This window comes from Oncorhynchus kisutch, linkage group LG28, assembly GCF_002021735.2.
Source record: "Oncorhynchus kisutch isolate 150728-3 linkage group LG28, Okis_V2, whole genome shotgun sequence".
Lineage (NCBI taxonomy): Eukaryota > Metazoa > Chordata > Actinopteri > Salmoniformes > Salmonidae > Oncorhynchus > Oncorhynchus kisutch.
In genome coordinates this window covers 37228743-37372921 of record NC_034201.2, presented here as the reverse complement: position 1 = coordinate 37372921, position 144179 = coordinate 37228743, and the positions used below count along the sequence as shown (strand labels likewise).

Below are 144179 nucleotides of genomic sequence, written 5' to 3'. Positions count from 1 at the left end.
CCTCCCTCCCTTCTCTCTGTTCCCCGCCCCTCCCTTCTCTCTGTTTCCCTCTCTCTTCCTCCCTCCTTTCTCTCTGTTTCCTCCCTCCCTTCTCTCTGTTTCCTCCCTCCCTTCTCTCTGTTTCCTCCCTCCCTTCCCTCTGTTTCCCCCCTCCCTTCTCTCTGTTTTCCCCCTCCCTTCTCTCTGTTTTCCCCCTCCCTTCTCTCTGTTTCCCCCCTCCCTTCTCTCTGTTTCCCCCCTCCCTTCTCTCTGTTTCCTCCCTCCCTTCTCTCTGTTTCCTCCCTCCCTTCTCTCTGTTTCCTCCCTCCCTTCTCTCTGTTTCCTCCCTCCCTTCTCTCTGTTCCCCTCTCTTCCCTCCCTCTGTTTCCTCCCTCTCTTCTCTCTGTTCCCCGCTCCCTCCCTTCTCTCTGTTCCCCTCTCTTCCTTCTCTCTGTTCCCCTCTCTTCCCTCCCTCCCTTCTCTCTGTTCACCCTCTCCCTCCTTCATTTTCTCTGTTCCACCTCTCATCCCCTCTTCAACCCTCCATACCTTCTCCTCAGGTCTCCTGTCTCCAGCAGAGGTGCTGGTGCTGATGCTGCGTCATGGAAACTGTTGGCCTGGGGGTGCTGATGACGCCCTCACAGCAGCTCTTCCTGGCCTGCTGGGCACAGGGCTCTAGGGACCAGAGGGGGGAGGAGGAACACGTGACTGGCTAGAGGAGAGGGAACAATAGAGCGATTGGACAGGTGTTAGATGGCACCCTATTCCCTATTTAGTGCAATACTGTGCCATTTGGGACAGAATGTCTTTATTTTTATGTATGTAACTCGTCTGACAGTTGTCTTGAGTTGTAGATTTGACGAACAAAAACAGACAATGATGTAGGTCATATGCGGTCGAATCAGTGTTCATGCGTCTGGTGTGGCTGTAGCCTTAGGTAGTGGGGTAACAGGAGGATCTAACAGGGGATGGGTCGGTCAGGAATGTTGAAGGTTGTGTTGGTGTGACCCCCTGACACCTCTTTGTCTAGTCAATGTCATTATGAGGAATCAGGTACAGTAGACTAGAGTGAATTACTTACAGTAGACTAGAGTGAATCAGGTACAGTAGACTAGAGTGAATCAGGTACAGTAGACTAGAGTGAATCAGGTACAGTAGACTAGAGTGAATCAGGTACACTAGAGTGAATCAGCTACAAAAGAGTGGATCAGGTACAGTAGAGTGAATCAGGTACAGTAGACTAGTGTGAATCAGGTACACTAGAGTGAATCGGGTACAATAGATTGAATCAGGTACATTAGACTAGATTGAATCAGGTACAAGTAGATTAGAGTTAATAAGGTACAGTAGAGTGGATGGCAGTGGGAGGTAGAGAAGTGTGCTGAGTATCATCTCTGTTTTGTACTCTTCTCCTTCCCTGCATCCCACACCCTTCCTCCCGTCTTCCTTACTTCCCTCCATCCATGTGTGTCTCTGTGCTGAGATGTTAACATGCTCAACATCTCTTTAGTTGGTAACTTACTGTCTCTGATATCATACTGCATCTCCCAGACTGAGGGAGCGGGAGTAATCAAATCTAGCTTTATTTATACAGCACATTTCAGACGTAATTTACAATAAAAAAACGAATTAAAAACATTGAAATAAAAGCTGAAATATTTACTACACAACAAACATAAGATACAAAACAAAAGAATGACACAAACTGAACAACTAAAAAGCACCCAGAGGAAAAGCAAAGCAAAAAATATATGTTTTCAATATGTCCACAGTTTCTGGCAGGCTATTCCAGAGTCTGGGGGCATGGTAACTAAAGGCTGCCTCTCCATGCGTCTTGGTCCTAGGCTTTGGGATAGTTAAAAGGCCAGTGCCAGAGGACCTGAGGGACCTACTGGGTACAGAACTTAAAAGCATGTCTGAATTGTATTGGAGTGCACAATCATGGATTGATTTAAAAAATCTATAGAAGAATCTTAAATAATTCTAAAACTCACAGGCAGCCAGTGCAGAGACCTTAAAACCGGTGTAATATGTGCTCTCCATCTGGTCTTGGTCAGTACCCGTGCTGCAGCATTCTGTATGTTTTGCAGTTGACCGATGGCTTTCTTGGGTAGACCAGACAGGAGAGCATTACTGTAGTCAAGCCTGTTTGTAATAAAAGCTTTGATGAGTCTCTCTGTATCAGTCTGAGAGAGAAACAGCCACATCTTGACAATGTTTCCCAGGTGTTAAAAAGCTATTTTAGTCACATTCCTAATGTGTGATTGGAAATTTAGTTCCGAATTTAAAATAATACCTCCGTTTTTTAGCTGGTGTTTTTATCTTTATTTCCCGTGAATTAAAATGTGCGGCTAGATTCTCTCTCTGTGCTTTCGCTCCAACATTAAGTACCTCAGTCTTGTCTTGATTTAGCAGGAGGAAGTTGAGCCAACCAAGTATTTAAATCACTAATAAATCAATAATTTATTCATGGAGCTAAAATCCTGACACAGAAATGTAAAAGTTGTGTATCGTCTGCATAGCAGTGAAAATCAATGCTGTGCTTTCTGATAACTCTGCCCAGGGGTAACATATATAAACTGAACCGTACCAGAACCAAAATCGAAACTTGTGGAACGCCACATGTGATGTGTATTTTCTCTGAGTTATGTTCATCAATGGTGACAAACTCTCGACCGGATAAATAGGTCCTAAACCAATTTAGAAGTAGATCGGAGAGGCCAACGCACCTCTCCAGTCTGTCCAGAACAACATTATGATCAACAGTGTGGAATGCAGCACTAAGAGTACAAGGACAGAGAGCTGTTTAGCATCTGTGTTGGCTCTAAGATAATGTTGGTTATCTTATCTCTGAAACATGCCGTAAACTCGTCACATTTAGATGTAGAGGGAAGTTCACATGGGTTTGCGGGGGTTGGATTTATCAGGACATCAATGGTAGAGAAGAGCACTCTCTAAGTATTCTGATTTATAGTGATCAAGTTAGAGAAATGAGCCCGTCTGGCATTTCTAATTGCCTTGTTATATTTGCCAAGTTGCTCTCTCAGAATATCATAATTAGAGGTCGACCGATTATGATTTTTCAACGCCGATACCGATTGAAGGACCAATTCATTTTTTAATATTTGTAATTATGACAATTACAACAATACTGAATTAACACTTTTATTTTAACTTAATATAATACATAATTAAAATCAAGTTATAGTCTCAAATAAATAATGAAACATTTTCAATTTGATTTAAATAATGCAAAAACACAGTGTTGGAGAAGAAAGTACAAGTGCAATATGTGCCAGGTAAAAAAGCTGCCGTTTAAGTTCCAAGAGAACATATGAAAGCTGGTGGTTCCTTTTAACATGAGTCTTCAATATTCCCAGTTAAGAAGTTTTAGGTTGTAGTTATTATAGGAATTATAGGACTATTTCTCTCTATACCATTTGTATTTCATATACCTTTGACAATTGGATGTTCTTATAGGCACTATTGTATTGCCAGCCTAATCTCGGGAGTTGATAGGCTTGAAGTCATAAACAGAGCTGTGCTTCAAGCATTTCGAAGAGCTGCTGGCAAACGCAGTAAAGTGGAAATGAATGCTTATGAGCCTGCTGCTGCTTACCACCACTCAATCAGACTGCTCTATCAAATATCAAATCATAGACTTAATTATAATATAATAAACACACAGAAATATGAGCCTTAGGTCACTAATATGGCCAAATCCGGAAACTATCATCCGGAAACAAAATGTTTATTCTGTCAGTGAAATACGGAACCGTTCTGTATTTTATCTAACGTATGGCATCCCTAAGTCTAAATATAGCTGTTACATTGCACAACCTTCAATGTTATGTCATAATTCTGTAACATTGTGGCAAATTAATTACGGTCTTTATTAGGAAGAAATGGTCTTCACACAGCAACGAGCCAGGCAACCCAAACTGCATCTGTCACGGTTGTCGTAAGAACTGGACCAAGGCGCAGCGGATGTTGAGTTCCACATATTTATTGCAAAGTGAAACTTAAAGAAAAAAACAATAAATCAGTAAACAAATGACTAAAAGTGACTACGTGGTGCACAAACACAAAACAATATCCCACAAACACAGGTGGGAGAAATATCTACTTAAATATAAATATGATCCCCAATTAGAGACAACGATTATCAGCTGCCTCTAGTTGGGAATCATACAAAACACCAACATAGAAAATATTAACTAGAACACAACATAGAAATGATAAACTAGAATACCCCCTAGTCACACCCTGACGTACTACACCATAGAGAAACAAGAGCTCTCTATGGTCAGGGCGTGACATCTGCATATGCCCTGACGCGAATGTGCTTTTGTTAAATCATCACCCGTTTGGCAAAGTAGGCTGTGAGTCGATGATAAATTAACAGGCACCGCATTGATTATATGCAACGCAGGACAAACTAGTTAAACTAGTGATGTCATCAACCATGTGTAGTTAACTAGTGATTATGTTAAGATTGATAGTTTTTATTTTTTTTATTTGACCCCTTTTTCTCCCCAATTTCCTGGTATCCAATTGTTTTGTAGCTACTATCTTGTCTCATCGCTACAACTCGGGAGAGACGAAGGTTGAAAGTCATGCATCCTCCGATACACAACCCAACCAATCCGCCCTGCTTCTTAACACAGCGCGCATCCAACCCGGAAGCCAGCCGCACCAATGTGTCGGAGGAAACACTGTGCACCTGGCAACCTTGGATCGAGACAAGGATATCCCTACCGGCCAACCCCTCCCTAACCCGGACGACGCTAGGCCAATTGTGCGTCGCCCCCTCTGGTGGCACAGCTGGCGCTGCAGTACAGCGCCCTTAACCACTGCGTCTCTGCCTCTGCCTTTCTGCAATTTTTAATTGATTAATTTCCTCACTCATCCAAGGAGCTCTCCATTTGGATGTGGCCCTTTTCAACTTTACTGGAGCTATGGCATCAATGGTCGCTCTTAATTTGCTATTAGTTATCAACTAAATCAACAGAAGAGGAAGTCAGAATAGGTGGTGGAGTATTGTTCATACACTCCATGAAATCTGGAGCAACTTCAGAGGTAAGGTAGCATTTCTTAATAATTGATTCAGTATTACCCTGTGCTACAAGGTAGTAAAAAAGACACTATGGTGATCAGATAAGGCAATATCAACAATAGAGGATATGTCAATAGAAAACCGCTTGGTAATAACCAGGTCCAATAGAAAGCCCCTTGGTAATAACCAGGTCCAATAGAAAGCCCCTTGGTAATAACCAGGTCCAATAGAAAGCCCCTTGGTAATAACCAGGTCCAATAGAAAGCCCCTTGGTAATAACCAGGTCCAATAGAAAGCCCCTTGGTAATAACCAGGTCCAATAGAAATCCCCTTGGTAATAACCAGGTCCAATAGAAATCCCCTTGGTAATAACCAGGTCCAATAGAAAGCCCCTTGGTAATAACCAGGTCCAATAGAAATCCCCTTGGTAATAACCAGGTCCAATAGAAAGCCCCTTGGTAATAACCAGGTCCAATAGAAAGCCCCTTGGTAATAACCAGGTCCAATAGAAAGCCCCTTGGTAATAACCAGGTCCAATAGAAAGCCCCTTGGTAATAACCAGGTCCAATAGAAAACCCCTTGGTAATAACCAGGTCCAATAGAAAGCCCCTTGGTAATAACCAGGTCCAATAGAAAGCCCCTTGGTAATAACCAGGTCCAATAGAAAACCCCTTGGTAATAACCAGGTCCAATAGAAAGCCCCTTGGTAATAACCAGGTCCAATAGAAATCCCCTTGGTAATAACCAGGTCCAATAGAAAGCCCCTTGGTAATAACCAGGTCCAATAGAAATCCCCTTGGTAATAACCAGGTCCAATAGAAAGCCCCTTGGTAATAACCAGGTCCAATAGAAATCCCCTTGGTAATAACCAGGTCCAATAGAAAGCCCCTTGGTAATAACCAGGTCCAATAGAAAGCCCCTAGGTAATAACCAGGTCCAGAGTACGGCCGTGGTTATGTGTGGGCCCAGTAAAATGTTGGATAAAGTCCATAGAGCTCAAAAGATTAATACATTCAATGGCCCTGGAGTCCATGTCTTTTTCAACATGAATATTAATATCGCCCAGCACAATGATTTTATCATAGTTCTCAAGGACAATAGACAATACTTCAGATAAGTCAGTAAAGAAAGTGAGGCAGTGTTTTGGTGGCCTATACAGGGTTATGGCCAGCACTGGTGGCTGACATTTAAACAGTAAAGTATGATGCTCAAAAGACCCAAAATCGCCTAACGAAATGACCTTACAGCTGAGAGCATTAGTAAAAACAGAGGCTGTCCTCCCACCCCTTTTCCTTTTTCTGATAGAGTATGAAAAGCTGTCGTCTGGGAGGAGGCTTCATTAAGAGCGGCACTACAGTCTGATGACAGCCATGTTTCAGTTAGAAACATGCAATCAACTTTTCACTCTGTAATTTTATTATTATTATTTTTTATTTCACCTTTATTTAACCAGGTAAAGAGGTCATTCACGAGAAAGGTTTTACTTGTGATTGCTCTCACATTTAAAAGTGCCATAGTCCTATGAGTGTGGGCCCCTCTGCCTCTGGGGCATCTGCCTCGAAGTAACCAATGGAATAACAACCAAATTATTAAAGTTACAACCACGTTTTCTGACAGTCTCCAATCCATCAGAATGGTAGGCGATAACTGTTTGTATTAACTCGAGTTAAAGGAACATAAAGTAGGTTACTCACAATAGCCATAGTGCCATTTCTATAGGAGTTAATATGCTTTCCAAGTCCTCTGTTGCTTATTCTGACAGGGAGAACTGGAGCACTACCAGACCATGTCTGTCAGTCTCTAATACAGTTTGCGATGTTGCTGGAAATAATCCTGGAACCCCTGTGGTTGGGGTGAATCCCGTTTCTTTAAAAAAAAAGTGCTGGTTGCTCCCACAGTAAATCAAAAGTTGTCACAAAAAGAGACATTCCTGTCGTTGCAAAGTTTCTTCGGGTACAAGTTCAGGGCAAAAAGTCGGCTGAAACGTTCCGAACCCCTTCGGTAGTACGGGAGGGGGCCAGAGGTAATTATTCTCTTCCCTGTGCTAGCCAGGGTGTAAAAAAATATATATATAATTGGTGTCCTCCCTCAGTTCTTCAGATTGCCTAAAACAAAGGTCATTTAAACTGATGTGAGTGACGATTGTGTCAATGTTGGAGTAGTTGCGCCTCTGTGGTTTTGTCACTCATTTTGTGGCACAGATGCCGCGTTCACGTACTAGTCAACTAGGAAATGCTCAGAAATTTCCGACTTGCTAACTGGTTGTAGTTATATACGTGCCATGTTCAACGAATCAGCAAGCCTGTGTATATTTGGTAAATGTACTTGTATATTATGTATGATATGGTGCTTTCACCATTGGATCACCAAGACCTGTAAATAAATCTACACTCTGAGCACGTCAACCTGCCTTGCCTTCTGCTGATTTCATGCTCTTATGACTGCAACATCTCCCTATTTTACAATTACATCATCAAAATGTGTTGTAGACAAAATAATGAAAAGGCCTGGTAGCCTCAATAAATAGACACAGATTTGTAGTTGAACATTCCATACCTAGCTTTTTTTTAACTTGACCTAAGACTTGTGACTCGACTTGACTTGCTCTTAGAATGCACGACTTGGACTTCACTCGAGACTCGACCCGTTGTTCTTGGGACTCGACTTGAACTCAGACCTTTTGACTTGAGACCTGCTTGTGACTCGAATAATAGTGACTTGGTCCCACCTCTGGTTTTCTCTCCCTCTATTGACTGGCCCTGTGAGAACCGGAGTTGCCAGGCTGCAGAGAGGCTCTGGCAGCTAACACTGGGCCATAATGACAGACAAGGAGCCATGCATATCTTATATACACAGACAGCATGCATCGTCTCCAAAAGCTGCGTTTGACAGTGAAAGTCCCTGGTGGTGGTGACAAAGCACAGACGAACTGACAGACCAAGAACAGGGCTAATGAATTGTTTAGACTCACACAGGAAGTGGGTTGATAGGGTGAGTCCCAAATGGAACCCTATTCCTTATGTACTGCACTACTTTTGACCAGCCCTCAAGTCTCTGGTTAAAAGTAGTGCACTATATGGGGAATAGGGTGCGATTTGGGGGACACACATACTGGCTGTGAAATTATTTTAAATTCAGTGAAAGAAAGTGTGGTCAAATCCCCCATTCTGTACTCTGTCACTCAGTCAGTCCTACACTTCCTCTTCCTATGGGTTCCAGGGTTGTTCCAGACTTCCTCTTCCTATGGGTTCCAGGGTTGTTCCAGACTTCCTCTTCCTACGGGTTGCAGGGTTGTTCCAGACTTCCTCTTTCTATGGGTTCCAGGGTTCTTCCAAACTTCTAATTCAAATCAAATCAAATGTATTTATATAGCCCTTCTTACATCAGCTGATATATCAAAGTGCTGTACAGAAACCCAGCCTAAAACCCCAAACAGCAAGCAATGCAGGTGTAGAAGCACGGTGGCTCTGAAAAATTCCATAGAAAGGCCAAAACCTAGGAAGAAACCTAGAGAGGAACCAGGCTATGAGGGGTGGTCAGTCCTCTTCTGGCTGTGCCCGGTGGAGATTATAACATAACATGGCCAAGATGTTCAAATGTTCATAAATGACCAGCATGGTCAAATAATAGTAATCACAGTGAACAGGTCAGGGTTCCATAGCCGCAGGCAGAACAGTTCAAACTGGAGCAGCAGCACGGCTAGGTGGACTGGGGACAACAAGGAGTCATCATGCCAGGTAGTTCTGAGGCATGGTCCTAGGGCTCAGGTCCTCCGAGAGAGAGAAAGAAAGAAAGAAAGAGAGAATTAGAGAGAGCATACTTAAATTCACACAGGACACCGAACAAGACAGGAGAAGTACTCCAGATATAACAAACTGACCCTAGCCCCCCGACACATAAAATACTGCAGCATAAATACTGGCGGCTGAGACAGGAGGGGTCAGGAGACACTGTGGCCCCGTCCGATGGTACCCCCGACAGGGCCAACCAGGCAGGATATAACCCCACCCACTTTGCCAAAGCACAGCCCCCACACCACTAGAGGGATTTCTTCAACCACCAACTTACCATCCTGAGATAAGGCCGAGTATAGCCCACAAAGATCTCCGCCACGGCACAACCCAAGGGGGGACGCCAACCCAGACAGGAAGACCACGTCAGTGACTCAACCCACTCAAGAGACGCACCCCTCCTAGAGACGGCATGGAAGAGCACCAGTAAGCCAGTGACTCAGCCCCTGTAATAGGGTTAGAGGCAGATAATCCCAGTGGAGAGAGGGGAACCGGCCAGGCAGAGACAGCGTGGGCGGTTCGTTGCTCCAGTGCCTTTCCGTTCACCTTCACACTCCTGGGCTAGACGACACTCAATCACAGGACCTACTGAAGAGATGAGTCTTCAATAAAGACTTAAAGGGCTGAGACCGAGTCTGCGTCTGCGTCTCTCACATGGGTAGGCAGACCATTCCATAGAAATGGAGCTCTATAGGAGAAAGCCCTGATCAAATATTTTGGTTCTAGTCAGGATTCTAGCAGCCGTATTTAGCACTAACTGAAGTTTATTTATTGCTTTATCCGGGTAGTCAGAAAGTAGAGCATTGCGGTAGTCTAACCTAGAAGTGACAAAAGCATGGATGAATTTTTCTGCATAATTTTTGGACAGAAAGTTTTTGATTTTTGCAATGTTACATAGATGGAAAAAAGCTGTCCTTGAAACAGTCCTGCTTTGTTGGTCAAAAGAGAGATCAGAGATCAGGGTCCAGAGTAACGATGAGGTCCTTCACAGTTTTATTTGAAACGACTGTACAACCATCATGATTAATTGTCAGATTCAACAGAATATCTATTTTTCTTGGGACCTAGAACAACATCTCTGTTCTGTCCGAGTTTGAAAGTAGAAAGTTTGCAGCCATCCACTTCCTTATGTCTGAAGCACAGGCTTCCAGCGAGGGCAATTTTGGGACTTCACCATGTTTCATTGAAATGTACAGCTGTGTGTCATCCGCATAGCAGTGAAAGTTAACATTATGTTTTCGAATGACATCCCCAAGAGGTAAACTATATAGTGAAAACAATAGTGGTCCTAAAACGGAACCTTGAGGAACACCTAAATTTACAGTTGATTTGTCAGAGGACAAACCATTCACAGAGACAAACTGATATCTTTCCGACAGATATGATCTAAACCAGGCCTGGATCAATTTGGGTTTCCAATCTCTCCAAAAGAATGTGGTGATCGATGGTATCAAAAGCAGCACTAAGGTCTAGGAGCTCGAGGACAGGTGCAGAGCCTCGGTCTGACGCCATTAAAAGGGTAATTTACCACCTTCACAAGTGCTGTTCCAGACTTATTCTTCCTATGGGTTCCAGGGCTGTTCCAGACTTATTCTTCCTATGGGTTCCAGGATTCTTCCAGACTTCCTCCCAGAAGGCTTTATATTTTGGATGGAACATTTGATGTTACTAACCTCCCACAGACATTCATTATTCATTACAATCATGGTCATAGTCAGATCAACCGAAGCACTGTGAATCTCAAGGGTGTCAAACTGAATTCCTGGAGGGCCGTATGTCTGTTTTTCAGTCCTCCCTTGTACTTAATTGATCAATTCTGGTCAATGTTTAATTAGCATCTCCCCTCACCTAGTTGTCTGTCTTAATTGGACATGAATTGAAAGGAAATAACAAAACCAGCAGACACACTGCCCTCCAGGAAGTGAGTTTGACACCCCTGCTCTGTAGTGTGGTTTCTATGGTCCCTCTCACCTTTCGTCTGTCTATCTCTCCCCCAGGTTTCCCCAAGACCTTCCCTCTGGACAACTCCCTGTTTGACAGCTGGCTGGCCCAGTCGGTGCAGATCACGGCTGATGACATGCTGAGCAAGTGGGCCCTGGAAGCCGGGCAGCACCGTGACAAGACGGCCAACCTGCTGTCTGACCAGCTGCTGCAGGGAGAGGAGAACCTGCTCAGCCTTATGATGGACCACTCCATGAAGTCCACCTGGAAGACCCCTCAGCTGGGCCGCAAGACCCGGGGCAAGCCCCGAACCCGGGGCCATCACTCCACCACCAACACTGCTGCAGCAACAACCGACACCCCCCCTGCTGCTGCAGCCACCGCAGCCTCCGCAGCCAAGGGGGCTCTACTGGCAGAGGAGAGGCCAGGCCATGGGGCTCGTAGAGGGGAAAGGTCCCGGGGCACCAAGGCCCTCCACCACCGCCACCCCCAGACCAGGAGCACTGAGGCCCCCCTGGACCCGCCACCGCAGCCGCCCACCTCCAAAATGGACTCCTGTCACATCTCGGAGGAGCGTGGCCCCTGGGACAGCCTCACGGGTACTGGGGTAGCGTCCTCCCCCCTGGCCTCCTGTTTCCCCCCATGCAGTAGTCCTGGGACAGTGCCTGAGTGGGGGTCAGGGGGGGGTCCCATTCCCCGCACGGCCTTGCGCCTCCGCCTGCACCGGCAGGGCAAGTCCCGGGGGAAGGGTGGGGCGTTGCAGGAAGTTGTAGAGTGCCCCCTGGAAAGGGAGAGAGAGAGGGACCCCCACCCCGTCTCCCACCCAGTGAAGGAGACATCATCATCGCTGCTGGGCCCCGAGACAGACTGCTACTTCTCTGATGCCGAGCAGAGCGACTCAGACACACACTCCAGCACCCGCAAGCTTCGTCTGGCTCAGTTGCATTCTGGGAGCGAGGACCTGCTGAGGAGGAGCGTGCTGGCTTTGTAAAAAAAACTGAGACGCGCGCACACATACACACACCATCGACCAGAACACACACTGTTTTCTCAGACTGACTGGAGCTCCATCCCAGCTCCCTCTGCCACGGCTTCTGTCTGTGCTCTTGATATTAAAATTGTAGTTATTTTCTTTCTAGATCAATTTAATGAACCAAATCTCGGTACATCACTAGTCATGAATCAGTTTATCTGCTCTGTTCTGGGGATTTGACTGTATGTAACTGTATGATGATGTAAGAAGAGAAAGTGGATTTGGACTACGTTACGTTTAGGTTTGATTTGGTTTAGATGTATAACACGGTGGTTAACCTGGTCATCAACTCTTTCTAGCAACGTGGGGTCAGTGGTAACTAACCACAAGAGTTGGGGTGAATACTTTGTGGACATTATAAGCTAGTTCAGGTGAATCACTTATTTTCAAATGACCTAAGATGGATCCCATGATGCAATCCCTAGGATATGATGTTTAAAAAGCCTTTCAGTTCAGAATCAGACCCAGAACAGGTCTAATGGGCTAACCCATCAGTCTGAGAAATATACAGAAAATATCACACAAATATTAGCCTTTAAAAGCACAAATAGCTAACAGGAACTGTAATGCAAACATTGTGCATAAACACACTCACACACATATACACCACACACATTACACAAACACACACATGATTACATTCTCAAAGCTACTCCCTCTGCATTCTGCCGTTGTTGTAACATACTGTTTGAGAATTACGTCAGCTCTTCACTGACTCTGCCTCCTCTTCCGTTTGAATCATTGGAGAAACAATATTTAACGAATTGTGTGCCTTCTGTCGCTCCCCCAAAATGAGTTTATCAATCACTTCTATAATCTGATTTGTTACAATCAAAAAAGGGAAACCTGTTGTATTGGTAATCAAGCGTACCGAAACAGATGACCTTAATTGTAGTGCCTAAAAAAGGATGTATATACAGCTTTTGCCATGAATCAACCCAACTGCACGCAAAGCCACACAGATACACAGTTCTAACATATTTGTGCAAATTGCTGCCCCAACAAAGCAACTTCTGGAGTCGTTGTTGCTCCCGTCAGACGAGTGGTATAATCAGCTACAGTACAGACTCTTGGATTCTGACTTCTTTTTTTAGTTCTTTGTAAATTTGTTTTAACTCTTGTTTTTTTTGTCTCAGAGAGTTGTATTTTATACTTAAAGTGGTCCACAGTATTTTCTCAGGGTTTAAAAAAATCGAAGAAGACATATAAGAAGGGTTGAAAATGTATTGAAATCAAAGTTAAACCGTAAATATATTATACTATAAAAAGGCTATTTTATACATATAAGTATGTATAGAAAAAGTTCCTTTGGCAAAGCTTCACTGTTTGAACTGACTACTACTGTACTGAGAGCTTTTCTCCTGTCTCAATCAGTACACTACTACTGCTACTTCTACTACCCAACTGGCTGTCTCCTGAGTTGATGATGCCAAAGAACAGTGTAAAACAAACTGGGCCGCATGCACTCACTCTGGTAGCGTCCTAAACAACACCCAATTCCCGAGATAGTGCACATGGTGCTGGTTGGGACGCAGCCTCACTCTCCGGTGTCACCATGGGATCCGCTGAAGGACATGAATACGGAAATCTACCTGATGCCAGCAGCGCTGTTCTAGTCGATTCAATTGGGAGTTCTGCATTGCTCAGGCCTGCTCTGGCCTGGTGTGGCTCGGCTTTAACACCCACCACCACTATTCCACCTTGGACCCTCCCATTCCCTGCTCCCTTAAGGCTGTTACTTACTGGCCCTCTGTGCCACTGACCTACTCTGGATGGAGTGTCGCAGTTCCCCCCTGCCCCCTACCTGGGAAGAGTTGAATGCTGCTGAACCGTGTGTGTGTGTGTGTGTGTGTGTGTGTGTGTGTGTGTGTGTGTGTGTGTGTGTGTGTGTGTGTGTGTGTGTGTGTGTGTGTGTGTGTGTGTGTGTGTGGCTGATGGTTCAGAGCCCCCAGTGCTGTTATCACAGAGTTGAAATGTAGAAGATGACTAGATTTTTGTGTTTTTGTCCGGTCCCCGGATGGGACCCATATTCAGGATGAAACCCCCTAAAACAGTGTATTGGTCAGGTGGCTCTGTCTGTCTGTCTGTCTGCAGCCAGTCCGGTTACTTCCTTTGGCCACTTCCTTTCCATCCACCGTAACCCTTGGAGACAGACCAGTATAACCATAGAAATAGAATGAGTAGCACATTCTATTCATTCTTCCTCTATGATTGCAACGTACACAATAACAACAACCATGCTTATTGTTGTCTGCAGATAGGTCGTCTGGGTGGATGAATAGGGTTAGCGCTGTAGTAGCCCCACCGAATCCACCCAAACACCTAGTCGTTTACGTGTTGCTAAGACGATGAAATGTAAACTTGGTTTCAATATTCAATATATACACCAATTTAGACTAGACAGTGTTTTAGACGGAGCCCTTCATGTACGGCCCCTAACGTAGTAGAAAACAGGTTGTTATTATTGGAGTGGGGCATCTACGCCCTCTTCCTCCGCTTCCTCTCAGAAACAGTAGGCTGCCATTTTAGTGAGGTGGTGAGGTCTTTTAGTCCAGCAGGCAGCAGGTGACTGCACTTTTCATACAGATTATAGATGGATGGAGGGATAGATGGTATTATATCCTCGATGGACAGTAATATCCGAGTACCTATGGATTACTATTAACCTCCTCAAGCAGGGTTTCTTTGCCCCATTCCTGAGCACCCACAGGGTTGCGTGTTTTGTTCCAGCCCACACTAACACACATCATCAAATTGATGATCAGTTGAATTTAGGATGTGTTAGTGCTGAGCTGGAACAAAACATACATTCGGACGGTTGGTCCCCTGAAATAGGTTTGAGAAAGGATGCTTTGGTGTAGCTGTGGATGAATGTCCTAGTGCTGTCTCCGTACCACCTAGGAACTGCTGCTGCTGCTGTTGTTGTTGTTGTCGTTTGTAGCGTGAAAAGGCCATCAGCACACTAACAGAACACAACGATGACGTCATTGAGAAGAATCTCCTCTTCTGTGTTAGTTGCTTCCTCCCATAGGGAACTGGTTCAAGGCTGTAGTAGTTCGACTGCCGTTTACCTATCTGGTTTTTGTATGCACCAACAATAGTGTATAATACTGTACTAGAGACCGTTTTGTTTCCTTGTTAAAAGCCTTCGCAAGCTGTTTTTGTAACGCTTCTGCCGCGGCTCATATAACTAGAATGCTGACTCATAATCAGACCAACTGCTTCCTTATTGGCGCTTTAGCTCTCTGACAGTTGACGGACTGCTTCCACACAGTGAAGTATGGTTCCAATCCAACACCCACCCCACAGACTTCTGTCTCACTCCCCTCCCTGCTTCAGTGTTCCGCCAGCCCGCCTTGACTCCTTCATTGTTTTGAAGCACAGCAGGATCAAAGGAACAAACTTTAAGGTCAAATAATGACATGCATGTGTAGTGGAGAGAGTGTTTGTCACTCTGCTGCTTAGAGAGAGAGTGTTTGCGCCCTGTTCACACAGTGTACTTAAACAGGCAGGGAATCTGAACAACACCCGTCTCTCCCTTTTTCTGTGTGTCACACAAACTCAGTGCAAACACTTCTGTTTTTACTGGAGCTCATTTTATGTGCTTTCTTTGCTTTTGTTTTATACAACCAGAGAGAAAATGATTTGATTAAACAAAAGGGGGAATTGCTAATTGCAGTTTAAATGGTCAGGCCGGCTCCCCAGTGGGCTGATAGTTCAGTTGGCCAGGCCGGCTCCCCAGTGGGCTGATAGTTCAGTTGGCCAGGCCGGCTCCCCAGTGGGCTGATAGTTCAGTTGGCCAGGCCGGCTCCCCAGTGGGCTGATAGTTCAGTTGGCCAGGCCGGCTCCCCAGTGGGCTGATAGTTCAGTTGGCCAGGCCAGCTCCCCAGTGGGCTGATAGTTCAGTTGGCCAGGCCGGCTCCCCAGTGGGCTGATAGTTCAGTTGGCCAGGCCGGCTCCCCTGTGGGCTGATAGTTAAATTGGCCAGGCCGGCTCCCCGGTGGGCTGATAGTTCAGTTGGCCAGGCCGGATCCCCGGTGGGCTGATAGTTCAGTTGGCCAGGCCGGCTCCCCGGTGGGCTGATAGTTCAATTGGCCAGGCCGGCTCCCATGTGGGCTGATAGTTCAATTGGCCAGGCCGGCTCCCATGTGGGCTGATAGTTCAATTGGCCATGCCGGCTCCCATGTGGGCTGATAGTTCAATTGGCCAGGCCGGCTCTCCAGTGTGCTGAACAGCGTGCAGCTGAAGCCTGGAAGAGACCTTTTGTTCTCTTACTTCCTCCATGGAGAACGCTCACAGGAAACTAACCCCTGTTCTCTGGCAGCACAGCGGCCGGGTCTCAAATGGTACAATATTCCTTTTATAGTGTACTACGGGCCCTGGTCAAAAGTAGTGCACTATCAAGGAAATAGGATGCCATTTGGGATGCACACAAACTATTTCTGACCAGCAGGGTCACAGAATGTGTTGCTCTCATTAAAACCAATAGTTCCCCTCCAGAGGTTAGAGGCTCAAACTTAAAAATAAAATAAAAATGTAATCCAATGACATTTCAAATGTTTTTCGCGATGTTCGTTTCCTGACCTGTATGCACTTATGAGTCCATTTCCAGGAGATAAGGTTTAATATACAGAACCACAGCTGCTCCTCCTAAGGTTGGGCTAATTTACCATTAGTGTCTCTGCAAGCGAGCCAAGCTCAGATTTTTTGCAGTTTTTGTAACTGATCTGGCATCACTTTTCTGCCTCCAAATTCAGGCTACATCCCAAATGGCACTGTATTTTCTATGAAGTGCACTACTTTTGACCAGGGCCCTTAGGGCTCTGGTCAAAAGTATTGCACTAGGGAACAGGGTGACATTTGGGATGATAACTCTCTAAATACCTGTCCTGTATCTCCTACTGGTCACATCCATCATTTTGATAGGAGTCAGTGATCTCTCTTATCAAAGCAGACTCTGACATGGTTTCCTCCTCCCTCCTCCACCTGCCTGTGTTATTTGTCCTTAAAAGGCGCTGAAATCTACTGCTGCCGTGTACAATTCAATTCCACACCCATTTTGGCTCTATCTGCATCAGTTATACAATACGATAATATGAATGTTGCAGGAGTTTATCCTGCTGTATTTTTTGTTTCAAAGAATATTGTGCCATTTGTTAATAGCAAAGATAAATATTGAACATATATTAAAAAGAAAAGCTATTTTAAATTATTTTGGGGCTTTTTTTTTGCAATATTTATTTTCTTGTATTAGAATCTTCTTTGTAGGAGGACAAATTAAACATGTATTTTTCATTAGTGCAAAAACCTATTTTTCCTTTTTTGTACAATTTCAATGTTAAGCAAAACATTAAAAAGCAATATGATGTTCCATGTGACTGTATCTGCATGCTGTTTGTGTTGCCTTGACGACGGCTGCGTCCACTATGACCCTGTTCCCCCCTCCTCCCCCCGGCACTCTAGAGTGGTTGACCAGTGTAGTCAATAAAGCAGTGCTTTCTGTGTACACATGCTCTCGCTCGTCTCTCTGTTCAGGTCACCATCCCAACAGCTCTTCTTTTTAAAGGGCAATCTGCGATTGAAATAACAACAAATCAGAGACCCCAACACTTTTTGGTAAACAGTTGAGGGATGGGGTACGATAGTTGAACTAAGCTCATGAGGCATTTATACGTTTTATGCTTCAAAAATCAATGGCTAGATATCATTCATTTAGAAGTCCAAGAAATGGATGTATCATTGCCAGAATTCCCCTTTAAAGAGCATTCCAGGTTGATTGATTCAACACAGTGCGACTCTGAATCTATCTGGGCCACTACATGGACTCTGCGGTAACTAGACTAGATACTCCCTGGATTGTTGTCAGAGACTGTTTCTATCACTTGTATTCCACATGTAGGTTGTGAGATCGATTGCCCCATAACATACAAAACATCCCAAGTTGTAGGCCTAGTGAATGTTGACATCATAGCTGCATGTGTAAGAATAGCTTAAGGTGATGAATGAGTTGGTATTAATACATTTACAATAGAATCCTGATACAGCTAGTTACTTTCAGTGCTTGATGGCACATTCTGTAGATAACTATACCATGCCCCTATATCAACAGTTGATGTTTCCAAATTAGCATCCAAACCAAAACATACCATAAATTGAAGAATCGATGAAGCAAGATCATCTTTATAACAAAATGTTCATGGACTTCTGCCATGTTCATACAACACCACCAGGACATCCAGCATGCAGAGCAACTTTGGGTTGAAACATAACACCATGGATACATCCTAAATGGCACCATATTCCTGTTATAGTGTACTACTTTTTACCAGATCCCTTTGGGCCTGTGCACTAAATTAGGGAATATGATGCCATTTGGGATGAACCCAAAGGCTAGTTTGAATAAATCATTCTTACATTATCTGGAATCGCCTGTTCCCATCCATAAAGGCTAAATGTTAAGAGTGTGTCTGTCTGTATGCTCTGCTATGAGTATCCCGCTGCTCTTAAAGAAACAGGCGTTGACTTTGTGGAGTGCTTGTTTAAAGTATCCTACACACCAAGCTGCTGGAAATTAAAGCCTGTTTGTTATTGTTGCTCTTGACCTGGGTCCAGGCAGGGCACTTTGCTGTAAGTGACGTATGACTTCCCATACTACCCCTAGTAAATACTCAGCATGGCTGCCTCTAGCCTGCATGTGGGAAACTAGTGGGAGTAGAGCAGCTGGTTTTTAAGGAAGGTTTTACTTGCAATGACTGTGATATGTGGTTGTCATAGCTATCCTTGTTTCAATGCACTGTAAGTCGCTCTGGATAAGAGCTGCTAAATTACCTCAATGTAGTGTGTGTTTTAGGGGGTGTTTACCTTTATTTAACTAGGCAAGTCAGTTAAGAACAGTGTGTTGGACTGTACAGACATACTGTACAGACAAATAATCCTTGAGAGAAAATCAATCAAAACTAAAAGTTGGTTGATTCAATATGTAGTGGTACTGTGTCTTTAGGCCTCCCTTTATTCTTATTACATATACTGAACAAAAATATCAACGCAACATGTAAACTGTTGGTCCCATGTTTCATGAGCTGAAATAAAAGAACCCAGATCCCAAGTTTTCATCAAGTTTTGTGCACAAATTTGTTTACATCCCTGTTTGTGAGCATTTCTCTTTAGCCAAGATAATCCATCAACCTGACAGGTGTGGCATATCAAGAAGCTAATTAAACAGCATGATCATAGCATAAGTGCACCTTGTGCTGGGGACAATAAAATTCCACTAAATGTTGTCACACAACACAATGCAAGTTTTGAGGGAGCGTGCAATTGGCACACTGACTGCAGGGATGTCCATTAGAGCTATTGCCAGATAATTTAATGTTAATTTCTCAACCATAAGCCGCTTCCAACGTCATTTTAGAGAATTTGGCAGTACGTCCAACAGGCCTCACAACCGCAGACCAGTTGTATGGTGTTGTGTGGGCAAGCGTTTTGCTGTCAACTTTGTGAATAGAGTGCCCCATGGTGGAGGTGGGGTTATGGTATGGGCAGGCATAAACTACGGACAATGAACACAATTGCATTTTATTGATGGCAATTTGAATGCACAGAGATACCATGACGAGATCCTGAGGCCCGTTGCAATGTCATTCATCCACCACCATCACCTCATGTTTCAACATTTATCATGTAAGAAGGATCTGTACACAATTCCTGGAAGTTGAAAATGTCCCAGATCTTCCATGGCCTGCATACTTACTAGACATGTCACCCATTGAGCAGGTTTGGGATGCTCTGGATTGACGTGTACGACAGCATGTTCCAGTTCCCGCCGATATCCAGCAACTTGGCACAGCCATTGAAGAGGAGTGGGCCAACATTCCACAGTCCACAATCAACAGCCTGATCAACTCTGTGTGAAGGAGATGTTGCGCTGCATGAGGCAAATGGTGGTCACACCAAATACTGACTGGTTTTCTGATCCACACCCCTACCCTTTTTATTTTTTAAGGTATCTGTGACCAACAGCTGCAGTCATTTGAAATCCATAGATTAGGACCTCATTTATTCATGTCAATTGACTGATTTCCTTATATGAACTGTAACTCAGTAAAATCTTTGAAAATGTTGCATGTTGCATTTATATTTTTGTTCAGTATAATTATTTGATAGCCTCACTGCTGGTTAGATAGACTCATTGATAGCTCTGATGTCATTCAGTTGGTCAGTATGTACAAACAGTTGGTAAATGTGATGTGACTGTAATGTGTTTGTTGGTGAATAACCCCCATGTCCTCTTCTTCCTCTTGTGTAACATTCCTAAACAGAAACAGGTTGCAGTTGGGTCATCCTGCCACACGAGGGAGCAGCCATAATTTTGTCTCCTGCAGGGTAGGTGGAAAAAAGTAACTTCGGAGTGGCATTTGCTGCCATGATTATGCCAATGCTATAGCCGAGCATCACTTAGTAACATAAATGGTGGCTGCTACCATGACAGGACATCTACATCAACTGGCCTGACAGTGTACGTAGGAAGGGAGGTGTTGACAGTGAAACACTCAATTACCCACCTCTAGTGACCTCTTGTGGCCATATTAAATGACTTCAAAATCAATGGCTTCTTCATTCCTCACCTAGTACTCGGCTACAGTTACAATACACCACTGAGGACAACTAGCTACAATACTGTCCTACTTTTGAGATAAGCTCTATCGACAGTCCCAAACCTGACACTGGATCTATTGTCAACACCAACCTATCACTTTCAAAGATGCCTAGGACCTGTAGCCTTCAGTCTAAGTGTTTATTAAGCTGTACAATAGTAGGTTAATAATGAATTACAGTGGGTCTCTGTGTATCATCAGGGGAGGGTATTTCAACCGGTTGCATTATCCTCTGTCATAGCCCTGGGCTTTCTCCTTGGCTCTTTTGAAGTGTCTGGGCTGACAGATCTGTGAGTCCCCCTCCAATAGCGCTGTCTCCACTGTTTAAGTTTATATATTTAGGGACGGTGTCCTCTGGGATTGTGTATGTCCGTACGTGAAAAAGATCCAGGCAGCATTATTCTGAGTGCCTTCACTCAAGGACCCCCACTGGCCTATCCCCCTTCCTCCCAGAGACTAAAAATACAGCGCTGCTTTTGTAGTTCCCTTCTCTCTTTTTTGCTCACCTTCTCAGAGATGTTAACCGGTGTGGTGCCGCCAACAGCCACCTAGCCTCTTCCCATGGTAACAAGGAAGTGATTCTTCAGTGAGGAAGACCATAGGCTTTCACTACATGAGGGGCATTCCATCCATGCCTGTACAGTGGCGTAAATTCTTCCTACTTTGTACTTCTATTTTTTTATTTTTTTGTCGTGAACAACAAAAGACTCCATTTACTACTGCGTAATTAATCAGGAGAGACTCTAACTCTCTCCTCCTCCTTTCCCCACCCTCTCTTTCGTTCTCCCTATTTCTCTCTCTTTCTCTTCACTAAAGCCAAACAGAGCCAGTGATCTCATTGATGTGGATGTGTCATAGTCAGAGCCAGTGATCTCATTGATGTGGATGTGTCATAGTCAGAGCCAGTGATCTCATTGATGTGGATGTGTCATAGTCAGAGCCAGTGATCTCATTGATGTGGATGTGTCATAGTCAGAGCCAGTGATCTCATTGATGTGGATGTGTCATAGTCAGAGCCAGTGATCTCATTGATGTGGATGTGTCATAGTCAGAGCCAGTGATCTCATTGATGTGCATGTGTCATAGTCAGAGCCAGTGATCTCATTGATGTGGATGTGTCATAGTCAGAGCCAGTGTTGGTCCAAGTCTGTCCAGCCTGAAAACATTGTATGTCTATTTTTGGTTACTGTGGTGCAAAATCAGTGTCGCCCCCGGAAACAGGCAGCAACCTGCCATAGTGAGTGAAGTACTGTCTCTCTGGCAACGGCTCACAGTTTCTAAATGGGCATGGCTTCAGCACATACTTCAGTACAAGGTGTACCGAAACTCACTCATCCTAGGAAGTGAGGGATAGGATCCCAGTCACATGGTCCATTGTGGCATTTATATGCATGTAATAAGTTGTGTGTGTGTGTGTGTGTGTGTGTGTGTGTGTGTGTGTGTGTGTGTGTGTGTGTGTGTGTGTGTGTGTGTGTGTGTGTGTGTGTGTGTGTGTGTGTGTGTGTGTGTGTGTGTGTGTGTTTTATCTGCATTTCACCTAATGGTAGGTTGTAAAAGTCTGAACTTGATTTTGTCATAATGATTTATTGCTAGGCAAGAAGACAGGTCTTATGTGTTTTGAAAATACTTGGTCCAGCCCCATTCTCAGTAGTGTTGGCCCTATAATGTAGTGTTGGCCCTATAATGTAGTGTTGGCAATATAATGTAGTGTTGGCCCTATAATGTAGTGGTGGCCCTATAATGTAGTGTTGGCCCTATAATGTAGTGTTGGCCCTTTAATGTACTGTTGGCCCTTTAATGTAGTGTTGGCCCTATAATGTAGTGTTGGCCCTATAATGTAGTGTTGGCCCTATAATGTAGTGTTGGCCCTTTAATGTAGTGTTGGCCCTATAATGTAGTGTTGGCCCTATAATGTAGTGTTGGCCCTATAATGTAGTGTTGGCCCTATAATGTAGTGTTGGCCCTATAATGTAGTGTTGGCCCTTTAATGTAGTGTTGGCCCTTTAATGTTGTGTTGGCCCTATAATGTAGTGTTGTCCCTATAATGTAGTGCTGACCCTATAATGTACTGCTGGCCCTATAATGTAGTGTTGTCCCTATAATGTAGTGTTGGCCCTATAATGTAGTGTTGGCCCTATAATGTAGTGTTGGCCCTATAATGTAGTGCTGACCCTATGATGTAGTGTTGGCCCTATAATGTAGTGCTGACCCTATGATGTAGTGTTGGCCCTATAATGTAGTGTTGGCCCTTTAATGTAGTGTTGGCCCTTTAATGTTGTGTTGGCCCTATAATGTAGTGTTGTCCCTATAATGTAGTGCTGACCCTATAATGTACTGCTGGCCCTATAATGTAGTGTTGTCCCTATAATGTAGTGTTGGCCCTATAATGTAGTGTTGGCCCTATAATGTAGTGTTGGCCCTATAATGTAGTGCTGACCCTATGATGTAGTGTTGGCCCTATAATGTAGTGTTGTCCCTATAATGTAGTGTTGTCCCTATAATGTAGTGTTGGCCCTATAATGTAGTGTTGGCCCTATAATGTAGTGTTGTCCCTATAATGTAGTGTTGGCCCTATAATGTAGTGTTGGCCCTATAATGTAGTGTTGGCCCTTTAATGTAGTGCTGACCCTATACTGTAGTGTTGGCCCTATAATGTAGTGCTGACCCTTTAATGTAGTGTTGACCCTTTAATATAGTGTTGGCCCTATAATGTAGTGTTGGCCCTTTAATGTAGTGTTGGCCCTATAATGTAGTGCTGACCCTATAATGTAGTGTTGGCCCTATAATGTAGTGTTGGCAATATAATGTAGTGTTGGCCCTATAATGTAGTGCTGACCCTATAATGTAGTGCTGACCCTTTAATGTAGTGTTGACCCTATAATGTAGTGCTGACCCTTTAATGTAGTGTTGGCCCTATAATGTAGTGTTGGCAATATAATGTAGTGTTGGCCCTATAATGTAGTGTTGGCCCTATAATGTAGTGTTGGCCCTATAATGTAGTGTTGGCCCTATAATGTAGTGGTGGCCCTATAATGTAGTGGTGGCCCTATAATGTAGCGCTGACCCTTTTAACTGCCAGCTTTCACTTGAAATACAGTAAATTACAGTGGCCTTTCCAATCAACAAAGACGTATGAGATTTGTCTAAACTCACAACCCACTGGGCACAGCTGTAATTTCAAGGTATAGTTTTGATTTAAATTTGGTTGTTGTCAACTAACGTGAATTAAACAAAAAAAGTTTGTTTAATTTAGGTTAATACAAAATTATTTTATGTTGATGAATGTTTGCAAATTAAATCTGTTTTCCATATTGATTCAACATCATTACATTGCATTTTTTATGTGGAAACAACATTGATCCAATCAGTTTTTGCACTAGTCTCTTCAAACAAAGATTGGATTTATAGTTACGAATATACATTTTTCAAGTCTATCAAATTTTTGTCTCAACTTTTGCCTCAGCAAACAGTTAGGCTCCAGTCAAGTCAAATAACTTTGATAATTTAGTTGAGAACAAGTTCTCATTTACAACTGCGACCTGGCCAAGATAAAGCAAAGCAGTGTGACAAAAACAACAACACAGAGTTACACATGGGATAACCAAACATACAGTCAATAACACAATAGAAAAATCTATATACAGTGTGTGCAAATGTAGTAAGATTAGGGAGGTAAGGCAATAAATAGGCCATAGTGGCAAAATAATTACAATTTAGCATTAACACTGGAGTGATAGATGTGCAAGTAGAGATACTGGGGTGCAAAAGAGCAAAAATAAAAAACAATATGGGGATGAGGTAGATGGGTAGGCTATTTACAGATGGGCTGTGTACAGGTGCAGTGATCGGTCAGCTGCTCTGACAGCTGATGTTAAAGTTAGGGAGGGAGATATAAGTCTCCAGCTTCAGTGATTTTTGCAATTCGTTCCAGTCATTGGCAGCAGAGAACTGGAAGGAGAGGCGGCCAAAGAGGAGTTGGCTTTGTGGATGACCAGGGAAATATACCTGCTGGAGCGCGTGCTACGGGTGGGTGTTGCTATGGTGACCAGTGAGCTGAGATAAGGCGGGGCTTTGCCGAGCAAAGACTTATAGATGACCTGGAGCCAGTAGGTTTGGCGACGAATATGAAGCGAGGGCCAGCCAACGAGAGCATACAGGTCGCAGTGGTGGGTAGTATATGGGGCTTTGGTGACAAAACGGATGGCACTGTGATAAACTACATCTAATTTGCTGAGTAGAGTGTTGGAGGCTATTTTGTAAATGACATCGCCGAAGTCGAGGATCGGTAGGATAGTCAGTTTTACGAGGGTATGTTTGGCAGCATGAGTGAAGGAGGCTTTGTTGCGAAATAGGAAGCTGATTCTAGATTTAATTTTGGATGGTAGATGTTTAATGCGAGTCTGCAAGGAGAGTTTACAGTCTAACCAGACACCTAGATATTTGTAGTTGTCCACATATTCTAAGTCAGAACCGTCCAGAGAAGTGATGCGACTCGGGCAGGCGGGTGCGGGCAGCGATCGGTTGAAGAGCATGCATTTAAGAGCAGTTGGAGGCCACGGAAGGCGAGACAAACCATGAATTTCCATTCTATCAAATACAAACAAATAAAATGCTCAACATAGATCATACTGAACTTCAATAGTCTCAATAACCACAGAGCCATTATTAAATATCCATACAGTATACTCATTCACACGAGCGTCATCGTCACGTTCGGACACTATCTATGGAACACTTCCTCAGACATTCCAGTCACCTGTGTAGTGTTTGTGTGTCTGGTCTCCTTTTTTTGAGCTGAGAATAAGAGTCCCATGCCAGAAATACCCGTTCTCTCACCCATCGATCAATCAGCTACTGTAATAATAACAGACTGTATCCAGACTCGGAGTGCAGTACAGAGACACGAGGTCATGTCTAGCACTGTGAATGGTTCTCACTGGGGATGTCATCCTTAGTTAAACTTATAACACAAAGTTATAGGGAGGGACATTCTGACCAGTTTACATATGTACCTCTTTCCCCAGCGCAACGACAAATAGGAATGAAGTACCATTGTTGTCTATGGCCTGTGTAGGGTATGTATTGAGTTGACATGCTCATGTCTGTAGAGAACAAAATAAGTATCTTTCCCATTCCCACAGAATATAAAGCAGTTAATATCCACTGAATTAAGGTGTCTCTTGTGAAATAGATTTTATCTCAATGAGACTAACCTGGATAAATAAAGGTTATGTAAAAATGAAGAGAACTCCTTTCCGTTATATTCAAATATGAATTATTTCATGCAGTTAATTTAAAAGATGTATATAAGAAACATAGCTAAAGTCACTAAAATGGAATTATATCAAATGTGTCTTCTACGTTCAACCATTACTGATGAGTCTCATATGTATTCATGAGTTTCAATAACTGTCATCAGAAGTTTAGGAAGTTCACTATCAAATCAAATTTGATTTGTCACATACACATGGTTAGCAGATAATTGGTTAGCAGTTAATGTGAATGTAGCGAAATTCTTGTGCTTCTAGTTCCGACAATGCAGTAATATCTAACAAGTAATCTAACCTAACAATTTCACAACAACTACCTTATACACACAAGTGTAAAGGAATGAATAAGAAGTACTTAAACATATATGAATGAGTGATGCCCGAACGGCATAGGCAAGATGCAGTAGATGGTATTGAGTACAGTATATACATATGAGATGAGTAATGTAGGGTATGTAAACATTATATTAAGTGGCATTGTTTAAAGTGGCTAGTGATACATTTATTACATCAATTTTTCCATTATTAAAGTGGCTAGATTTGAGTCAGTATGTTGGCAGCAGCCACTCAATGTTAGTGGTGGCTGTTTAACAGTCTGATGGCCTTGAGATAGAAGCTGTTTTTCAGTCTCTCGGTCCCTGCTTAGATGCACCTGTACTGACCTCGCCTTCTGGATGATAGCTCGGGTGGTTGTTGTCCTTGATCTTTTTGGCCTTCCTGTGACATCGTGGTGGTGTAGGTGTCCTGGAGGGCAGGTAGTTTGCTAGAGATAGCTTTAGGTAATAAAATACAGACATGGGTGAGTTGTTGAGAAGGAAGGATGGTGCTCTCTTCATGCTGATTTAATCAGAAATTGGACAGAGGGAATATCATCATCATCATAATCAATGGGAAGTCACCTCTGTGTCGTACTGTATGCCCTGTGCTGTCACTATACGCGCCACAACAGTCACACTACTCTCTGCAGCAGGACAGACATCATGGCAGACTCACAGGAGTAGGTAGGAATACTTTTGGTCTTTGTATAATGAATAATGACATATTTTCAATATGGAGGAAAGACCACCAGGGTGCCCCTGAAGGAGAGCCAGATGTTGGCCATCTCCCAGCCCCAGAAACATCCCCCTGGACTCCCGACTGGGCAACCCTGTGAGGCGGTGGTGGAGGTGGCAGGACCGAGGTGACCAGAACAGCCAGAGGCACTGTGGGAAGTGTGGCCACATGTTCCTGGCTGTTTTCTCCCGTCATAGCAGTGGGAGTGTGCATGGTTGACATTGTTAAAGGGGACTGTTGTAAGCAAGATGAGGACACATAATTGATTCATTTTTATTTTAAACTAAATGGAAATCACTGTCAACTGTATATGTTTAAAGACTGATAGGAGTATTCACAAGAGACAGTAGCATAGCGAGAGAGAAGCTGAATCAGGCAAGTCTAAAGAAATAATGTGTAAAAACACTTACATTTGTACTTAAACTGTTTGATACTGTATTTGATCATTTGAAAATTGCATCACTAAAGAAGCTATGTTTACCTATCAAATATCTTGTTTACTACCTGTCTGAAATGTAATTTAAAGGCTACCGTTAGTACAACATTTCAGTTTTCTGCCTTATCAGCTATGCCCTCTAGTGGACTAATGTTGCAACGCATCGGCATGACCATGTATTGCTAACTGTTGTGTCCACACCCCTCCGCAAATACAGGTCAAATCATATTGCCCTATACTCGTCAGTCAACAGTTCCCCAGGGTAAGCAACCAAATTATCTAAACCACCTTGTGTCCCCCCCCAAATGGCACCCTATTCAGTACACCACTTTTGACCAGGTCCCACAGGACTCTGTTCAAAAGTATTGCACTATATTTTACCTTAATTTAACGAGGCAAGTCAGTTAAGAACAAATTCAGAAAACTATAGGGAATAGGGTGCCATTTGGGACAGATCTATTGTCAGTAGAAAGTAAAACATGTTCCTGGTCTATTGGTATACCTTGATAAGAGTCCATCAGAGCAGAAAACAGTTGTGTAATTTCTTGCAAAGTCAACCGACTGAGCCACACCAAAATAACGGTTGGTTACAGACCACTGTTAATTCGGTTATTCATTGCAAATGTTTATTACAATTTATGATGCAAACAGTAAGTCTTTCCCTTATCGGAACAGTTCATGGAATATGAGGAAATGAAAACACCGAAGGGCAGAACAGGAAAAAAATGACAGGTTTTGAGATAAGCACTCAATTCCTTACACCGTAATTTGGCATTTGCTCCCTCGTTGTACTTCTGTATATGGTCGATAAAAAACAAAGAACAAGGCATGCATAATAGTTTTATAATGCACATTGATCAAGGAAACCACTTATTAAAAAAATCCCATATGGTCCCTTTCTGCTAGGTTTTCACTCGTGGACTATTCCTCATATCTAACTTGGGACACTATATTCATCCTGTTCAGGGTCGGTTTCCCAAAAGGATGTTATGTTTCTAAGGTGAACCTGGGCCCAGCTCTGCTTGAGGGAACTCATCTGGCTTTCTAACATTGCCAACTACTGAGATGTTACATAGCTCCAACCACTTTTTACTGCATATTATCATCAAGCTATTTTCAATCATTTCATTCACAGTTAAATATCTTTCTGATCTTGTCTGCTAGCAAACAATTTGAACCTCGAACCCCAGAGAGATGGTTATATAGCCAATATTATTCCTTTTCATTCTTCCAAATTAAGATTTCCCCTCCCATTGTCGTATATGGTCCTTTCGATCTTACCACAGCATGTCGACCCCCAGAGTTCCATGCTGCCTACAACCCATTGGCCTACCTACACTCCAGTCTTGGAGCATGTGACTAGTCCGTGTCCACAGACAACACATTGCTGTTTGGAAATGGGATTACCTTAAATGCCAATACAAGTGACAAACTCTTAAGAAATGTAACTATTTCCAATACATTAATGTAGATCAATGCAGGGCTCGGTTTATTATAAGAAAATGACACAGCCAGAGAGACGGAAGGGTTTTCTTTAAGGTGAGTGCTGCTGTCTACTTGGCCACACTTCTTACTATGTAAAAAATATAGAATGAAGAAAAGACAGTAATGAAACATGATTAAACACGAGTCATGTCTGTATGTTGCCTTTCCTGTTAAAAAAAAGTGTATTGCGGTGTACAACTAATCAGCTGTCTCACTGCTCAAAATGTGTTGGAAGGTGGCAGATTAGATTCATTTACAGATTTACAATTATATACTGCATTTGTCACACCAACAGATGTCATGGGGAGGCGAATAGATGGAAACAAAATATTTAAAAAATTCTAAACGATTCATCTTTTCTAACACTTCTGCAGAACCAATGCTATGTTAATTCTCTTAGAAAAAAAGAGACAGTGTAACCCCAAAAAAGTGTTCTGGAGACCAATAAAAGTATTGGGTTCAAGTTGTACTGTTTTTTTCTGGTGGCGGAGGCAGACTTTATAAACCAAACATGGGACTGAGTATGGTGGCGGTAGAAGTGGGGTGTCTCCCTGTAGCACCTCCTTGTGCCGGGGCTCTAGTCAATGTACTGGGAGAGCCAGCGGAAGCCCTCGCCGTAACCCTGCCTCTTCAGCACGCTGCACATGAACACCTCCAGTGGTCTCGTGTTCAGCTCCTTCATGGGAATGTTGCCCTGGAGACCAGACAAACATTGTCAGGGAACCACATCATTAAAATGTATGGTTATTCTAAGCAGCTGTGGGGCTCAGTTTGTTTTTGTTCTTCTGTTCTAAAAACCTTGACTACATCATAGAGGTGGCCTTTCAACAGGATATTGCTTTGGTTAATGGTGGGGCCAGGAGCCGACAGGGTGAAACTGTAGGCCCTAGTTATAGCCATGTCTTGTCCCTATGAGCACATATAGACCCTTGAATTGATGAGGGTTTGTATAATCATGAAAAACAGGTGCACTGTTATTTGTTGTACAGTAGTTCTACTGGGAGGAGAAGTGGGTGGCACAGTAGTATCAGGAGATTTGTATTCGTGCAGGGATCTCCTTACCTTGCCTGTTGTCTGACCATATAATCCAAACATCTCACGTAGTGTCTCCTCACTGACGGCTTCTGTTTTGTCAATCTTGTTGCCGAGGACCAGGATAGGCACGTTTCCAATGGTCTCATCTGTCATTAGAGCCTGCGTGGACCACAGGACGGAAATGTCTGGTTAGTTATCACAATAGTCCACTAAACATGTCATGATCTTCGACATTATCTACACCTGTGAAATGGCAAGGCATGCCTTCGTTGCAACTGAAAATTGTATCTATTTTATTTTTACCCCTTTATTCTCCCCTATTTTGTGATATCCAAATTGGTAGTTGCAGTCGTTCCATCGCTGCAACTCCTGGTCAGACTCGGTAGAGGCGAAGGTCGAGAGCTGTGCGTCCTCCGAAACACAACCCTGCCAAGCCGCACTGCTTCTTGACACACTGCTCGCTTAACCCGGAAGCCAGCCGTACCAATGTGTTGGATGAAACACTGTACAACAGGTGACTGAAGTCAGCTTGCAACTCGTTAAGAGTGTGATGGGACAAGGAAATCGGCCTGGCCAAACCCTCCCCTCACATGGACGACGCTGGGCCAATTGTGCGCTGCATCATTGGTCTCCAGGTCACGGCCGGCTGTAACACAGCCTGAGATCAAACCTGGGGCTGTAGTGACGCATCAAGAACTGCAATGCAGTGCCTTAGACCGCTGCGCCACTCGGAGGCCCCTCAACTGACTAACTTCTAGCAGATATCATGAGGGTTCATGAGACTTTAGGAATGGTAAAGAAACCATTATTTCATCAAGCATATAAAGAAATCAGTATGAAACATTAACTGCTTATGAAAAGGCCATCTTTTGATAGAACATCTTTGGCATGGTTTAAGTTGAAATGTGATAGTTTTCAGTCCCATCCATCTTATGAGGTTTTTCCAATGTGGTTGTAAATCAATGACACTCACATCAAGTTCTGTTTTGGACTCTGGCAATCTAGGGAAGTCGATGCAATCCACAAGGAAGACGATGCCGTTGATGGCGGGGAGGTAGTTTTTCCACACTCTGCGAGCTTTGTGAACATACGCATAAAATAAGAGATTAGTGCAGTTTTGCTGGGATACCCAAATTAACAAATCAATTCTCTCTCACACACACACACACACACACACAAAGGGCAGTCGGGCACACATACCTTGTGCATGGCCTCCAAGGTCAAAGGTGGTGAAGGTCATGCCAGCGATCGTCAGTTCTTCCGAGGCTGGTGGGTAAAATGGGTCATGTTTACATTGGGAAACTACTACACAAGCTCAGTCAATTGAGTAACCATCAAATAGCGCTTCCTTTTATAAACAGAGAGGATGATCCATACTTCACTTGACTGTCAAACCATTAGGTCTGTCAAAAAGCTGGATTGAAAAATTATAAAAACGTGACTATAAAATATCTACTCACTTGGATGTAAAGTTGGCACATGCTGTCCCAATCTGTCATCTTTGAGCATGTGCAGTAGCGTCGTCTTGCCAGCATTGTCCAGTCCAAGAAATACTAACTTGCCCGATTTCTTGTACAGTCCTAAAATGTCATTTAAATGTGTTTCTGAACATTTTTTGTACATTGAAAACAAAGAAGCTGTGACTATCACCTTGTCCTTTTGAGACCTGTTGTCTGTCCTTTGCCTAACAATGTATTCACAATTAAACCAAATCTTTGAATAAATCTTCTCACCAACAAAAGAAGTCAAAGTTGAAAGTATCAAGTTAAAACAGGTATACATAAAATATAGTGAACCAGACTTTTTATCTGAGATTCAAAATACACTGCTGACCTGCACTACGACATACAAACATTATACCTAGAGCCCTGGATGAATGCCTGTCTTTTCTGAGTCAGCTCTTAGGCCTCGTCATCATCATTACGCAACACCAAGAGAACCTCAGCAGTACCTGTTTAACAAGGTAAGCAGGAGTGCCACCACACCTCTCTGAGATAAGAAACTAGAGAGGGCTCTAGAGGGAGTCTAAAGGGAGTGGTAGCAGCAGCCTGAAGTGAGCTTGTTTTTGTTTCACTGTAGCTAGGCTGTGGGCACATGTTGTAAAACAACACATAGGCCTAGTCTCAGACTACTCAAATCACCAGCTACCATGTTCAACCACAAGAGGGAAAATATGGATTTCTAGGAACGACAGACAGCACCACACTTGTTGTCAGTCTTTACAACAAGTGGTAATTAGGAAATATGAAAAATAAAAGTTATCAGTACAGAGTAGCTTGAGATCCAGCTTCCTATTCAAGCCATTCAGAGGACAGTATTGAAAGTGGAATAGGTGATGTTTACATGGTACTTACCTAGAAACTGCAATACGCTACTGAAACCACTATAAATCCAATCAAATATGAAGGACATATCCGGAGCTGGTGAATCCTGTAAGAAAGCAAGAACAGAAGTGATGAACAGGCATGCAAGTACAGCACATGACAAAACGATTGACTGATTACTTGCCTAGTTAAATTAAAGGTTACATTTTAAAAAAATCTATATTAATTTATCCCCGGATTCCAAAACTGTTGATAATGATCAATCCATATTACAAGTCTAAGAGTTGGCTACTTCAACCAGCAGAAGTATCAGTGGCACAGGCAAAGTAACAAGACACGATTAGGATAGTATATTTGACTTTCCAAAGATAAACTAACAATTAACCAAGAGTCTACGACCTAGAAGACATTACAATCCCTGCTATCAGAGTTCAGCCTGAAGAACATGGTACATGTTGCACAGTTGCAAGGAGAGAGGCCCTCCTATCTGAAGGATTTAGCCACACGTGATAAGAACCATGACAATAATTGGCTCCCCTCAGGAAGTATCATCTTGTTCCAGTCGGATTAATTGGACAGAAGTACATGCAGTTCAGACCAATCTTCACACTGTCTCTTTCCTAACAGCCAAGACGTGTGTTCCTGAACATAGCCCTAACAACACTGACTCAGAGCATGCTGAAGTGGACCATGGGTCTTAGTTGGGATAATCCCAACCCCCACCAGATTTTGATTGCCAAACTTTATCTTATTGTACTTTCCATGACAAAAGAACAAAGATTTCTGCATAGCGCATCCGTAAAAACTGTTTGACTAAACAAACCAATGACCATCTAAAAGTCCTCGAAAATAAGTTTGTCCTGTAAAATAAGCTGCAATTCACACTCAAAAGGTCAGTTACCCTTGAATATTTTATTCCCTTGAATATTTTTCACTGCAACAAATGAAATGTGCTCTAACATCTACACATAAACGCTTCCTTCAGTGAGCACTGAGCAGGAGAAAATATATTTTATCTGGGGGAGAAAAAAAGAAAGAAACGTGGCTGGCTGAGGAGGCTATTTTCCACCGCAATTCCACGACACCAAGACTTTTGTCTCAGCACTCAGACTCAACTCTCTCCCTAGCTAGTGTGGCACCACAATGTGCCAGGCAGGCTGACCAACCTGTGGCTCTAGTTACACAACATGCAAACAGCTCCAGGGCTAAAGTATAAGGGAGTTAAAGGTCAAGACCATGCAAATAGCTTCTACACCTGCATTGTTGCTGTTTGGGGTTTTAGGCTGGGTTTCTGTACAGCACTTTGAGATATCAGCTGATGTAAGAAGGGCTATATAAATACATTTGATTTGAAATACAGCTGAACTAGGCTACACGTCAGCAGGAGCTCTCCTCCTGGCTGGCTCCCTGTGTATGACGTGATCCAGCAGAAGATGCTGGTCTAACAGTGTAGCCAGCAGATATAGGCTAGTGGAGATGTATCATCTAGCTATCAAAGCAAGATAGCAGAGCCCTACTCTGAACAGTTACCTTGATTACTTTAAGCTGGCGACCATACCATTCTGATTTTAAATGACTACTGTCTACATATGTCTATGCTGACATATGGAATTGCTTTAAAATGATCCTACCATGGATCACTTGGCTATTTGATATTTGACTCAGAATTTTAGGACCCCTTTAGGTATCCCCCATAAAAAAATATATAAAATATTGATTTTGGACTTTACTACTATAGCCCATAGAAATGCATTGAATAACACATTCATAAATAGCCAAAAAGACAGTCGAAAATGTTTTATCATAAGGAATACGGTTTAAGTGTATGTCCTATATCTAGGAGATATAAGAAAGCTCATGAAGTAAATAAATATATATGACAGATATTTAACCCATTTTTGGGGGTAGGCACAAAACTACTTTTATTTATTTTATTTAACCAGATAGGCTAGTTGAGAACAAGTTCTCATTTACAACTGCGACCTGGCCAAGATAAAGCAAAGCAGTGCGACACAAACAACAGAGTTACACATGGAATAAACAAACATATAGTCAATAACACAATAAGGAACAAAATCTATATACAGTGTGTGAAAATGAGGTAAGATTAGGAAGGAAAGGCAATAAATAGGCCGTAGTGGCAAAGTCATTACAATTTAGCAATTAAACACTGGAGTGATAGATGTGCAGAAGATGAATGTGCACGTAGAGATACTGGGGTGCAAAGGAGAAACACATTTTTTTAATGAAAATCCAGTAATAAACATTTATTTGACTGATTTAGTTATTTATATTAGCGAGCAGAATAGTGTCCAACTAATTCACCAACTACCTCCCATTCACCAACTACACCCCCATCCCCTTTATACCTAGTACCAGTTACCTTCAGACGATTCCTGTGACACTCACAGAACCAAACGGAGAGAACCTCCCCTTTCCACAGTGGGGTCACATTAGTCTTCCCAAACGGTTCAGATGCTACAAACAGGTTGGCACCTCGGCGGTACCAACTTCAGCAGAGTCCCATGGGGCCAAACCGTTCGGACGCTACAGACGTTTTCATGAGAAGGCAGATTGTCGGGATGTTTCATGGTCTGACAGCTGTATCTCGGCCACCTAACACTGCAAATGCGGAAAGTCACCATAGGCAGAAGCGGTGGATCTCTAGCTTAAACTGGCAGATTTTGATAGGATTTTTTACATCAATAGAGACTAGGGGGTTAAATAATGTTCTACTTCATTATTTTAATTCCTCTGAACATCACAGTCCTTTATGTCATTGATCAATATAAGCCCAACAATCATATTTAATGCAACCGTTTTCTACAGTTTGGACTAATGATTACACCCCAGACTCCCAGACAGATCTAAATGCCAGACCAGCTGGCTCGTGTTCTCACCTTGTTGCTCGAGCCTCTCAAATTGAAGGATTTGAATTCAAACGGAAGCAAACTACAGGTTCTGACAGCTCGCTATAATTTACATACACTGATCAAGTGTATGATCAAATACACTCTCAAGGTGAGAGCAGATAGCTAAAAAAATAGCTGCTATAAATGGGGGAAAGGTAATGTTACTGGGATTAAATTCAGTGTAGTCCGTATCAAACTAATCTGAAACATTTAACATTGGCAGGAATTGAAGACAAAGGACAGTCACATAGCGGAAAACCTGGTAATAAACATTCATTTGACTGATTTAGCTATTTATATCAGCGAGCTTAAGTGTCCAACTAATGCAAGAATTCACCAACTCACACACAAACAATGTGGATTATGTCTCCGACACCTATCGATTTTTTTTTTTTTTACTGCAAATAAAAACAATTTGAGCTCGAAATGGTGGCTGTCCGTAACATTGAATTTTAATTTACGATGCAAAACCGTTATGATTAATAATATAGTTATGACGACTATATCCAGCTGGCTAACTAACGTTTGATAGCCAAGCTAGCTAAAGGATAGCGAGCTGTGAGTCACAAATTGTACCTTTAGCTGGCAGCGAGAATATGTTTTGTTGTTCACAATTGTTGTAGCTTGCTAGTTTGCTAACTAACATTAAAAATCTAGCTACAGTAGCGTTGACATAGTTACACAGGTAAATTGCTATTAGCTAAGTTAGTGCATCTGAATTCATAGATTACGTGTCAGTTTCATAGATAACTAAGTTATAGTAGCATCGAGTTAATTGCAAACATAAGGAAGCGCTAGGTGTATTGACAGTAAAGCTGTTTGTTACAGCTAGAGAACATAGCAATATAAAAATGCACATACAAATGGACCTACTTTAAGGTTACCACATTACATGTCAAAGTAACTTGAAATTGTTCATTAGCTACCGTCGGCAATTTGATTGAGGGTTCCTGACCGACTAACTCACGTTAGCATATACCGTTAGCTAGCTATCCGCGCTAGCCTTAATACCGAACGTTCAAATACACTTTCACAAACCCCATATTTGAAATAATTTATGCTTACACTTACCCGTTATCTAAGTGTAGATCAATTGAGGAAATATGTTTGCTCTTAAAATCATGAAAATTTGCTTTACGGTCAAATGAGAGCACACAATTCACGTCTTCTTCTCCACCTTCGCGTTAGGTTACAGAGCCACGACACAGCAATGCAATCTGTGTCCAATAACTCTCCAAGCCCAGGCATAGCCGCTTCCTGTTTATGTTTCACAATCATCTTTCCGGTAGGGGAACATAAATGTGAACCATATTCTAGCACTTATGTCATCTAAACGTGTTAACACAGAACACATTTGATTTAAATAATAATATTCATCCTGCAATGTTATTTGATAACAAGGCAGTTTGGTATGTCTATATTTCTGATCTGAACATGTTTCTACTGAACATGTTTCTGAACATGTTTCTCCTACCAGTCCAGAGTCTTCAACTCCAGGAGAAACCCTGGAGAAACGAATTAATTAAAAAGTTAACCATTAGTCTGGTTTTATATAAACTAATTGTATTTGTAATACACAGTCTGACACCATTTATTTAACCAATCCTACATGTTTTTAATCAAACAGAGGAAGCGAAGACAGTACAACATTGCGAGTGTTTCCAGTACTGTAGAAATCCACCTATGCACAGGAAGTGCCACGTGTACCAACTGCGCATGCTTGAAGAGGTTTTACGTTGTTCGTGCTGGGTGGGGAATCCCAAGAAGAGTGAAGGAACACAGATATTACGGAAAGGACAGTCTCACACGATTTTATTGACAAGGCCTACACCCGTAGTTGGACGGGGAACGGTCCTAACCATGGTCTGTGATAGCTAACGAGTCGACTAATTCACTTTTTTTCCCCCATTTTTTTTTCAACCTGAAAGACGCTCCGTTAAACAAACATATCCCATTGCTAGCTAAACAGCTATCTTAGCTGGTTAGCTAAGTAAGACGCAGCTAACTATTCGCCAACGAAGCTTTTACATTTGATTACGGTCGGTGTCTATTTCAAGATGTCCAGTACGGGGTTCAACTTTCAGAATGGACCAGGAGGACAGCCATACGCAAATGGTGAGCAATTTCGCACTAATATTAGCTAGCTAACATTACCTAATCACAACGGTTTAGTAACTAGCGCGTGAACAAGATAGGCTTTTACTTTATCCTAATCTGATTTGGCTGGTTAGCAAGCTGGCTAGCTAACTACATTAGCTTGCTGCCTTGCTAATAATGCTAACCTAAAAGATGGCTAATGTTAGTGGTGGACTAATTTACTCTTATCAAGACTACAGTTTGAAATTAACATTGTTCATGTTAAGTTAGCAATTTGGATATAAGTGATCGCTTTGATTGATACCTAACTTTTAGCTAGCTAGGATACTCTGTTTTAGCTAGAGTCGTTGACAAATGTACTCGCGTATCTAGCTATCTACACTTAGTTATAGCTGCAATTTGTGTCAGTCTCTAGTCTAACTGATAATTAACGTTAGCTAGCGACTAGTGCTACCGTGAATGACGTTAGTCAACTCAATTGAAGATCAAGTTCAGGGGAGAGACTGATAGTTTGGGTCATGATGATGCTACAAGTTGTCAGTTGAGATAGCCAATTTTCTACTGTAGTTAGCTATAACTAGTTGACTCGTACGTGGATCTTATATTTGGGTAATTGACCAAAAATATTAGCTATATAATTTGAGTTTTGTCATTTGATTGATACCCTGTCGACTGATAAACTGTCATCCTCTAGTTGATTTAGTCTTTGTTTAGGGCTAAACTTTACTCTCATTTGTTGAGGTTCTTTGTGTAAGTGTCGCGTGACTTTGTTGCGTACTTCGTTGCCTTTTTCGAATCACTTGGCTGGTGTCACATAAAATGTAAAATTATAGTTATAATCCTATTATGCTTTGCAACATCTACTCAGAAGTGAATGACGTACCACAGCGCTTTTTTTTGTGCTCTACCTCTGTGTACATGTGGCACATTGGGACGATCCGTTTTAGTTGCATTACATTATTTTATTTTTAAATTCAGTAGTATAAATATACTTTTTGTCTGGCATTTCTCTCCCTGAATGATATGTAAAGTACATGCATACATACAGTACCAGTCAAAAGTTTGAACCCCTGGAATGAGTAAGTGTGTCCTCTTTATTTTTTTTACTACTTTCCACATTGTAGAATAATAGTGAAGACATCAAAACTATGAAATAACACATGGAATCATGTAGTAACCAAAAAGTGTTAAACAAATAAAAATATTTTTTATATTTGAGATTCATCAGCAGCCACTTTTTGCCTTGATGACAGCTTTGCCCACACTTGGCATTCTCTCAACCAGCTTAATGATGTAGTCACCTGGAATGCATTTCAATTAGCAGGTATGCCTTAAGTTCATTTGTGGAATTTCTTTCCTCATTGTGTTTGAGCCAATCAGTTGTGACAAGGTAGGGTTGGTATACAGAAGATAGCCCTATTTGGTAAAACACCAAGTCCATATTATGGCAAGAACAGCTCAAATAAGCAAAGAGAAACAACAGTCCATCATTTCTTTAAGACATGAAGGTCAGTCAATCTGGAACATTTCAAGAACTTTGAAAGTTTCTTCGAGTGCAGTTGCAAAAACCATCAAACGATATGATGAAACTGGCTCTCAAGAGGAACGCCACAGGAAAGGAAGATCCAGAGTTACCTTTGCTACAGAGGATAAGTTCATTAGTTAACTGCACCTCAGATTGCAGCCAAAATAAATGCTTCACAGAGTTCAAGTAGCAAGACACTTCTCAGCATCAACTGTTCAGAGGAGACTGCATGAATCAGGCCTTCATGGTGGAATTGCTGCAAAGAAACCACTACTAAAAGACACCAATAATAAGAAGAGACTTGCTTGGGCCAAGAAACACGAGCAATGGACATTAGACTGGTGGAAATCTGTACTCTGGTCTGCTGAGAGCAAATTTGTGGTTCCAACCGCTGCGTCTTTGAGAGACGTGGAGTAGGTGAGCGGATGATCTCTGCATTTGAGGTTCCCAACGTGGTGGAGGTGGTGTATGTGGAGGTGCTTTGGTGGTGACACGGTCAGTGATTTATTTAGGATTCAAGGCACACTTAACCAACATGGCTACCACAGCATTCTGCAGCGATACACCATCCCATCTGGTTGGTGCTTAGTGGGACTATCATTTATTTTTCAACAGGGCAATGACCCAACGTACCTCCAGGCTGTATAAGGGCTATTTTACCAAGAAGGAGAGTGATGGAGTGCTGCATCAGATGACCTGGCCCCCACAATCATCGCAACCCAATTTGAGATGGTTTGGGATGAGTTGGACTGCAGAGTGAAGGAAAAGCACCCAACAAGTGTTCAGCGTATGTGGGAACTCCTTTAAGACGGTTGGAAAAGCATTCCAGGTGAAGCTGCTTGAGAGAATGCCAAGAGTGTGCAAAGTTGTCAATGCAAAGGGTGGCTCCTTTGAAGAATATAAGATATATTGATTTGTTTAACACTTTCTTTTCTTACTACATTATTCCATATGTGTTATTTCATAGATTTGATGTCATCACTATTCTACAATGTAAAAAATAATGTAGTACACACAAGTCAAAATAGAGACGAACCCTTGAATGAGTATGTGTATATAAACTTTTGACTGTGTGTACAGTTTGAAAACTGTTTCATATCAATAATCTCTGGAGGGAACGTTAACCATCCAACTGGACTGAATTAAACACTAACTGTCAAACTGTGTTATTTGTACAGAACCAGTAGTACTCATTCTTTGTCTATAGATAACCAGAGAGTGTTTCGATTAGAGCAGGACATGTTCTTTATGCTGTTGGGTTTGGCTATTGATGATTTATGATTAAGCTTCATATTTTCCTAATCTCTGTAATCGAGGCAATAAAAAGTCTCTACTCCAACAGGTTTTTGAACTCTGATCATTCTGACCAAAGTGGATTTAATCTAGGGTGAATTCATCCTACTTAATTTACTTTAGGCCTAAACAGTGCACTTATCGAAACGATTGCATATTTTATCAGTGACCTGTTTGTTGTACAGTTGTGCTAAGATTTTGTCTCCATGTTTGACTCTTATACTTGCCTCTAATTGGCTGAGCATGTGTACTCGGCATAGGCCAGGTTCACTGTGATTGGAGGGAAGCCTTCAACACAATCACTGTGGCCAGCAGGCAGCTTAATGTTGGCGATTTCACTGGCGCTGCCCGGAAAGACAGGGATTATGGGTGTTAATCTTCACCATTGAGGAGTTGTTTTCTAATCCCACCTGTTTATCCTGGCTTGTAATGTAGCTCAAGACTTGTTGGACATGTAGCACGCTGTTGCCGCCAGTCAGTCATGACTATTTAATTATAGTAAACCCTGTTTCTACCTAACAATCTTCAAGGTTAGGAGGAGTATTTGATTGGAAAAGCTCTATTTCTGTTCTGTTTTTGTGTCTGGTATCATTTGTTCAGATCCTCTATTTACACTCACTGTCAGTACAGGAGTGTCGTCCAGGAGATTAGACTTGAGAAATGTGATTGCTGTGTCAGTCTGTCCACATATCGTTTGCCTTATTTTGGAGACTTTGTCTGTATTTTCATCCCAATTTCCCTCACTGCTATTTAGTGATGGGGGGGGGGTAAATCAATAGTTACATATCGGGATATTATTTTTGACAATATATTTAAATCAATTATAGTTTTTACAATATCGCAATATTATTTTGGGCAAGCTTGCTGTACCTGCACAAACTCCAGTATTTGTCCTTTATAGCATATTCTCCATCTTTTGACATGGGGAGCCAATTTGTTTTCAGCACTTATTTCTGTGACTGATCTAAACTTGTTTTCTCATGGCTCTCTTGTCCCTCTACATCAGACATATGGTGAGCATATTGTTTGGACATCGAAACGCAATGAAATCACAGTATCGTATCACAATACATATAGAATCGTGAGAATCGCAATACATATCGTATTGGCACCTAAAGTATCGTGAAAATATTGTATTGGGAGGTCCCTGGCAATTCCCAGCCCTATTGCATTTAGCCTGATGTTTTTGCTACTCAAGTTATCTAGCCCAAATCCTTCTTCAGAGCCACAAACTGTTGTAGGACTAGTCAATCAATACTGCCAGGCAGTTCTACATCTAGTAATGAAACATTTTCTCATCTTTTTTATTAACTGGCAGGCAAATGAGGCAGTCAGCTATTACTCTTTAGGCCTTTGAAATGCAGACTAGTCATGGGATATTCACATGGGATGTCGGTGTGTTGCTGTATTTTATGTCAAATTCTGGCCTGTAGTCTAATCTGTCATGATCCTGTCTTCCAGGTCCCTTACAGAATCAAGTAGTGCTGCAGCCACCAGGACCGGGTTACAACATGGCCCACCAGCCTCCATACAACCCAATGCAAGCCAAGGGCCCCATGCCGCCTGGCCCTGGACTCTATAACTCTGGGCCCTGCCAGCCCATCCCACCAGTCAGCTCTTACCAGGCCTCCCCAGGTCAGCCCAGGTTAAACAGGCCTCCTATGGGACCTCCCCACCCCATGACGCCCCCTCAGTCCACCAGCCCTTGCCCAGGCCTCAGGATGCCCCCAGCGCAGGCCACCCCTGCTCTACCTGTGTCTGCTAACAGCTACTACCAGCACCCCCCAGCCTGGCAGTATGGGGCCCTTCCACTGATGGGAGCTCCTCCACCAATGGGGGCGCCGCCTCCTATGGCCACTCCTCCCCTCGCGTTTGTGGATAATCACGTGACCTCCTCGCCTAACTTGGCACCACTCCAGGCCCCCTCGGCGGGGTACAGCGCTGCTCCTTCTCCTGTCTACCACAACGCCATGCAACCCTCGGGTCCTCCCTTGCCTCCTACCTCCCTGCACAGATCCACCCAGCCAGGTAAAACTCAGTGCAGAAGGGCTCTGTGATTAACACACTGTTACATATGCTACCGCAGTTTGACTTCCTACGATGAAAAACACTTGGTTGAAAAACATTTAGGCATTATGATGTTATGACATTGACTGGTGGTTTGACTGTGTAGTGATACTTCATATCAGGATTAACAACAGTAACAACAGGTCACTATGATGTCACAGGGAAGCGCCAGAAGTGTTCTAGCAAGCTGATGTTGGAAGTGGACATTGCCCCCTGCTGACACACACACATACACAGATCCAATTGGCTGCACATATCTTCTTGGCAGACACTCTTGAAAAGTTGTCCAGGGACCGATGGAGAGTTCCAGTATCCTCTGGTGATATTCAAATCCATCACCAATATCGAATCAAAAACAGATTGTATTGCCGCATGCGCTGAATACCACAGGTGTAGACATTACCATGAAATTATTGATTACAAACCTTTACCAACGATGCAGTTAAACAAACATATAATACAAAATACAAGTATTAAAACAAGGAATTAAATGAACAGGGTAATAAGGTATTTGAGGTAGATATGGACATGAAGGCAGGGTAAAGTGACTAGGCATCAGGATATGTAGTAGTAATAAGATTAAGAACAGAGTAGCAGCAGGGGTGTGTGCGCCTGTTCTTCGGTACATTTTGGTCATTTATACTGGAATAGCTGAAAATAAATATTAATTTATAGTGTTCCTTTTTTATATCTGTGTCTGTTCATGAGTTTCTAGTAGATAGAGAAAATAGCCTAATTAATGAAAAAAACATCTAATCAGCAATGGCATTATTTTCAATGAACTCTGCAACCCTTCTAGCTATTGACTTATTTCACAACTGACAACAGTTTGCCGCCAAAACAAAGACACATTAACATAGTAAAATATGTCTGCGCTATATAGAATCATGCTGAAACCCTCATTTTAAACACTAATAGTAATCACTAAATTGAAAACCATCTTATTGAATTATTTCATATATTTTTATGTGATGAGCCCACACAGAGAACCTGAGATAATTAGATGTCTGTAAATATCGGATAATTCTGATTTAGATTACATAAAATTCTGGTTAAAAAATTGGGTGAAGTTTCTAGTAATTCACCTTCCCTTTGCAAACCTGTGTGTGTGAGAGCGTTTCAGTGTGTGTGTGCGTATATAGTCTTGTGAATGTGCGTAGAGGCAGTGCAAGTCTGGGTAAGCGTCATTTCCTGGGTTCAGATAGGCAGTTTAGTCACTTACTCAGGACTCACCTACACCACTAGTGGTATTTATGGTGTGTGGCTGTTATGTGTTCAGAAGACATCGGTGATTCGTGAATGACAATTATCGCATTATGTAACAATGTGGTGTAAGAAATATCACGTTAGGCATCAAGGATGACTCCTTGATGACTGATTTTGAATAGGATTCACTCCAATTTGGCCAGTTGACTATTTTCATTGATTGATTTGATGACAGTATATTCATACTTACAATATCTGAATGACCGATTTTTGCTATTGGAAGAATGGTTCACTCTTGTCTGAAATGCACCAGTCAGTGTAGTCTCTGTAGCTACTGGGGTTCATTGACATTAGCTAGCTCTGGGTCACCAGCATCAGCTGTCATGGGACTCGTCACCTCCAGTGTAGGGATATAATGTTACTCTCCTCAGAGGGGCCTAGTTTCCTCTTATGCACGATAGTCCCCATACCATATACGATATACTCCATTTCTCTATGGCTAATTGGTCTTTTGACCAATCATATCAACAAAAAAATTCCAGAGTCAAAAGACTTGTGAAATGAAAATCAGAGTTGGGCTGCCTGTGTAAATGCAGCCATAGGCTACATTGTCATGATATGCATCAGGTATCATCATGCAGCCTATAGGTGCCAGTTTTATTGCCTTAGGTTAGGCTATGTACAGGTTAGCCTCGACCAAGCCAGTGATGCATGGGCTGGCAGCACAAGACTATGTAGGAGCCACTTCTGTAAATATATAATTGCTATGTTAACATTGGCCAAGGTTTGTGTTGAGGGTTGTGATAGGATACTGTATAAGACATTTTAATATGTATGGCAAATTATCCTGAATGATATGTTCTTGTGGTTGTCCAGGCTCTGCCCCTCCTCCAATGAACCCTGTGGCTGCTCCTCACACATACCAGCCAGGTATGACAGCACCTTACGGCCACCCACCTACAGGACCCACACCCTCGATGAGACCCACTCCACCCCCCATGGGCAATGCTACCCCTCCCCTTCCCTTTGGCCCCAAGACTGATGGTAAGTAAATATCAGTTTAGGGACCGTAGTCTTACATCTCAGAGCAGGAGTGCTGATCCATGTTCAGTTATGATTTAAAATACAAAATGAATTAGAGGGTAACCTGATCCGAGATCAGCACTCCTACTCTGAGACTTTTTGTTTTTATCCTCTCATCTAATAATATGTTGTTTACCTTGGTCTTTGAAGCATCCACATATATTTGTAGTTTATTTGTTGTAAATTGAAGTTTTAGTGAGGGGGGGGCTGTATCTGAGTATCTCCAGCAGCCACCCTTGGGGTCTCATTTCCTTCTCTTTCCTCCCACCGTGACAGCTCAGTGTGGGAGTGATGCTTGTGATGATGCTGCCCACACTGAGTACGACAACCAGGAGAATGATATTGAGTGTCCAGGTGTGGTTTAGTCACTATCAGTGTTGTGGTACTTGTATGTGTGTGGTCCCTGTGTACTTTTGATGTCCTCTATTAGATTTTTAGCATGGTTTCTTAGAGAAAAGGCCTAGAGAACCTCCATGGATCTTTCAGATATTCTGGGTTTACATTCAATACTGTCTTAGTTTTTGCCATTATTACATTTTAGTGACCTTATTCTGTCCTTGAGTTGCGTTCCCATGCAAAACTAGACAGATAGCTAACAACTAAGTCTTCAATAAAACTCCCAAGGCGTGACTTTTCTTGAATGAATATATTGAAAACGTTTGTTGTGAAACTGCAAAATACAGAAAAGAATATACTTTAGTATTCAATTCACACCGACATACTGTAGCTGTACATTAAACATTTCAAGTTGCATAAATACAAAGCACGTGCTAAGGTACCATGCATCTGGCATGATGCCAAACCATATAGCTAATTGTTACTCATATGGTAATTGGCTCCTTTCATTACTCTAATGTACAAACATTTATGTAGAATAACAAAGCATATTACACTAGGAACAGTAACAAAACTACAGTATTGTATATTTTACAATTCGTTTGCATGACGCACGAGCAAAGTAATACAGCTAACGACATACATTTAAAGGCATTGCAATTTGTGAGTAAATGCAACCAATATTGATATGTAAGCAACTCTATCAATAACAAGATTATCATCATTAGCTAAATGCTTGAATTGAACTTACAAACAAATATTTCCAAGGCTGAAGCGTGACAAGAAATAACCGAAAGACCTGCACCGTAGCGTTGTTTGTAGCTGCTGCTTTGCGTGCAAAACTAATTCTGTACTTCCTGTTTGCGTCGTCTTTCTAAGTACCAGAAAGCGCCACTAGGGGGCAAATAACACCATTGAACACAATGAAAATCCAATTTAACCATTGTACTAAAATAATCTGTTACCTTCTAACAGGATGGCAGCACAGACCTCATGGGTATCAGATTTTTCATTAAATTATGTCTTAATGTCTTTCATTGTGACTGAAATTAGGTGCGTTGAAGATGCAATTTCCTCTCATGTGGCAATGAAACAAAGTGACCTGAAACATAAAACAAAAACATCTATGCAAATTACGAAGTTCTCCAAAAACATTTTGTCAACACCCCCCCCCCCCCCCCCCCAAAAAAAACTAGCTAAACTCATCCTGACTCTGGAATCTTTGCTCTGTAACAGGACACATACCCACACCTGCTAATGGCGCTCAAGTTCCCAACAGCTTTGATCACTTGGAGACAAGCCCTAAAATGGGTAAGTCCTCTACTACTCCATAGTTTAATCAGAAATGAATGACTAATATTACATTTTAGTACCCTATATTTACTGCTAGCAACACTCAGAACTGACATGAGGCCTGTTTTGGTGCTTGTCCCTATAGCTGGCCCACCCCAGCAGCCAGGCCCCCCTGTTCGACACATGGGTCTGTCCTACCCCTCTTTACCCCCAGGGTACCAGAACACCTCCGCCTCCCCCATGCAGGCCCAGACGCAGCCTTACAGCCATGCACCTCAGTCATACCAGCAGGTAAAACACCAGACTGCTCTCTGCTTTCTCAAACCAAATCCAAGACTGACATACTAACAGTACAACGCTCAACTTTCTCTATTATATACAGAGCTTAGCACTTGTCTGATCACGTGAACACTTAAACATTTTAAAATGAACTCTGAATGTTGAAATGGTACATGGATAGACTGTTCAAATATTGAAACTTACCAGTGTTGCGTCCCAAATGGCACCGTATTCCATATAGTGCACATCTTTTGACCAGGCCTTTGTTCATTGTACTCACCATTGTACTGTCCTATGTTTCCTCCACAGCCGTCTGCCGGTCCAGCCCAGCTGAGCCCCTCCCTGGCTGGTTTGAGTCTGCAGTCCCAGACCCCTGAGACCCTGAGGGTGGTTAACCTGCTGCAGGAGAGGAACCTGCTCCCCCCGGGCCCCATCACCCCTCCTACACCCTGCCTGCCCCAGGACCTGCAGAAAATCAACTGTCACCCAGAGTGAGTGATAGTTTGTCTGGCACTGTTTTTCAACGTCAATCCCCACCACAATGTTGAATATTGTCAAAAGTGTTAATGTGCTTTTACTGTGAAATGTACTGGTTCAGACCTGTTGTTTCTCTTGCCTCATCTCTCTACAGGGTCTTCCGCAGTACCCTGACCAACATCCCCCAGACCCAGTCTCTGTTAAACAAAGCCAAGCTTCCACTCGGCTTGCTGCTCCACCCCTTCAAAGATCTCTCGGTAAGATGTTGCCCACTATCTCCCAACCCTCAGACTTCCTTCAACCCTTCCCTCTTCTGGTAAAAGATAGAAGAATGCATTTAGCCTAGAATAACTGTATTTAATCTACGCATCTATGATCATGTCTTTTAAATGTAATTTGATGTTTTTCATTTGTATGGAACTTGACATTGACGATTGTCATAACCTAACATGTCCTAAGGGTTTGATTTTTCTGTCAACTGCAGCAACTAGCTGTATTAAGTTTTATTCTTCAAGAATCAATGGTTACAGCTTTTTTTTTAAATGATGTACCAATCCGATTGTACTTTTTTTTTATTTTTATGATTTGGTTTGTCTGTACACTGCAGCAACTGCCTGTGGTCACCTCCAGCACTATAGTGCGGTGTCGCTCCTGCAGGACGTATATCAACCCCTTCGTGACCTTCCTGGACCAGAGGAGATGGAAGTGTAACCTGTGCTACCGGGTCAACGACGGTAAGGACCACAGCCACGAGCTCCTCTTAAATGACACCCTGTCTATTCCCCATATTCAGCACCACTTTTGACCACATCCAATGTTTAAGTTTATTTTATTTTTACAGGGACAGTGCACATTAATCAACGTTTCAGTAAAAGTGCTGGTTTTAGCCAGCCGGCTAATTTTCAACCGCAGTCCCTGGGCAGGTTATTAAAAACAATTACAATATAGACAATCGTTGAGCAGTGAGCACACGCAGAGCAACATAGGACAAGCAAGACATAGCATACAGACAGAGCAACATAGAACAAAAAGCACCAAGACAAAATTCATAAAAGCAACAGTGTTTCCACACCTCACAAGCTACAGACAACATGGAAAGCGGCAATACACAGCTAGGGATTATGTTCACAAATCTGATTGGCCTTTAGCCATGTATTCATACATCTTGTGAAAAGTGTGATAGGTGGTGCAGTTGTGTGTCTGATGGCAGTGTATTCCAGACATGGGAATCTCTCACAGAGAAAGCGGATTTAGTAAAGGTGCTTTTCCTTAAGGGAACTATACAGTCACCTCTCATGGCAGACCTTGTGGATCTGCTACCATATGTTTGGGTTTTCTGTCGGGCCATTTAGGATCTTGTATACAAGACATGCGTCGGTGTATTGCACAAGATTTTCCCAACTCAGGAGCTCATGCTTTCTCGGGATGTAACAGTGATGATGGCTACTGGGCTTCTTTTGAGAGCCTGTTTGTAGACAGACTGAATAGGTTTTAATGTTGTACAGCAAGCTTGGGCCCAACTAGTCAAGCAGTATGTTAACTGGGGGAGTATCATCGATTTGAAGTTCATTCCAAACACATGTTTTAAGTGAGAAGTTAGGCTGGTCTGAAGCGGACATTCACTTGCGCACCAAGGCCTAACTTCACCCATGCTCTACCAATATATTCCAGCACATAGCTTTGACCTAAACGTTCAGAATTTCATTCACCTGATGACAGTAGTGATGGACAGTCCTGTTCTTTTCTGACTGATGACAACCTCCATGTTTGTTGTACAGTTCCAGAGGAATTCATGTACAACCCAGTCACCAGATCATACGGAGAGCCACACAAAAGACCTGAGGTCCAGAACGCCACCATCGAGTTCATCGCACCCTCAGAATACATGGTAAATACACATTATATAGTTTTAAGATTTGTCTATTTAAAGCATTGCATGTTATTTTGCCTGAATCTGTGGTAAGTGGTTACATTCTCCCCTTTTATATGCTACTTAAATGCAGATGAAATGAGCAGTGTTCCACTGTTGCCACGTTCATAGTGATTCCATCAGGCTTTCTGACTCCATGGAGTTGTTTATGATTTCCTGGAGTTGTTTATCTAGGAAGCATTTGCATGTTTTGTTAGGATGTGGTAAGAGAGTGTGGTGTATCAGTGTGTTTGTATTGATGGTGTGAAACCTGTCATCCTCAGCTGAGACCCCCCCAGCCTGCCGTTTATCTCTTCGTGCTGGATGTATCCCACAATGCCATGGAAACGGGATACCTAGATGTGGTCTGTCAGTCACTGCTGGAGAACATCAACGCGTATGTGTACATCAGTTACAGACTGAGGATGCTTCCCAAATGGCATCCGGAAGCCATTGGGATGCAGATTAAATACACTCCTGGGATAATGTCCACAGCCCTGATATGATGGTTCATTACGTATTGTCCTATTAAGCTATGTAATAACATATTCTGTACTGATCAATACTAGGTAGCTTAAAGACTTCAGTTTAGCATCAGATAGCCCTAAAACAATGTTTATTTGAGTTTTTAATGTGACTATATACACATTTTTGTCATTAAGATTAATAACAAAAAGTGATTCAGACACAGAAATAAAATAACTTCCAGAAGTATTGAGCAAGAAGAAGAAAGTCAATATTAACTGAACCGGACCACACATCACTGTGACCTGTGAGTATCGGCTGACTGACCATGTGTGTTCCAGGCTCCCTGGAGACTCCAGGACAAAGATTGGCTTCATCTCCTTTGACAGCACCATCCACTTCTACAACCTCCAGGAAGGCCTGGCCCAACCACAGATGCTCATCGTCTCGGACATTGAAGGTGAGAGACCAGAAAGTGCTTACAAGCTTTGTCATTAGAATAATTCACTGTCTAGAAATGCCTAGGAAAATGAGGAAGGTCCACACTCACTATTTGCAGTGAAAGAAAGGAAAATGTATTTGTTATTTTGTGACACGTGCTTCACCCAATCGGGCTTCATCAGTGTATAAGGTTGTGACAACATGGAAAAACACCCTATAGATAGGGCTGCAATATAAATGATGCTGTACTTTTAAAGTCTTTATTTCAGGAGGTTGCAGTGGTCTAAAGGTCTTCTATGCTGTTTTTTCCTTTCTTCCAGATATATTTTTACCAACACCAGACAGCCTTTTAGTGAACCTCAATGAATGCAAGGAGGTAAGGAGCTCTTAAAACTATTCCTGTACAGATTCCTCAGAGACAGGCTCTCAACAAAATGTTAAATGAAAATGTTACAAGTCCAATCTGTAAAACTATTCACAGCAACATTGTGAAAATGCATCAAGACACACACATTGGCAAACTTTTTTTTTGCCTGAACCTCTTTTACACTGTTTTGCATTTCAAAACATTATTGAAAAATTTGTTTTTATTCGTACAGCTGGTGCAGGATCTGCTGAAGAGCTTGCCCCAGATGTTTGGCAAGACCATGGAGACCCAGTCTGCTCTGGGCCCGGCCCTGCAGGCAGCCTTCAAGCTGCTGTCGCCCACCGGGGGGCGCATGTCCGTCTTCCAGACCCAGCTGCCCAAACTGGGCGTGGGGGCCCTCAAGTCCAGAGAGGACCCCAACCAGAGAGCTTCAGCCAAGGTCGGGACTAGCGAGAGACAGGATCTCACTGGTTTATGTATTTTGTATCCAAAATGGCACCCTATTACCTATATAGTGAACTACTTTTTAGGTCCCATGTGTAGGAAATGGGTACCATTTGCTGTACATTTCTTTTTAATTACTTGGTAAAGAGAGGAGTGCAGTGTGCACATCTGTTCTGCAGTGGCGGTAGAAACTTGATATCTTTCTCAATACTCAATATATAGTTTCAGACATTTCTTATGCCTAATATTCTCATTTAGAAATGTTTTGTTGTGCTCATTGTGTGATGGTGATTCCCCAGGAAATCCCGAACCTGTCTCCTGCCACAGACTTCTATAAGAAGCTGGCCCTAGACTGTTCAGGACAGCAGGTGGCTGTGGACCTATTCCTACTGAGCTCCCAGTACTGTGACCTGGCCTCTTTAGGTGAGTGGTGCCTTCTGACTGATACATCTGAACTTCAGTGTGTTATTATTAACAAAGTCACCTTATTTCAGCAGCCAGCAGTGCTCTTTATCTGTCTGTGTTGCTGTATACAGTACCAGTCAAAAGTTTGGACATACCTACTTAAGGGTTTTTCTTTATTTTTACTATTTTCTACATAGTAGAATAATAGTGAAGACATGATTCCATATGTTTTGATGTTTGATCAAAATTCTAAACGCAACATTTTACGGTGTCGATCCCATGTTTTATGAGCTGAAATAAAAGATCCCAGAAATGTTCCATATACACAAAGCTTTTCTCTCAAATTCTGTGCACAGATTTGTTGATATCCCTGTTGGTGAGCATTTCTCCTTTGCCAAGATAATCCATCCACCTGACAGGTGTGGTATATCAAGAAGCCAATTAAACCACATGATCATTACACAGGTGCACCTTGTGCTGGGGGACAATAAAAGGCCACTCTAAATGTGCAGTTTTGTCACAACACAGTGCACAGATGTTTCAAGTTGAGGGAGCGTGCAATTGGCATGCTCACTGCAGGAATATCTACCAGCGCTGTTGCCAGAGAATTGCATGTTAATTTCTCTACCATAAGCCGCCTAAAATGTCGTTTTGGAGAATTTGGCCATACAGACCACGTGTAACCACGCCAGTCCAGGGCCTCCACATCCGGCTTCTTCACCTGCGTGATTGTCTGAGACCAGCCACTCAGATAGCTGATGAAACTGGGTTTGCACAACCAAAGCATTTCTGCAGTGAAACTCATCTGTGTTCTCGACGTCTTCACCAGGGTCCTTGACCTGACTGCGGTTTGGCGTCATAACCGACTTCAGTGGGCAAAAATGCTCACCTTTGATTGCCACTGGCATGCTGGAGATGTTTGCTCTTCACGGATGAATCCCGGTTTCAACTCTACCGGGCAGATGGTGTTGTGTGTGTGCAAGCGGTTTGCTGATGTCAACATTGTGAACAGAGTGCCCTGTGTTGCCTGTAGAGTTATGGTATAGGCAGGCATAAGCTATGGAAAAAGAACACACTTTGCATTTTATCGATGGAAATTTGAATGCAAAGAGATACCATGACAAGATTTGAGGCCTATTGTTGTGCCATTCATCCGCCACCCTCATGGAAGCTGAAAATGTCCCAGTTATTCCATGGCCTGCATACTCACCAGACATGTCACCCGTTTAGTTTAGCACGTTTGGGATGCTCTGCATCAACGTGTTCAGGTTCCTGCCAATATCCAGCAACTTCGCACAGGCATTGAAAAGGAGTGTGACAACATTCAACAACCTGATCAACTCTATGCGAATGTGATTAGTTGTGCTGCATGAGGTAAATGGTGGTCACACCAGATACTGACTGGTTTTTCTTAAGGGATCTGTGACCAACAGGTGTATATCTGTATTCCCGGTGCCATGTGAAATCCATAGATTAGGACCTAATTAATTTATTTCAATTGACAGATTTTCTTATATGAAGTCTCACTCAGTAAAACCTTTGAAATTGTTAGATGTTGCATTTTTTAAATGTTCATTTATTCAAATGCCACAAGGCCCTTCGTATAGAACATTTTACTCTGGTTGGACTCATGTGTGATCTCTGCTTCATCTTCTCTCTCGTTCTCTCAGCTTGCATATCCAGGTACTCAGCAGGAAGTGTGTACTACTACCCCTCATACCAGCAGCAGCACAACCCAGCCGGGGTTGAGTGCTTCCAGAAGGATCTCAAGAGGTACCTCACCAGGAAGATTGGCTTGGAGGCTGTAATGAGGATCCGCTGCACTAAAGGTAACAAGTCATCACTCAATATTTTCTCACTATGTTGATTGCCTTGCATTATGTTATTTCACATGGAAGCAGCAGCACTTTAAATGTCAGACATTATATTCTATAACGTCCTAGTGGAAAGTTTTCGTTGAAGGAAATCTCAATGACAATTGACTGAAGGATACTGTGAACCCTGTAAACTTATGGTTGTGAGTCTGTCTGTGCTCCAGTTGATTTCAGTATCTGGAAGTAAAAACTGTCAGATTAAATGTATTTAATTCAAATCTCTCAGACCCACTTCTATATCTAAATTTAGCAAAGAAAGAAACGTCCTCTCACTGTCAACTGCGTTTATTTTCAGCAAACTTAACATGTTTAAATATTTGTATGAACATAAGATTCAACAACTGAGACATGAACTGAACAAGTTCCACAGACATGTGACTAACAGAAATTGAATACGGTGTCCCTGAAAAAAGGGGTGTAAAATCAAAAGTAACAGTCAGTATCTGGTGTGGCCACCAGCTGCATTAAGTACTGCATGGCATCTCCTCCTCATGGACTGCACCAGATTTGCCAGTACTTGCTGTGAGATGTTACCCCACTCTTCCACCAAGGCACCTGCAAGTTCCCGGACATTTATGGGGGGAATGGCCCTAGCCCTCACCCTCCGATCCAACCGGTCCCAGACGTGCTCAATGGGATTGAGATCCAGGCTCTTTGCTGGCCATGGCAGAACACTCAAATCATGCACAGAACGAAAATCATGCACAGAACGAGCAGTATGGCTGGTGGCATTGTCATGCTGGAGGGTCATGTCAGGATGAGCCTGCAGGAAGGGTACCACATGAGGGAGGAGGATGTCTTCCCTGTAACGCACAGCTTTGAGATTGCCTGCAATGACAACAAATTCAGTCCGATGATGCTGTGACATATCGGCCAAAACCATGATTGACCTTCCACCTCCAAATCGATCCCATCCAGAGTATAGGCCTCTGTGTAAGGCTCATTCCTTTGGAGATAAACGCGAATTCGACCATCACCCCTGGTGAGACAAAACCGCGACTCGTCAGTGAAGTGCACTTTTTGCCAGTCCTAGCCTTACAACAGGCCTACAAGCCCTCAGTCCAGCCTTTCTCAGCCTATTGCGGACAGTAAGAGCACTGATGGAGAGTGTGCGTTCCTGGTGTAACTCGGGCAGTTGATGTTGCCATCCTGTACCTGTCCCGCAGGTGTGATGTTCGGATGTACCGATCCTGTGCAGGTGTCGTTACACGTGGTCTGCCACTGCGAGGACGATCAGTGTTCTGTCCTGTCTCCCTGTAGCGCTGTCTGTGGCGTCTCACAGTACGGACATTGCAATTTATTGCCCTGGCCACATCTGCCTCATGCCACCTTGCAGCATGCCTAAGGCACGTTCACGCAGATGATCAGGGACCCTGGGCATCTTTCTTTTGGTGTTTTTCTGAGTCAGTAGAAAGACCTCTTTAGTGTCCTAAGCTTTAATAACTGTCACCTTAATTGCCTACAGTCTAAGCTGTTAGTGTCTTAACGACCGTTCCACAGGTGCATGTACATTCATTGTTTATGGTTCATTGAACAAGCATGGGAAACAGTGTTTAAACCCTTTACAGTGAAGTTATTTGGATTTTTGCAAATTATCTTTGAAAGACCAGGTCCTGAAAAAGGGATGATTTATTTTGTATGTTGATTATTGTGAAAAGAAAATATAAAACTCTGACCCCTCAACTTCCATGCAGGTTTGTCCATCCACACGTTCCATGGGAACTTCTTTGTGCGCTCCACGGATCTGCTCTCCCTGCCCAATGTGAACCCAGACGCGGGCTTTGCTGTGCAGATGTCCATTGAGGAGAACCTGGTGGACATGCAGTCCGTCTCCTTCCAGGCTGCGCTGCTCTACACATCCAGCAAAGGTACACTGTCTGGAGCTGCTGTGATGGGGGTGTAGGGAGCTTTACCATAAAAAGATAAGCTGTGTTAGAATACTCACACTAACCACACTAACCATACTATTTGTGACGTATTTTGAGTGTGTAGTGTGCTTATAGCTCATACTATGAATATAGTTAGTATGCCAGAAGTTCCTGGATGTTGTACTACATTCACCAAAATTCAAAGTATACAAGAAGTGGGACACTAATTCTGTGCTTTTAGGGCCCATAATGCAATTCTTCAGAATGGGCGTGGCTTCACATTTTCAGATTTGAAGAAAATGGGGGAGGAGATATGCTGCCGAAGTCCGAGAGCGGATACAAATTCATCCATTTAACTAATTATGACAAATGTTGAGCAATGTAATAAAGTAATGACTTTTCAAATAAGTTACATTACATGTTGTCTGACAATTTGTTAGCTACGCTAACCTTATGAACCACATAGCATATCATTACAGCAGTTGCTTGTATGGTGGCTAGCTACCTAACTTTGGTTTGCTACTAATACATTGAACTTGCCAGTATATTAACTATATGCTATCTAACTTTTATTGACTTGATTATTCACGTCATACATAGCTTAGTTACGTGGTATAGTTGTTGTGCTTTCTCAATGGACATTGTTAATGAAGTCCGTAAGATGTCTAGCTAGTATTTATGCTAGCAAGAAGTTGCATAGCAGAAAGTTGCATAGCAACAGCATCGACTTCCGGTAGACAGGCGAAGCGCAAGTACACTCAACTGAAAGGATTCCGTTGGAATACAGTAAACTAAAATGAACTAATAGTATGTAGTGTATATTCTCATTAAGTATGTAGTATACAGTATGTTAGTATGGGTATTCGAACACAGCTTTTGTCATTATTTTTCTGTGGGATTTACTTGGTTTAGATTCACTGGGTGCGTCCCAAATAGCACCCTATTCCATACATGGTGTACTACGTTTTACCAGGACTCAAAAGGCTCTTGTCAAAAAAAGTGCACTATATAGAGAATAGGGTGCCATTTGGGACTCAGCCTCACTGTTTGTAAACATGAACAAGTGAGATGGAACACTTTTTGTAATGGATACTGAAATTTAAAGATGTTATTTCTTTCTGAAGTGCAATTTTGTTTTGTTTCCTTTCTTGACAAATATATTTCCGATGCATACCAATTGTAATGCTGAAATAATAACTTATTTCTTGCTTGGTGTTGTTTCTACAGGAGAGAGAAGAATTCGAGTCCACACCATGTGTTTGCCTGTTGTCAACTCCCTGTCAGACATCTTTGCTGGGGCTGATGTTCAGGCCATCACTGGTCTGCTGGCTAGCATGGGTAGGTAGTTCCAGGGACGCAGTGTTGGTGTAGTTATTAAAGGCATGTTTATTTCTGTCAGTACCAGGTGAAGTCCTTAGACTGTCCCATCATCCTGTGGTCTTTAATGTCTCATAGTGAGAACACGCTTGTCATCCACACAGTGCCATCCATAGCTGCCTCATTTGCATGGACAGATGGTGATGTCAGATGGTTGCCTGGTTACTGTGACCTTTGTGGAATCCAAGTGGCTAAATCAAACTGACTGAAGACTAATCTTCTTATAATGTATTGGAGGTTTTATTAGTATCAGTCACTGATAAAATATTATTCTACATGTTATTCAGTCACATTATTTGGATGGTCTGGAAAGTCCATCTGTAGAAGCTCTACAGATAAGCAACTGCTTGCTAAGGTTAGGGTTAAGTTTAGAATAAGGGTTAGGGTAAGGGCTAAGTTTAGGATTAGAATGGGGGTTAGTAGATGGTGTGTAGAGCATCTACAGATGGACTATCCAAATGTTACCTGTTTTAAAGAGAAACTACTGTAATATAAGGTACTATTATTGCTGGTTTATCCTGATATATTACCCATATATATATATATATATATATATATATATATATATATATATATATATATATATATATATATATATATATATATATATATATATATATATATATATATATATATATATATATATATATATATATAAACTTGTACTGTACAATCATGTAACTTGTGAATCCCAATCCCTGAGGTAAAAATGTAGCTGAGAGTTTTGAATTCAATACCCTGTTCCTGATGTGTCCTCCCCCTCTAGCTGTGGATCGCTCGGTGACGTCCAGTTTGAGTGACGCCCGGGACGCGATGACCAACGCTTCCATTGACTCTCTGACATCCTACCGTACCTCTGTGCTCACTATCCAGCAGCCTGGCCTCCTGGCCCCCGCCTGCCTCAGGCTGTTCCCCCTCTACATCCTGGCCCTGCTCAAACAGGTACACTACCCACCCACTCTCTCCCTGGCTAGTACCCTGGCAGTCTACAGCTTCATCCCATATGGCACCCTGTTCCCTGCACTACTTTTGACCAGGGCCCATTGGGCTCTGGTAAAAAGTAGTGTGCAATATAAGGAATAGGGTGCCATGTGGGATGAAGCCTACTTCCCATTGGGATTTCAACTTTCACTGAAGAGAGGCTATTCCTGTAGTTATAATTACAACACAGCATAGCATAAAAACCAGCTTTAAAACACCATAAGAAATCCAGTCAGTCAGAAACTGACCAAGCTACCTTTATTGGCTTACGGATCTCCTTTGTGCTGCTTTGCTCATATGTTGTTTTTATTCTCTGTGGTCCACAGAAAGCCTTCCGAACCGGTACAAGCACCAGGCTGGACGACCGTGTGTTTGCCATGTGTCAGCTGAAGTACCAGCCCCTGGCCTACGTCATGCTGATGATCCACCCAGCGCTGTACCGCGTGGATGACCTGACTGACGAGGTGAGGGCTAGGGGAACAGAGCATAGATAATGAGAAGAGCTATATTTTTCTCTACTTTATAGTTTACCACCTCTTATACACTCAGATCATTTAAAGAAAGAACAGATATTCAGGTCTATGCTTCGGCTTCCATCTGACGTGTGGATATATTGCACTTTTCCTCTTTTATTAACTAAACTTCTCTTTTCGTCCACCTCCTTCCACCCCCTCCACAGGGAGCCCTGAACATCAGTGAGCGTGCCATCCCCCAGCCCAGAGTCCAGCAGCTATCTGTGGAGAAGCTGAGCAGAGAGGGGGCCTTCCTCATGGATGCTGGCTCGGTTAGTAGCATGATGATGATGTACACCATATGTGCAAAAGTATGTCGACACCCCTTTCAAATTAGTGGATTAATCTATTTCAGCCACACCCGTTTCTGACAGGTGTATAAAATAGAGCACACAGCCAATACAATATCCATAGACAAACATTGGTAATAGAATGGCCTTACTGAAGAGCTCAGTGACATTCAATGTGGCACAGTCATAGGATGCCACCTTTCCAACAAGTCAGTTCGTCAAATTCCTGCTCTGCTAGAGCTGCCCCAGTCAACTGTAAGTGCTATTATTGTGAAGTGGAGCAACAACTGCTCAGCCGCGTTGTGGTAGGCCGCTCAAAGAACAGGACCGCCGGGTGCTGAAGCGCATAGGGTGTAAAAATCATCTGTCCTCAGTTGCAACACTCACTACTGAGTTTCAAACTGCCTCTGGAAGCAATGTCAGCACAAGAACTGTGCGTTGGGAGCTTCATGAAATGGGTTTTCATGACCGAGTAGACGCACACAAGCCTAAGATCAACGTGCAATGCCAAGCTTTGACTGGAGTGGTAGAAAGCTTGCAACCATTGCACTCTGGAGCCGTGGAAATGTGTTCTCTGGAGTGATTAATCACGGTTCACCATCTGGCAGTCCGACGGACGAATCTGGGTTTGGGAGATGCCAGAAGAATGCTACATGGCCCAATGCACAGTGCCAACTGTAACGTTTGGAGGAGGAATAGTTGTCTGGGCTGTTTTTTATGGTTCGGACTAGGCTCCCTTAGTTCCAGTGAAGGGAAATCTTAATGCTACAACATACAATGACATTCTAGGCGATTCTGTGTTTCCAACTTTGTGGCAACAGTTTGGAAGGCCTTTTTCTGTTTTCAGCATGACAATGCCCCCATGCGCAAAGCGAGGTCCATACAGAAATAGTTTGTTGATCTGTGTGGAAGAACTTGACTGGCCTGCACAGAGCCCTGACCTCAACCCCATCGAACACCTTTGTGAGCCAGGCCTAATCACCCAACATCAGTGCCCTACCTCACTAATGCTCTTGTGGCTGAATGGAAGCAAGTCCCTTACGCAATGTTACATGTGAAAAGCCTTCCCAGAAGAGTGCAGGCTGTTATAGTAGCAAAGGGGGGACCAACTCCATATTGATGCCCATGATTTTGGAATGAGATGTTGGATGAGCAGGTGTCCACATACATTTGGTCATGTGGTGTTTAATTTATTAGGGACAGCTACAATGACAGCATTGACACATTGCATCCTCAATAGTCGGATGCATTTCACCATCATGCTTTAGCTTGCGCTAATTTGCATGATTATTGAGGAATCCTTCTGTCATTTGGCGTATAAAATAGATACTTACAACACATCTACAGTGGATTCTTCTCAACAAACACACAGATGCATAACACGAACACAATGTGACTGACTTCTCCATTCTCCCAACAGGTGATCTATCTCTGGATCGGAAGAAACTGCAACCCCAACTTCCTCACGCAAGTCCTGGGGGTCCCAGACTACGCTGCTGTGCCTCAGAACATGGTAAGGAACCTAAGCACCTGCTCCCCCTTTAACTGTTTCTCTTAGCCCTGCTCCCCTGCTCCTGACAAGGTTCTGTATCGCTCACCAAGACCTCTGTTTATAACACAGTATAATACACAGTGGTTCGAGCCCTGAATGCCAATTGGCTGAAAGCCATGGTATGTCAGACCATATACAATGGGTATGACACCATTTTTTTTACAATTAAATTGTTAACCAGTTTATGTAATAGCAATAAGGCACCTTGGGTTTGCTGTAAAATGCCTATATTCCACGGCTACGGGCTGTATCCAGGCACTCTGCGGTGCGTCGTGTTTAAGAACAGCCCTTAGCCCTGGTGTATTGGCCATATACCACTTAATTCACATGTGTTGGTTGTATCTTTTGTTTGTGACTTTTATTGTACTGTGTGTGTGTATATATTGCACTATAATGCTGTTTAAAATGCGATGCACAACACATTTCCTGAAAGGGAGACCATAAAGATATTATTATGTGTTGTATCTCCCAGAACCTTCTCCCAGAGTTGGACACTGCAGAGTCCCAGAGAACCAGAGCGTTTGTTGGCTGGCTGAGGGAACAGAGGCCCTTTTTCCCCATCCTGCATGTCATTAGGTAGGCAGTAGTAACTAGATGAGATCACTGGGGGAGTTCAGAGGCAATGTCTGCATTCCAAATGGCCCCCTATTCCCTTAATAGTTCATTACTTTTTACCAGGGCACATAGAGCTCTGGTACAAAAGTAGTGCACTGTTTAGGGAATAGGGGGCCATTTGGTTGAGTTTGAAGTCCAAAATTAAATGAGAAGTATTAAGATCAGGTTGAACTCATTGACAGCAAGTTTTGCTGACCTGTCAAACGACTGAGTTCAATTCTGCAAGAGACTGTGTAAATGTTGTGGATCCAAACTTCCCTTTCCTGTTCCTTTCCAGGGATGAGAGCCCACTGAAAGCCAGCTTTATGCAGAACATGATTGAGGATCGGACAGAGTCGGCCCTGTCTTACTATGAGTTTTTACTCCACGTCCAACAGCAAGTCTCCAAGTAAACGCAGCGTATGGAGTCAGCCCTGGGAACACTGACAGGATGTGCATCTGTGTGTGAACGAACGTTGGGAAGATTGAACCTGTCAGGGACAGCTGCCTCTCACAGCATCTTCAGTTATGGCGCACTATTCTTGTGTCTAGCATTGCCTTTCTTAAAGATTGCCCCCCCCCCCATCTGCAGACTTTCAAACAGATCAAACTTTATGTGGTGAGCAGGACATGGACAGAGGCAACTTGGCTAATTCTGATTTGGCTCTTTTTGTTTTCAGCTGGAACATGTTGTCAAGACCAGGGAATCCATGACACAATATTATGTACATCAGTGATTGAGCAAATCAGTGTTTATTCTCATAGAACTATGCTTTCTAAGAGATCTTTTCAGATACCGTTCTGGCTATGGATGTGAAGTCTTGTTCAAAAAGCACCGTTGTATTTGTTAATAAAGTAATATATGTATCATGCTGAAGGCCATGTTGAAGGAGTATCGTCTAACCTCGGACTGTTTATTATTGGATGTCCCCTTATGCATAAGAATACAGTATATATCTCAGCTACGATGATGACAATAGTCATCTACCAATTAGTGGTAAAGGACAGAAGTTTGGTTATTATTGTGTCGAACAAATCTCTAGATTTAATGTAAAGTCCGAAATGTAGATGTTTTTAAAGGTGAACAGAGCTCGTTATAATTTCCTGCCTTGAATGTTGTTGACTAAGGGGAATTCCACGGTAACAGTGCCACTGAGACTCAAATATTTCACTTTAAAATGTATTTCAAACAAAAACCAGTGATTGCAAAGTTAAACAAACCATATAACTCTATGCATGATGTCTGTTACTGTGGAATTGGAATTGCCCCTAAGCAATGGAATGCCGTCTCATCTCTTGGGTCAGGTCTTTCCTTCAAAGAATCACTCACCCATTCTCCTCTCCTCATGGACATTCAAAACAACTAGCTTTTTTTTAGTTTTTAGTTTAATTTATGAGATTCCCGATCTGATTAAATACTGTTATTGCCTTGTATGGGAACTCACTTTTTATTATTGAAACTGTTTAAATACAGACACTATATATTAAATATTTTAATATAATAGGATATGGGAAATTCTTTAACACGGACATATAACAAAGCCATTGTGATCTTTTAATCATGCTTATTGATACTTGTATATTGAAAATACTCCATTATAATGGTAAAGAATTGTTAATTTTAGTATGAAGATGAAATGACGCTAATAAAATGTTTGGGACTTTTTAAACGTAGTTGTGATTTGTCATGGATGGGCAGAGTACGTTTTAGGTTTCCTGACTATTGAAATTAGAACGTATGAAAAATGTGTGAGATGAAAATGGGCAAACCAACGGGTGTGTGACAGAAGGGTAATCAGTGGCCAAAATGGACAAACCAAAGGGTGTGTGACAGAAGGGTAATCAGTGGCCAAAATGGACAAACCAAAGGGTGTGTGACAGAAGGGTAATCAGTGGCCAAAATGGACAAACCAAAGGGTGTGTGACAGAAGGGTAATCAGTGGCCAAAATGGACAAACCAAAGGGTGTGTGACAGAAGGGTAATCAGTGGCCAAAATGGGCAAACCAAAGGGTGTGTGACAGAAGGGTAATCAGTGGCCAAAATGGACAAACCAAAGGGTGTGTGACAGAAGGGTAATCAGTGGCCAAAATGAGCCATGAATACTGGTGTAGGGGTTAGTAACAGTATAACCAACCAGCTCTGAATACTGGTGTTGGGGTTAGTAACAGTATAACCAACCAGCTCTGAATACTGGTGTAGGGGTTAGTAACAGTATAACCAACCAGCTCTGAATACTGGTGTAGGGGTTAGTAACAGTATAACCAACCAGCCATGAATACTGGTGTAGGGGTTAGTAACAGTATAACCAACCAGCTCTGAATACTGGTGTAGGGGTTAGTAACAGTATAACCAACCAGCCATGAATAGTGGTGTAGGGGTTAGTAACAGTATAACCAACCAGCCATGAATACTGGTGTAGGGGTTAGTAACAGTATAACCAACCAGCTCTGAATACTGGTGTAGGGGTTAGTAACAGTATAACCAACCAGCCATGAATACTGGTGTAGGGGTTAGTAACAGTATAACCAACCAGCTCTGAATACTGGTGTAGGGGTTAGTAACAGTATAACCAACCAGCTCTGAATACTGGTGTAGGGGTTAGTAACAGTATAACCAACCAGCCGTGAATAGTGGTGTAGGGGTTAGTAACAGTATAACCAACCAGCCATGAATACTGGTGTAGGGGTTAGTAACAGTATAACCAACCAGCTCTGAATACTGGTGTAGGGGTTAGTAACAGTATAACCAACCAGCTCTGAATACTGGTGTAGGGTTTAGTAACAGTATAACCAACCAGCCATGAATACTGGTGTAGGGGTTAGTAACAGTATAACCAAACAGCCATGAATACTGGTGTAGGGGTTAGTAACAGTATAACCAACCAGCCATGAATACTGGTGTAGGGGTTGGTAACAGTATAAAACCAAGGAGGTACTGAATGGAAAATAAATATGTTTATTTAAACCAACCAGCTATGAATAGTGGTGTAGGAAAGAAACAGTATGAAACCAAGGACCAACCAACTATGAATACGGTGAGAGTTGACAGGGAGCTAGCTAGATTAGCCCACTGACAGGAACATTAGCTAGATTGGGCGGGAGAAAACCAGACCGAGTTAAATGGTGACTCACATACCAAAGAGTCTACATAAAGCTGTCCCAACAGCAGTCCCAACATCTTACCACTGCTACACCTGGCAATCAGTGGAGCCTTGTCTGGCAGCGAAACAGTTCATTCAGCCTTATTTTACTGCCTTTTAAAAAAACATAGCAGATATGGCTGACTTGCTTAAACAAATGTGGTTTCTAATGACAATTGAGATGTACTTACTATGGCATAAGGGGATGACAAACGGATAAGAGGCGATCCGGAATTCTGATTAAGACATTAATGAGTGAGCTATTATGGATGTAGTCAATATAACTATTTGTTTAGCACTTTTGAAATGTACAGCGACAGAATTCTGAATATGTGCCATTCTTATAGTGTTCTCCCTGTACACCAATTCAGAACCATAAGATAAATAAAGGGGCATATTAGCAGACAATGAAAGCTCTTACAATATTCAATGATTACCTTTCTCTAAAACAGGCTATAAGCTACATGTGCACCACCAAGTCAGAACAGTAGGCAAAATTAAGAGGGGTAAGTAGACCAAATTATAAGGGTGAGGCACATGGGCTACTAACATCTTACTACACAACATACACTTAGTATTACTTTCTTAGCTACAGTATACATATCTCCCTGGCATATTTCATCATTTATGCAGCAGCATACAATACATTTTTGAACTCACCTTGTTGTGCTGTGCTCACTTGAACAGGAAGGTGGAGCGGCGGTTCTTCGTGGGCAAATTTTGTCATCAAAGTCTAGCATTCTCTGGATTTATGGTTCTTTCAAAACAACTGGGAACTCGGAAAAAAACAAGGTTGAATCATGTCATCATCAGTGATCTTCAGGTTGTAGCTCTAGAAATAGGCTGGATTTAAAATTCAGAGTTGGATGACCGTTCAAAACGTATTTTCACAGTCGGAGCTGGTTTATTCCCGACTTCCCAGTTGTCTTGAACTCACTGAAGTCAAGTTTTCGCTGTTCCGAGTTTAACAGTTGTTTTGAGCGCGTCACAAATCATGCTTCATTGACAGCGTGGCCAATGTTGAATATTTATCATTTTAAACTTGGAAAATAATCCCAGATTTGGGACCACACAAACACGGTCACTGATTCCTTCCAAACCATTCATTGTTGAATTTCCAACTTGTTGTGTAATATTTATGACCAATGGCCGATGAGCACTGATACGTTTTATCTATAATTTCTCTTCATTATTTCTCTTCATATGATACGGATTAAAAAGGATTTGCCAGTAGATTGTCGACTTGATTCATGATGATGACTGCTAGCTAAGATTTTGAAAGTATGATGTTGACATGATCATTCCAATCAAAGCTATAACGTGATTTGATGTAATTTTATCTGTGGCCAATGACCTTGAGTCTTCTTGGATGGGCACTTCTAACGTAACTCTATGGCAGCACCCAAGGGGCTAGAATTTTTTAGGTCTAGCCTTAGACTTGGCGGTGATGTAATGTCCCCATGAATGACAGAATACATAGCTAATTACGGCACAACGCTCCCTTTTTCTGCTGGCTTGCCCCCTGTGAATTTATTCACAGGTAAATAGTAATATCCTCTAAAATGCTCTGGTGACAAACAAACTTTGCTGCCCTGTTTCCAATCATCCACATGTCTGGGAGAACCTATTCAAGTAAGTTAATACATTTCGAAAATGTAAAAAAACAAATATATTATTAGCTAACTATTAGCTAATTATTAGCTAAACTCAAAATGCATTTTGAGTTTTTGTTTTTACAGTGATAAATACATCAAGATAACTTCATATTAGCTAGCTATCTGGTGATATTTAATTCACTTAGATCGCTATCTATACAGTATGTAAAGTTGGCTAGCTAGCTAGCTATGTTAGCAGCTCATTTGAGTTAGCCTGCACTGTAGCTAGCTAGCTAGCCAAGTGAATCTAAGTGAATTAAATATCACCAGATAGCTAGCTAATATGAAGTTATCTTGATGTATTTATCACTGTAAAAACAAAAACTCAAAATGCATTTGTAGGTAGCTAGCTAACAGCCATGGAGGAGGGTGAAAGGATAGCAACCCCAACTGTCAAAGTGAGAGAGTGGGTTATTCTGGATAAGATAGGTACTTTTGTGTAGTTCCAGTCCATAGAAGTGAGGCCGGAGATAATAGTAACATAATATTCAGTGGCGTCTAATTTGAGTATAATGAAGTCTGTTTCTTGTGGGGTTTTCTGTCCTCAGATACAGAGAGCTGTGAAAGCCTGCCTGCAGATGAAGAGGTCCCAATGAAGAGCAGTGGTTCTCAGTCCTGGTCCTGGGAACTCAAAGGGGTGCACATTTTTGTTTTGCCTTAGCACTGCACAGCTGTTTCAAATAATCAAGTCATCATCAAGCTTCAAGTTGTATTTATTTATACATTTGTGACGCTATCCTTGATATGATCCGTGCTATTGTCTCTTGCTACACATGCACATGTGTATGCACCTACAGTGCCTTGCGAAAGTATTCGGCCCCCTTGAACTTTGCGACCTTTTGCCACATTTCAGGCTTCAAACATAAAGATATAAAACTGTATTTTTTTGTGAAGAATCAACAACAAGTGGGACACAATCATGAAGTGGAACGACATTTATTGGATATTTCAAACTTTTTTAACAAATCAAAAACAGAAAAATTGGGCGTGCAAAATTATTCATCCCCCTTAAGTTAATACTTTGTAGCGCCACCTTTTGCTGCGATTACAGCTGTAAGTCGCTCGGGGTATGTCTCTATCAGTTTTGCACATCGAGAGACTGAATTTTTTTTCCCATTCCTCCTTGCAAAACAGCTCGAGCTCAGTGAGGTTGGATGGAGAGCATTTGTGAACAGCAGTTTTCAGTTCTTTCCACAGATTCTCGATTGGATTCAGGTCTGGACTTTGACTTGGCCATTCTAACACCTGGATATGTTTATTTTTGAACCATTCCATTGTAGATTTTGCTTTATGTTTTGGATCATTGTCTTGTTGGAAGACAAATCTTCGTCCCAGTCTCAGGTCTTTTGCAGACTCCATCAGGTTTTCTTCCAGAATGGTCCTGTATTTGGCTCCATCCATCTTCCCATCAATTTTAACCATCTTCCCTGTCCCTGCTGAAGAAAAGCAGGCCCAAACCATGATGCTGCCACCACCATGTTTGACAGTGGGGATGGTGTGGTCAGGGTAATGAGCTGTGTTGCTTTTACGCCAAACATAACGTTTTGCATTGTTGCCAAAAAGTTCAATTTTGGTTTCATCTGACCAGAGCACCTTCTTCCACATGTTTGGTGTATCTCCCAGGTGGCTTGTGGCAAACTTTAAACAACACTTTTTATGGATATCTTTAAGAAATGGCTTTCTTCTTGCCACTCTTCCATAAAGGCCAGATTTGTGCAATATACGACTGATTGTTGTCCTATGGACAGAGTCTCCCACCTCAGCTGTAGATCTCTGCAGTTCATACAGAGTGATCATGGGCCTCTTGGCTGCATCTCTAATCAGTCTTCTCCTTGTATGAGCTGAAAGTTTAGAGGGACGGCCAGGTCTTGGTAGATTTGCAGTGGTCTGATACTCCTTCCATTTCAATATTATCGCTTGCACAGTGCTCCTTGGGATGTTTAAAGCTTGGGAAATCTTTTTGTATCCAAATCCGGCTTTAAACTTCTTCACAACAGTATCTCAGACCTGCCTGGTGTGTTCCTTGTTCTTCATGATGCTCTCTGCGCTTTTAACGGACCTCTGAGACTATCACAGTGCAGGTGCATTTATACGGAGACTTGATTACACACAGACGGATTGTATTTATCATCATTAGTCATTTAGGTCAACATTGGATCATTCAGAGATCCTCACTGAACTTCTGGAGAGAGTTTGCTGCACTGAAAGTAAAGGGGCTGAATAATTTTGCACGCCCAATTTTTCAGTTTTTGATTTGTTAAAAAAGTTTGAAATATCCAATAAATGTCGTTCCACTTCATGATTGTGTCCCACTTGTTGTTGATTCTTCACAAAAAAATACAGTTTTATATCTTTATGTTTGAAGCCTGAAATGTGGCAAAAGGTCGCAAAGTTCAAGGGGGCCGAATACTTTCGCAAGGCACTGTATCTATCCAATGTTATCATTATTTTTTATGAGGGATATTATACTTTAGTAGTCCACAATGACCTGGTGATGTAAAAGTCTAATAATGACATTATCTTCCATAATCCTACAGATGCCTTGTAACGGGAGATTCCTTCAAAACGATTCCCTAAAGTTACCGTGTAGGGCACTGCAAGGTTGGGTGACCAGGGCCATCTGGGACTGCCTCCTGAGGGAATTCAGGTGTGTGAAGGCTACCTGTGTCCTGCATAACTTCATGAGGATGGACACGAGGACCAGGAGTGGATTTGCAGCTCGCCGCCGTGTGCCAGAGGAGAATCTGCTACTCTGCAGGATGTTTCAAGGATGGGGTCCAACAACGCAGCAAGAGAGGCAATCTGTGTGCGGGAGATCTTCTTCGAAGAGGGTGCTGTTCCCTGGCAACACCATAGACTACACTATGCAGAACCAAAGGCTCTTTTAAGAGGCATCCACATTGCAATAAGAGTGTTCTTCCATCTACTTAGCTATGCATTTATTTAATAGCAACTGCATTTATTTAATTCACAGTTTCTCTCCCTTTGATTTCTACTTCTCAGGTGAGGGTGTTTAGGTAAGGGTGTGATGTCTGTAAAAAAAAAAACAGGCTATTTTAATTCACCCATATTGAAAAACATTTAGAACAATTGATGGATTGTGTTGTGCAGTAAGCAGGCTCAGGTGTACAACTGTTGCTCCTTCCACCTTCAAAGAATAGGCAAGAGGGCCAACCATGGAGAATAGTAAGACACTTCATTATTTCTAAAACTACACGTTATTCAGCATAAAGTACTCTGCAGCCACTTAGTGTGGACACCAGTTGAGGCCACACACACAGATTCCTGTTGAACCCTGTCTCTACCTTATTTTCTCAATAACAGTCTCTCTCCTTCACTTCATCCCTCTCTCCCCTTCTCCCTAAATCCTCTAGGTTATATCAGCTGTGTTGGTGAACCCCTCCAGCATCTGAACTGGCTACCAGGGTTGGGGAGTAACGGATTACATGTAATCCGTTACATGTAAGGGAATCCAAAAAATCCCTTACATTACCAGCAAAAATATTGTAATCAGATTACAGATACTTCTGAAAAACTAGTTGATCTCTTTGACAATTACTTTTAAATTCAGAAACTCCTCTGACACTCCTCTGTTTTCTCAATGACATTCAAATCAGCATTGAAAAAAGGTGAAAGTTTAAGTTTGTTCCAAATTAGTGAGTCTGACCACAAGTCAGAGACCACTATGATGACACACTAAATGGGTTTAATGGATCCAGGGAAAAGAGCAGGAATAGGCTTTTGTAGGCTACAGTCCAAGCTATGTCTTCCAATGGTGTGACTGCTGCCGGCATCCAAAGATGATCCAATTTGAATAAACGCTTGGAGGTAAGGATGACAATAGTAGTGTAGTCTACGGTGATACGGATATCACTTATTATTGATATCTACATAGTGCATTGATGTGAATCACACTGCTGCTCTCTCATTTAGCTATTTGTGCCTCACGGATTGTGGTTGTTGTGGATGGCTGTTAACAAATCTAAATGTATATTTCAACCCAATAATGGTTGAATTCAAGAAGTTTAAGCTGCCTCTCAATCATTGTTTTTGAAACCAGTGGACAGCCAGTGAAAAATACGCTTTTGCAACAGCTGCATTGTGCAGATCCCAGACTATGAAATAAAAGTGGGGCTTTTATTGCTCAATCTAATTCATGCTGATAAAAAACAATTATACATAGGCCTAACTCGGAACCCAAACCGGCTGCGCGCGCGCACCATTGTGCGCTATAGTGCAGAAATGTATTTTGTCCCCCCACACCAAACGCGATCACGACACGCAGGTTAAAATATCAAAATAAACTCTGAACCAATGACATTAATTTGGGGACAGGTCGAAAAGCATTAAACATGTATGGCAATTTAGCTAGTTAGTGTGAACTTGCTAGCTAATTTGTCCTACTTAGCTAGCTTGCTGTTGCTAGCTAAATTGTCCTGGGATATAAACATTGAGTTATTACTTTACCTGAAATGCACAAGGTCCTGAACTCCGACAATTAATCCACACATAAAACGGCCAACCGAATCGTTTCAAGTCATCTGTCCTCCTTCCAGGCTTTTTCATCTTTGAACTTATATGGTGATCGGCATCTAAACTTTCATAGTATTACCACGACGGCTGGTAAAACAGTTCGTCTTTTGCCCTCCATCACTCTCCTTATTGGTCAAATAGCCCTTACACAGCCTTGAGGTGTGTTTTGAGTCATTGTCCTGTTGAAAAATAAATGATAGTCCCACTAAGCACAAATCAGATGGGATGGTGTATCGCTGCTGAATGCTGTGGTAGCCATGCTGGTTAAGTGTGCCTTGAATTCTAAATAAATCACAGACAGTGTCACCAGCAAAGCACCCCCACACCATCACCTCCTCCTCCATGCTTCACGGTGGGAACCACACATGCAGAGATCATCCGTTCACTTAGTCTTCATCTCACAAAGACACAGCAGTTGAGACCAAAAATCTGTCATTTGGACTCATCAGACCAAAGGACAGATTTCCACCGTTCTTATGTCCATTGCTCGTGTTTCTTGGCCCAAGCAAGTCTCTTCTTCTTATTGGTGTCTTTTTCTTTGCAAATCTGCTTAGAAGGCCAGCATCCCGGAGTCGCCTCTTCACTGTTGAAGTTGAGACTGGTGTTTTGCGGGTACTATTTAATGAAGCTGCCAGTTGAGGACTTGTGAGGCATCTGTTTCTCAAACTAGACACTAATGTACTTGTCCTCTTGCTCGGTTGTGCACCGAGGCATCCTACTCCTCTTTCTGTTCTGGTTAGAGCCTGTTTGCGCCGTTCTGTGAAGGGAGTAGTACACAGCGTTGCACAAGATCTTCAGTTTCTTTGCAATTTCTCACATGGAATAGCCTTCATTTCTCAGAACAAGAATATACTGACGAGTTTCAGAACAAAGTTCTTTGTTTCTGGACATTTTGAGCCTGTAATCGAACCCACAAATGCTGATGCTCCAGATACTCAACTAATCTAAAGAAGGACAGTTTTATTGCTTCTTTAATCAGAACAACAGTTTTCAGCTTTGCTAACATAATTGCAAAAGGGTTTTCTAATGATCAATTAGCCTTTTAAAAGTATAAACTTGGATTAGCTAACACAATGTGCCATTGGAACACAGGAGTGATGGTTGCTGATAATGGGCCTCTGTACGCTTATGTAGATATTCCATTAAAAAAATAGCCGTTTCCAGCTACAATAGTCATTTACAACATTAACAATGTCTACACTGTATTTCTGATCAATTTGATGTTATTTTAATGGACAAAAATGTGCGTTTCTTTAAAAAACAAGGATATTTCTAAGTGACCCCAAACTTTTGAACGGTAGTGTACATCCATTGATTTTTAGGAATATAACTGATAAATGCCTCATGAGCTTAGTTCAACTGTCACACTCCATGAGAACCCAAAATATAATCTTGTTTTTATCCAATGTTTGTAAACAAAGATGTAAACATTGGTTAAAACAATAATTTTGATATCATGGATGGTCAGTCCTTGCATCCATATCTCTGTCCATTCATCTGAGAGTGGTTACATTTCTCCAAGCCAATCCCTAAGCTTTTTACCGGGGCGACTGTTTTGTTATTGTTTCATCTGTGGATTTGCCCTTTAAAAAGCTGCATATTATCAAAGTGTCACCAACTAAAAGGTAAACAATAGGCCTACAGCGAATGCAGCATATGGCATTCATTTTTCACATGTAAATAGCTCTTTTCAGTAGTGCTCAAAGCATACCATTCCATGAGCGCAGCATTTCTTTTTTAACTTGAATCAATGAGCCCAATCAGTCCTCCATGACAACAAAATCATAAACAACAGAGTAGGGCTGGCTAATAAATCTTTCATTCTGGGATTATGCTCAGGTAAAACAATTTGTCTAATCTATACTCCCATATTTCCAAGTCCTATTCTTGAAGATCAAGGTGTATAACATTTATTGGAATGACTGGAATTCTGATAGACTTTGGTTTTTAATGTAAAGATCTAATTTAATAATATTATTATATGTTGTAGAAAGCGATGGGTTAGAAGAAGCCTACACAACCAACACAAAAAGTAAAATTTAACATCCATATATGGCCAGTTATGTAAACTTTAACATTGATTTATCATGCAATAATGTTGTTGAATTGGTAACATACATGTTTGTCTTCTTCTAATGCCTCTTACGGGGAAAGTAATCTAAAAGTAACCGAATGTAATCAGATTACGTTACTGAGTTTGGGTAATTCAAAAGTTACATTACTGATTACAGTTTTGGACAGGTAACTAGTAACTGTACCAGATTACATTTAGAAAGTAATCTACCCAACCCTACTGGCTACATAGAGGGCACAGCATGATCAGAAGTGAGAGGTCACTTGTTCGGGTCAACAGGAAGTATTATTAAAGAGATGCTTTACAATGAAATACAGATAGAGATGTAGTAGTCCAAGAGTTTATGATCCAAGGTCAGTGCTGCAATTCACCTCCTGATGATTATGTTGATTGACCGTGTTAAAATAAAAAAAACACAAGGCTTAAGCATGCTATTGCTTTATCCATCTGTCTCTTGTCTGCAGGTATGTTTTGATGTGAGAGAGGATGCCAACCCCCAGTCCCGTCATCGCCACCTCACCCACTCTTAAAGATAACCTTCGGGCCGACTGGGAGCCCAAGGCTGGTTAGGAGACACCACTAGAGACACTATTATGTAATTGTGATGAACTGAGAGAATATAATGGTATATTATGAATCATTAATCATATGCTGTCTTCCCTGCCCCTCTGTTCTTACCTCTTTCCCTTTCTGTCTTTTACTCTCTCATCACCTATGCTTTCTTCCTCTGTTTTTATAATGTACACCAGATGTGCATTGAAGTACAGATTTAATTTGTATTTATAATATAATATTACAATTATAATATTTATAATGCATGTATTATGTATTTATAACACTTGGACAATGAACTTATTTTCATTCTCTACTGGTTGAAATTAATTCTCTCATTTGATGAAATATTACACCTATCCTGTGTTTATCAGATCAATGCAGATTAAGGAAATTAGATTTGGAGATTAACTGGTTTTAGAGTATTTACATGATGCATAAGAAGTGCAGTGTACTGTTTTTTTATTCTATTTCTTTATATATGAATGACAAATCAGCCTTTAACTAGTCAAATCATGTTTCTAGTCTTTTACATAGTTACAATGTGTAACCATTGATGTCCCTGGACCAGGATTGGTATACACTGTTGAAGTGTATAATTGTAATACATACATAAAGACACTGCATCATTCAAAGACTGGAATTTGATACTCCTGGTATTGGATATGATTGAATCTCAGACATTCATACCTGAACTGCACCTATATTTGCCAAGGTAGAGTACATGATTAGTGAATATATTAAATGTACAGGCTACAATGTGGGGATCTCATGCATGGTAATAACTACATGTATATATGACTTGTGTCCTTGGCACAAAGTTATAATATATTCTACTCAATCCATAGACTTCATTAATGTCATTCAGACTGTTTTGAAGTTGATATAACTGGCTATGATAGCTGAGGTTCTGTAGCTAGGTTCTGAACTAATATGTATACCAAGCGTTTTAGGGTCCATACACAGATCGGCTACATGGCTAGCTACACGTCCATAGGCATAAAAGTATTTTTATCCTCCACTGCGCAATAAGCAAGAAAATAGTTGGCTAGCTACGTTACTTCAGCTGCATTGCATGGCAAATATCAGCAAGGCAAGCCTACAAAATTGTACATTCAATTTGCAGTAAATGCTTTAGCTAGCTAGATTCTTTACATTCACTGTTTCCCAAGATGTCAGCCTGGTTTGCTGGTTGTTTAAGGAGTCCCTAAAACATTAAACAACCAGAATTACAATTTCATACTGATGTCACAACACCCATAAAGCTAGTAATGTTAGCTAGTCAGCTAGCTTGCTAAATAGCGATTTTCGTAAATTAACAAATAAACAATGACAAATAAATATGCATAATCATTTGTCTCTACATTAACTAACATATTCCTCTCAACTGTACCATTTTTGCATGATTCGTTATGACATTATAATTACTTATATTTGCTTCCATCCTAGTATTTTTGTCAGCCATCTTTGCTAAAGAAAGTCTCCAGCCTTGGTGTAACCGATGTGAAATGGCTAGCTAGTTAGCGGTGGTGCGCGCTAATAGCGTTTCAATCGGTGACGTCACTGGCTCAGAGACCCTGAAGTACTGCCGTGGCTTTTGTGGAGCGATATGTGTGCAGAGGGTCCCTGGTTCGAGCCCGGCGAGGGGACGGACTAAAGTTATACTGTTACATTGGGTCGCAGAGAGTCAAATTCGTCATGAGAACCACTCCATATGATTGGTCATCGCCCGCTGGCCCCTGCTGGTGATTTGCATAAAGTTGGGGAATTTAGAACGTATTCACCACTTCCTATGCCACGTTCGTGCCGCCAATGGTCCCTGCTCTCTCCGCTTCTCACCACTTTCCTTCCATTGAAAATGAATGGGAAGCGGTGTTTCACTGCGCGGTACCGCATGCTAGTGTACACGGGGCATTATGGTCTGTCGCCTAGCCATTCAACGTTAAACATTTATTGGTCACTGTTAGCCCTGTACATGTATTGAAAGAGAACCCAGTTAATTTAAAGAGGATAGTCACGGAGAGGAGCAAGTGTGCTATGAACCCATACCGTATTTTACTAACTTCTTTAAAAAAATACAAATAATTCTTAGCATCAACAGTTTGTGTGTGTTATTTTGTGGGTTAGAGCAAGAATAATGCTGTGTGACTTTTAAAAATATAAACGAAATGCATTATCCTAAAACTTGAGGAATCGACTACATAATAACAGCCATGTTAAGTGGAGAAATCATCTAAGGTAATTGCAGATATTGGCCACTAGGTGTCCGCCTAAGTGAATATATTGTTTGTAATGACAAATTGGTTTTGAAACGTTATTCAGGGTTGCATACAATTAATGTGTATGTAAATAACACCTTGGTTTAAATTGTATTGTTTCTTTCAAATACATAGGTGGACTTGATTTACAGATGTGAATGTTTTATAGTTCCTGTGTAGGCAACAGTATTTGTTTTAAATGTAGGTGGTCACTGTTAACAGTTTAGTCTAGTCAGTTGGCTGCATGGGAGTGAAAAGAAAGGCTCATCTGAATTATTTTGTTTTAGAGTTGATATAGCCTATGTGCAGTCAGTGATTCTAAATGATAATGTAAAACGCAGACAAACTAAAGCTAAAAGAAAGAGATGATTAAGATGTATGTTTTTTTCCAAATCCATCAACCAATTGCACATTTCTGAAAGACCTGTTCATTCAATTTGGGAGTTTTTTTTAAGGATGTTTTAAACAGATTTTCAGTCAGCACTCTTTGAATGAACAATGTCTCAGGTTTAATCAAAGTGCATTGTGACAGTCCTTGTACCTGTGGCCCATGTGATTTTTTTTCTTCAGTCAAGGCCACCAAAACGATTTGACTTTAGTGTTTGTGAGACCTATGTAGCCTACTCCCCAAAAAGTTTTAAAAGTGCATTCCTCAATTGAAAGTGAGGTAGAATTATTCTCACCCAATCTGAGATTGAATGATGAAGATACTGTCACACCTGCTCCCACTCCCCCCCCCCCCCCCCCTCCCTGGCGCACCTGTCACCATCGTTATGCGCATCAGCGTTCCATTGGACTCACCTGGACTCCTTCACTTTGTTGATGCCCCCTCTATATATACACGGCACAGCCAAAAGAGGACCCCTCATAGCCTGGTTCCTCTCTTGGTTTCTTCCTAGGTTCTGGCCTTTCTAGGGATTTTTTCCTAGCCACCGTGCTTCTACACCTGGATTGTTGCTGTTTGGGGTTTTAGGCTGGGTTTCTGTACTGCACTTTGAGATATCAGCTGACATAAGAAGGGCTTTATAAATAAATGTGATTTTATGTCTGTTCCTCAGTTTGTTCCACGTGTCAGCATTGGTGTCGTAATGTCATTTTCTTCCCCCTGTCCAGATGCTGTTCTTGTTTTGTTTTATGTCTGTTTATCCATTAAATCTTTACTCCATGTACTTGCTTCTCGTCTCCCAGCGTCTATCCTAACAGATACTGTAAAAAAAAAAAATCAGTTTGGTATGAGTTAATAATGTATTCTACATTTGTCAGCAATTAATTTGATTAAGGTTGCAAAATTCCTGTTAATGTGGCAATATTCCATGAATTTTCAGAAACCATGGTAGTTCATTTTTGGACACTGTGCTATCTAACCTCCAAACAAGCTTCAATGCCATACAACACTCCTTCCGTGGCCTCCAACTGCTCTTAAACGCTAGTAAAACCAAATGCATGCTTTTCAACCGGTCGCTGCCTGCACCTGCATGCCCGACTAGCATCACCACCCTGGATGGTTCCGACCTAGAATATGTGGACGTCTATAAGTACCTAGGTGTCTGGCTAGACTGCAAACTCTCCTTCCAGACTCATATCAAACATCTCCAATCGAAAATCAAATCAAGAGTCGGCTTTCTATTCCGCAACAAAGCCTCCTTCACTCAAGCCGCCAAGCTTACCCTAGTAAAACTGACTATCCTACCGATCCTCGACTTCGGCGATGTCATCTACAAAATGGCTTCCAACACTCTACTCAGCAAACTGGATGCAGTCTATCACAGTGCCATCCGTTTTGTCACTAAAGCACCTTATACTACCCACCACTGCGACTTGTATGCTCTAGTCGGCTGGCCCTCGCTACATATTCGTCGCCAGACCCACTGGCTCCAGGTCATCTACAAGTCTATGCTAGGTAAAGCTCCGCCTTATCTCAGCTCACTGGTCACGATGGCAACACCCATCCGTAGCACGCGCTCCAGCAGGTGTATCTCACTGATCATCCCTAAAGCCAACACCTCATTTGGCCGCCTTTCGTTCCAGTACTCTGCTGCCTGTGACTGGAACGAATTGCAAAAATCGCTGAAGTTGGAGACTTTTATCTCCCTCACCAACTTCAAACATCAGCTATCTGAGCAGCTAACCGATCGCTGCAGCTGTACATAGTCTATTGGTAAATAGCCCACCCTTTTCACCTACCTCATCCCCGTACTGTTTTTATTTATTTACTTTTCTGCTCTTCTGCACACCAATATCTCTACCTGTACATGACCATCTGATCTTTTATCACTCCAGTGTTAATCTGCAAAATTGTAATTATTTGCCTACCTCCTCATGCCTATTGCACACATCGTTTTCTACTGTGTTATTGACTTGTTAATTGTTTACTCCATGTGTAACTCTTTGTTGTATGCTCACACTGCTATGCTTTATCTTGGCCAGGTCGCAGTTGCAAATGAGAACTTGTTCTCAACTAGCCTACCTGGTTAAATAAAGGTGAAATAAAATAAAAAATAAAAAAATAAAAATTTTGGGTGGCAGGTAGCCTAGTGTTTAGAGCATTGGCTCAGTAACCAAAAGGTTGCTGGATCAAATCCCTGAGCTGACAAGGTAAAAATCTGTTGTTCTGCTCCTGAACGAGGCAGTTAACCCACTGTTCCCCGGTAGGCTGTCATTGTAAATAAGAATTTGTTCTTAACTAACTTGCCTAGTTAAATAAAAAAATCTATGAAAACTTTATGAATTTATACTTGCACTTTAGAAAAAATAGAAAAGTATGTAATTCTGATTCATTATGTATGTGTTCATTCAATGCCACATAGCCTGGTTCCTCTCTAGGTTTCTTCCTAGGTTTTGGCCTTTCTAGGGAGTTTTTCCTAGCCACCGTGCTTCTACACCTGCATTGCTCGCTGTTTGGGGTTTTAGGCTGGGTTTCTGTACAGCACTTTGAGATATCAGCTGATGTACGAAGGGCTATATAAATACATTTGATTTGATTTGATTCATGTTGTCCATTAGTTTGTAGTGGATATATCTGTGTCCATATCTCTGTGTCTCACCATGGACAACTTTAGCATTTTAACTACTTATCAACTTCTCATCTACTTACTACTTTTTAGCTACTTTGCAATTGCTTAGCATATTAGCTAACCCTTCCCCTAACCTTAACCCTTTTAGCTAAACTTTCCCTAACCCTAACCCTTTAATTAACCTAAACTTCACCCTAGCCTAGCTAACATTGGCCAGCTAGCTAACGTTAGCCACCTAGCCACCAAGCTAAATTTCATAACATATAAGTTTAGCAAATTTGTAACATACAAAACAAATTGTAATTCGGAACGTATCATACAAAATGAGTAATGGGCATCCATAAATTCAGATATACCATACGAAGCCTAACATATTATACTAAATGGACTGTCCCAAATGTAGCATGTTATCTTCAACATGCACACTTTCTATAATTACATAAGAACGCCTTAACTTTAGGCTATTTACTGTATTTTTTTAATAGAGTAAATTAAATATAATGTAAAAATATACAATTTTGTGGTAGACAACACAACCAAATATCAACATTTAAAGGATATTCAATGCTTGGATAGTTTCATCTGAGCCACTGGCTTAATCCTATTCTTGAACATTTTTTTTTTGGGGGGGGGGTTAGTTGGAGACTTGAATCCAACATATAATGTGTTAACTTGTCGACAAGTTAAAAGGATTTTTAAAATTATTATAATTTTTGTTAGTAAAAGTTTGGACACCTACTCATTCAAGGGGTTTTCTTTATTATTAAGTGTTAAACAAATCAAAATATATTTTATATATGAGATTCTTCAAAGTAGCCACCCTTTGCCTTGATGACAGCTTTGCACACTCTTGGCATTCTCTCAACCAGCTTCATGAGGTAGTCACCTGGAATGCATTGCTTTGTTAAAAGTTAAAAGTTCATTTGTGGAATTTCTTTCCTTCTTATTGCGTTTGAGCCAATCAGTTGTGTTGTGACAAGGTAGGGGTGGTATACAGAAGATAGTATTATTTGGTAAAAGACCAAGTCCTTATTATGGCAAGAACAACTCATATAAGTAAAGAGAAATGACAGTCCATCATTACTTTAAGACATGAAGGTCAGTCAATTCAGAAAATGTCAAGAAATTTGAAAGTGTCTTCAAGTGCAGTCGTGAAATGAGGACCGCCAAAGGAAAGGAAGACCCAGAGTTACCTCTGCTGCAGAGGACAAGTTCATTAGTTACAAGCCTCGGAAATTTCAGCCCAAATAGAGTTCACAGAGTTCAAGTAACAGACACAGCTCAACAACAACTGTTCACAGGAGACTGCGTGAATCAGGCCTTCATGGTTGAATTGCTGCAAAGAAACCACTACTAAAGGACATCCATAATAAGAAGAGACATGCTTGGGCCAAGAAACGCAAGCAATGGACATTAGACTGGTGGAAATCTGTCCTTTGGTCTGATGAGTCCAAATTTGAGATTTTTGGTTCCAACCGCCGTGTCTTTGTGAGACGCAGAGTAGGTGAACGGATGATCTCTGCATGTGTGGTTCCCACCATGAAGCATGGAGGAGGAGGTGTGATGGTGTGGGGGTGCTTTGCTGGTGACACTGTCTGTGATTTATTTAGAATTCAAGGTACACTTAACCAACATGGCTACCACAGTATTCTGCAGCGATACACCATCCCATCTGGTTGGCGCTTAGTGGGACTATCATTTGTTTTTCAACAGGACAATGACCCATCACACATCCAGGCTGTGAAGGGCTATTTTACCAAGGAGAGTGATGGAGTGTTATATTAGATGGCCTGGCCTCCACAATCACCTGACCTCAACCCAGTTCTGAATGTTTGGGATGAGTTGGACCGCAGAGTGAAGGAAAAACAGCCAACAAGTGCTCAGCTCGGGGCGGCAGGGTAGCCTAGTGGTTAGAGCGTTGGACTAGTAACCGGAAGGTTGCGAGTTCAAACCCCGAGCTGACAAGGTACAAATCTGTTGTTCTGCCCCTGAACAGGCAGTTAACCCACTGTTCCTAGGCCGTCATTGAAAATAAGAATTTGCCTGGTTAAATAAAGGTCAAATAAAATAAATAAAAAATATGTGGGAACTCCTTTGAGACTGTTGGAAAAGCATTCCAGCTGAAACTGGTTGAGAGAATGCCAAGAGTGTACAAAGCTGTCATCTTAACTGACTTGCCTGGTTAAATAAAGGTAAAATAAAATAAATAAAAAATATGTGGGAACTCCTTTGAGACTGTTGGAAAAGCATTCCAGCTGAAACTGGTTGAGAGAATGCCAAGAGTGTACAAAGCTGTCATCTTAACTGACTTGCCTGGTTAAATAAAGGTAAAATAAAATAAATAAAAAATATGTGGGAACTCCTTTGAGACTGTTGGAAAAGCATTCCAGCTGAAACTGGTTGAGAGAATGCCAAGAGTGTACAAAGCTGTCATCAAGGCAAGGTGGCTCCTTTAAAGAATCTCAAATATAAAATATGTTTTGATTTGTTTAACAGTTTTTTGGTTACCACATGATTCCATATGTGTCATTTCATAGTTTTGATGTCTTCACTACTATGCTACAATGTAGAAAATAGTTTTAAAAAATAAAGAAAAACCCTTGAATGAGTAGGTGCGTCCAAACTTTTGAATGTTACTGTACATTCATAAGGCTGGATTTTCAGTTAATAAGCTATTTACTGTATCGCAAAAATGAAATTGAATTGTGTTCGGTTGTCAATGCAACCAAATTTCAACATTTGAAGGATATGTATCTTGTGTGCCACTGACTTGGTCTGCCTTGGTCTGCCTTTAATTCCAGTTAGTCTACAAGTTAATAATTGTTATGTTGGATACAAGAATAGGACTATTCTTTAACTTATATTTTAGGTTGAGATGGAGACGTGAATCCAACATATCAATTATTATTTTCTTGAAACTCTACGCCAATACGTACGCCTATACGTATTGTGTATTTTTAATTTAACCCTAGGTTGAATTGAAACAATAGCTGTTGATGACTTTGCAAATGCTACATAGGCCTAAATAGTATCATTGATGATATGACTTATAAAGTATGGTTACATTTAATTTGCTCTGTTAAACCTACTCTTTGGAATGAGTTTGATAGGAACAGTGAATATATTTAGTTATTAAGAGATCTATCAAAAATCATTCTCATGATAGCACATTGGTAATAGTCAGTGTCAAATTTTAAAGCTAAGCTAAGCAGGGTTTGGTTAAAACCCTGGATGGGACACCAAATGAATAGCTGTAGATCGCATGTGTCAAAGTCATTCCATGGAAGGCCAAGTGTCTGCAGGTTTTTGCTCCTCCCTTGTATTTGATTGATTCATTATGTTAACTAATTAGTAAGGAACTCCCCTCATCTGCTTGTCTAGGTCTTAATTGAAAGGAAAAAGCTACAGACACTAGGGCCTCCGTGGAGTGAGTTTGACACCCCTGCTGTAGATAGATCAACTGTTCAGTAGGAGGTGCTGCCAAGTTCCAAATTCAAGGTTTGTTTATGTTGAAAATGGGTTTCAATGACTACATAATCCTGTGGTTGAAATCAAATGTATTTTCCACATAAATTCCAAGTCACAATACGTTGACAAATTTCCTTGAAACAACGTTGATTCAACCAGTTTGTATCCAGGCTATATTGAAAAGAAGTGGAGGACGCTCAACTAATATGAGTCGAGGTGCAACCAAAAAATGTGATCAGAATTTAAAAGGCGCAACACTGGCTTGCCATTAAAAACTCAATGTTTAATTTAAGCAATGTTCAAATATTATTTTTACGTTTGCTTATATTAAACATTGCGTTTCAGGTGAGCGAGAGTTCTGACTTTTCCTTTTCAACAACAAAGATAATGACATGTTAAAATAAAACTTTTTAAAATCTAAAAGATATTCAATCTAGTCACCCCCAAAACCAATTCTTTCTTTGGCCGCCTCTCCTTCCAGTTCTCTGCTGCCAATGACTGGAACGAACTACAAAAATCTCTGAAACTGGAAACACTTATCTCCCTCACTAGCTTTAAGCACCAACTGTCAGAGCAGCTCACAGATTACTGCACCTGTACATAGCCCACCTATAATTTAGCCCAAACAACTACCTCTTTCCCAACTGTATTTAATTTTAATTTATTTATTTATTTTGCTCCTTTGCACCCCATTATTTTTTATTTCTACTTTGCACATTCTTCCATTGCAAAACTACCATTCCAGTATTTTACTTGCTATATTGTACTTACTTTGCCATCATGGCCTTTTTTGCCTCTACCTCCCTTCTCACCTCATTTGCTCACATTGTATATAGACTTGTTTATACTGCATTATTGACTGTATGTTTGTTTTTACTCCATGTGTAACTCTGTGTCGTTTTATCTGTCGAACTGCTTTGCTTTATCTTGGCCAGGTCGCAATTGTAAATGAGAACTTGTTCTCAACTTGCCTACCTGGTTAAATAAAGGTAAAATAAAAAAATAAAAAAATAAAAATGTGGAAACCATGGATATTAAAGGAGAATCAGGGGCAATGCCATGAGAAAATGGAAGGATTAGGACGATATGGGGCATGACCATGTTAATTAATTATAGGCCTACATAAAGATTCAAATAAAAATTATAATAAAAAAGTTATTGCAAAAAACAGTGTCCCTGTGTGAAAAGAATGGAAAGCAAGTGGCCGGGAAATTATAATGGCTGCGAAACTGTCGCCTGCCCATCCATGTTGGCTCAAGTAGGTGACCGAAACAATCAATCAATTGAAGCTTAAGAGCCACAATGGTGTAAACTCAGCAACACCCACATACATTTGGGAGGCTCCCATAGAGATAGATAGAGAACTCATCTTGGATAGGATATGTTTTAGCGTGGACATTGCCATTGAGGGATTCCACTAGTTTAAAGTAGTCAACTGGGTGGGGATTCCTAGAAGTCGGGCGCCAATTAGCCAATGAAGAAAAATAAGAAAATGTACTACTTTAAAATGGAGATAGCCTAAAAGGCGCTGCCCATGCTGTCACAGGCATGCCAATGGCACAGATGCAAAGAGAAGTCATCTATCTATCTCTATGAAGGCTCCAATTCTATGGAGGAATTAGACCCGCCATTTTCCTGAAAACCTCCAGTCCATTTAAACCCAGCAGGGGGAGGCGAAGTAGAAAAGAGCATAGACTTCTTCAGTGAGAACGAAACGAGAGGGGGCGTCAGTGCGAACAAAGTAATTTTAGGGAGAGGAATGAGATGACATTCGGAAATTGAACGGAAGTAAAACACTCTGGGTTTGTATCTTCGTGGTTTTCCGACGTAGACGATACACCCAAACTTCAATTACAGCCTCAAATCAAGTCGTGGATGTGGGGTGCATATTTCACCCTGGGATTTAGCTACACGAGAAACGTTCCTGCCGTCAAAATTTCTCTCCTCTCTTTATTTTGTGTCAGGTGGCTGAACTGTGGAAGCTACAGAGGACAATATCGATTCCACAGGATTTGAAACATTTGTTCTATACTTTATACAAAAGTACGAAGATGTCTGGACAAAGCATTACGGATAGGATAACTGCAGCTCAACACAGTGTAACCGGCTCCGCGGTGTCCAAAACTGTGTGCAAGGCGACCACACATGAAATTATGGGACCAAAAAAGAAACATTTAGATTGTAAGTATTAATATGTCGGTGAGTTGCTACATTGTTGCGTCTGTTCAAGTGTGTGTGTGTGTGTGTGTGTATGTGTGTGTAGTCTATTCCTTTGGTATTGAACTGTGGCTGAGGCCTACAAACCCACATGAAAAAATACTATAGTGCATACTATAGTATATAAATATAGTACTATGGTATAAATGTTGTAGTATTACAATATTTATACACTTGTATTCACTGTAGTATTTACTGCAGTCTTTTTGCAGACATGACGAGTATACTGTAGTGTTTTTGCTTTATTATCTTTGACTTAGAAGTGCGGGCTTTTTCCAGTAGGGAACCTACTGAACAAATACTAAATGTGCACCTTTTTCCATAACCTGTACGTAGGTAGGACTGGAGTCTGAACGGATTGTTCAGAGTTTGCTCTTTTCTGTAACCTGTAGGGAACATAATATAATGGTATATACTTGGCATGAAGGTTTCTCACCCATGGGTGGCACAAATTGGGGAATGGGTGGATTATGCAAATGTAATAGTGTGGTATTACTATAATTTAAAAAACTGAGTGTTTTTGTGGACAATACTGTAGTATTTACTATAGTATTCGTCACTATACTACAAAATTCTACGAGCACTACATGATCGAGGGGTATACTACAGTGTGGAGGTCAAGGGATACTACAGCTTATTACATAATTCTATAGTACACTGTAGTATTATTATTATTTATTTTTACATGTGGGTAGGCTATAATAAGGCAAACACCAGAAAATAACTGCTTATCTCTGAAACAATGCAAGATTTCATAGCATGGTGTAGGGTAATTTTAGTAAAATGCTATCATCTTTACAATGGAAATTAGCGCTGTGCTTGGCATGCAAATAATGTGATTAACTGGATGATGATCAGGTTGTAGCCTAGACTTTGAACTTCAAGAAATGGTCTGACTTCAAATCAAATTTTATTGATCACATACACATATTTAGCAGATGTTATTGTGGGTGTAGCGAAATGCTTGTGTTCCTAGGTCCAACAGTGCAGCAGTATCTATTTTTTTAAAAACTCTTCACAACAATACACACATCTAAAAGTAAAAGAATGGAATTAAGAAATATATAAATATTAGATTGACTAAAATACAGTAGAATAGAATACAGTATATATTGTACCAGTCAAGTTTGGACACACCTACTCATTCCAGGGTTTCTTGATTTGTACTATTTTCTACATTGTATAATAATAGTGAAGACATCAACTATGAAATAACACATGGAATCATGTAGTAAACAAAAAAGTGTTTAACAAATCAAAACCTATTTAAGATTATTCAAAGTAGCCACCCTTTGCCTTGATGACACCTTGTAGTCTGTGATTGTCTGTAGACCCTGCTGCAAACGTCTCTTGTCTGAGCCGTTGAATTGCGACTCGGCTTTGTCTCTGTGTACTGATGTTTTGCCTGTTTGACTGCAATACTAAGAGAATAAATACAACGTTTGTTTTTGGCCATATTCCCAGTCATCTTGCCATGGTTAAATGCGGTGGTTCGTGCTTTCAGTTTTACGAGAATGCTGCCATCTATCCACGGTTTCTGGTTTGGATAGGTTTTAATAGTCAGAGTGTGTACAACATCTCCTATACACTTCCTGATGAACTCAGTCACCGTATCTGTCTATTTGTCAATGTTCTTCTTAGAGGCTACCCAGAACATATCACTGTCGCAGTATATCAGTATATAGTATGTTACAATCCCTGATGTCTCTGGAAGGAGATCCTCGCCCTGAGCTCGTCTACTTTATTATCCTGAGACTGAACATTATCGAGTAATATACTCTGAAGCGGTGGATGGTGTGCACTCCTCCTGATACCTCTTCTCCGCCGGCGGTATTTTGGAGCACCCTCTGGAATAAGTTCAATTGCCCTGGGGGGTGCGAACAAGGATCCAATTTGGGAAAGTCGCATTCCTGGTCATAATGCCGGAGTTACCGCCACTTTGATATCCAAAAGTTATTTCCGGCTGTATGTAATAAAACAAAACATTTTCTGGGAAAATAATGTAAGAAATAACACAAAAAAAACAAAATACTGGAAAGTTGCTTAGGTGCTAGAAGCAGAGCTGCCTTATCTGTCGGTGCCATCTTAGACCTATGAATGATAACCATTATTCTACCAAGAATGATGGTTATTAAAGTGCGATTTATGCAATGATTTAATAAAATAAATCGCTTAACTGCTCCGTGATTTGTTTATGCAGTCTTCTATTGAGATGTCTACCTCTTTATTGTCTTTCAATAGCGACTGTACATGCCTACAGGCAATTTACCGTCCAGTGAGTGTCCCTACGTGATCTTATGCTTAGCATACGTAGATGTTTTCTCCCCTCAGCGTTTTTGGCTGACTCAGTTCTTCACAGGCATTCAATGGGGAACTTCAAGAGAAACAACTTTTAGTGTCGTTGTCTGCAAGATGGTCTGACTACGGATGTTAGACACCCTCTGCACTTCCTGACATTTTACCATTGTTGATTCACAGTTTTCCTTCTCCATTCCTTCTCTGTGTTGGGTTACTCCCGTTCAATGGGTTTTATTTCTGCGCTGACCTCAGTGCCCTAGCATCAGTGCTGATGCAGTTCGACTGCAGGCATCACCAGATCAAGCTGTTCACACCCCGCTGCTTATCTCCCCCCCCCCCCCCCCCATACAATGTTTTGGTGGGGAGAGATGGTGACACCAATTTCCTGTTGGGCACTATTTTTAGCATTGGTTCCAGAATAAGAAATGCCACGTGTGGTGTTTGTTGGGGGGACTTGAAGGGCATGTATGAAACTCTGAGTGAGTGGAGAGGCCATACCTCACTGACTCCTGTGCATAGAAGGCTTCTTGATTGGCTTCTCCTTCATGAGAAGGCTGCTAGAGAGGACCTCTTAAGACCTATTTTGTAGTCTGAGGCTTGCAGGAGCAGAGCAGGAATGTGACAAAGGTTATAGGTATTTCAGGAGGGCTGGTAGCACTTGTGTTGGAGTTTCCTCTCAGACTGAAATAGCAGTGTCGTGTCTAGCTCCCCTCCTGTCTGATTTGTACCCAAGATTTGGCTCCCTCTTAGCTCCTTTGATTTGGGTTGGGTTTCCGGCCAGTGTGCACATTCTTTAGCACAGGCCTGTTAAAGAAACTCCACCAAATAATTTGTTACCAGAGAGAAAGAAAATAGGGAAAGGTCAAACAATTGTCTTTTCCCCGGCTATGAGCCTGCTTTGAACACTGGTCTGCTTTGGTGAGAAATAAGCTCAGAGATGACTGCTCCTGACATTTTGAAAATATAGACAAGCTACCACTTTAGATTCCAGTTTGTTGTAATCAGTGTAACTTATCCACTCAATATTGATGTATCTATTTATAGAGAGAGGAAAAAGACTGCACTTTTATTGCATGTTAGACCATAAATTGTTTTTATGTAAACCCATTTGTCAGTCCCAAAGTGCAAGGTTCAATCGCAAGTGTAGCCTATTTGATGCTTTAGGGACTTTTCATCCACTGTAAATGGGAAGTTTATTTTATTATGTCATTTGACTTGACTTGTTTGGCATCCCAAAACAGGATGTGTGATCATAATGAGGTAATGAAACTATGGTTCCCAACTTCCCACATCATCTGACACCTGGTGACATTTTGGTGAACAATAAAGTTTAAAAAATACCTGTGTATTTATGCCAAGTTCTTTATCATTCGGCAAACACGATGAAAGTTAAACTTTGTTTATTTCCAGAAGGAATTTACTTTGAGATGCAGTATTCTGAAATATTTATTTCTTATTTGACCTCAAGCATAAAACTTGAGACCATAATCCACACACTCTAAACCAAAATGAACTGGAGGAAGTAGATCCCGCAGCCTGAAGTGATGGTAATCAACTCATAGTACCTCAGTGGTCCTAATGATCTGGACACACAGCTATAATCAGTTAACTACTTTTGGGGAGGAAACCTCAACACTGGCTTTCCTATAGTTTCCTTTTATGACAATGCAAATACAGGTCTCAGTTATATTGTTACTACCGTACTGAAACAAGGTTGTCAGAATACTGGGTGTATTAGTCAGACTGAAACTAGGAAGGGTTAGTTTACCTGATAGTCTTACTTTGAAATGTAGGCCTACAATATCTGTATTGTTTTGTACAAGCCTTACTTGTTTTGATTCCTGAACCTATTTTGACAATATGTTAGTTATGAGTGGTTTCAGTTGAATTCAACCACCTCCTACTCAAGGCCCGGAGTGGTTTCAATGCCCCTTTTAAAAAAAAGCATTATTAAGGGCAGAGAGAACCCTTGGTTTACTAAGGAACTTACAAACATCATAAGGGAGCGAAATGCTATGTAGGCTAAAGCAAGAGGGACTGGTTTGGCAGATGATTGAATGGCTTTTAAACGTCTTTGAAATATGGGTGTGGCTATGATCCGCAAATTGAAAGCGGACCACTACCTGAAATCTACTTCACATAATTTAAATAATCCATCTACATTTTGGTAAGTAGTGAAGGGTTTGGAGTGCAAAAAAGATACACAGCTTCCCCCCCAAAATGTGGTAGACACACAGATTGTAACTGAGAGAACCTCTATTCTGAAAGCCTTGAATCAGCATCTTTTAGATGCAGGTAGTTTATTTGAAAAGGTCAAGTATAATTCAGCCCCCTATGAATTTACCTGACACCCCTGTGCAGTCCTTTACCAGGTTCTCCTTTTCATCCTTCTCTGTTTCAGAAGTGTGTAAAGCCCTGAAAGAAATTTATGGAAAAAAATCCCCTGGCCCTGCTGAACTAGACCACCGCTTCCTACACCTAGCTGCAGACATCATTGCGCCCCCTTAACATGTATTTTTAACCTCACACTTGATGTAAAGGAAATCCTGAAGTTATGGAAATCTGCTTTTGTACTGCCTCTCCTGAAAGGGGGAGTTCCTTCACTACTTGACAACTATCAACCTATATCAAAATTGTCTGTACTGTCAAAGCTACTGGAGTCCTTAGTTAGTAGGCAGCTAAAGGCCTACTTCCAAGAAAACAACATCTTAAATGGAATGCAATCAGGTTTTAGGTCTGGCCACAGCAGTTTCAGCAATATTGAAGGTTTTAAATGGCATCCACTGTGCTGTTGATAAGAAGTTACATTGTGTGTCTGTCTATTGATTTGTCAAAGGTTTTTGACACCGTGGACCATGCTGTGTCAGTGCAAAGGTTAAAATGTTGTGGAATTACTGGTCATGCTTTAGATAGGTAATTTATAAACCAATAAAATCGTACACAATGTGTAATGGCGGATGGTTGCAAATGAGTCCATAGAGGTGTGCTCAGGTGTTCCGCAAGGTTCTGTTTTGGGCCCACTGTTGTTCATTTTGTATATCAACAACATTGGGGATCTTATTGAAACAGCGGATGTTCATTTTTATGCAGATGATACTGTTCTTAATTCAAGTGGTAGTAGTTTATCTTTCGCTTTTGAAAATGCCTGAAGAGCATTTAACATCATACAACGGAATCTGTATGATTTAAAGCTGGTTCTAAATTCAGGTAAAACAAAATGCATGTTATTTTCAAATGCCAGGCATGTTAATAATCATGTCATTGCTACATTGACTGGACATACTATAGAGCAAGTTAAAGTGTACAAATATTTGGGTGTGTGGGTTGATGATAAGGTGAGCTTCACTGTGCATGTAGAGAACTTGAGAAGGAAGCTTAAGCTGAAAATAGGTTTTTATTACCGGCATAAGGCTTGTTTATCTTTTGAGGCCAGGAAGGAGCGGGGACGATGTACATTACTGGCGGTTTTATATTTTAGTGATGTTATATATATATATATATATATATATATATATATATATATATATATATATATATATATATGCAGGCCTCAACCACTACCCTGAGAGCACTTGATTCAGTATATCATGCAGCCCTCAGGATCATTACAAATCAAAAACGTCTAACACATCATTGTGATCTCTACAGCGCTGTTGGCTGGTTGTCATTGACAAATATCAATTACGGTTCCATTCTTATTTGCTTCTAACAGTACCAAAAATTAGAACAGGTCATGGTCGTAATAGTTTTAGTTACTTAGCTCCGTGGTCCTGGAATTTTCTCCTGAACATTTTAAAATTCGATGATCTAGTTTCGTTTGTGGAGTTTAAACACTTGATCGATGTATATGTCATAGAAGAGTGTAATTGTTTTTAGGCCAGCAGTTTTTAGTCAACACCTTCGTGCTTTTAATGTAAAATGTTTTAGTTGTACTGTATGTGTGTTTATAGTTTTGTTTAATGTTGTGTTAGTATATGTAAGTTTTGTCTGAAACGTTGTTCCCCCTGCTGCTATTGGACCAGGTCTCTCTTGGAAAAGAGATGTTATCTCAATGAGAAAAACCTGTATAAATAAAGGTCAAATAAAATAAATAAAAATGTGATTATTAACAAAATAGGCAAAAGGTAATTTAAGTACAATGTTAAGTTGTGAGGACTTCTCCTCTCTGTGCATGTGGTAATACTGAGCAAACATGTTCTATTGGATCCAAGCTTGTTCTGGAAGCTCAACTCATGAGTCAATACTTCAACATGATGCGCCCTACAATCAGCAGAGAGTAAAGGGCATGATCCACGCAGGTTTCAAACCACTGCAGTGTTTGGAGAGGAACCTTCTAAATCTCTTTAGTTTTCCAGAGCTCTTTTCTTGTTTGTCATCAGGATTTGAAATGGAGACAACCATATTCAATCAAACTGGTGACCATGTTTCTGTGATAATAAAGTGAGAAATAATATTCTCCTTGCTGAGCAGGTTTGAATTATGTGCATTTGAGTTTTATCATTTGCATGTTGAGCAAGCCTACATGAAACCAAAAGGTGATTGATAAAAGTGATCCACAAGGATAATTGTTACAGCTGGGATTGGTTGAATTGGGCCCTCTCTTTTAGCTGTGGTAATGATAAGTGTAAACGTCCACGTTCATGTGCCATGAAGACGCCATTTCGTTTTTTTCATAGATAGTGTGTATGAATTCAACTCTGAATCACTGAATGTTAAACCTGCTCTTCTTTGCTTGTTTTTTCTCTTTCTTATCATTTGTATATTGCACAATGTGGGACATTAATGATCCCATTAGGTTGCCTAAGCCTACAGCTTGAATGATTTCAAAGTAAAATAATGAAATGATACTGCTGTTTGGCATACAACCTACTGAATATAAGCCTCAATCTATCAACTAACCTGTATAGCCTACATGAAGTTATGAAATAAGGCCTCACCCACTCACACCCAAGGCCTGCAAGCTCATTGACATGTAATGATACACGTGTGAATGTTCTTTCTCATCATCACCTGTGGTTTTGTGTTTAACCTGGTTCACTCATAAATAGGAACTAGCAAAAAAATGACTGGGTTAAAAGCTTTTTCTGGATGGGTTAGTTATGGTAATTTGAATCAATTCTAGTTATAAAATCCACATTTGAGAACAATTTCAGCAGTGTGCACAATCTTCCTTGGTGCAATTTAGCTAATTAGTGACTGAAGTTGATCAATTAAGTAAACAAGGGTGCATGACAAGCTGAGAGTCTCTCCCTGGTGTAGCTAAAATGTAGAGCACATGGGTCCACTGTAACCACTGAGGCAGCAGTATGTTGGTGGGTCATGCGAGTCAGGCCAGAGGACACACTAACACATGTCTGCAGTCTTTGTGCATGAGAGGCTCTGCCCACAGGTTCACCCTGACCCCCCCCCCCCCCCCCCCCCCCCCCCATGGAACGCATGTGACCGCAGTGGCATCGAATGACTGTCCATCAAAGAGTGCTGACACACCACTGAACTGAATAGAGCCCACTGTAACTCTCAAAAAGCCTTTCAGAATCAATATCACGATTCAAAGGCTGCAAACCGGGCACTACCATCCAACCATTATTCTCTAGCCTCAAAAAGCTCCAGTGCCACTATTCAGAGCTAGAATTGACCTTTCATAGATAAACATCAGCAGCCACTCGTCTGCAATGAAGTGAAGTGGGCAGTTTGTCTAAAGTTGTGTTCTTTTCACTCTGCCATTTTAGGGTCATTATTGTGGAGTCACTACAATGTTGTTGATCCAGCCTCTGTTTTCTCCCATCACAGCCATTGAACTCTGTAGCTGTTTTAAAATCACCAATGGTCATGGTCACCAATCAATCATGGTGACATCCCTGAGCAGTTTCATTCCTGTCCTGCAGCTCAGTTCAGAAGGACAACTGTATCTTTGTGACTGTTTGGTTTAATACATAATCCACAGCATAATTATTAACTTGACCATGCATAAAGATATATTCAATGTCTGATTAGTTATTTTTACCCATCTACCAACCACTGCCCTTCTTTATGCAGCTTTAGAGATGTTGTATGGGGGACAGAGGAAGGGTTAGTCATTCAAAAATGTCAACCCCTACTACTTCACACAGAGGGATTTGTTAAGCCAAATGTTACTCCTGAACTAAACCATGGGGCTGAATACTTATGTGACAATTTTTGTTAAGAATTCTATTTTTTTAATTTCCACTTTGACAGAGTATTTTGTGTAGATTGTTGACAAGAAATGACATTTACAATTGCTTCCTCATCTGTCCACTGCTAGATAAAATAAAGAACTAACCTAATTGTATTCACCTGGAACAGTTCCCTTTAGAATTAAAAAAATGAATTTAAATAAATTCTAAAATGGGAAAAATCCTCTCTGAAAATAAATGAACTGAATTGACTCCAACCGTTACTGGTGTTACTGTTCTGCTTTTTCTAGATTTGCTGGAGGAGGCAGAGCCTTCATTCAAAGCTGTACGCTACAGTGCCTTCAAAGTATTCCTACCCCTTGACTTATTCCACATTTTGTTGTTACAGCCTGTTACAGCCTGAGCCAAAATGTATTAAATGTTGTTTTTCTCACCCATCTACACACAATACCCCATAATGACAGTGAAAACATTATTATTATTTTTTTGCAAATGTATTGATAATGAAATACAGACATCTAATTTACATAAGTATTCACACCCGTGAGTCAACACATGTTAGAATTACCTTTGGCAGCGATTACAGCTGTGTCTTTCTGTGTAAGTCTCTAAGAGCTTTGCACACCTGGATTGTACAATATTTGCCCATTTAAAAAAAAAAAACTCTGTCAAGTTGGTTGTTGCTAGACAACCATTTAAGTCTTGCCATAGATTTTCAAGCAGATTTAAATCAAAACTGTAACTAGGCCACTCAGGAACATTGAATGTCGTCTTGGTAAGCAACTAAAGTGTATATTTGGCCTAGTGTTTTAGGCTATTGTCCTGCTGAAAGGTGATTTCTTCTCCCAGTGTCTGTTGGAATGTAGACTGAACCAGGATTTCCTCTAGGATCTTGCCTGTGCTTAGCTCCTTTCCATTTCTTTTTATCCTGAAAAATTCCCTTGTCCTTGCCATTGACAAGTAATACATGAGTATTCAATATTCCCAGGTAAGAAGTTTTAGGTTGTAGTTATTATAGGACTTTCTCTCTAAACCATTTGTATTTCATATACCTTGGACTAGTGGATGTTCTTATAGGCACTTTAGTATTGCCAGTGTAACAGTATAGCTTCCGTCACTCAACTCGCCCCTACCTGGGCTCGAACAAGGAACACATCGACAACAGCCACCCTCGAAGCATCGTTACCCATGCAGAGCAAGGGGAACAACCACTCCCAAGTCTCAGAGCGAGTGATGTTTGAAACGCTATTAGCGCGCACCCCGCTAACTAGCTAGCCATTTCACATCGGTTACACCAGCCTAATCTCGGGAGTTGATGGGCTTGAAGTCATAAACAGCACAATGCTTGAAGCACAGCAAAGAGCTGCTGGCAAAACGCACGAAAGTGCTGTTTGAATGAATGCTTACGAGCCTGCTGCTGCCTACCACCGCTGTCAGACTTCTCTATCAAATCATAGACTTAGTTATAACATAATAACACACAGAAATACGAGCCTTGGGTCATTAATATGGTCGAATCCGGAAACTTTCAGTGAAATACGGAACCCTTCCGTATTTTATCTAACTGGTGGCATCCATAAGTCTAAATATTCCTGTTACATTGCACAACCTTCAATGTCATGTCATAATTCTGTAAAATTCTGGCAAATTAGGGGGCCCAAACTGTTGCATATACCCTGACTCTGCGTGCAATGAACACAGGAGAAGTGGCACAATTTCACCTGGTTAATATTGCCTGCTAGCCTGGATTTCTTTTAGCTAAATATTCAGGTTTCCACTGTTGTGTCATCAGCAAACTTAATGATGGTGTTAGTCGTGCTTGGCCACGTAGTCGTGAGTGAACAGGAAGTACAGGAGGGGACTGAGCACGCCCCCCTGAGGGGCCCACGTGTTGATGTGTTGTTGCCCACACTTAGGCTGCCCCATGGTGGTGTCAGGAAGTCCAGGATCCAGTTGCAGAGGGTCTGTGTTTCGTCCCAGGGTCTTTAGCTTAGTGATGAGTTTTGAGGGCACTATGGTGTTGAACGCTGAGCTGTAGTCGTTGAACAGCATTCTCATGTCGGTGTTCTTTTTGGAATTGTTTTGATTAATTAATGCTTCCCAATATTTCCAAACTTGAATTATTATAATCTTTTAAACCGTTTTGTTATGCTGAGCCTATTGGAAATGTTTGCCAAAGCCATCAATGTGTTCCTTGCATGTTTTGGGCCTTGAAATCTGGTGTGTTTATTAAGAAGGAACTCTCAAAGGAATGCGAGCTACGGAAATGCTTCGACCATTGCATTCCGATCGTTGCTCCAGAGTTCATGTTTAGTTCATTTGAATGCTTTTAGTTCATGTCAGCTGCACTGGCCATGTCATCACTAGTAGCCTGTAATGGCTATTAAATGCCCTAATGTATGTTAAGGGAACGTTAGCATTGGTCCATAAAACACAGGAAAATCAAGTGAATACCACACCACCCAACATTTTTCACATTTACATTTTAGTCATTTAGCAGATGCTCTTATCCAGAATGCCTTGCCCACAACTCTGGTGTTGCAAGTGCAAACTGAGCCACCCAACATGACCTATGTACAAGCCCTTGGCCTTGACCCTTACAATTGGAATAAATGTGCGTAGACTCAATGACAGACGGTTGAGAAAATGATGGTGGGAAAAAAGTTTTCAACAGGAAGTCCAGGTCAACTACTGCATGAGCATTACATAGCACTTAGTGTCATCAAACTCAGTCTGGACTCATGACTTACATGTATTAATGGTAAAGTGTATTATAATTGTTAATTAATTGATTACAAATTAATTCTACACAGTAGCTTATGAATGTGACCTAGCTTTTATTTTATAGGAAGGTTTAGTTTTTTTTTCACTTTCTTTCCCATGTGTGATTATGACTTGCCATGTGGTTACAGTTGCTGATGCAAGCTTTTCTTTTGCGGACATCTCCCCGAAATAACTTGCTTGTTCATCACTGGAATCATTTGTCATGGTTTTCATTTTTTTACTTTCCACACAACCCTCCCAAACCACAAAGTATTCAAAATCCAGCTTTGTCTGATTCCCACCAGTTTGCTCTTAGCACTCACTTCCTTTTCATGCTTTGGATTCGAGTCCTTTACAATTTCAGCTGACATCAGACAGATTGTTTAACCTTGGTTGGGTAACTAAAATAAAGGACAGATGACCAACCATGTTATTTTTGGTAGAGAGACTGCTCTCACAAGGTGACCCTATATCTCTGTTGCATAAGATTTGTGATGTATGTAGGCCTACATGATTGCAGTGCTTACTGTACACATAGACAATCTCTGAATTCAGCGTGACATCTTGTGAGTTTAACAGAATCTGACTTGTTACTGGGAATACGTGGGTCAGATGAAAGAACATGCAAATTGGGCTTGGTTTTCTTAATAGAGTGAAACTAAGGTAATGTTCTGGACTTGGCTCTGTCTGGCTCTCCTTTTGAGCCAAGATGTCAGGCACTCTGCCTAATTCAATTTCTGTCAAGCTAGTTTTCGTCCACTTCCCCTGCTGCACTTACAGCAACTTTGTATCCACATGTCAGTAAGCAGAGCAACGAGAGATGACGGTGTGCCATTATTCAATACTCCGTTTCCGTCAGCTGTATCCGTCTACCACAAGGTGCTATGCTTAGGTTGACAAATGTCTTATGGATTTTGAAGGCATTCAATACTCCTTGTGAGTAGATCAGTTTCCTCTCTACTACCCTTGGGGATGTGCCAGTCCGATATAGAAGGATTTTCTGAAGGTTTACCCTGGTGAAGTGTTTTTATTGCATTATCTAGGGATGAAGTATTCTTATATGAAGAGGCGTGATATACATTCAACCATGTTCAGTATCCCTTTCATTTTAGATGGCACCTCTAGGTCTAGGTGTTTGAGCACAAACCTCTTCTCTTTAGGCTTCTATAGCAGCATCTATATGACTGCTTTTTGCCTGTATATGGTGCTTGTGGAGCTGGGATGCATTTCAATTCAGTATCCTCTCATGAAGTGAAAATCATCCTGCTGCTGAGTCTAACTTTTTTGCTTTCAAACTGAAATTAAAGGACAAAGGTGAGTAGAATTACATTTACAATCCCGCCCTTTTCACAAGCCACAGCGAGCAGGTAGCGTTGTTTAATTCTCCGAAATTTGCTTAGACTTACATATAAATATATAGGTCAACAAACATGGCAGCACTTTAGGTAACAGTGAAATACAGGCTAGTTAATACTCACTACTTTGTGATGAATACATTTCACATGTAGTTTGATCTGTTGAAAATAATTAGTTTCTACAACAAAGAATTTTACTCAAATATTTATTGCAGTCATTTGCCAAGTAAAGATTTGGCAAGTGATTGTTTTAAATATTGTATTGCATGAACAGCTCCCTACAGTTATTTGAAGTCACATTGGTTGCTTGATTACAGTGTATCTATATGAGGGTCTCGAAATGGGTTTTACACATTAAGAAGGATGGTACTTGTATAATAAGTATTTTGCACATTCAATGCACCTAGATTGTGTGTGTGTGAGGGGGACGAGGTCAAATCTTGACATCGGTGATCTTCAGGTTTGAAATTCGAAGCTCTAGACAGAGGCCCGAGTTCCCGACTTGGAATTCCGAGTTGGATGACCGTTTTAAAAATATTTCAGAGCTCTTCTTTTTTTTTTTTTTTTTTTTTTCAGTTGTCTTGAATGCACGGAAGTCTGAGATTTCCGAGTTCCCAGTTTTGAACGCGGTGTGTGTCAATGTCCAACGCCCTATTAAAGGGAGAAGACTCCAAACAGGTTATAACACCATTTGGTTCTTATGCATCACTTTGATGGGACTTGTTGATGCATGTGTCCCTCCCTGCATCACCACCAGTCATTTCTGTCAGACCTGAAAGGCCTTTTGTTATCACATGGGCATCCTTTTGTGGATGTCAGAATAGCTTCTGCAGTCAGTAAAGGTGCTCTGTAGACCACCCAGGTTGCACTAACAGGCAATGGCAACAGTCAGCGCTTCAGAGGAACAAGTAGAACAGTTGAATCATCATAGGATGGCAATGCTAAAGTGCCTATAAGAATATCCAATAGTCAAAGGTTTATGAAATTCAAATGGTATAGAGAGAAATAGTCGATGCGTCATAATAACTAAAACCTAAAACTTCTTAACTGGGAATATTGAAGATCTGGGAATATTAAACCACCAGATTTCATATGTTCTGAGCAAGGAACTTAAATGTTAGCTTTTTTTTACATGGCACATATTGCACTTTTACTTTCTTCAACACTGTATTATTGAATTATTTAAACCAAATTGAACATGCTTCATTAATTATTTGAGAGTAAATATATTTGATTTATGTGTTATATTAAGTTAAAATGGTTCATTGTTCATTTCAGTGTTATTGTCATTATTGTTATTATTATTGTCGATACCGGCTTTTTTTGGCCCTCCAATAAATCGGTATCGGCGTTGAAAAATCTATTCCTAATATTGAGCACCCCCAGGTGCAAAAGCATTCCACAGGGATGCTGGACCATGCTGACCTCAATGCTTCCCACAGTTGTGTCAAGTTGGCTGGCTGGATGTCCTTTGGGTGGTGGACCATTCTTGATACACTCTGGAAACTGAGTGTGAAAAACCCAGTGTCATGAACCCTGCAGTTCTTGACACAAGCTTGTGCGCCTGGCACCAACTACCATTCCCTGTTCAAAGGCACTTAAATCTTTTGTCTTGCCCATTCATCCTCGGATTGAGTATGTGTGCCATTCATTGTCTCCAGGCTTATCCTTCTTTAACCTGTCTCCTCCCCTTCGTCTACACTGATTGAAATGGATTTAACAAGTGACATGAATAAGGGGGTCATAGCTTTCACCTGGTCAGTTTGTCATGGAAAGAGCAGGCGTTCTTAATGTTTTGTATACTCGGTGTATATTAGATTCCGGACTCTGTCATTGCTCGTTATGATATTTATTTCTTTGTACTTTTTGGATTATGTGTGTATTGCTAGATATTATTACTGCACTATTGGTAGAAACAAGAATTTCGCTACATCTGCAAATCTGTACACTTTGATTTGATCTCCTTTTGAGGTGTGTGTGTGTGTGTGTGTGTGGCCGACCTTGTGAGATCTGGCATGAGAGCACATTCTCATGGCACTGATGGAAAGGTGCCAGAAGGCATCGGCTTTCACTACAGGCCAGATGGCATGGGGGCCCTGCCAAAGTCCAAAATGCATGTGCTATCCTCAGACAGACGTTTGTGACCATAGCTGCAAAATATATACCCTGGGTGCAACCTATCCTATCCTGGGCTGTGCTAAGGGCTTTGTGCTCTCTCGAACCCGGTCGGTCAATATGACGAAAGCCTGTACCAGGAAGTTTTGTCATTTTCTCACATCAACAGCTTGATTCTGTGGAACTGGTTGTTCAAAACATCTGCCTATGCTCCCACAGTTACACTTCCTCTTGCTCTAAGGCAGACTGTCTGTCTGTCTCAATCACTTAAACTAATATGCCTATAGGACCCTACATTAACCACCATTTCCCCCACTCTCTCCCCCAGACTTGATCCACTGCACCAATGAGATGAACGTGAACATCCCCCAGCTGGCAGACACCTTGTTTGAAAGGACTGCCAGCACCAGCTGGGTGGTGGTCTTCAAGTCTCTCACCGCCACACACCACCTCATGGTCTACGGCAACGAGGTGAGCAAAACCTGTCTGCAACTCCACGGAGTAGGGTGAAGCTGCTTCTAGACACTGACCTTCGGCCAGTTTTGCATTTTCCCCACTCATGGTGAAGGTTAGTTTTGGGAGAGGAAGCTGATTCTTCTAGATCTGTACATGGGGAAACTTCACCCTGGAGCTCTGCAACTCCACACTCCCAGCTGAGCTACATATTATATAATGAATCTGACTCCCAGGTGATCAGAGAGGCATGTCATCCAAGACACGGACTCCGAACTCCAAATCAACCTCCATCCTCCCTTCATACTGTAATGGTACCAATGGCAGCCCAATTCTGATCTGTTGGCACTTGTAGTCCTAGTCGTGGGGAAAACAACCTGTGGTTACCTAGGTTTTCCCATTGGCTCACAGCAAAAACTTGACCTTTTTCAAACACGGTTTTCTTTGTTGTGTGCTTGTTTTTGTAAATTACAGAATTGCATGTAAGAAAAGTACATGTCTACAAATGTATTTTTAACATTTGCCAGCTCCCGAACCTTCTCACTACTTAGAAAAACATCATATTGATATGATAGCTTCTTCCTTTGAACAAGAGTGAATGAAAAAATAGCCTGTGTCCACAGATTTTTTAAAAATGTTTTAAATCAGACCTGAGCTTAACTTCAAATTATTTTTCAAAGAGATCTAGATGTCTACATTGTCTGAGGAGATGGTAGACTTCTTTGAAGTCACTATGTCCCCTGCCGTGGAGATCACCCTCTCTCTAGGAACTGAAGTGCCAGGCACAGCCAGGTAGCGTCTTGCCATCATGGCAATGTGAGGGTATTTACACTCATTGCTTTTCCACCATGCCAGTGGATCGCCATCCACTGGAATGCTGCTTGCTGCCTTGTAGGATGCCACCTCCTCTTTGATGGTGTTGGCAAACGTCTTGCCTGTCCTTGCTCTCCCCGAAAAGCTCCTTCTTGGCCAAATTATTTTGTGGAGGAGATGCCTCAGTCTGCTCCTGTCGTCTCTGTGGCTTGACTCTGCAGAAAAAAATGACTTGATCTATTAAACTAACCAATGATTTATTTCATAGAACTATAATTGTTGCAATAACATTTAATAAAATCCATTCTTATTCCAAATCAAAAATATATTCTAATAGCAATAGCATAGACTAAGATTAGACTGCACTATATTTATTATTTAAGTAATTCATTTTTTTTTGACCTCTTCAGTGGCCACAGTCTCAGTGGTGACATCACTGTATGTCCTCCGGTGTAGGGCAGGGTCTAGGTTAAGACAGGGACTTGAACCTTGGATCAAGTACAGGTGCTCTATGAGGGTAGTCCTGTTTATTAGGGGGGTATCTGGGGTTCAGGTCCTCTAATGGCAGCCTTGACATCTAGTGATGGTGCTGTCTTCCTCACTTTGGGCCATGGATTGTAGAGTTCTTGTTTTCAGAGGTAGGATCATGGACACAGACGGTGCAGATTCAGTGCTCAATAAGGTTGTAACCGTTTTGAGGGGTTTGAGCACCTGGAGAATCTCCTCTGCCAGTTTCACGTCATCATCAGATAAGGTGACGATGTCTTTATATTTTTTCAGGGTCTTGTCTGTCAGTGCAGAGTATACAGCTGCCTGCCGCTCAAGATAGATCTCCAACATGTCATAAGTGGAGATCCACCTTGTAACATCGTGTATGAGCTTGTGGGTCGGTAGCTGTAACATTTCTTGCTTGGTCTTAAGCACATGAGCGGCTGTTGTGCTTCGGTGGAAAAAGGAAACCACCTTCCTGATCCTCCCAAGGAGGCAGTCTGGTTCACTGAGATTTTGTATTTTTTTATTAGGATCCCCATTAGCTGTTGTAAAAGCAGCAGCTACTCTTTCTGGGGTCCACATGAAACATAATACAGAACATCATTAGACAAGAACAGAACAACATACATTCCCCTTTGGGATGCTAAATTGATCACATGTGCAAAGCAAGCTATCTGTGGCCCCAGTCCAGCTTCTATCACTGCATTTACTTGGTTTTTGGCATTATCTGTGGTGATTGGGATATTGCTATTGGGCCTCTCTAGCTTCCACTCTGCTACTGCTCCTAGCAGTACCTGCATCCGATTTGTGCCTGTGTGACTCATAGGGGTGTGTCTGTAGCACTGGACTTCGCATCTCCCACTCCTCTGTGGTGTAGTGAGCAGTCACAGTCACGTAGCTTTCTGTTACCCTGGAGGTCCACTCCTCTGTGGTGTAGTGAGCAGTCACAGTCACGTAGCTTTCTGTTACCCTAGAGGTCCACTCCTCTGGTGTAATGAGCAGTCACGTAGCTTTCCGTTGCCCTGGAGGTCCACCCGTCTGGGCAACAGAGGATTCCTTGGATAATTTGTCGACAATTTTGATATTTTCCTGTTCATAAACATCTGGCACGATCTTCATACTGAAGTGGGTGCGCCAGGGGATTTTGTAGCGTGGCTCAAGCACTTTCACCATATTTTTAAACCCTTGTTTTCCACAACAGAGTATGGCCTCATGTCTGCAGTGATAAACATCCCAATAGATTTGGTGATGGCTTTATCCCGGTCTGATTCTGCAGCAAAGGGCTGCTTAAATGTCGCGGTGAGAAGTTGTCTCTTGGCTGAGATGGCTCCTGTCACTGACACACCAGGGTGATGATGCTTTAAATGTGTGGCCATGCTCAATGATCATACGGCTTTCTTGTGGCACAATACCTACACACCGTAATGGTGTTGTCCACCACCCTTCTTCCACCATCATATTTGATGCTCCCATACATGAGACTTAAATGAAGCTGGAGGCTTTTCCAGTTCTTCAGCTCCTCCGCTAGCCATGGCTGTCACTGCCCTTTTTGTCAATGTGAACATCCAGGATTGATTTGTTAGGATTCCACATGCCCTGTTCACGTGAACAGTACACACAGCTGCTTTAAAAAAATAATCAAATCAACCTTCAGGCTTCAGAATAAAACACAGCACACATCTGTCTTGTGTATCTTTTCACTGAGATTTAGGGAATTATTACTTTAAAAAGTAACAGCGCCAGTAAAACTGTATTTCACACTATGATGGTTAAACTTTGCAATTGAAGAATATCAAATATAAGATACATTTTGATTTGTTTAACACTCGTTTGGTTACTACATGATTCTATATGTTTTATTTCATAGTTTTGATTTATTCACTGATTCTGCAATGTAGAAAATAGTACAAAAATAAAGAAATGCTGGAATTAAATAGTTGTAGACCTCCAAAAGTCTGGTTCATCCTTGGGAGCAATTTCCAAACGCCTGAAGATACCACGTTCATCTGTACAAACAATAGTATGCAAGTATAAACACCATGGGACCACGCAGCCATCCTACCGCTCAGGAAGGAGATGCGTTCTGTCTCCTAGAGATGAATGTACTTTGGTGCGAAAAGTGCAAATCAATCCCAGAACAACAGCAAAGGACCTTGTGAAGATGCTGGAGGAAACGGGTACAAAAGTACCTATATCCACAGTACAACGAGTCCTATATCGTCTAAACCTGAAAGGCCGCTCAGCAAGAAAGAATCCACTGCTCCAAAACCGCCATAAAGCCAGAATACGGTTTTCAACTGCACATGGGGACAAAGAACGTACTTTTTGGAGAAATGTCCTCTGGTCTGATGAAACAAAAATAGAACTGTTTGGCCATAATGACCATCGTTATGTTTGGAGGAAAAAGGGGGATTCTTGCAAGCCGAAGAACACCATCCCAACCATGAAGCACGGGGGTGGCAGCATCATGTTATGGGGGTGCTTTGCTGCAGGAGGGACTGGTGCACTTCACAAAATAGAGGGCATCAAGAGGAAGGGAAAATTATGTAGATATATTGAAGCAACATCTCAAGATATCAGTCAGGAAGTTAAAGCTTGGTTGCAAATGGGTCTTCCAAATGGACAATGACCCCAAGCATACTTCCAAAGTTGTGGCAAAATGGCTTAAGGACAACAAAGTCAAGGTATTGGAGTGGCCATCACAAAGCCTTGACCTCAATCCCATAGAAAATTTGTGGACAGAACTGAAAAAGCGTGTGCGAGCAAGGAGGCCTACAAACCCTACTCAGTTACACCAGCTCTGTCAGGAGGAATGGGCCAAAATTCACCCAACTTATTGTGGGAAGCTTGTGGAAGGCTACCTGTCACGTTTGACCCAAGTTAAACAATTTAAAGGCAATGCTACCAAATACTAATTGAGTGTATGTAAATTTCTGACCCACCTGGATTGTGATGAAAGAAATAAAAGCTGGAATAAATCACACACTCCTATTATGACATTTTACATTCTTAAAATAAAGTGGTGATCTTAACTGACCTAAGACAGGGAATTTTACTAGGATTAAAGGTCAGGAATTGTGAAAAACTGAGTTTAAATGTATTTGGCTAAGGTGTATGTAAATCTTCCAACTTCAACAGTATGTAACATTGCTATGCATTTTCAATTGCTGTTGGTGAATGCAATTATTGGCAATCTAGGAGTTCCTTTTGTATTGCAGAAAGTTTTTACACATGTTTCTGTGTTGCAGAGATTTATACAGTACCTGGCTTCAAGGAATACGCTTTTTAACCTCAGTAACTTTTTGGACAAAAGTGGCCTACAAGGTGAGTAAAGTCAGCTCTGCAGCACTCTGCATCACAGGTTCAGTATCGTCTTCACTGGAGCATTTGAGCTCATACAGTATCTTAAGGTCTATTCTCTCAGGTCAATCAACAGGGCTGCGTTCAGCAGGGAACAATGTCACTGAACATTCAGATAGGAATGCTTCTTCTAGAAAATACATTTAAAATAGAATAAGGAATCACGTCAGCTCTATTCTAGAACTGCAACGTTCCATAACTTTGGCCTACTACATGTGTATGTAATATTGAGACTAGCAAGACTGAGAGGAGAAATGTTCTTTTAGACGGTCCTGCCCTTTTCCCCTCCGCTCTATTCCCAATGGAATGGTTAAGGTATCATGGCAGACTCTCCGCTCACATCAAGCGCAGCAGAATTGATTTACTCAAGGTAAATATGTCCCATGGGGCGGCAGGTAGCCTAGTGGTTAGAGAGTAAAAATCTGTCTTTCTGCCCCTGAACAAGGCAGTTAACCCACTGTTCCCCAGTAGGCCGACATTGTAAATAAGAGTTTGTTCTTAATTGACTTGCCTAGTTAAATAAAGTTTAAATCAAAATAAATGTTAACAAGATGCCTGGCAGCCCAGACCAGTGGGAGTATAATGGAAGAGTAAGCGTCCCTAATCATAATAACCCACATTCCTTTTGTCAGATTGTGTTACTGATAAATTACGGTAATAGGGAGCTGTCAGTTTGTTTAAGGATGATGACTTGGTTGGGGAGTATAGCACTCATGACAGAAATCTACAAGATGGTGAGCTGTCAAAGACAGCCTATTGGGCTGTCTTTGACAGTAGAAGAAAATACGGGACAGACCATATAAAAAAAATGCAGTTGCCCATTCCTTTTTGCTACAATGGATGACAAGGGCACGAGTAGTCACTGAATGGTTTGATGAGCATGAAAACGATGAAAACTATATGCCATGACCGTCTCAGTCACCAGATCTCAACCCAAATGAACATTGATGGGAGATTCTGGAGTGGTGCCTGAGACAGCGTTTTCCACCAACAAAACACCAAATGATGGAATTTCTCGTGAAGAATGGTATTGCATCCCTCCGGTAGAGTTCGACACTTATAGAAACTGTACCAAGGTGCATTGAAGCTGTTCTGGCGGCTCGTGGTGGCCCAATGTCCTATTAAGACACTTTGTTAGTATTTAGTTTATTTGATCAGTTACCCGTATATCCACCAATAAACTCTGAAGTCGTCTTCATTTCCAAAATCAATGGAAAGAATTTGCCTCTGCTTATTGTATCGCTTAGTTCCCCAAATAAACAGTTAAGAGTATAGGCTAGTTGTTTGAAAAGGTTATTATGTGGCAGTTCTACAGTGAGATGTGTATCACCATCAAGATGCAGCTGATGCTAAAACATTTATCCCCCCATTGTCTTTTCAGGCTATGACATGTCTACGTTCATAAGGAGGTATAGTCGCTACCTGAACGAGAAGGCTGTATCGTATCGACAGGTCGCTTTTGACTTCACCAAAGTAAAACGAGGGTAAGGACTTTAATTCTCTGTTCAAATGTTTTCTTATAGCATCCGGCCCAGATCTACCTAGTCTGTCCTATATTGTATACAATTGTATACAATGTACAGTCGACTCCTGGGAAGTGTGTTTTGGATATATTTTTGTGTATATTGCTTACTCCTGCATGAAGTGCACATGGTGTAGGGGTTGATTTGGGATTGGGCATCTGAGTAAGTGAAGTGTCGTTCACTAAGCCTAATTCAAATTCATTATTTTAGGTTGCATACTTCATGACATTGATGACAGTCCAACATCAATAGTATTGGGCTCCTAATGATTGGAATATTTTATTTCCCCAAGGGCGGATGGCGTTATGAGAACCATGAACACAGAGAAGTTACTGAAGACCCTACCCATTATCCAAAACCAGATGGATGCACTACTTGATTTCAATGTAAGTTCCTTGTAACTTGTTGTACTGCTATGGCCTGAATAAACGCTCCAGCTCTCGAATATAACAGTATTGCAAAAAAACTGCCGGTGAATGAGTAGCTCTGTCGTGTGGTTAGGAGTTACTGCTGAATCAGACCAATGAGAATGTTTGATGGGTCGTCTGTCAATTCAATTCGTCTGCTTTGGATCCCCCCCTCCATCTCCAGGTCAATGCCAATGAGCTCACCAACGGAGTGATAAACGCGGCCTTCATGCTTCTGTTCAAAGATGCCATTCGACTGTTTGCGGCCTACAACGAAGGCATTATTAACCTGTTGGGTAAGTACTTCTGCCTTCTGGCTCTCAAGAGGCTCTGGCCTGCCAGTCATTATTGCCATATCATCGTAACCATGGAGCAGCGCCGATGCAGAGACACCTTTGCACCCTGTCGTTCTGGGTTGATACTGTATCTCTGGCCTCAAATTATTTTACACAACTCACTATCAGCCTGCCCCATGTTATCAGGTTGACTTAACGAGGGCCAATAAACGACAGTGTTCTACTACTGCTCTGCTTTGTTTTAGTGAACTGGGTTTGCAAGATGACATAAGGTCTGTAGGTTGGTTGAATTGCCTTTTGAAATTCAGACAATGTCTAAAACACTTTGGGGAAGAAATCTACTTTCCAATTAATTCTAAATTAGTTTCCTGAAGGGACTGTGTTCAAATGAAATTGCACCCCAATGCTGGTGGAGAGACGGGTCTTGCACACAGACTACTCTGCATATCTGTTTGCATATCTGTTTGCACATGTAGTTCAGTGCACATGTAGTTCAGTGCACATGTAGTTCCGTGCACATGTAGTTCCGTGCACATGTAGTTCCGTGCACATGTAGTTCCGTGCACATGTAGTTCCGTGCACATGTAGTTCCGTGCACATGTAGTTCCGTGCACATGTAGTTCCGTGCACATGTAGTTCCGTGCACATGTAGTTCCGTGCACATGTAGTTCCGTGCACATGTAGTTCCGTGCACAAGTTGGAAATTAAAATAATGTCAATAACATTGGAAATAGAAATTCCAGAACACTAACATTCTATTTCTCCACAAAGTTGGACATTAGACTGGAGTTAGAGAATTGCACTTGGTTCCTAGACTATGATAAATTGCTGGTCATTACATACAGGTCAAGGCTGTATTCTCTGCTATGAGGATGGATGCCTCTCACTCAGGTGAGAGCCTTGTTCCTTTTGGGGGACTGAGCAGGCCTGTGGGGGGGGGGGTGGAGGAGCAAATTGGATATGTGCAAACATCAGTGGAACGTTTACCAGCTAGTGAGACATGTTTAGGATTCATGCACCCCTCTGGAGAGTTTGTATACTTCCTGCAGACGTCTACATTTTAAGGGACGATTTTCTGATTGGAGAAAAGTGTAATATTAGAGTTATACTATGGAATATTCAACACCTCCCCCATTAATTTGCAAAGGCAGTTTGATTAATTTGATACAGTTTGATCGTTTATCCTTATTTGATGACATTTAAGTTCCAGTGCTTCATTTTCATGTTACTCTTTTCACTTCACAGAGAAGTACTTTGACATGAAGAAAACTCAATGCAAAGAGGGCCTTGACATCTACAAGAAATTCCTCACTAGAATGACAAGAATCTCTGAATTCCTTAAAGTAGCGGCGGTAAGATCCAACCTTGCTAACTTCTGTGTGATCAGATTTTTTACCCCTATATTCACTTTTACCTCCATGTTATCTTGACCTTCCTCCCTCCTTCCTTGCAGCAAGTAGGGATAGATCGAGGGGACATCCCAGACCTCTCCCAGGTAAGACCTGATGCTATCTATCGCTTTCGTATCTCTGTGGCCCGAAAGTGCAGCGGGTCTGAGATGGAGTCCTGCTGAACCCCTCAGCTTGACTTTATTTCAACGCTCCTCAGTGTGCTGGCTGCCGGCCTCTCTCACCACCCTGCCACCTCCTGCTGTTTCAGACCTTCCAAATAGTTACCTCTGCACAGCCCTAGCTATCATACATTGCTTTCTTGGGCGCACACTGCATGTTTCCTTACTAAAGGAAACGCCAGACTCAGGCCCTGCCCAAATACTTTCAAAATGCTTCTTTCCTTCAAGTAATCAAATCACAGATCTGATTTGGTTGGATTGATGAAAGCAGTAGGTTGATAACCTTGCCCTCATCTTTCCAATCACTTCTATATCTGTGATCGAGGAAGGAAGGGTGCACTTTATTTGCATTCGAATGGGGACTCCCTCTCACCTACACCTTGCACGGCATACAGCACATAAAGGTGTTAACATTGTCAAGGCATATACAGAGTAGGCTAGACCTGAGATGAAAGGAATAAAAGGAAAAATATACTTCCACTTTGTATACATTGAAAATGGCAAATTATAAACACTGTATGCTATTATACTGTTCCATGTCACCTTTCAAGAAGGGCCACATGTTGTATGGGGTTAGCTACATCTCTCGCTTGCGTGTCCAGTCTTAGAATAAAATGGTATTATGTTTTTACTTTTCTTATCACCATGTTCAGATGGTGCTTTAGCAAGACAAACGGTATTTTGCAAGGGCATTCATTTTGTGATTTGTATTTTATTAGGACTGTTTTGGATTTTAAATAATGCCTTTCGATAGTACCTTTCTCCCAAAACTTTATCATCGCTGATCTTTATCATCGCTGATAATTGCCACCTTTGTATTCTGTATTTTTCCTTAACGTTCCATCTTCAGATTACAGTTTGTGTAAGTATCTGTATCCCACTCTTTTTAAGTGTTTGTAAGGGTAGTTTGTTTTCTTTGTGTGCATTGTGAAATAACTAGGCATGCTTACTGTTTGTGTTCCGTCTGCTATTCCACCTTTGTGATTGCATTTTTCCCCCCAACCTTTGAACTCACTATTTATTTCCATTTTAATAGGCCCCCAGTAGCCTCTTGGATGCCTTAGAGCAGCATTTGGCTTCTTTAGAAGGGAAGAAGGTGAAAGATTCCACAGCAGCCAGCAGGTACTGTTATTTTCCCTTCCATTTACTCACTGCCTATTCAAAACAGTCCAGTCAGACAAAGCCTGCTTTGCTCAGGTACCAAATTTAGCAAGTGGGTGTGAGCTGGAGCTGAAGTGTTTGTTGGTGGGCAGCAATCTCAAAAATATGTTTTTGTACTGCGGTCCAAAGTATTATTTTCTGTGTTTTGCCAGTTGTTTCCGAGAAAATATTGACGAATGCCACAGTTGCAGTGTTTTTACCCTCAATTTATGAAAGTCCTATATTGTTAATAAAGACCTACTTGTCTGTGGCTAATGCCAGGCGCATTTGATTTAGTTTCCTTTTTGTGTCTTTCAATGTACTATAATAGTATACACGTACCATCAGTGCTCATTCAGGTTCTCTGTTTAGTGGGAAAGGTGTGTTATAAACTATCCCTGTCAAGCAGAATCCTTTCTATTTTATTCCAACCTCCTATTACTATTGTAGCCTGTATCTATCAAAGTGCAGTTGTAAAAATATGTGCCACTTTCTTTCACTGAGCTTGTAGAACACAGCATTTTTGACAATGATCAGTAAACAGTTTTCCCATAGCCCCCACTAACTGACCACTGTCTCTCTCTTCCCATGTCTCTGTCCATCCAGGGCTAGCACTCTCTCCAACGCTGTCTCTTCTCTGGCCAACACGGGCATATCTTTCACCAAAGTGGACGAGAGGGAAAAGCAGGCAGCTCTGGAGGAAGAGCAGGCTCGCCTAAAAGCGCTGAAGGTACATTTTCCTTCCATTGTGCTCCTCTCTCTATCTCTGACTGTCTGATCTCTCTCGCTCTCCCCCTTCAACTATCCTCTCGGCTTATTGCCCTACTGGGTTTAATCTGTGCTGACTGGTCAGCAGCATCTGTAGAACATTCAGGGATAATGAACAAAAATTAAACGATTTTCTGCCTTTGGGGGGAAAGGCAATGTCGAGGGAGTTTCTTTATTTTCTTTTGGAGTGGATAAGCTGCCGTTAAGTTGGTCTAACATTTTATTGAGCAGTATTCACACTACAGCGATCAAGTCTTCAATGAGGTTTTTGTTCTCGTTTTAATCTAAATTAATGCTATGGTATCCAACCAAGCATCAAGCCCGAGGTGATCCAAAGAAGGGATCTTTTTTTAGCTAATAAGTTGCTCTCCTGAGGTCATCAGGCCACAGAGTCCCCACCACCTTGGTTAAAAATTAAGTCAAAATACATGCTCTCAGAAAATGTTAGCTGGCCAGTGTACTGTAGGTAGGCCCGGGTGCTTGTTTTTGTTGACTTTTGCCCGTTCCACCTAGGAGCAGCGTCTGAAGGAACTCCAGAACGGTCATTCTTCCTATGCCACCACGGTTGCCTCCCCTGTGTCCACTGACAGGCGGACCATCAACACAGCACCGGCCATCGACCTTTTCTCCACACCCAGCTCCACAAACGGGTTAGAGCACCCATTCTCTCCTAGGCCTTACCCTTATCACTCCCCCACTGACTTTGCCAAAATGCTAGGTTACATGTATAGTTCCCAGGCACGGTTCATAGCTCCTTGTTGAGTTTATGGTTGTGCCCTATATAGTGCACTACCTTGGACCAGAGCCCTATGAACCTTGGTGAAAAGTAGTGCACTAAATGGGGAATAGGGTGCCATTTGAGATGCAAACTATGTTTACATTTGCTTACCCATCCAGTTGTTTCAGATGTTTTAGGGAGTATTAATAATAGCGTAGTGGTTGGGGTTGTTGAAGCCAGACTAGACCGTCAATGCCATGTATCCATAGAGCCAAAGACTCCATTGCTATTAATCGGCCTGCCCATCTATTCTTACCCACTCTTCCCTATGCCTTTGCCCACCTAATGAATTTGATGTCCGTGTACTAAAGCTGGGATGATCAATGGACACTGACCGTACCGATCACACCGCAGGCATTCTGCTGACATCGTTCATTATGATAAGTAGCCTATACTAGAGAAATGTGAAGTTTGAAATGAAATAAGTTTGCTAATATGGGTTATTGTTAATGGGACAATTGATGGCTACAACCATAGTAGTAGTTTACAGGATAATAATAAAACAACAACTGGTGCACATTAATGTTATAGACTTTCTATTTATCATTATCGCATATATTCAGGACATTTATCGGGTATGGATTTCTCTCCATATCACCCAGCTCTACAATGTCCTTCTAAAAATAATATTGTACATAAATGGGAGCATTACAAAATAAGAAGAATAATGAATAAATCGTAGCGCCAATTTAAAGGTGGATGGCAAGGGTGCATTCCCCCGTTTGAAGGCATGAAGCTCAGGGGTAGCTGTTTACGGAGCCTCCATGGCTGTACAGAGGGTATTGATTGCATGTGACTTTCAGAGACTCCACTGTTTCTCCCTCTTGGCTGCTTAATCAAGCCTGCCAAGTTTGCGTGAAGTGTTTGACTTTTATTTATTTTTTTGTAGGTGAAGGTTGGGAGTAAGGAGTAGGTAGAATGTCCCCTTCCCTTTGCTAGGTGAAACTTCTACCTGGAGCATTATGAAAACCTTTTGAGTAGGCAATGGGAGAGTTGGGGTTTTGCTTTTGGGAGACTTTTTAACTTCCCTTCCTCTTCCCCCATCAAGCACTTCCAAAGCGGCGAGTGACCTTCTGGACTTGCAGCCTGCATTTCAGCAGCAGGCACTGCTACTCTCCACTGGCCTACCAACAGCCAACACATGGGGAGGTGAGAGCTCCCGCCACACTGCCGGTTGCCTGTTTTACACGCCTGATTCTCTCTCACACACTCTTTTTCATTCAGATTCCTCTTGGTAAACTGGGATGGGCCTCTCCATAGGTCATAGTGGATACAACCCGTAGCATTCTCAAACAGCTTATTAACTCGATAAGCTTGCTGGTGGTGGATATACAGTACCTGGTGTATTTGACCTCACTCCTGAAAGCTATCGGTGAGCTTGAATTTGAAATAGGATGTTAAGACCACTGATAAAATCAGGTAAAGTTGATCAACAATCCAATCACAGTTAGGTATTCATTAGGATCCCCATTAGCTGCTATACTTCCTGGGATTCAAAAAGGAATATAACAATTACATGATAACCAAACAGCCTACATCATAAATAAAACAATACTTCATGTAAGACATAATTACTATATAAAAAAAACATCAACATAAAATGTACAGTATTAAAATATTAGTGTGTGGGTATACGTGTGTCTCTTCACAGTCTGCGTTGTTCCGTGAGGTGTTTTATCTGTTTTTTAAATCTGATTTTACTGCTCGCTTGAGTTATTTGATGTGGAAGAGAATTCCATGTAATCATGGCTCTGTATTATTGTGTGTTTCCCAGAGTCTGTTGTAGACAGTGAAGAGACCCCTGGTGGCATGTCTTGTGGGGTATGTTTGGATGTGTTCATTTGAACGGACAGTTTGGCGCTTTCAACATGTTAATACCTCTCACAAAGACTAGCAGTGATGCTATCAATCTCTCTACTTTGAGCCAGGAGAGATTGACATGCATGTTATTGATATTAGCTCTCTGTTTTCATTTAAGGGCCAGTCGTACTGCTTTGTTCTGGACCAACTGTAATTTGCCTATGTCCTTATTTGTGGCACTTGACCATGTGACTGGGCAGTAGTCCAGGTGTGATAAACTAGAGCCTGTAGGACTTGCTTTGTTCATTGTCATGTCAAGAAAGCAGAGCATCGTTTTATTATGGACAGACCTTTCCCCATATTAGCTACCGTTGCATCAATGTGTTTTGACCATGACTGTTTACATTCCTGGGTTATACCAATCAGTTTAGTCTTCTCAACTTGCTCAATTTCCACATTATTCATGGCAAGATTTATTTTAGGTTTAGGGTTTAGTGAAGGATTTGTCCCAAATACAATAGTTTTTTTTATATATTTAGGATGCCATTCTAAAACTCTAAAGCTCTTTAATCAAATCAAATCAAATCAAATCAAATTTATTTATATAGCCCTTCGTACATCAGCTGATATCTCAAAGTGCTGTACAGAAACCCAGCCTAAAACCCCAAACAGCAAGCAATGCAGGTGGAGAAGCACGGTGGCTAGGAAAAACTCCCTAGAAAGGCCAATACCTAGGAAGAAACCTAGAGAGGAACCAGGCTATGTGGGGTGGCCAGTCCTCTTCTGGCTGTGCCGGGTGGAGATTATAACAGAACATGGTCAAGATGTTCAATGTTCATAAATGACCAGCATGGTCGAATAATAAGGCAGAACAGTTGAAACTAGAGCAGCAGCACAGTCAGGTGGAAGTTGAAACTGGAGCAGCAGCATGGCCAGGTAGACTGGGGACAGCAAGGAGTCATCATGTCAGGTAGTCCTGGGGCATGGTCCTAGGGCTCAGGTCAGTTGAAACTGGAACAGCAGCATGGCCAGGTGGACTGGGGACAGCAAGGAGTCATCATGTCAGGTAGTCCTGGGGCATGGTCCTAGGGCTCAGGTCCACCGAGAGAGAGAAAGAAAGAGAGAAGGAGAGAATTAGAGAACGCACACTTAGATTCACACAGGACACCGAATAGGACAGGAGAAGTACTCCAGATATAACAAACTGACCCCAGCCCCCCGACACATAAACTACTGCAGCATAAATACTGGAGGCTGAGACAGGAGGGGTCAGGAGACACTGTGGCCCCATCCGAGGACACCCCCGGACAGGGCCAAACAGGAAGGATATAACCCCACCCACTTTGCCAAAGCACAGCCCCCACACCACTAGAGGGATATCTTCAACCACCAACTTACCATCCTGAGACAAGGCTGAGTATAGCCCACAAAGATCTCCGCCACGGCACAACCCAAGGGGGGGGGGGGGGGGGGGGGCAACCCAGACAGGATGACCACAACAGTGAATCAACCCACTCAGGTGACGCACCCCCTCCAGGGACAGCATGAGAGAGCCCCAGCAAGCCAGTGACTTTAAGTGTTGCAGTTATTACTTCCTGTGGTAGCTGACCTGACATGTATAATGTTGAGTCATCAGTGTACATAGACACACTGGCTTTACTCAAGGCTAATGGTAGGTCATTAGTAAAAATTGAAAAAAGTAAGAGGCCAAGATCTTGAGGTATGCCTAACTCTACCTGGTTTACGTTAGAGGATTCCATTAAAGAACAGTCTGTGTTTTGTTAGATCGGTAACACTCAATCCATGATATGTCAGAGGATGTAAAGCCATAACACAGGGTTTTTTCAGCAGCAGACTATGATCAATAATGTCATAAGCTTGCCTGATGACTCAACTGAATTATTCCACTGAATCATTTGCTTTTAGGGCTCCCGAGTGGCACAACAGTCTAAGCCACTGCATCTCAGTGCTAGAGGCGTCAATACAGACCCTGGTTTAATTCCAGGCTGTATCACAACCGGCTGTGATTGGGAGTCCCATAGGGCAGTGCACAATTGGCCCAGCGTCGTTAGGGTTTGGCTGGGGTATGCCTTCATTGTAAATAAGAATTTGTTCTTAACTAACTTCCTAGTTACATTCTTTTAAAAATACATACCTCAGTCTGAGACTGACATCTTTGAAGTTGGTTGTGGTGATGTCAAAATGAGGGGTGTTGTATAAGACAAAGTAATCAGCGATTGGATCATCTCTAACCAATCAGTGTATCAAAGCCAATGACACATTTTCAAAACGTTGCATTACCCACGTGTGTGCTGTCTCTGACTCAATCCATCGGTTTCTAGGACCAATCGGATGGTCTAGAACGTATTTCCATTCTAGAAATCGTATGGGAGGTACTCAGATCGAGACTCATTGCGGAGAAGAAACTAACATCAGTGGGTGTGGCGTAGTGTTTGTCTGGAAAGTCAAAAGCTGCACTGAAGTCTAATGAAACAGCTCCTGAAATCTTATTATGAGTTTAGTAGTTTGCCAGTTTGTCAGCAACTCTAAAATACCGGTCTGTATCATGACTGTAACCTTATTTATTCATATCATTAAAGTTAGTAACTGACCTTTTCTGATTTGCTATGACACCTGTTGTTCACCATTCATGGCATTTGTATTTAAACCTCGTGATGCAGGTGCCAAATTAAGAGGCACCTTTATCTGGAGTGCGTTGTAATGTTGTGTGTGCTTTGGAATTCAGGGTCATGTGTCAATGGAAAGTAAATAATGATAAGGTTGAAATGATTAGATAAACCTACTTAACTGTGTTTTCCTTTTCACTTACAAATATACTGTTCGGGTTCTTGTAGTCACTGTATGAATTGTAGTCACAGTATGAATCCACTGTTACTTTTTGTCAGTCCTGCAAAGTTTCAGGTTCATCAACTTGAAGCTAGAATTATTTATTTTTGTATTCTTGTTATTTATAATTGTACACAACCTTTTTTTTGACTTGATAAATGTATACTTTTCAAAAACGTTTTTAAAGCAAATGTGCTGCATTTGTTCCAATTGAATATTTCCAATAAGGACGGTAAAGTGTAGGTTACATGGATTAAGGCTGTCTAGGTTTGTGTCATGTCTAGAAGTGAACATTATCGAATGGTGTCCATGTTTCTTCTTCTTTTCCACTAGCATTGACTTTGCTGATAGCTATTTTATTGAGGACAAATGTACTTATTATGACTGAGATGTGATTTTCCACCTGGCTATCTTCAGATGAATTCACTAACTAAGTCGCTGTTTTTCTGCTAAATTACTTAAATGTCATGTTAAAATTCAGTATGGCCTTTGGTATAATGTGATGAAATAACCTGCTTTACGTAAAATATTGTTTGTTATAGCTTGGCAAAGATTATTGTGACTCTAGATGACAACATAAGGCTGTTTGTTTCCAAGTCTACTTCAATATTCGTTTCCTTGCAATGCTACTTGGAGTATTTGTGATACTATCTCAGTTTATGGAGAATTCTGTCTGGGGCATGGGGTTTATGTTCAGCCGCACCCGGTGTTGTGTTTCTGCATGCTTTCCTTTGACTTGACTCGCCGTCCTCTTCTAACTTCTTGTTGTTCTGCCCCCTTTGCCTGTGTAGATCCTTTCACTTATACAGAAGCTGTCGAAGACTCCATTCCAAACTTTAACCCTTTCCTTACACATCCTGTTATCGATGTGGTTCATCTGCCTGTTGTGTCTTTCGATGGTGTTAGTTCTAGGACATCCACTCGTGAAATGTTTGGTGGTAAACAACATTGACATTTTTTTTGTGTTAAGTTTTCTTTGTCTGTTATGGTGTTGTCAGAAATGTCTCCCATTGTCATATTCAGCCTGAATGCACCATTCCATAGACATAAAAACCATTAGATGGTGATAGCTCTGACATCAGCCATGTATTCCTATGGAAAACTCCCGATGGTGCATGAAGCCGGAAACTATTTACATTTGAAGCGTGCCATATTACTGAATGGCACCAAAAAAAATAGCTAAAATCATGGTGAAAGTGCCTGTAACTAGCAAAGGATCATGGTCGATGTAGTCGTTTTCAGCGTGCCTGAGCGGGTTAACCTTAGTGTCTATGGCATGAGGGCGTGAGCCACCTCATAGCCTGCCGGCCTGTGATTGGTCTGTTTCGGCACGTGGTCTGTGTGACAACACACTCAGTCATCAGAATGGATCACTATTTAATTAAATATCTCCCTTTGTAGTGAACTTATAAATCATTCACTGTGGGGATCAAACTTAATCATAATAAACTAATTCTATAGCCCAATACGTCAGTAAATTTTTGGGGCTTTCTAGTGCAGACCAGGGCTTTTGGCACTGCTAGTTTGAAGTTGCCAGCAGAACTCGTGAATTAATGCTCCAGACCGGACTTTGCACCATTACTTGTCGTGTGTGTGCCTCAAAAGTGATACTAAATCGGCAATCAGCAATTGAAACAATAACGCAAAAGCTTAATCCCCACCCCTTTTTTTTGTAAAAAGCTGAGGGATGTAGCTGGAGAAATTAAACCACTCTCAAATTAATAGACAGAGCTATGGAAGCAAGGACTGACCATCCATGATATCAACATTATTGTTTTAACCATGTTTTGAGGCTATACAGTGGTTGTTTACATTTACTTTGTTTACAAACATTGGAGTAAATAAAACATGCTTATTTTGTGTTCTGATGCGGTATGAAATTAAACTAAGCTCATGAGGTATTTCTAAGGTATATTCTTCAAGACTCAGTGGGTACATATCATGACTGAAGGCCAACAATGGATGTAGCACTGCAGATTGCCCCTTGAGTTGATGCAGAGTCAAAAGTGCTTGCTTCAGAACTCCAGTATTCTGATGGGGAATATAGAATTCAACAATGAATGTCTGGAGCTGTTCACATTGTGTGTGTGTGTGGGTACGTACAATTTGTGTTTACATATGGTATATGATGTAGTATTTAGATGTACTGATGCTACTAAAGGTTTTTCAGGAATCGGGTGCTTATCTTGGTCGTTGTACATCCTTGGTACTAAAAAAACAAGGAACGGTGATAGCATCTCCCATTAATGACCACAGCTACAAGGTTTTAAGTTTGATGCTTTTTTTTTTAAGCTGACGCATTTCAGCCGTGTGGTCCTTGTCAAAGCTTGCTAGCACCATTAACTAAACCTTGCTGTTACTGTATATTTGTTTTTGTTTGACTGTGTGCCGTGGCATGCCGCTGACTGATTAAGTTATTTATAGCATGAGCCTTAAAATATTTACATTCGCTACGTTTCCTTACCTATGTGTGTTCATCGCATGTCACTTTACAACTTCTGCCTTTTTTTTTTGTGCTTTTTTTAAGTGTTAACAAAAACAATTCACATTGTTGATTTGAATTTTCATTTTATTTTTTATTTTCCAGATCATTACAATCCCTTTATTGTTTCGAGCTCTTCCATTGCATCTGATCATGAGCACACAGTGCGGATAGAGCAGTTTATCTCAGGTACTATGACCGGGAACCTGACTGACCTGTTTTCTGAACTCCTGGAAGCACAGGACCCTGAACTTACACCGGGTTCATGTTTGCTCTAGTCTAGTTGCTTCCCTGATTGCTGTTTTCCTTTAGTGCTAACATTTTAGTATTTTGTGTTTTGTTTGAGGTGGCTTTAAAAAAAATGTTAGTTCTCTTCCTTTTTCTCAAACTGCTGATATATATTACTTGACTTGATCTTCTTGCTTACTTTTCTGAAGCTATACTACATTTCATTTGTTGTGTTTTTTGTTATTTCTAATCTCGTTTCTAAAACTCCATCTCTTTGCCTTTCTCCCCTCCTGCTTGCCTCTGGTTGTGTCAGACTCTTTCTGTGGGCCAGCATCATACCCTACCACTCCTCTCTTCCAGTCTGAGCCCTCTGCTGTAGCTGGTCTATTTGGAGGTAGGTACCTGGGGCTTGCCATTCCTACTGCCCCCTGTCTACTCTCTGGCCTGAAAAAAAACTTCTTGGGTGTACAGAATATATTTAAATGGACAAGAAGGGTGTCTGCAAAGATGACGGCACCATCATACTTAAGTTAACAAGCGAAATAAAGACTTCCGTTTTTCATCAGAAAGCTTTATAGCTCAATTAATGCCTCAGCTAATATCAACACTCTTGCTTCCTCTTAACTAGGATTCTCAGTGTCTTCCACCATGCAGCCCCAGACTGCCAGAGGCCTTAATGTCAACTTTGACTCTGTGTTTGGCAATAACTCAGCCTCCGCCAACAATGTTGACTCTGCTGGTAAGGATCATACATTCCCCGATCTCTCCCAATTCCCCATCCCTCTCTTCACATGCACAAGCGCCACATAGAAGTTACCCTTCAGCACAGATCTAGGATCAGCAATTAGATCACTTCCACACTGCTGCCCACTGGGCCCAACTCACCTCGTGACTAGGGGCATCTCACCTCATGGGCCATCGCTGGGCTTGGATGTTTTGGAAAGGAATTCAAAATACTTGCAGTGAGCGCTTGATCAATGATTGAGAAAATGTACCCCCATGAGATATGGTCATGAATGATTTGCTTTGAAATGTTCCAAAAGTAGCATTCATGTTTTTTTGTTTGTTGCTATTTTGCATGGGAAAGCGCAGCCTTCCCTCAGGGATTCACATGCACTGTTTTCAATTACCTGTCTGTCATTCGACACATGGCGGGTTTCATAACTGGCAAGGTCTGCTCCGGTGCCTCCAAGCTCCTTTAGCCATACATTCTTGATTATTTCACTGCCACGGCCAGGGCCTGGAACATGACAGTTTGTCATGAACAGAACCCAAAGAGTCAGGGTAGTGCTGTCCTCATCTTCTCGCTGCAATGTAACACTTCTCCATCACATTGTCTAATCTTGCATGAAATGGAAGAGCTTAGGAAATGAGTATTGGCACCATTTCAACTTCTCAACATAGCCTTCTGCCCCTGAGTAGTTATGCCTACGAAGTCATAAGTACATCACAGAAAGGTGCATTTGTCAGCAAAGTGCCTTTTGGTGCTCAATAAAGCGTATAGTGAAGAGTGGAGAATGTACACATACACTACCGGTGAAAAGTTTTAGAACACTTACTCATTCAAAGGTTTTTCTTTATTTGTACTATTTTCTACATTGTAGAATAATAGTGAAGACATCAAAACTATGAAATACAACATATGGAATTCATGTAGTAACCAAAAGTGTTAAATAAATCAAAATGTATCTTATATTTGAGATTCTTCAAATTGCCACCATTTGCCTTGATGACAGCTTTGCAAACTCTTGACATTCTCTCAACCAGATTCACCTGGAATGCTTTTCCAACCGTCTTGAAGGAGTTCCCACATGCTGAGCACTTGTTGGCTGCTTTTCCTTCACTCTGCGTTTCAATCATCCCAAACCATCTCAATTGGGTTGAGGTTGGGGGATTGTGGAGGCCAGGTCATCTGATGCAGCACTCCATCACTCTCCTTGGTAAAATAGCCCTTAAACAGCCTGGAGGTGTGTTGGGTCATAGTCCTGCTGAAAAACAAATGACAGGCACACTAAGCCCAAACCAGACGGGATGGCATATCGCTACAAATTATAAAATATTATTTAGAATTTGAATTCTAAAATCAGACAGTGTCACCAGCAAAGCACCCCCAACCAATAACACCTCCTCCTCCATGCTTTACGGTGGGAAATACACATGTGGAGATCATCCGTTCACCCACACTGTGTCTCACAAAGACACAGCAGTTGGAACTTTTCGTCCTTTAGTAGTGGTTTCTTTGCAGAAATTTGACCATGAAGGCCTGATTCACACAGTCTCCTCAGAACAGTTTATGTTGAGATGTGTCTGTTACTTGAACACTGAAGTATTTATGTGGGCTGCCGTTTCTGAGGCTGGAAACTCTAATGAACGTATCCTCTGCAGCAGAGGTAACTCTGGGTCTTCCATTCCTTTGGTGGTCCTCATGAGAGCCAGTTTCATCATAGCGCTTGATGGTTTTTGAGACTGCACTTGAAGAAGCTTTCAAAGTTCTTGAAATGTTTCGTATTGACTGACCTTCGTGTCTTTACCTTGTCACAACACAACTGATTGGCTCAAACGCATTATGAAGGAAAGAAATTCCACAAATTAACTTTTAACAAGGCACACCTGTTAATTGAAATGCATTGCAGGTGACTACCTCATGAAGCTGGTTGAGAGAATGCCAAGAATTTTCAAAGCTGTCATCAAGGCAAAGAGTGGCTATTTGAAGAATCTAAAATACATTTTGATTTGTTGAACACTTATTTTTGGTTAATAAATGATTCCATATGTGTTATTTCATTGTTTTGGTGTCTTCACTATTATTCTACAATGTAGAAAATAGTAAAAATAAAGGAAAAATGTTGAATGAGTAGGTGTTCTAAAACTTGACCGGTGGTGTACATATATCTAATGTGTGGGTTTTGGGGTGCTTCACTCACAATCTCACCATTGTTTTGTTTCTCTCCCTTGTCCATTGGGTGAACACACACTTTGGGCCTTGGCTGTTTCATGGCACATGACTGGGTGAGTTGATGACACACAGCTCAGCCCTAGACTGCGCCAGCAAAGTTATTGTCATTTTCACGTGCGACATCTGCTTCCCACCGCTCACAATTAACCACATCATATTTCCTGTTTCGTCTGTGGATTTCTGTCTTTTACCCCATCCCTCTCCCACCCTTCCTTTTTTATAAATAATGTTTTAGGTGGTGTCCTCAAACCCACAGTGGCCTCCTCGCCCAGCCAGGGGCTAATCCCAAACGGGCAGCAGTTTGGGAAACTGGTGTCGGATGACCTGGACTCGTCCTTGGCCAACCTTGTGGGCAGTATGTATCATCAACGTGCTCCTTAGGTCTTACTCCCACCATACTGTAATGATCACATTTTATTTGTCACATGCACCAAATTCAACAGGTTACACCTGTTTCACCTTACAGTGAAATACTTAAATAAATAAATAAATAAATGAAATAAAGTAACAAATAACAATAGTGAGGCTATATACGGGGGTAACGGTACAGAGTCAATGTGCGGGGGCACCAGTCAGTTGAGGTAATTGAGGTAATATATACATGTGGGTAGAATTATTAAAGTGACTTATGCTTAGATAATAACAGAGAGTAGCAGCAGCGTAAAAGGGGGGCAATGCAAGTAGTCTGGGTAGCCATTTGATTAGATGTTCAGGAGTCTTATATCTTGGGGGTAAAAGCTGTTTAGAAGCCTTTCACTTAGACTTGGCTCTTCTGTACCACTTTCCATGCAGTAGCAGAGAGAACAGTCTTTGACTAGGGTGGCTGGAGTCTTTGACATTTTTTTGGGCCTTCCTCTGACACCGCCTGGTGTAGAGGTCCTGGGTGGCAGGAAGTCTGGCTCCAGTGATGTACTGGGCTGTACCCACTACCCTCTGTAGTGCTTTGCGGTCAGAGGCCAAGCAGTTGCCATACCAGGCAGTGATGCAACCAGTCAGGATACTCTCGATGGTACAGCTGTAGAACCTTTTGAGGATCTGAAGACCCTTGACAAATATAATAGGTTTTGTCGTACCCTCTTCACGACTGTCTTGGTGTGCTAGAAATAATGGTCTGCTGCATATGTGCTATTGATACTTAACATTTTAGCAGACCAGCTGCCAGATGAAGTGTTACATTCTATCTCTTTTGGTGTATTTTAATGAGAGATGGTCAAGTCAGCGGCACTATTCGCTCAACTAACAATGTATTCTCTCTCCTTTTTAGATTTGGGAATTGGCAATGGTGTGGCAAAAAAGTAAGAATGCAATGATAACGGAACTGGAATGACTAATTATTATTTTTTACCATACTGATATATTGCAGTTGAATGAAAATAATTACCATTTCCATTTCCTATGTAGTGATATTCACTGGAGTCAGCCTGGTGAGAAGAAGTTGACAGGTGGATACAATTGGCAACCAAAGAGTGCTCCCTCTACCACATGGAACCCTGCCACCATGGTAAGTTTGTTTGGAATAAGTCTTTCTTTACTATAGTATCCAAAGTTCTGATCACAAAATTGTAATGCATTGATCAATATTAATCGTACTGCTACTTGTGTGTATATACTGACATGTACAGTGGGGCAAAAAAGTATTTAGTCAGCCACCAATTGTGCAAGTTCTCCCACTTAAAAAGATGAGAGAGGCCTGTAATTTTCATCATAGGTACACTTCAACTATGACAGACAAAATGAGAAAAAAAATCCAGAAAATCACATTGTAGGATTTTTAATTAATTAATTGTCACGCCTTGGTCTTAGGTTTTTGTGTTTTCGTTATATATTTTGGTCAGGCCAGGGTGTGACATGGGTTTACGTGTTGTATTTCGTATTGGGGTTTGTAGTATTTGGGATTGCGGCTGATTAGGGGTGTTGTATAGGCTTGGCTGCCTGAGGCGGTTCTCAATCAGCAGTCAGGTGCTTCTCGTTGCCTCTGATTGGGAACCGTATTTAGGTAGCCTGAGTTCGCTTTGTCTTTTGTGGGTGATTGTTCCTGTCTCTGTGTAGTGTTCACCAGATAGGCTGTATTAGGTTTCACGTTCCGTTTGTTGTTTTTTTTGTATTTATAAGTTATTTCATGTATCGTCACTTTTTTCGTTAAAGACATGAGTAACCACCACGCTGCATTTCGGTCCGACTCTCTCTCAACAAACGAAGAACGCCGTTACATTAATTAGCAAATTATGGTGGAAAATAAGTATTTGGTCAATAACAAAAGTTTATCTCAATACTTTGTCATTGCCAACAAAGGGTATATAACAGAGGTCAAACATTTTCTGTAAGTCTTCACAAGGTTTTCACACACTGTTGCTGATATTTTGGCCCATTCCTCCATGTAGATCTCCTCTAGAGCAGTGATGTTTTGGGGCTGTTGCTGGGCAACACGGACTTTCAACTCCCTCCAAAGATTTTCTATGGGGTTGAGATCTGGAGCAAAACCACACACTGGCTAGGCCACTCCAGGACCTTGAAATGCTTCTTACGAAGCCACTCCTTCATTGCCCGGGCGGTGTGTTTGGGATCATTGTCATGCTGAAAGACCCAGCCACGTTTCATCTTCAATGCCCTTGCTGATGGAAGGAGGTTTTCACTCAAAATCTCACGATACATGGCCTCATTCATTCTTTCCTTTACACGGATCAGTCGTCCTGGTCCCTTTGCAGAAAAACAGCCCCAAAGCATGATGTTTCCACACCCATGCTTCACAGTAGGTATGGTGTTCTTTGGATACAACTCAGCATTCTTTGTCCTCCAAACACGACGAGTTGAGTTTTTACCAAAAAGTTATATTTTGGTTTCATCTGACCATATGACATTCTCCCAATCTTCTTCTGGATAATCCAAATGCTCTCTAGCAAACTTCAGACGGGCCTGGACATGTGTCACCCTGCTTAAGCCAGTACGTCTGGCACTGCAGGATTTGAGTCCCTGGCGGCGTAGTGTGTTACTGATGGTAGGCTTTGTTACTTTGGTCCCAGCTCTCTGCAGGCCATTCACTAGGTCCCCCCGTGTGGTTCTGGGATTTTTGCTCACTGTTCTTGTGATCATTTTGACCCCACGGGGTGAGACCTCAGATCGAGGGAGATTATCAGTGGTCTTGTATGTCTTCCATTTCCTAATAATTGCTCCCACAGTTGATTTCTTCAAACCAAGCTGCTTACCTATTGCAGATTCAGTCTTCCCAGCCTGGTGCAGGTCTACAATTTTGTTTCTGGTGTCCTTTGACAGCTCTTTGGTCTTGGCCATAGTAGAGTTTGGAGTGTGACTGTTTGAGGTTGTGGACAGGTCTTTTATACTGATAAGTTCAAACAGGTGCCATTAATACAGGTAACGAGTGGAGGACAGAGGAGCCTCTTAAAGAAGTTACAGGTCTGTGAGAGCCAGAAATCTTGCTTGTTTGTAGGTGACCAAATACTTATTTTCCACCATAATTTTAAAATAAATTTATAAAAAATCCTACAATGTGATTTTCTGGATTTTTTTTCTTCTCATTTTGTCTGTCATAGTTGAAGTGTACCTATGATGAAAATTACAGGCCTCTAATCTTTTTAAGTGGGAGAACTTGCACAATTGGTGGCTGACTAAATACTTTTTTGCCCCACTGTATGTGTAACTGATAGATAGATGCACACTACATGTTTTTAAATATAGTGCATTCGAAAGTATTCAGACCCCTTGACTTTTTCCACATTTTATTACGCTACAGCCTTATTCTAAAATGTATTAAATTAATATTTTTCCTCATCAATCTGCACACAATACCCCAAAATGACAAAGCGAAGACACGAGGTCGAAGGAATTGTCCGTAGATCTCCGAGACAGGATTGTGTTGAGGCACAGATCTGGGGAAGGGTACCAAAACATTTCTGCAGCTTTAAAGGTCACCAGAGAACACTGTGGCCTCCACTATTAAATGGAAGAAGTTTGGAACCACCAAGACTCGTCCCAGAGCTGGCTGCCCGGACAAACTGAGCAATCAGGGGAGAAGGGCCTTGATCAGGGAGGTGACTAATAACCCAATGGTCACTCTGAAGGAGTTCCAGAGTTCCTCTGTGAAGATGGGAGAAACTTCCAGAAGGACAACCATCTCTGCAGCACTCCACCAATAAGGCCTTATGGTAGAGTGGCCAGACGGAAGCCACTCTTCAGTAAAAGGCACTCTCAGACCATGAGCAACAAGCTTCTCTGGTCTGAGGAAACCAAGATTGAACTCTTTGGCCTGAATTTCGAAGCGTCATGTCTGGATGGAACCTGGCACCATCCCTACGGTGAAGCATGGTGGCGGTAGCATCATTCTTTGGGGATGTTTTTCAACGGCAGGGACTGGGAGACTAGTCAGGATCGAGGGAAAGATTAATTGAACAAAGTACAGAGATCCTTGATGAAAACCTGCTCCAAATTCTAAACCTGTTTTTGCTTTGGCATAATGTGTGTGTGTGTGTGTGTGTGTGTGTGTGTGTGTGTGTGTGTGTGTGTGTGTGTGTGTGTGTGTGTGTGTGTGTGTGTGTGTGTGTGTGATTTAATCCATTTTAGAATATGGCTGTAATGTAACAATGTGGGAAAAGTCAAGGTGTCTGAATACTTTCAGAATACACTGTATATGTAAATTGTAAAGTATTGTCTGTCTTTTTCCTTTTGTCAGACCTGAGGAAGACAAGCTGTCACCATTAGTGTCAGCTAATGGATCCTATAAAATAATATGATTTATGAAAAGAAATGTGCTTTTTCCTCATCTGCTTTGGCAATTGTTTATCCAACACAAACACTGCTTGGTTTAAGTTCCTGATGCATTCAGATCATATGGACAGAAAGCACCAATGGTGTGTGTGGTTTTGCTCTGTGTTCACTAAACATTGTTACAATATTTTCTAATCTGTGTCTCAAATGTCTTTTGCATTGTATAAATGTTCTCCTGGGGAAAAAATACAGAATGGCATGCATTTCCCACAATACGTAAGTCTCAATGGTTGTACTATTTCCTGCTCTTTGACCAAAGCTGGCATGCCTGGTATTAACCCCACACATTCACCCAGCCACGTGTTCTCTCTGACCGGTGTGGTCTGCACCATGGGCTTCTTCTGACCTGTTGACCTCAATCTAACACAGAACCCACAGCATGACCTGTCCTGGCTTTCCTCTCCTCCTTATTGTAGCCCTTTGTTCTCCAGAGGCTGGTTTATACTAGGTCTGACAACATGTCTGTAGACCATTAGAATGGTACAAGTGTCCATGGACAGTCTTAGACCTACTGTAGAAAAAAGACATCCTTTGTCGTATTTTGTTATTGAACTTCTGGTCACACCTTGCTCAGTGCCTGCGTCACGAGGGTCACATACTGTCTGTATAATAAATACATGACTGTTGTGACATGACAGTTATAACATGACATGTGAGCCGTGAGAAAATATTTAGGATATGTCTGAATTTCTACAATAAGAACACATTTTTAGCCACTGTGTGCCCTTCTCCTATGTGTTGAGGACAATGGCGTTATTAAACCCAGTTATTAAACTCTGTTTCCGTAAGATGATCTCACCTGTTCACGACACTTTCAAACATCATTATTAAGACTTGGTCATCTAAGCCTAATGACTCAAGTGAAGGGTTTCCCCAAAAAAAGCATGTTTTGTGAGTGGTTAACATTCAAAAAAGAAAAAAGAATGTTTGAGCTATTATCAAGTGAACACTTATGGAAATATACTGAAAGACCATGTTATATTTGTCTATTGATACGGACAAGTCTGATTTGAAAAGAGAAACTGGGGTATGACCTTAGGTAACTGCATGGTTGATAACTCACACTTTTTTCTTTCTTTTTTAAAACGTTTTCACCAGATATTACTTTGCCGTAAGGCTTTTCCTCATTCTCCCCTCGTGGTTGTTTCTTCTGAACAGGGTGCAAAACAGCATGTTGACTGGAAGCCTATCTACCACAGTGTCAAAGCTGGCTAGCGAGACATACCCTATCCCGATTTGGTTATCAACCCCTGATTTGTATAAAGTTCTACCTTGCTTAACTCTGATAACATCACCAACAGTCAATGTTCCGCACATCACCTCCTTTTGTTGAAAATGACTGCTTTCCATTTGGTCGGTCTAAATAGTATCTGGTGATCCTCATATATTTTACTATTCAAGCAAATTTCTGCAATGACTGAAATATTGCCTGCTGAGTATGCTTTTATGCAAAGCATTTGTGATCAAAGTCAGAAGTTGAAAAAGGACTTTTGGGTGTTCGAAACAAGTGCCCACTGTAATTACCCCAACATTTATTCTTTGTACATCCATAATTCTGACCCTTTTCAATGGCTTGATTGCTGATTAAATATTTCCTTCACAAGTGTGCATTTTTCACGCAACTGAATGCCTGTGATGTTGAAACAAATCAGGGTTTGTTACTTACTACTGTGGGGGCTGTGTGATAGTCTAGTAGTTCCTCTATAAAAGCCCCCCTCTGTCTTTTTCAGCAGAGCAGCTCTGCACCTGCAAGTAACAGCTTCTTGCTTCAGGGCTCTCTCTGTGCTTAAGATTCCCACACAGCTCTTCTGGTTAGCCCTAACATACACTGTAAGGGTAAACTAGGGGAAATAAGGACAAGCATGCAACAAATGGTTCCCAGATGTTCCATTAGTCTTGCCAAAGTGGAAGCAGGCAGGCATTGAGTATGACGTGTTGCATGTGAATTGGACAATTGTTGCTTGTCAGAGAGCTGAACAAAGACAACATTGTTCAGGTGGGTTGTTTCTGGAGAGGACCAAATTTACTAAGTTTGCACCTGTTATTCTGTAAAAGTGATTGATTAACTAAACATGAATATGAAACTAAACATGAATATGAAACTATTTATTTACGCTAAGTTACAGTGCCTGTAGAAAGTTGACACTCCGCCTGGATTTCTTCACATTTTGTGTTACAAAGTGGGATTAAAATTGATGTAATTGCCATGTTTTTGTCCACGATCTACACAACACACAACTCTAATATAAAAAGGTGAATGAAAAATAAAATACTAATATACCTTCATTAGATAGGTGTTAAACACAATTGGCAGTGATTACAGCTGTAAGTCTCCTAGGGTGAGTCTCATAAGAACTTTGCACACCACTATTGTGCAATATTTGCCCATTATTCTTTTCAAAGATTTTTCAAGCACTCTGTCAAGTTGTTCAGGATCATGGATAGACAGCAATTTTCAAGTCTTGACAGATTTTCAAGCAGGAACATTCACTGTCTTGGTAAGCAGCTCCAGTGTAAATGTGGCTTTGTGTTGTAGGTTACTGTCCTGCTGAAAGGTGAAATCCTCTCCCTGTGATGCAGCCACCACCATGCTTGACAATAAGGAGGCAGTTACTCTGATGTTATGTTTGGGACAAATCCAACACAAGGCTTTGCATTTAGGCCAAAAATGTTATTCCTTTTGCTTTTGTTTTTTTTCAGCATTACTTTGGTGCCTTGTTGCATACGTATGCATATATTGGAATATTTGTATTCTGTATATTTATTTATTTTCACTCTGTCATTTAGGTTGTTATTGTGGAGTCACTAAAGTGTTGTTGATCCAGCCTCTGTTTTCTTCCATCACAGCCATTGAACTCTGTAGCTGTTTTAAAATCACCAATGGCCTCATGGTGACATCCCTGAGCAGTTTCATTCCTGTCCTGCAGCTCAGTTCAGAAGGACAACTGTATCTTTGTGACTGGGTGGTTTAATACATAATCCACAGCATAATTATTAACTTGACCATGCTTAAAGATATATTCAATGTCTGATTTGTTATTGTTACTCATCTACCAACCATTGACCTTCTTTATGGTTTCAAAAAGGTTTTTGTAATTTATGCTTTCCCTGGTTTTTGTAATTTAATCTGTGCTTGAAATTCAATACTTGACTGAGGGCCCATGCATGTGAGTGCACAGTGGCAAGAAAAAGTATGTGAATCCTTTGGAATTACCTGGATTTCTGCATAAATTTGTTAGCAAATTTGATCTGATCTTCATGTAAGTCACAACAATAGACGAACATAGTGTGCTTAAACAAATAATACACAAATGATTGTATTTTTCTTGCCTGAATACATAATTTAAACATTCACAGTGTAGGTTGGAAAAAGTATGTGAACCCCTAGGCTAATGACTTCTCCAAAGCTAATTGGAGTCAGGAGTCAGCTAACCTGGAGTCAAAAATCAATGTGACGAGATTGGAGACGTTGGTTAGAGCTGCCTTGCCCTATTAAAAAAAAAACTCACAAAATGTGAGTTTGCTATTCACAAGAAGCATTGCCTGATGTGAACCATGCCACAAACAAAAGATCTCAGAAGACCTAAGATTAAGAATTGTTGACATGAATCAAGCTGGTAAAGGTTACAAAAGTATCTCTAAAAGCCTTGATGTTCACCAGTCCACGGTAAGACAAATTGTCCATAAATGGTTCAGCACTGTTGCTACTCTCCCTAGGAGTGGCCATCCTGCAAAGATGACTGCAAGAGCATAGCACAGAATGCTCAATGAGGTTATGAAGAATCCTAGAATGTCAGCTAAAGACTTACAGAAATCTCTGCAACATGCTAACATCTCTTTTGAAGTGTCTATGATACGTAAAACACTAAACAAGAATGGTGTTCATGGGAAGACCCCATGGAAGAAGCCACTGCTGTCCAAAAAAAGCATTGCTGCACGTCTGAAGTTTTCAAAGGTGCACCTGGATGTTCCACAGCGCTACTGGCAAATATTATGTGGACAGTTGAAACTACAGTTGAGTTGTTTGAAAGGAACACACAACACTATGTGGAGAGAAAAAAAGGCACAGTACACCAACATAAAAACCTCATCCCTACTGTAAAGTATGGTGGAGGGAGCATCATGGTTTGGGGCTGCTTTGCTGCCTCAGAGCCTGGACTGCTTGCTATCATCAATGGAAAAATTCATTCTCAAGATTATCACAACATTTTGCAGGCGAATTTTAGGCGATCTGTCCGCCAATTGAAGCTCAACAGAAGTTGGGTGATGCAACAGGACAACGACCCAAAACACTGAAGTAAATCAACAACGGAATGGCTTCAACAGATGAAAATACGCCTTCTTGAGTAGCCCAGTCAGTTCTGACCTCAACCCGATTTGAGATGCTGTGGCATGACCTCGAGAGCAGTTCACACCAGACATCCCAAGAATATTGTTGAGCTGAAACAGTTTTGTAAAGGGTAATGGTCCAAAATTCCTCCTGACTGTTGTGCAGGTCTGATCCGCAACTACAGAAAATGTTCTGTCTGTCTTAGTCATTCAAAAAGTAATGTCAACACCTATTATTACATACAGAGTGATTCCATATAATTTAACTTAACTTCGTTAAGCCAAATTAGACTTTGGAACTAATTTAGGCTTGCGTAGACCAAGGGGATGAAATCTTGTGCGACAACCATTTTAGTTAATACATTTTTATGGAGGGGGCCTAGACTTTATATAGGCACTGCCACTTAGGAGACGCTTTTATCCAAAGAGACTTCGCATATAACTGACTGACTAACTTTCTGTAAAAGTGTCCTGGTTCATTGAGTGATCATCTTTGCTTGTGTCATTTCAGGCACCATCTGTCATGGCCTTCCCTGCAACGACGCCGACGGGAATGATGGCATATGGAATGGTAAGTAGTTTGGGGGGGTTTATCTTTTCAATCTCATGAAGCCATGCCTCGGAACCCATTTATATATAGTGCCTTGTGAAAGTATTCGGCCCCCTTGAACCTTTTGCCACATTTCAGGCTTCAAACATAAAGATATAAAACTGTATTTTTTGTGAAGAATCAACAACAAGTGGGACACAATCATGAAGTGGAACGACATTTATTGGATATTTCAAACTTTTTTAACAAATCAAAAACGGAAAAATTGGGCGTGCAAAATTATTCAGCCCCCGTAAATTAATACTTTGTAGCGCCACCTTTTGCTGCGATTACAGCTGTAAGTCGCTTGGGGTATGTCTCTATCAGTTTTGCACATCGAGAGACTGACATTTTTTCCCATTCCTCCTTGCAAAACAGCTCGAGCTCAGTGAGGTTGGATGGAGAGCATTTGTGAACAGCAGTTTTCAGTTCTTTCCACAGATTCTCGATTGGATTCAGGTCTGGACTTTGACTTGGCCATTCTAACACCTGGATATGTTTATTTTTTAACCATTCCATTGTAGATTTTGCTTTATGTTTTGGATCATTGTCTTGTTGGAAGACAAATCTCCGTCCCAGTCTCAGGTCTTTTGCAGACTCCATCAGGTTTTCTTCCAGAATGGTCCTATCACAGTGCAGGTGCATTTATACGGAGACTTGATTACACACAGGTGGATTGTATTTATCATTAGTCATTTAGGTCAACATTGGATCATTCAGAGATCCTCACTGAACTTCTGGAGAGTTTGCTGCACTGAAAGTAAAGGGGCTGAATAATTTTTCACGCCCAATTTTTCAGTTTTTGATTTGTTGAAATATCCAATAAATGTCGTTCCACTTCATGATTGTGTCCCACTTGTTGTTGATTCTTCACAAAAAAATACAGTTTTATATCTTTATGTTTGAAGCCTGAAATGTGGCAAAAGGTCGCAAAGTTCAAGGGGGCCGAATACTTTCGCAAGGCACTGTATACAGTACCAGTCAAAAGTTTGGACACCTACTCATTCAAGGATTTTTATATTTTTAAAACTTTTGTCTCCATTGTAGAAGAATAGTGACAACATCAACACTATGAAATATCACATGGAATCATGCAGTAACCAAAAAAGTGTTCAACAAATCCAAATGTATTTTATATTTGAGATTATTCAAAGTAGCCACCCTTCGCCTTGATGACATCTTTGCAAATCTTTGGCATTCTCTCAACCAGCTTCACCTGGAATGCTTTTCCTACAGTCTTGAAGGAGTTCCCACATATGCTGAGAACTTGTTGGCTGCTTTTCCTTCACTCTGCAGTCCAACTCATCCCAAACCATCTCAATTGGGTTGAGGTTAGTTGATTGTGGAGGCCTGGTCATCTGATGCAGCACTCATCACTCTCCTTCTTGGTCAAATAACCCTTACACAGCCTGGAGGTGAAAAACAAATGACAGTCCCACTACGCCATTCCATCTGGTTTGAGCTTATCGCTGCAGAATGCTGTGGTAGCCATACTGGTTAAGTGTGCCTTGAATTCTAAATAAGTCAGACAGTGTCACCAGCAAAGCTCCATCATCCTCATCCATGCTTCATGATGGGAACCACACATGCGGAGATCATCCGTTCTCCTACTCTGCGTCTCACAAAGACACAGCGGTTGGAACCAAAAATCTCAAATTTGGACTCATTAGACCAAAGGACAGATTTCCACCGGTCTTATGTCCATTGCTCGTGTTTCTTGGCCCAAGCAAGTCTCTTCTTATTATTGATGTCCTTTAGTAGTGGTTTCTTTGCAGCAATTCGACCATGAAGGCCTGATTCACGCAGTCTCCTCTGAACAGTTGATGTTGAGCTGTGTCTGTTACTTGAACTCTGAAGCATATATTTGGGCTGCAATTTCTGAGTTACCGTTAACTCTAATGAACTTATCCTCTGCAGCAAATGTAACTGGGTCTTCCTTTCCTGTGGCGGTCCTTATGAGAGGCAGTTTCATCATAGCGTTTGATGGTTTTTGATACTGCACTTGAAGAAACTTTAAAAGTTCTTGAAATGTTCTGGATTGACTGACCTTCATGTCTTAAAGTAATGATAGACTGCTGTTTCTCTTTGCTTATTTGAGCTGTTCTTGCCATAATATGGACTTGGTGTTTTACCAAATAGGGCTATCTTCTGTATACATACCACCCCTAACTGATTGGCTCAAACGCATTAAGAAGGAAAGAAATTCCACAAAAAGGCACACCTGTTAATTGAAATGCATTCCAGGTGATTACCTTATGAAGCTGGTTAAGAGAATGCCAAGAGTGTGCAAACCTGTCATCAAGGCAAAAGGTGGCTACTTTGAAGAATCTCAAATATGAAATATATTTTTATTTGTTTAACACTTTTTTGGTTACTACATGATTCCACATGTGTTATTTCATAGTTTTGATGTCTTCACTATTATACTAAAATGTAGAAAATAGGACAAATAAAGAAAAACCCTGGAATGAGTAGGTGTATCAACTTTTGACTGGTACTGTATATCTAACATTATTTTTTATACGTTCTGAGAATGTTGCACCATACTGTAGCAGACCTTTTTGGAGCTTTGTGAGTCCCACATTCAGTACATTAATTGATGTTGTTTACATCTCTAAGCCTTCTGTTTGTCAGAAAGAAATTATCATTCCCCTTTCTTTGAACCAATGACAATTGTTGTTTGCTAGGTTGACTTCTGCAAAAAAAGAAATCCTTTAACACTGGTTCACTCCAGGTTCCGGGTTCATAAAGCGTATCATAGTAGGATCAGTTTAGCCTTTTTAGATTATAATGAATGGACCGAGGGGCCCTGAACCTGTATCAGCACTCCTTCTTATAGACACTTTATGAATACAGGCCTTTCCAATGCAAAGGTGACCATTCCTGTGCTTTTAAAGAAGCTAAAAGGCCAAGTCCTTACAATAATTAAAATGTACTATTTCACCAGCATAATACTGCAGTAGCACAGATTTGGTTGACTTCCAGTGTAGGGTTGGCACAATTAATGTATGATCGTGTAACCGCCAATTATGGATGAAGACCATCATGAAAATAAAACAACTGTCAAAACGTTTTGTTTAAAAAATATATATTTTTGTGGAACAAACAACTGACTGAAGACTGGACGGCCAGGCAAAATTCAATGACCATCAGAGCCCTACTCTAGTGATGTGTTGGTGGTGGTGAGAGAGCTGGTGTTCTTGTCAGCGGCGGTGATGTTGTGGGTGGTTAAAGAGCTGCTGAGAGCTACAGACCAAAGTGCCACTCCACTGTGTCCGTTATGATTGATGTATTGTAACAGGCCCACAATGTGGTTACTACAGTCTGATTTGGATATACATTTGGCTGTTTACGTTGCAAAACATTTGTAAGTTGTCCCTTTTTCGGGTTTAGAAGAAGTGACTGCTAAATGCTAACTCCCATTCGTATATGCTGGTGGCAAAGCTAGCACTTGGAAATCGGTGGTGGTAGTCAGTCATTTTTAACTGTAATGCAGTTGATTGGTTAAAAGATCACATTAACATATATTGGGGTTGACATCCTTACAAGCATTATACTTTGATTTTTACCTCAACATAGTGTAAAATACACATATAAACAATAACCTAATGTCAGCAGGATGTCGTTTTGATTTTCACAATTTTAATTTTGTTTGCTTGTTTCTCTTTCTTCAGCCTCCCCAGATGGGTTCCATGGCCATGATAAACCAACCCACCATGATGTACAGCCAACCAGTTGTGAGGCCGGCCAACCCCTTTGGCCCGGCCCCAGGAGCACAGGTACAGGTGCTCTCAATTCTACTCCCTTCCCCAGGAGCTTTCATCTGAACAGATGCCAAGGAGTAGGGTGAAGTTGCCCTCTAGACACTGATCTTGGATCAGTTTAGAATTTCCCCCACTAATGGCTATGGCTTGGAATGGGTGAGGGGAAGCTGATCATAGATCTGTACATAGGGGAAATTTCACCCTGGAGCAGATCCCAACTCTTCTTGCTTTCTGAGGAGAGGTGCCAGGCTAAATTGTCCACGTCCTTGAACTAGTATCTATCAGAATGGGGTCAATTCCATTTAAATTCGGCAAGTTTATTTTACATTTAATTCCAAAATTGGATTTGATCTCTGCTATCTAAGTCTGATTCTGTGGCCAAATTAACTCCCACTGAGGTGGTCCGCCTGTTGTATGTTTGGAAAAATCTGTCAGCAGGAAGCATCCAGCACCACAACCCATTCTCCATAAAAGTGGTATTGGAATACACACATAGGTATTCCATATATCACTGTTAAATGATGTAATGTGGCATAAAGAATTCTATTCCGGAGGGCAATTGGAATTCTGTGTTTTGGGACTTCTATTCAGAATGCGCTTCCACATTCACCCTCATGCCATTTCAGTGATGTTGTGAAAATGTATGCATGCACTCACTACTGTAAGTCTCTATGGATATGTACACCCTCATCCCTGTTTCATCTCTTCAGTAGGCTCTAAATCAGAATGGTAGCAACCTTAGGAGAATATATTTTGGGGAAGCAGGGTATCTTTTCTGACACGATACTCTGATCTGCTGTCCTCATGTCAAGAGTTGTAAGGTTTTACCTCCACACTGAACATGTTAGGCAGCTACACTCTGGACCTGACCTTGTTCTCTCCATTCTACTCCCTTCATATCTGTAGCTAGGTTTTCCCCTCCTCCTGTTTATTTTTCCCTCTAGCTGTTCCTCCATTCCCCTGACCCTGTCATTCTCTCTGAACTAGTCCTCAGCAGCTTCTAGTCCCTCCAGTCAGAGTCCTCTCAGAGTGCCAGGAAACGACCCTTTTGCACAGCTCTCTCTCAAGGATTTCTTGTAGAACATCTTTAGGTACATGTCCTGTGTGTGTCTTGGCGTGTGTGCTGCATGCTCATATCTGCAAACTTTTGTTCCGCTTGCCGTGTACACAGTGAGTTTGTTGATTTATTTGTGCTTCAACAACTAACACTGGCTCAGTCATTCCCTTTATAGTCACTCAACCACCTGTAAGATGCCTTGCATGTCTGCACGGAAGTCTGACCGAGACTGCGAAACAACACTTTTCAAAAAGTACATTGGTCCATGTGACATTTTGACAGTGTAATAAAAGTAGTACTGTTATTAAACCATATCTATCACTTGACTAACCTTTGAGACATTTATTTTAAAACACAGCCCCATTTGGTGTGCATCGAATATCAAATCGACATTTGCATAAATTATGTTGTGGAAGTTGACTGCCACTTTTTTTTATTCAATTTTTTTTAACACAGTTAAGTCAAATGTAGACTGCTAAATATGTTGATTATTTTCTCCAGAGTGGACTGGAGCCCTATATGTATGTTTATCATGCTGCAATTTACATTTTTTGTTTGCATACATCACATTTGCATCAAATTAAATCTAAATGAGGCCGGAATTCAATAGATTGTTCTGCACTGCAGTTTCAGGTGTGTTGGATTTGGCCAGCAGTATGTCCTGGATGGAGGGCATTTTGGATTAAAGAACAGTCAGTCCTGTTGTATGCCGGGGGACCGCTCAACAGGTCATGACACGGGACTGGGGATTCCTGAATCAGTGTCAATGCCCTCCATTATGGACACTGCTGTGCAAATCAGTCACACAGCTGAGAACACCTGTGTAAAAAATTTATAAAAAAAACACAATCAAATTATTATTTTTATTGTATTCTGGCCTATGTTTGTGAAAGAGTTTGAAGGAAAGCAAGGTGTATGAATGTTTGGCATAATCATTTTCTAAAACAAATGCTTTGAATGATAACCCGTCTTAGTGACTATTCAGCATGGCCTTTCTTTCTCTCTGCAGATGCAGTTCATGTAACCTGAAAGGGAGGCTTTTGTCCTCTGAAGGCAAACCAAGAAGCAGCTAAACTTTCACTTTCAAGTAAAATTCTGTTTTTACTCATCGTTGAGAATATCAGCCCAAATAAGAAAGGACTTGAAGGAATCAAGGGGAGGAAGCCATGTCCAAGACGTGTCAAGTATACGTAGGACAAGGATCCCATTTTGTAATTTGTCTGAGGAAAAGTGTGTGACCCCTCTACAGGGATCACTCATCCCATTTGTCTACTGTAAAAGATAAACATGGGTGTGGAAAGGGAGATAATTTGACTTTGCTGTTATGTATAAAAATAGTGGGTTATCACACACAGCTTGATGTTATTGGGGTGAGGACGTGGGTTCAAGTGGGACGAGTGGAAGAATTGCTTGATCTGATCATCAATCGTGCATTATCTAATTTAACCATCACTGATTAGTAACGCTAACCTCTGTTTTATACCATGATTTCAATATTTTTTCTTTAAAAAAGGTTTTATTACATTTGCAGTAGACATTCCTTGTGTATTGTTAGTATTTATTTATAATTACCCATGGAGGAAATGGGGTGGGTGGGGGGGATAATAATAATGTCATTGAACTCTTCCTTGTGGGAGGTATTCAGGTTTATACATGGTTATGATTGATTGTATGATTGGAGTTTGAGAGTGACAGAGTAAAAAATAGTTCATATAAAGATGAAAAAATGTAACTGACTGTCAACAGACAGTTTAGCTCTAATCACTGAACTGGCATAATGTCAAGCACAGTTCTTTGTGGCTCAAAGTTACAACCCTCCATGTGTAATGGGTGATATGGATGTCAAACAAGGTTATTCATTCAATACAGTCAATTCTGTGAGCTAGGGTCTTTTTTCTTCTTTTTTTTTGCAAGGGAACATTTTCACGCACTAGCAAAGCACTACATTTGTGATTCGGCGGCATTGCATTGAGATGGATCCGCATTTATGCTTTACGCTTGGCATGTCGTTTATTTTACATGGCTGCCTTTCTAACCTGAATGTGCAGTGTGTCCTTCAGGCTCGGGGCCATCTTTACATAGACCAGCACTGGGATTGGGGGAAAGATGGAGGTGATCTTCACAGGAGGCAGGGGGATAAGCTTGTGTCACTGGAAGGTCAGCTCTGTGTAAGTGGCAGACCTGGGTTCAACTACTATTGGACATCTTTTAAATACTTTGTTTGCTTTAGCCTGTCTAGAGTGCCAGATATGCTGTGTTAGCAGTTTTGGGACGATTCAATTGGTCCATTAAGCCAGATGAGCTCAATCAAGCACAGAAAGTGTGAAATTAGTATTTGATCCCATGTCTGGTAAGTGGGCAGAAGGGTCCAGTTAAGCAGGGAGAAATGGAACACTGTTGATCGGTGCTTTGTGTGTGTGTATATAGAAGAGAGCCTATCCCATGATGGAAAGGATATGTGCAGGATGGTCAGAACCTGAAGGTTATTCTATTCATCAAATATTTTCTGTATTGTCCCTGCAGAGTATATTTTTGTTTATATTAAATATAAATAAATTGATGTAATGCAGACTTTTGGTTGATTTTCCAATAAAGTGCAGTTTCCAGTGGGTTTTATTTTAAATCTTTTTTTTTTTCACATAGTATTTTGCCCCAGTTTCTTGAGTTTGTGTATGTGAATGGATGATGGATAATAATTAATTGTAATCCACTGGTCATGACACGAGTGGCCAAATGAGGTAGATGGGTTTTATATGAGGGAGACTAATAAATTGCTCTAATTCCCCCCAGGTTATAACCAGGGCTGATTTAACCCTGTGAAGCATCATGTGGCATATTTGTTTTAGAAAGCATTCCCGGATCCTTGCTTTGTAGTTTCATTGCATGTTTAATGGGAATACATGTCTCTGATGCCAACATGAGGCCAATGCTAGAGTTACAAAAGTGTGTGTGTGTGTGTGTGTGTGTGTCCATGCTTTGGCCTGGCTACTTGAACCTCTTGTGGATGATAGGTAGCTGGCAGGTAGCCGGTAGCGGAAGGTAGCCTAGTGGTTAGAGCATTGGGCCAGTAACTGAAAGGTTGCTAGATCGAATCCCTGACCTGACAAGGTCAAATCTGTTGTTCTGCCCCTGAACAAGGCAGTTAACCCACTGTTCCTAGGCCGTCATTGTAAATAAGAATTTGTTCTTAACTGACTTGCCTAGTTAAATAAAGGTTAATAAATAAATAAAATGATGTAGGCAGTTGGGGGCTAGTTCTCAGGAGCCTGGAGCATCCCTGGGGCTGAGAAGAAGCTTTCGGAGCTGCACACTCAGCTTCTGCTCCAGAGGTCCCAGGTGCATGTATCCCTGCTGGACAGCACCAAGTGGGGAGGGAGAAAGAAGGGGAAGAAGTAGTCCCATATAAGAGATGCATCCTGTTTGGCCTGAGATTTCCCATCGCAACAAGGAAAGACATTGTTACTCTCAGATTGCTACTCTTTCCCGATTGTGTCCACTGCCAAATGGAAGTGGCACAGAGGCAATCCCTGAGGCTCTCTTTCCACCCGTCCCTCCCTTCACTCTCCATAGCCTCTGTGCCTTGGACTTTTTATGGGGGGAGGATTCAATAAAGAGCTGAATGTCTGATTCAATACCTTCTGAGTCTAAAATGAATGGCATATTTGTTAAAGGATAGCCAAGTTCTATGTCACATTCATGACTGTTTTAGCACTGTACTGAAATCATGTTCTCGTCAATACTGTGGTAAAATGAAATTCCCAAATGAAATGTTATCACAAGTGAATCAGGAGTGATTTTTAACCTTTATTTAACTAGGCAAGTCAGTTAAGAACAAATTCTTATTTACAATAACTACTCTGACCAAACCCTCATGAAGCTGGGCCAATTGTGCGCCGCCCTATGGGACTCCCGATCACGGCCGGTTGTGATACAGCTTGGGATCAAACCCAGGTCTGTAGTGATGCCTCGAGCACCGCGATGCAGTGCCTTAGACCGCTGCTTCACTCGGTCCCCCAACCCAATTTAGCAGCACGCATAAGGAACACCCAACCCAAGCAACAAAGTAATCTTTAGCTTGTGCTGCCCCTCAGCTGAGGCTGACCTATATATCCATAGACAGATGACACTGGAGGCTGCCAGCACAGCTTTATATTTCTATTGGACTTTGGCTACTAAGAAAATGGAGGAAAAGCAAGTAGAGGAAACCATATGATTATTGAGATACGCCCATAGACGTCTAGACATCAATTATATTTTGACTCCAGTTGATGTGTTGAACACAAGAATGGCCCGAGGAGGACCTAATGGGGTCTTGCCTGCAGGTGGGTCTGGCTGCCGTAGAGTAGCACACTGAGGTCCTCTGTTGGCCTGTGGGCTGCCTCGCTGCAGCTGCCGCTCCTTTCATCCCTCTCCAGCTCTTTGGCCTGCTTCTGAGCCTGCTATGCTTCCGTTGCTGGGTGGAAGGGAGATACGGGGCTGTTGCTTACCCTGTCTGGTGGGATCCATGAAAATCATTAGAAATGGGAAGGAGGGAGGGGGTTCAAATTACATTAATTATTGACTGAAAAAAAAGCCCGTACAGTACCCAACATGGAGAAAAAAATGTTTTGGTGTCAAAAATAATTAGAAGCTCAGTAAATGAAAGCACAATTTTCCAAGAGAGGAATGTACTGGTGGTAGCCATTGTTGGTTTAAGTTTTTATCTTGAGTTTAGCTGAGAGGTCATGCTGTCTCCGAGGGAAATGAGTGTTGCCAGTGGCTTCCCGTTCCCACACTGGTGCCCACTTATGGTCAGATTGGTTAGTAAAACAATCATCATCATCATTTATTTTTTTACGTTTAATGTGGATCAAAAATGATCAGGTGTATTTCTGTTTGCCCATCCGCTATGCTTCCCATTTCAAATGTGAAATTGTGCATTGATCATTATCAATATTCACATAATTTTTTCAGACGATTGTGATCATTTAAATTTGTATCATCTGGGCACTACTCCACAGATAAAGTTGTAATATCAGATGATAAAGAAACTTGTAAGTGTATTTCAGAAAGGCTAACATATTTATATTTATGCTATATGCTTGTCAATACAGTGGCAGCAACTGTTGCACAGACAAACTCCAAAAGTCACAAGGAGTCACTAATCTGTCCCTCTTGTGCTCTTCCCTTCTTCGAGTCAAGGAGCAACACTACTGGCATCATTGGACAAATGTCATCACTTTTAGCAACAACAAAATAATATTGTATAATTTCAATTGGAAAGACATCCTAAATCTAGCCGAGAGTGATCATTGCAGTGCCATCCCAGCATTGGTTCGCCTGCTAAACAGTTAAAGATAGCTTTGTTTTGTATATAAACTGTGTTTTGTTAACTTGTAATAATTCATATTTAATCATTTCATTGTAAGTGGTACTTTTAGTTCAGATTTTTGTTGCCATTTGTACAAGGATTTGTCAAATAATAATAAAATATAAAAAACATTGTCATCCCCTGATGGTGGACCAAGCAGAGCGTTCTTCTTCATGATGGTCTCCTGTTCTGTGGAGTCAGAGGGTACCAGTCCTCCCGCTTGAGTCAGGAAGACGTTTCTGTGGACAGGACAGCAGAGAGATGAGTGAGACCACAGGTGGAAAGCAAGGAGAGCGCTGTTTTACCACAGGTGAGTGTATGAATAGTATAGCATTGCATAGAATTGATTTCCTGGTCCCAGATCTGTTTGGGCTGTCTTGCCTAAAAATGGCACGACATTGACCATAGGAGTTGGCTATACAAAACAAACTGATCTGGGACCAGGCTATCCAGTTTCAGTCTAACATGACATGACATGTCATGTCACACAATGTGACAGACAGTGAAAAGATAGAGATAGTAGCCTATCCCTTAATGCTGCCAATACATCAGGACATATGGCCATCTATCTGAATGTGGGTGAATAGTTGTGTTGAGATTTGCAGGTCGTCCAGGCAATGCTCAAACAGTTCACTCGTGCTCAAGGTTCTCCTCCAGTTTCCATAATGGGGAAACATAATTCCATAATGGATACCTCTCTTGTGTAAATGGCAAGCTGTTGGCTATTCCAGAAAACAGGACTATTATATTTGCCAGCTAACTTTTATAAACAGCCACATGTAACTGATGATTTTCTGGTTCATTAAAAAAAATATTGTATATTTGTTGTTGATGTTCAGTTAATTAATACCTTATTTTAAATCTATATTTAACAAAAACAAAGTTATTTTGGACAGTTAGCTGTCTTGCTCATTAATCCTAGGGTAGGAGCATTGGGCCAGTAACCGAAAGGTTGCTGGATCGAATCTCCAAGCTGTCTGCCCCTGAGCAAGGTAGTTAACCCACTGTCCCCCGGGCGCCGATGACGTCAATGACGATTAAGGCAGCTCCTGCACCTCTCTGATTTCTGCACCACTCTGATAAATGTGGAAGACACATTTCAGTTGTACAACTGACTAGGTATCTTCCATTGCTCTGGACAGCTGACTTCAGCGTGCAGCTCTTTCACACACAGGGACAAACAATTTACATATTAATTTTGTAACATTCATGTTACATTAATATTGCACATTCATTACACATTATTGGGAAATGTAATATTCTAGGTTGGGAGTAACGGTGAATGGTCAAAAACAGTTATTGACAGGACGCTTGATGATTGTTATAATATCCTACTGCAGAGCCTAGTAGAGGCTTCCTGCCAGGTCTTTCTCCTGTCTGCAGACCAGCTCCAAGTTCTGCTTCAAAGGTTTCTCCATCAGCTCTCTGTTTACCACCTCTCTCTGCTCCTGCTTCCTTTCCTGTTCCTTAGCCTGCTTCCATAATACCTTGATTTAGGGAATGGAAAATGAGTACAGACCATGTGAATTCACATTTGCAAGAACTGTTGTATTTCCTTTCTCTTCACTTGGAATCTAAATACCACACAAAGTCATAGTCTGGGAATGTGTGGTTGGAGTCTGTCATTTTCTGGTGCTCAAAACCTCTAGCTCTATGTAGCCAGAGCCTTCATTTATCTGTCTATTTCTTGTGCATTTAAAAAAAAATCAAATCCCATGCTCTTCTCTTTGCATTCTGCCTATCAAATAAGGGGTTGGGAGAACCTTTCCAGGCTGATATTGACTGCATTGGTGTTAGCTAGAGTTAGAGCTAGAGTTAACATACCTTGTGCATTTCTTGTGCATTATTTTCTAATACAGTTGAAGTCTGAAGTATACATACACTTATGTTGGAATCATTAAAACTTGTTTTTCAACCACTCCACAAATTTCTTGTTAACAAACTATAGTTTTGGCAAGTCGGTTAGGACATCTACTTTGTGCATGACACAAGTCATTTTTCCAACAATTGTTTACAGAAAATAATTACAGATTATTTCACTTATAATTCACTGTATCACAATTCCAGTGGGTCAGAAGTTTACATACACTAAGTTGACTGTGCCTTTAAACAGCTTGGAAAATTCCAGAAAATTATGTCATGGCTTTAGAAACTTCTGATAGGCTAATTGACATCATTTGAGTCAATTGGAGGTGTACCCGTTTTTCAAGGCCTACCTTCAAACTCAGTGCCTCTTTGCTTGACATCATAGGAAAATAAAAAGAAATCAGCTCAGAAAAAAATTGCAGACCGCCAGTCAGGTTCATCCTTAGGAGCAATTTCCAAATGCCTGTAAGTACCACATTTATCTGTACAAACAATAGTACGCAAGTATAAACACCATGGGACCACGCAGCCGTCATACTGCTCAGGAAGCAGAAGCGTTTTGTCTCGTAGAGATGAACGTACTTTGGTGCGATAAGTGCAAATCAATCCCAGAACAACAGCAAAGAACCTTGTGAAGCTGCTGGAGGAAAAAGTATCTATATCCACAGTAAAACGAGTCCTATATCGTCATAACCTGAAAGGCCGCTCAGCAAGGAAGAAGCCACTGCTCCAAAACTGCCATAGAAAAGCCAGACTAATGTTTGCAACTGCACATGGGGACAAAGATCGTACTTTTTGGAGAAATGTCCTCTGGTCTGAAGAAACTAAAATAGAACTGTTTGGCCATAATGACCATTGTTATGTTTGGAGGAAAAAGGGGGATTCTTGCAAGCCGAAGATCACCATCCCAACCATGAAGCACGGGGGTGGCAGCATCATGTTGTGGAGGTGCTTTGCTGCAGAAGGGGCTGGTGGACTTCACAAAATAGAGGGCATCATGAGGAAGAGGAAATTATGTGGATATATTGAAGCAACATCTCAAGACATCAGTCATGAAGTTAAAGCTTGGTCGCAAATGGGTCTTCCAAATGGACAATGACCCCAAGCATACTTCCAAAGTTGTGGCAAAATGGCTTAAGGACAACAAAGTCAAGGTATTGGAGTGGCCATCACAAAGCCCTGACCTCAATCCTGTAGAAAATTTGTGGGCAGAACTGAAAAAGTGTGTGCAAGCAAGGAGGCCTACAAACCTGACGCAATTACACCAGCTCTGTCAGGAGGAATGTGCCAAAATTCACCCAATTTATTGTGGGAAGCTTGTGGAAGGCTACCTGACACGTTTGACCCAAGTTAAACAATTTAAAGGCAATGCTACCAAATACTAATTGAGTGAATGTAAACTTCTTACCCACTGTGAACATGATGAAAGAAATAAAAGCTGAAATAAATCATTATCTCTACTATTATTCTGACATTTCACATTCTTTAAAATAAAGTGGTGATCCTAACTGACCTAAAACAGGGAATTTTTACTAGGATTAAATGTCAGTAATTGTGAAAAACTGAGTTTTTAAATGTTTTTGGCTAAGGTGTATGTGAACTTCCGACTTCAACTGTAGTTAATGGATCATAAAAAATAAGCCTTTACATGTAGGGATTTTCAATTCAGATCGCAGCTAGCCAGGGTTGGGGAGTAACGGAGTACATGTAATCATGTAAGGGGTTGCAAAAAAAACGGTAGCTGTAATCCGTTACGTTACCTGCAAATAAATATAATCGCATTACAGATACTTTTGAAAAATGAGATGATTTACTTCGAGTATTAATTTTATATTCAGAAAAAAAATATTTGACACTTCTCTGTTTTCTCAATGACATTCAAATCAGCTTTGAAAAAGGCGCAAGTTTAAATTGATTCCACCTGAACGAGTCTGACCACAAGTCAGGGACCAATATGATGACACACTAAATGTGTTTGATGGATCGGGGGAAAGAGCAGGAATAGGTTTTTGTAGGCTACATTCCAAGCGTTGTCTTCCAATGGTGCGACTGCTGTCGGCATCCAAAGATGATCCAATTTGAATAAACGCTTGGAGGTAAGGATGACAGTAGTAGTGTAGACTACGGTGATACGGATATCACTTATTATTGATATCTACATAGCGCATTGATGTGAATCACACTGCTGCTCTCTCATTTAGCTATTTGTGCCTCACGGATTGTGGTTGTTGTGGATGGCTGTTCACAAATCTAAGTGAGTATTTGAAACCAATAATAGTTTAATTCAAGAAGTTGAATCTACCTATCAGTCATAGTTTTTCTAACCAGTGGACAGCCAGTGAAAAATGCGCTCTTGCAACAGCTGCATAGTGCTGATCCCAGCCTATTGAATAAAAGCCCCACTTTTATTGCTCGATCTAATTCATGCTGATAAAAAAAAATTGTCCTGATGGACACGTGGTAAAACTCGCTAACTTTTGATAGACTTAAAGGGGCAATCTGTAGTTGCTACATCCATTTTTGGACGTATAAATTCTATGTATTAATGTAAAGATATAATTTAATCATATTATTGTACGTAGTAGAAAACGATGGGTTAGATAGAAGCCTACATAACCAACCCATAAAGTAAAATGTAACGTCCATATATATCAGCCTTTGTCTCTCCCGAGCCCGTACGGGAGTTGTAGCGATGAGACAAGATAGTAGCTACTAACAACTGGATACCACGAAATTGGGGAGAAAAAAGGGGTAAAATTACATTTAAAAAAATAACATGAAATACTGTAAAACACCAGGAAATCAGCTTAAATCATTTTAATTTGGGAAATCTGTTCCCAATATTCCCACGCATAATTTAGAGACACGTGATTGTATACAAATGTAAGCAAAGTTTGAAATGATTATGTTTTAGTAATATGTCTGTTTTGGCTTCTTGCGGCTAATTTACAAATTATTTGGAATTATGTTCCGGCCCCCGATCATCCGCTCAAGAAAAGATTGGCTTGTGGCTGAATCTAATTTATGATTCCTACTCTAGGGAATGTGCTTTTTGGGCCAGTATAGTTAGGCCATGTCCAGAAGAAACCCTACTGTAGGGGTTGTGTACTGGCAGCAGAGAAGTCAGGCGCAGGAGAGCAAAACTGATTTACAACAGCTCAGTTTAATAAACAAAAACCACAGTAAACAGAACAATAAATCAATGGGTAAACAAAACCCGTTACACACCAG

General features: G+C 41.4%; 4 protein-coding genes across 32 annotated transcripts in view; 3 read left to right on the top strand and 1 right to left on the bottom strand.

Moving 5' to 3' along the window:
* Positions 1-17308, top strand: part of LOC109873054 (protein Jade-1-like) — a 228137-nt gene extending 210829 nt beyond the window's left edge. For all 4 annotated transcript variants that reach the window (XM_031807570.1, XM_031807571.1, XM_031807572.1 and 1 more), the window contains one exon: positions 10824-17308. In XM_031807570.1, the coding sequence (XP_031663430.1) occupies positions 10824-11758 (935 nt within the window). In that variant the 3' untranslated portion in view covers positions 11759-17308. The remainder of the gene's footprint in view (positions 1-10823) is intronic.
* A 10509-nt stretch (positions 17309-27817) lies between these two features.
* On the bottom strand, positions 27818-36234 carry LOC109872781 (GTP-binding protein SAR1a-like). 2 transcript variants are annotated; one of them, XM_020464109.2, is made up of 7 exons: positions 36041-36234; positions 32088-32163; positions 31194-31313; positions 30934-30999; positions 30707-30810; positions 29761-29892; positions 27818-29392 (listed from the first exon to the last, which is right to left on the bottom strand). In XM_020464109.2, the coding sequence occupies exons 2-7, from the start codon at positions 32143-32145 to the stop codon at positions 29276-29278; spliced, it is 597 nt and encodes a 198-aa protein (XP_020319698.1). In that variant the 5' UTR covers positions 32146-32163; positions 36041-36234; the 3' UTR covers positions 27818-29275. The 2 variants fall into 2 exon arrangements, with proteins under 2 accessions (XP_020319698.1, XP_031664088.1); XM_031808228.1 differs by having other exon boundaries at positions 31194-32163; positions 36041-36200.
* A 419-nt stretch (positions 36235-36653) lies between these two features.
* On the top strand, positions 36654-61374 carry LOC109872485 (protein transport protein Sec24A-like). Of its 2 annotated transcripts, XM_020463736.2 has the most exons (24): positions 36654-37084; positions 41346-41912; positions 44034-44201; positions 44517-44594; positions 45813-45887; positions 46015-46160; positions 46458-46639; positions 46780-46882; positions 47233-47359; positions 48404-48513; positions 48819-48931; positions 49341-49459; positions 49761-49816; positions 50040-50246; positions 50551-50674; positions 52327-52485; positions 54225-54398; positions 55626-55736; positions 56542-56717; positions 57083-57220; positions 57436-57540; positions 58979-59071; positions 59583-59686; positions 60003-61374. In XM_020463736.2, the coding sequence occupies exons 1-24, from the start codon at positions 37027-37029 to the stop codon at positions 60115-60117; spliced, it is 3408 nt and encodes a 1135-aa protein (XP_020319325.2). In that variant the 5' UTR covers positions 36654-37026; the 3' UTR covers positions 60118-61374. The 2 variants fall into 2 exon arrangements, with proteins under 2 accessions (XP_020319325.2, XP_031664087.1); XM_031808227.1 differs by lacking the exon at positions 44517-44594.
* A 20675-nt stretch (positions 61375-82049) lies between these two features.
* Positions 82050-136343, top strand: LOC109872466 (phosphatidylinositol-binding clathrin assembly protein). Of its 24 annotated transcripts, none has more exons than XM_020463694.2 (23): positions 82050-82579; positions 97630-97772; positions 102308-102383; positions 103801-103903; positions 104235-104328; positions 104534-104645; positions 105891-105997; positions 106099-106140; positions 107252-107337; positions 107962-108085; positions 108643-108773; positions 109950-110050; positions 116136-116219; positions 116572-116652; positions 116887-116997; positions 119471-119569; positions 120479-120509; positions 120616-120715; positions 124186-124209; positions 128834-128893; positions 132586-132690; positions 133663-133766; positions 134742-136343. In XM_020463694.2, exons 1-22 carry the CDS (start codon positions 82450-82452, stop codon positions 133753-133755), a joined length of 2037 nt encoding a protein of 678 aa, XP_020319283.1. In that variant the 5' UTR covers positions 82050-82449; the 3' UTR covers positions 133756-133766; positions 134742-136343. The 24 variants fall into 24 exon arrangements, 23 of the variants coding, with proteins under 23 accessions (XP_020319283.1, XP_020319282.1, XP_031664073.1 ...); XM_020463693.2 differs by having other exon boundaries at positions 108637-108773; XM_031808213.1 differs by lacking the exon at positions 116136-116219.
* The last annotated feature ends 7836 nt before the right edge of the window (positions 136344-144179 follow it).

Coding starts and splice junctions, on each gene's coding strand:
- LOC109872781 (XM_031808228.1), bottom strand. CDS start 31,515: ATGTATACCTGTTTTAACTTGATACTTTCAACTTTGACTTCTTTTGTT. Junction 30,811..30,933: donor CCTTGGAGGCCATGCACAAG/GTATGTGTGCCC, acceptor ATGTTCACAAAG/CTCGCAGAGTGTGGAAAAAC. Junction 29,893..30,706: donor AGTCCAAAACAGAACTTGAT/GTGAGTGTCATT, acceptor TGGTCCACGCAG/GCTCTAATGACAGATGAGAC.
- LOC109872485 (XM_020463736.2), top strand. CDS start 37,027: ATGTCCAGTACGGGGTTCAACTTTCAGAATGGACCAGGAGGACAGCCA. Junction 44,595..45,812: donor GAATGATATTGAGTGTCCAG/GTGTGGTTTAGT, acceptor GCTCTGTAACAG/GACACATACCCACACCTGCT. Junction 55,737..56,541: donor TGGTCTGCTGGCTAGCATGG/GTAGGTAGTTCC, acceptor CTCCCCCTCTAG/CTGTGGATCGCTCGGTGACG.
- LOC109872466 (XM_020463693.2), top strand. CDS start 82,450: ATGTCTGGACAAAGCATTACGGATAGGATAACTGCAGCTCAACACAGT. Junction 119,570..120,478: donor CTTGGCCAACCTTGTGGGCA/GTATGTATCATC, acceptor TCTCCTTTTTAG/ATTTGGGAATTGGCAATGGT. Junction 124,210..128,833: donor GCATGCATTTCCCACAATAC/GTAAGTCTCAAT, acceptor GTGTCATTTCAG/GCACCATCTGTCATGGCCTT.